The following is a 121,896-nucleotide window of genomic DNA, read 5'->3' as shown; positions in this document are numbered from 1 at the left end:
GAGATAGGGTGAAAGAGAGACAGAAAGAGAGAGAGAAAGAGAATAAAGGAGGAAAAAAAGAGAGTGGGAATAAGAGACAGCAAAAGAATAAAAGGGAGAGGGATAGATAGAGAGATAGAGATAAATAAAGAGAAAGAGAGATAGATAAAAAGAGCGGAAGAGAGAGAGAAAGAGGGAGAGAGGACAGAGACAGAGGAAGTGAGGGAGCAAGTGAGAGTGAAAGAAAGAGTGAGAGAGAGAGCACAGCCAGCTTACTTCCCGCTTTAATTCCCTTCTTCCCACCCCTTACCCTGATAGCGCAAGAGGAAGGGAGAGAGAGAGAGAGAGAGAGAGAGAGAGAGAGAGAGAGAGAGAGAGACAAAGAAAGAGAGAAAGAGAGGGAAAGAAAGTGAAGGGAGAGGTGGCTACCTTGATTGAAAGACAGAGAAAAAGGAAAGAGATGAAAAGCAACCTGAAGAGAGAACAATAGAAAAAGTGCGATAGAGATAGATAGGAAGAGCAGAAAAGAGAGAAGGAGAAAGCGAGAGAAGGCACACTCAGCCTCCTTCCCGCCTTAATTCCCTCCTTGCCTCCCTTACCCTGATAGGTCAAGAGGAAGGGAAAGAGAGAGACAGAAAGAGAGAGAAAGATCATGAGGGGGAGAAGGAATAAGTGTGAAAGAGAGAACAAGAGACCGATAGATACATAGAGAGAGAAAAGTGGGGAGAGAGAGCCACCAACACTGGTTGAGAGAAAGAGAGAGAGAGCGCACGAGAGACAAAAAGATCCTGGAGAGCGAGAGAGCAATAGAACAAGTAAGAAATATATAGATAGAAATAGCAGAAGAGATAGAAGGGGGGAGCGAGGACTGACAGAGAGTGAGAGAGCACGTGAGAGGCACACATCCATCCACATTCCCTCCCCCCTCTACTCTGGTCGATCAAGGGAGAGAGAGAGAGAGAGAAAGAGAGCGAGAGAGGGCACACTCAGCCTCCCTCCCTCCCTCCCTCCCTCCTTCCTCGAGACCCGTCCTGCGGCACGGGCAGTTTCAGTGTTGCAGGCGTTTGGGGGGTAAATACACCAGAATGGAGGTTCCACGACACAGCCTGAGCAGCCCCACCAGCCCCTGCGAGGAGATGATGAAGAACCTGAGCCTGGACGCCATCCAGCTTTGTGATCGGGAAGGTAGGAGAGAAAGAAAGAAGGGGGCTGGGGGGGTGTGTGTGCATGTGCATTTGTGTGTGTGTGTGTATGTGTGCTGGAGTGCGCTGGGGGTGGGTTTTAAATCCTGCATGCCAGTATTTGCACTGTATGCTGGTGTTGCTCTGTCCGGGGAAGTGATGTGTGACTGGGTATGGATTGTGGAACTGCGAGGCAGTGGGGTGCATTAATTACCCAAACAAAAGCTGATTCATTCACCAGTAGACTGAGTGGTGCACTCAACTGGTCTCGCGTGGCCAGTCAGGTACAGGTGGGGGTACATGTGAGGGACTTCTGAGCTTTTTGTTAAGTGAATAGATCAGTCTTTACTCTTTCAGACAGACAGTACACCAGTTTGCTTCAGCCAGGCAGCATCAGCATTGGTTGGGGTTTGGTACCCAGTGTTTCAGCACCATGGACACCGACCCCACTCCCATCAGGGCTCACTTTTTAGAGAGACTATCACAAATGCCAAATCATATTTCTATCACTAATCATAAATAAACTCAAAATAAAACCACCTCCATGCCTTTTAACATCTCAGTGAAACTGAAACCATATCCACCAAATCTGACATCAGTCCGAGCGCACGTTCTGCTGATTCATCTCATCAGAAAAAAAAAAAGTAGCCTAGTGTTTCCAGTTCTCGCTCCCAACGATTGAAACAAGGTCACTAATTGAGCACCTCTAACGGCTGTATCCCGATCCAACACTTTGATGAGTGAAACAACAGAAAATCCAAAATGTTCTATATCTCATTATCTCAATATTCCATCTCAGTGTCCTCAAATGCACTTCAGCCTGTCCTGCTGTAGACTCACATACACACAACTCTCTGCAGTCGTCTACAGCAGCAGCAGCAGTGTGATTGGATTCTGAAGACCCCTGTCTTTGTTTCTTAGTTAGGCTTTATTTACTTTTCTTAGTTTACTAGTTATTTTGAGAGAGTATCTTGTTATGTTGAAGTCATTGTTTTGGGGATACAATCTCCTTATTTTAGATACTTAAACATTATTTTAAAAACCTAAGACACTTAATTAAGGATACTTTATTCTTATACTAAAACTGAGTCAGGACATTTTTTGGAAATTCAAAGTCATTTTTGAATGTATTATACTATTATTCTGAGATCTCCTTATGTTTATGTACCAAGAAATTATGAGATACTATCTAATTATTTTTATTACTTGATACCAAGTAATTTAAATCTTATTATTACTATGCTATATATATAGTATATATAGTTATATTTATGATATATAATAATGATTTAGTAATTTTTGAGACACTGTCATATTAATTCCAGAGCTTGATTTACTAAGATAATATTTTAAGATATTAAGTCATTATTTTGAGATACTAGTCTTAAAAGTCATTTTTTGACACTCATTTTTGAGATCTCATTATTACTGTTCTATGTATATTATATATATATATATATATATATATATATATATATATATATATATATATATATATATATATATATATATAAAGTATATAATAATTATATTATATCATTATTCTAACTAGGCAATTTTTGAGATACTATCTTATTAATATGAGATACTGTCTTGTTATTTTGATTTACTAAGCCAATATTTTAGGATACTAAGTCATTAGTTTGAGCTTGTATCTAATTGATTTGAGATACTATCTTTTTATATTAAGATAGTAAGTCATGAGTTTGAGATACTATCTCCTAATTATTGATATCTTGTTATTTTTGAGATACTATCTCGTTATTACTGTACTATATTACACATAGTATGTGATAGTGATACTATATTCTTATTCTAACTAAGTGATTTTTTGAGACACTATTTCCTTAATTTGAGATACTGTATTGTTATTTTAGGTACTATCTTGTTGTTTTAGACAAGTCATTGTTTTAGGGCACTCTTTCTTTTGAGTTACTAACATTATGTTATTTTAAGTCATTATTTTAAGATACTATCTCCTTGTGTTTGGATACCAAGTCACTATTTTTTAAGTAAAGTTCTCCTTATTATGCAACACAAAATCATGATTTTGAGATACTAATGTTAAATAACTATTATGTTTGAGATACTGTTTATATACCAAGCTATGGTTTTCAGAGAATATCTCCTAATTTTGGATTTTTTTTTTTTGAAATACTGTCTTATTATTATTTTTAGATACAAAGTCCTTATTTTGAGACTTGTTATTTTAAGATACAATTTCATGGTATTTATATACTACCTAATTTTTTTTAGATGTCTCCTAATTATTAATACCAAGCCATTCTTTGAGGTACTAGTTTAATATTTTGAGATATCTTATTATTTCAAAAATACCAAGTCATTTTAAGATACTAAGTCATTATTTTATACTTTTCTTGATAAGCAGAATTATAGTTTAAGCTATATGTGTATGATTCAGTATGATAAATTTCCTGTTTCCTCAGTCGATAACTGGGTAGCAAAACAAATAAAAAATCAGCACCATGTGAATCTATATAACTTGATGATATCATTATAATCTCTATAATCTAGTACAGGCTTTGCAGTGCACGCTGAGGTTGTAAAGCTTTTGCTGCTGCTGGTTTTGGGTGTAATCTGGAGGAGTTGTGAAGGACACAGCTAGTCTGTATGCTGAGGTGCATTTCTTAAGACGGCTGCTTTATATTCCACACCAGCCCCGGCGCTCTGTTAGTGGAACCTGGAGTCCCTTCAGCTTTACTGAAGAGGGGGGTTGTAGCTTAGCTGAAGAGAGGGGTGTGTGTTCTTGCTGACATGGGCTGTGCAGGGAAACAGAGGCAGAGTGTGCCAGATCTTGTTTTGTGTGATGGTTGTTTATGTACACAGACTTCTATAGAATACATGCTTTACATTTCTATTCGCCCCGAGGAGCCTATTACTCCTACTGTTCATCAAACTGCCTTCACATGCAGAAGAACTTGAGGGACGTACCATTTATAATCCATGAATTCCCCGTCCACCCTGTCGTCTTGGGATAACTCCCCCCTTTAAAGAAGAACTCTGGTGTAAAATGGACTTTTGTTGTAGTAAAACATTATAAAAAGTAGTTATTTTTAATGAATATCACACATCCATTCTCCCACAGCGTTCCGAGATCCAGAAATTTTAACAGTTTGTCCAAACACCCTTCAGACTGGGCGACACGGGGCATAATTTGCCCAAATAAAATCACTTTTCCACCGTTATCCAGCTCAAAGTAGCTCCACACCTCCTTGCTAGAATCTGAAGAGCCTTTGACATTTAAAACGAGGTATTAATAACTTAAAAAGTGCACAAGAAGCTTATTAAAAAACACTGATTACATCCTATAACGCTAGCTTCAGCTCCGAGCGCCACCATCACTATACTGACAATGACAGACATATATGTACATTTATATATATATATATACACAGACTTCCCATAGCATAGAAGCCAATGCCAGAAGGCAGGCTATGATTAATCTATGTATAAATTAGGGGTGTCACGATTTCGATATATCATCGAAATCGATCAAAATTATGTCATGGTCTCGAGCCTCGAAGTCAAAAAGAGGATTGACGATGCCTCCCGCTACTGAAAGAGCAGCACTTTCTCCAGAGAATGTGGACATTCTCATCTTCTTAAAGAAAAACCTGAAAATATAAAAATAACAGTTGTTTTGTCTAGCCTCAAATATGTTAATAGTTTTGGTACCTTAAGGAGCATCTTTCTCTCAGATAAAGTTAATAATATATCTTTGTTAAAGAAAAAAAATGTCATTCTCAGGGACCGAAAAGGTCTCCAAGTCTTATTGATTTAGTGATCCTAAAATGGGAAAATAAAATGGGAAATAAAATCGAATCGAGGATTTAGAGAATCATGACACCCCTAGTGTGTAAGTCTGTCATATATGGCATATATGTCGCTTCATCACCCCCACGGATAAAAAGGTTGACGATGAATGAATGTGTGTATCTGCAGCTCTGGAAAAAAGTAAGAGACCACTTAAAAATGATGAGTTTTTGATTTTACCAAATTGAAAACCTCTGGAATATAATCAAGAGGAAGATGGATGATCACAAGCCATCAAACCACCAAACTGAACTGCTTGAATTTTTGCACCAAGAGGCATAAAGTTTTCCTAAAGCATTGTGTAAGACTGGTGGAGGAGAACATGATGCCAAGATGCATGAAAACTGTGATTAAAAACAGGGTTATTCCACCAAATATTGATTTCTGAACTCTTAAAACTTTATGAATATGAACTTGTTTTCTTCACATTATTTGAGGTCTGAAAGCTCTGGATCTTATTTTGTTATTTCAGCCATTTCTCATTTTCTGTAAATAAATGCTCTAAATGCCAATATTTTAATTTGGAATTTGGGAGAAATGTTGTCCGTAGTTTATAGAATAAAACAATGTTTATTTTACTCAAACATAAACCTATAAATAGCAAAATCATAGCTGTATATGGTTAAATATTTTTTTAAATACTTTATTATTTAACTTGTGGGTCAGTGTACTGAAGTCAGAAGGGTCCAGCAGATCCTCCTCTCTTATTTTCACTCAGTCAGGTCCGATGTGCCACGTCAGGGAGCATGATGCAAATATGATCAGTGTGGCTGAGTCATTCAGGAACATTCTGTTCAATCCCAACTGTTCCCTGAGCTTTCTGTCTCCCAGAGAGTGCCATTTACCACCCTGTACATACTCCTCCCTACCCTCACACACTCTGTTCCACCTCAGCACTGACACACTGATCTACTGGAGATTTATTCAATCCCACCTCCCCCAGGTATTTGTCGTGGTTGCTATGATATTGCTAAGCAGTTGCTAGTTGGTTGATATGGTGTTGCTAGGTGGTTGCTAAGGTGTTGGTAGGTGGTTGCTAAGGTGTTGCTATGGTATCCATGGTGGTTGCTATGATGTTGCTAAGTGTGGCTATGGACGCTAGGTTGCTTTGGCCATGCGGGGTGTCTAAACCTTTGACCGATAGCTGGTTTATCCAATAGCTCCTCCATACACACACAGTACTGGAGCGCTGGGGACAGCAAGGGTTCTGTGCGCAGAGCCGCTGGTGTGTGAGAATTCGTACGACAATTTTCTGTCTTTTAGAAAGAGCGCAATAAGTTCTGTAGGTCATCTGATTTGTGACGTACACAGCCTTTCAAATTTCTCCCCATTCATTTTCAATGGGAAAAAAAGCAATGCACAACCATAATTACAGGTTAAATGGTCGCTTTTTATAGCACCCAAATGGGTTCCACTATTGTCTTAACAGTCAAAGAACCTCTTTTATATCCTATTAACTGTAAGCATGAGCAAAAAGATGTTTTGTTTTGTACCAGTTTATATAATATATATGTTTATATAATTTATAGTTTATATAATTTATATATGTTTATATAAAATGTACAGATAATTAATGAGTGATGCTCAGGGAGATGAGCAGTTTCCTCCTGTGGGAGGAGCCTTGGGGACCCCAGATGGGGCAGTTCTTTGTGTATGGGTCAGTAAAGGGCTGACGGTGCAGGTTCTCAGCCGCTGGCCCCAGCTGTGTGGGTGAAGACGGGGGCCACAGCGGGGGTTACCATCTGCCCGACCCGCCTGCCCGCCCGTCTCGCCCGCCTGCCTCGCTGCCAAGAGAATGGAGTAATTTAGCACAGGCCATTAATTTACTAATTGTGTCCACCCAGCTCGTGCCCTCCAGAAAAGACAAACATGGAGAACTGTGTGGTGATGGAGCAGAAAGAATAGCGTTGATTCATCGTTATTAGCCCATTCACGCTCAGTGTGGGAGGAAGAGAGCAGCTTGGATGACTCCAGGCTAATGATGCTGCTGGGTTTGGGATGAGCGCTGGCAGAAACTGATAGTGTCTATAAAAAAAGATAGAAACATTCAGACCAGGAGAGTTTGTTTATGGTTTATTAGTTCATCTGACTGAAGTCCAGGTTTATTTTACATTACATTACATTACATTACATTTGGCAGACGCTTTTGTCCAAAGCGACTTACAATAGTCAAGTACAATGTAAAATAAGTTTAAAGGAAAAACATCTTTGGATAGGGATAAAAGGAGGTCAAGGGGAATAATAGGATAGAGGAGTGAAGGAGGGGAAGAAGGAAATGAGGTTAGAAGTAGTTAGTGTGTTAGAGGTGTTAAGAGAGTAAGTGCTCTTTGAAGAGCTCTGTCTTCAGGAGTTTCTTAAAGATAGCGAGAGATTCTCCTGATCTGGTAGTGGAAGGTAGTTTGTTCCACCATTGGGGAACTCTGTATGAGAACAATCTGGATTGCTTTGTGTGAATGTTTGGCAAAGCGAGGCGACGTTCATTGGAGCAGCGCAGCGGCCGGGAGGTAGCGTAAGCCTTCAGGAGTGACTGCAGGTAGGAAGGAGCCTGTTCTGTCATCACCTTGTAGGCGATTGTAAGAGCTTTGAATTCGATGCGAGCATCAATTGGTAGCCAATGGAGCTCAATGAGCAGCGGGGTGACATGTGCCCGTTTTGGCTGGTTGAAGACCAGACGTGCTGCTGCGTTCTGCATCATCTGGAGTGGTTTTACTACACAGGCCGGGAGGCCAGTTAGCAGGGCATTGCAGTAGTCGAGGCGTGAGATGACGACCACTTGCACCAGGAGTTGGGTGGCCTGTTGCGTCAGGAACGGTCTAATTTTTCGGATGTTATAGAGCGCAAAGCGGCAGGACCGAGCAACTGAGGCCACATGGTGCGTGAAGGAGAGCTGGTCATCAACCAGAACACCCAGGTTCCTAGCAACCTTTGTCGGTGAGAGAGAGAGAGAGTCGATACTTATAGAGAAGTTGTGTTGAAAAGATGGTTTTGCTGGTATAACCAGAAGTTCAGTCTTTGAGAGATTTAATTGAAGGTGATGCTCCTTCATCCATGAGGATATGTCAGAGAGACACTGCGATATCCGTGCAGAGATTGAGTGATCTTCAGGTGAGAACGACAGGTATAGCTGGGTGTCATCAGCAAAGCAATGGTAGGAAAATCCGATTTTAAGTTATTAATCTTAATGCAGAGATGTGTTTAAAGTCTTTAATAAATGTATATGTTCTAAACATATTTATAAATAATAAACATATTTTTGTGGAGTCCCACAGTGATCTCTTTAAGCCTGGATAATGTGAATTCACGTAACAAATTAATGTGATGATTTTTGTATTACACTTAACCTCCTGTTATGTTCATTTGTCAGGAATAGCAATGGTGTTCCCGGGTCAGTTTTACCCAGTGCATGCTTAACTATCTAAAAAATCCTAAAAAGCAATATGAATATATTTAATTACTAAATCCATTGCTAATAATTTTATCAATATTTAGAGCAATGATGTTTTTTTTATCTCTAACAGGTAATTATTCAATTAGTATAATTCACTCGTTTTTCATTAAAAAATACACATTCAAACTTTTTTAATGTTTTACTTTATTACTTTTGAAAGAGCTACATATAAAACAGCCCCACCCCTAAACCCATACATCACCCAGTGCCTCTGCTGTCTTTATGCCTGATTAGGTTAAACATTACAATATTAGGTAAGCTAGATGTTACACTGGACCTATTAACTTTGTGAAAGGCACTGCATCATGTTTGCTTGGAAGGGCATCTAAGAAGGCACTTCACAAGTGATTTTAATTTCTATCAGAGAGGAACCTACAGGGAGGGCCAAGTTTACCCCATTGTAAGGGCACCTATAGGGCACTACATCACATTCAGTTTCCTGACAGACTTTCCATTAGGAAACTTTCCCACATTATTGAATTTTCTTGCTCTCGAGGGCATGTCATTATAATTAACTGCTAGAAGGGGCACCTTGGATGGCATTCTCATTCCCAGGGCAGCCAACAGGGTATTTTGTCTCATTTTTGCCACTCTAGACGGCACTTTAATGAAAAACGAGTGACCTTTATTTACAGCAGCTTAAATTTCCATAAAAAGGTCTCACAGAAGCTGAAACAGGGAGTCTAGTGCATCCCTAATGGGGGGGGGGGGGGGGGGGGGTTAATTTAGGACTATAGGACTCTGTGGCGCGGGCTAAGCTGTAGTCTTTAATAGCATTTTCCCCCTTACATTACTTTTACTTTTTTACTTTAAGTAGTTTTAAAACCAGTACTTTTACACTTTTACTTAAAGAGTAAAATAAGTACAGAAGTACAGAAGTATTTAAAACCCTAGTATCTATACTTTTACCTACAGAGTAATGTAATGTAAAAAAAAAAACTTGTGACTTTTGAAGAGCATAACCAACCAAGCATAACATTATGACCACCTCAGAACCAACAGGTATTATTTGGGTGGTGGGTCATTTATTCTCAGCTCTGCAATGGTTAGCACTGATTAGCATGGTGGTGGTGTATGAGGTGTTAGTGTGTGTTGTGCTGGTACAGTAAGTGGTCCTGATACAGCAGGGCTGCTGGAGCTTTTAAACACTGTGTTCTCTCACTGTCCTTCACACTAATACATAGTACACTCAAAAACAGAAGCTCTGAATCTGTTGCTGCACAGTTGGTGTTGGTCATACTTTAGTCCTTCATCAGTGTTTACAGGATGCCACCCATAGTCCAGCAGTGAAACTGAGGTGTTTAAAAACTCCACTCACTGTATCAGCATAACACACACTAACACCTCATACACCACCAGCATGCTAATCACTGCAGTGCTGAGTATAAATTACCAACACCCAATTAATAATAATAGCTGCTCTATGGTGGTTTCTCTATCCTGTGGGTTGTGAGTATTGAAGAACATGGTGAAAGTAGGATAATAATAAAATATGTAGAGAAACAGATATATAACTACAGTCTGTAGCTATACAACTACAAAGTATAGAGCTGATAAAATAGATAAAATGGATAATGGTGGTTCTGCTTGATCCTAAACTGCCAATACTTTTGCAACAGTAGCAGTTGGGCTATACAGCGTTTCTCAGGTTTTACTGTAGATTGGCTCATATATTGATAATCTGTGTCCAGCTGGATTTAAATGAACGCTGTAGGTGTTAAAAGCACTCTGCTGATCCCACTACATATGTTTCATACCTCCAGGCACAATCAAATCAAATCTGTTTCCATTTCCATCCACCATATGAGATGCTCGCTTCGCAAAACACATTCCAAGTGGTGTGCCATCACTGACAGTTCAATTTCTCACACAGTATGAGGTGTTCACACCAAGTCTGGCCAGAAAACAGAGTGCTGCACAGTTACATCTCACCCAGCTGTACTGTTAGGAGGTGCTTATCAGACACTCAACTCAAATATACATCATCCACTGCAATCTCTTCCAACTTCTACAATGGAACACAGCCAAAACTGGAGAGCCGAGGAAGAAAGGGCTTTTTTTTATTTTTAGTGCACAATGTATGTGTGAGAGGGAAATCATTTGTATATGTAGTTATTATAATTCAGTGCTTATTTTATAGTTTACAAATAATAGTTACAAAAATGTTACAGTTAAAATGGGAATTGATGCAATTGATGACACACCGTCTCTCACTCACACACACACACACACCCTCAGAGCTACACCCACAAAGAGTGTTTTGCAAAGAGCTTGCTGTTGCTAATGTCACTGTCCAGAGCCGTACAGTGTGAAATAATAGAGAGTTCTTCCTCAACCATGTAATCGACCATTTGTCACCCCTCAGAAAAAGAGACTTGGAGTTATCAGGAATTCACACAAATTTTAAGGGTTACACATGTGCCAAATCTAGTTTTCCTCAGTGTTTGGTTCTAAAAGTGCCACTAAACCCCCTGATTTTTGCTGTCTCCACTCTCAGCTTAATAGTTTGGGTGATGTATGGGTTTAGAAGCAGGGGGCGGTATTCTTTATTGGCTGATCATCCTCACCTATAGCACAGTTGAATCTGAGAGGGCGCTGCAGAGGTGGAAATGACCAAAATAAAGGCATTTTTTAAAGGTTTGGAAATGATTAAAACATTTTAAACATGACTGATATGTTTCATTACTTCAAATAAATTTCAGCTATTAATGGAAAAATATATAGTTAGGGTTTTAAATATGGTTTAGGGTTTAAAATATTGTTTAGAGTTAAGCTCTATAAAACTCAATCTTTCCAATATTGGTTGTGTCCTCTCTCTTTACTTACTATCCGTGTGTTGTTTGTCCCTGAAGCTACAAACTCCTGTATGTGCGTTCACGTTTTATATGTGTTGGCTATATGGCAGTGTTCTAGGCTATAAGAGCAAGTTACCTTTATTCTGTGTTACAATAATGCTACCACATGATTATGCTGTCCAATTTTATATAAAACTGGCAAAACTTATTTTAAAGATTATTGTCTGATCAAAGCCTAAGTTACAAAAAAAAGTTACAAACGAACAATGTTATGTCTTTACAACTTCAAAGTCAAAGCAAAAAAATAATGAATGAAATAAGTTGAGTCAAGAAATTATTCGTTTTGGTGTGGAGAACAACTTCTATTAATGTCATCATTGTTCAAGTCATTAAAGCCATGTTTTAAAGAGGGCATATTATACCCTTTTTTTTTTACATAGAATAGGTCTAAGTTCTGTACCATATTTCTTTGCACAGAATCACTCACACATAAAAAGATCTCACCAGCTATGTTTTTTTTTGCCATTTTTTTGGCTTATACCAATTTGGAAATACAAAAGCACACAAAAAGTAATATAAAATAATATGTCTATATATGTATATCCTGCAATGTTGTGGTGATTAATTAGTTATCCATTTGCTATTTAACTTAATGTTGATGCTTAGTTGTATGTTTCTATTTGCCTTCTTTTAATAATTACACAAGTGTTACCGACCGCTGAGTTCCTTTAGTACCTAATGCTGCAGGATGCATGATGAAACACTTCGGTAAACGCATTTGCAACAGAATAGAGGTGGGATGTCAGGTAGGGAGCACCTTCATCAAAGCAGGATGATGACAGGATAATGCAAGATTAAGAAAGGGACACTTCAATAGAAATAGCATAAAGAGATCAAAGGATGACGCATTGCTAAGACGCTGATTAATTTCTGCGTTTGATTGCTGCCGGACTTGTACATTGCACTCAAATGACCAAAGAAGTTGTTTTGCGAGAATAAAAAGCTTGGGATACTGGATAATACAAGAGTTTACACAATTCCCTCTATGGAAAAAAAGTATTTATTCATTGTTTCTTTCAAAAACACGTCATTATAAATGCTTTATCCTGCTTTTGTTGGAGTAAATGTCTCTATGATCCAGGCAAGAAGGCTTTCTACTAGATTTTGGAGTGAAAATGGATGGATTGTATAGATTTGCTTTTTTTTTAGCAACAGAAGTGTTCTCTTCTGTGAGATCAGGATGTGATATGATCACCACTCCACCTCATCCACAAGTTTAGTCCAGCACAGTTTATAGGATAAAAAAGGTAACTTGCTCTTACAGTCTACAACACTATGGCCATATATATATATATATATATATATATATATATATATATATATATATATATATATATATATATATATATGTACCTGGTGGTAAAGACTACACACTGATGGTGTGTTTGGATTGAGTGACACAACTTTTTGTATGATAGAGTAAGAAATATTAGTTTATATTATATTAGTCTAGTATATATGTGTTTTAGTCTGTTCAAATAAGGTTATATTTACTGAAAATATGGGGGGAACTCTACCCAAATAAAATGCTCTACTGCACTCAACTCTATTTGCACTTACCCAAACTGGACCTGTTTCAAAGCCTTTTCATTACAAACATAACATTTCAGGCTATAACGCCTTTCACACCTTCTTCCAGTAAACTTAGCAGAAAAATAGAACAATATATTAATATATACAGTGCCTTGCAAAAGTATTTGAACTTTTCAAACTTTTGCCACATTTCAGGCTTCAAACATAAAGATATGAAATTGTATTTTTTGTGAAGAATCAACAACAAGTGGAACACAATCGTGAAGTGGAATGAAATTTATTGGATATTTTAAACTTTTTTTAGAAATAAAAAACTGAAAAGTGGGGCATGCAATATTATTCGGCCCCCTTGCGTTATTACATTGTAGCGCCACTTTTTGCTGTGATTACAGCTGCAAGTCTCTTGAGGTATGTCTCTATCATATTTGCACATTGAAAGACTGAAATTTTGGCCTATTCTTCCTCACAAAACAGCTGGAGCTCAGTAAAGCTGGATGGAGAACGTTTGTGAACAGCAGTTTTCAGCTCTTTTCACAGATTCTCAATGGGATTCAGGTCTGGACTTTCACTTGGCCATTCTAACACCTGGATACATTTACTTGTGAATCATTCCATTGTAGATTTTGCTTTATGTTTTGGATCATTGTCTTGTTGGAAGATAAATCTCCGTCCCAGTCTCAGGTCTTTTGCAGACTCCAACAGGTTTGCTTCCAGAATGGTCCTGTATTTGGCTCCATCCATCTTCCCATCAATTTTAATGATTTTCCCTGTCCCTGCTAAAGAAAAGCAGGCCCAAAACAATAATGCTGCCACCACCATGTTTGACAGTGGGGATTGTGTATTATTTGAGAAATGGCTTTTTTCTTGCCACTTTTCCATAAAGGCCAGGTTTGTGCAGTGTACAACTGCACGTTGTCCTATGGACAGAGTCTCCCACCTTAGCTGTAGATCTCTGCAGTTCATCCAGAGTGATCATGGGCCTCTTGGCTGCATCTCTGATCAGTCTTCTCCTTGTTTGAGCTGAAAGTTTAGAGGCACGGTCGGGTTTTGGTAGATTTGCAGTGGTCTGATACTCCTTCCATTTCAATATGATCGCTTGCACAGTGCTCCTTGAGATGTTTAAAGTTTGCTAAATCTTTTTGTATCCAAATCCAGCTTTAAACTTCTCCACAACAGTATCTCGGACCTGCCTGCTGTGTTCCTTGGTCTACATGATGCTCTCTGCATAGCTTTAAACAGAACTCTGAGACTCTGATCACAGAGCAGGTGCATTTATACAGAGACTTGATTACACACAGGTGGATTCTGTTTATCATCATCAGTCATTTAGGTCAACATTAGATCATTCAGAGATCCTTACTGAACATCTGGAGTGAGTTTGCTGCACTTGAAAGTAAAGATAGATAGATAGAAGATTTAATTTTTTTTTAAAGTTTAAAATATTCAATACATTTTTCATGATTGTGTCCCACTAGTTGTTGATTTGTCACAAAAAAATACAATTTCATATCTTTATGTTTAAAGCAGAGACTGTAAAAACAGATGGACGTTGTGTCGCCATACCCATTCATTCAATAAAAAAGAAACTAAAATCTTCCGCCATGTTGGCGATCCTGACACCCAAGTCTGCGCAGTAGAGTCCAGAGGAGGGAGAAGGACTGTGGAGAGACAGCCTACTCATTTAAATAACCCCGCCCCTGAGGGCTGCCTCGAGGTCACAGGCTGCAGAGCGGAGCAGTGCGGAGCTGACGGTCTGGTATTGGTCCCACCCATAACCAGCCCTTTTACAATAACCACACCTTTTTTGAATAGAGCTGAATAACGTTTTTAAAACCGAATTCTGTGGGGATATAAAAAAATTAGAATATAATCAGAGGTTACACTAGCTGCTGTATTTAAATAAAGGAGGTAGAATTACAGTATGTTGGAAAAAAAACGTGATTGAAAGTTGTCTGTTTTGCCATTGAAACCTATGGGGATGGGTGGGGTTACACAGCTTTCTGCAACAGCAGGGGGCGCCCGACCTGTGGTGGCTTCACTTTTGAGAGACGATGCTCTGTCCAGCTAGACACAGTCTATGGTTTGAAGCCTGAAATGTGGCAAAAGTTTGAAAAGTTCAAGGGGGCTGAATACCTTTGCGAGACAACTTATATTTTTATATTCTCCTTTGTGATCTATGTGTTTTTCAGTGGCATGCAGTTAATACAGTGGATACCCCTTCTGCAACCATCGCTACCCCACCCCCGCCGACCTACACATAGATGAATATTACAATAACTACATATTCTATGTCTTAACTTAGTTATATAAACTTAATACACATTAACAGCCCACAAATACAGCTAGAAACGACAAAAGTACCGTATAAAATAGACCACAATAGAGCAATCAATGCTAAATGTTCCTTCCAGTACAGCCGTTCAACAAAGATCACTCATTTGTATGCCTACAGTACACCAGGGCAGACAAAACATTAAGCACACACAAAAACTCACCAGTCAGATGGCCTATTATTCACACTAAGAAAAGTAAGTACAGATTTGTACCTAAAAGAGTACAAAGCTTTCAGTGAAAGTCCTTTTTTGTACCCATGTTTTTGTGCCAGTAAAGATTATAAAGATTATAAACATTATCATCAACTAAATATGGCTCAGAAACTGTCAAAAATGGTCTGGCTTTCAAATAAAAAATGTGCAATTTAAATATATATTGTTTATTAGTGCAGTGATACAGAATACTGAATGTACCTTTTGTCTGGTTAAATGGTACAAATTTGTACTTATTGCTGTTAGGAATGACTTTGTACTTCAGAGGGAACAAATCTGACCCTGTAAAGACCAATATTGTATCTATGAGGGTACAATTATGAAGAGTGTACCTCTGAGTACAAAAAAGTACTCATATCGTACCTCTGTTTTTTAGAGTGTTGTGAATTAGTTTTTCATTGTATGCCATCTTTGATAAAAGCTTTTTAATTAGATATGACACAATATCTGTCTTATTTGCAGTTCCATGATAGTTAGCTAAGCATTGAACTAATCCAACATGTGCACCTTTTTATGACTAACCAACGCGTAGCCCCTTTATCAGAATGCTGAGAAGGGGTTAGACAGCCATGGCCCCGCCCCTGGAGTGAAAATCATGAATCTTATTGGTTAGATTGTAATACGACTATGCTAAAAGACTAATTACTATACCCTTCAGAAAATCAATAGAAGGGGCATGCAGACACAAGGGGGCAGAAGCCATTTGATTGGTTGGTACCTCAGTCAGTCAGACATGTGTCCTATACCAACTAAAAAACGCAGAGTAATACTTTGTATTAGTTGCTGTTTATTATTTTAGTTTAATCATGAAATATATGCTTATAATTTTCAATAAATTTAATATATATTTCCTGTTTAAATATTATGTATTGATTTAAATGCACTTATTGTCTGAAGGGTTAGAAGCGCTTTACTGCACACCACTGGTGTTTTTTAACAAGAAGCAAAGTTCTGTGCACTTGAATCTCAGATCAATTCAGCACAAACCGCTGATAAATATATCCTCTGAAAACTGATATTTTAGTCGATTCTGGTTAACCTTGTGCAATGCCATACAATTATAGCAAAGAATCCATGGAACATGGCTCATATTACCCAGTGCTAACCTCTATCCTGGTTTGAGACGCATTATGAAAATATGTTGGAGCTTGGCTTTTGCTTTTATTAAATGTTTTGTGTGATTTTACACTGAAAGTTGATGCTGAATAGATGCATTACTGAAACTATCACCATGCCAAAGAGCTACTTCTAAGACCAAAAATGCTTGGTTAGAGCTACTGTGACTTTCCAAATATTCATACCGTTTAAATTTATTCACATTTTGTCTCCTTACAAACACAAGCTTTAATGTGTTTTGGAACAAAAGTGATCCATGGTTTTCAAAAATGTAGTATTAAGTATTCAGTCCCTTTTACTTTGAACCCCATAAACAAAATCCAGTGCAATCAACTACCTTCAGAAGTCACTTAATTAGTTAAGTTAATAAAGTCCAGGGGCCTTGTGTACTAAAGGTGCGTACGCACAAAAACATTGCGTACGCCATATTTCACGCTCACGGTCAGATGTACTAAATTTGACTTGAACGTGACAAAGTGCGTTCCCCCATGGCACTTTCGTTTCGGGCGTACGTCTTTTTTTTGTACGTATGTATTGTGTTTTTGTCATTTGGCGACATTTAGAGGCGATGCATTGAAATTACAACTAATAAGATATCCTTTATGCACACATTGTAGTAAGCATTATTGGGTAAAATAAAGTAAATTAATCAGACAATTTCATTGGCTTACAGAAATAAGCGTTGGCATTATTGGAAAATATTGCTAATGGCCGAATTCATTGAGAGCACATTTTCCGTGATCATTATGTTTTTTGGCCCATGATGATGACTGGCTTATAAACCGTTTTAGATTATCAAGAGCATAAAAGGATAAGAAAACAAACTGAGTGCGTGACGGGTGGCTTTTTGGTAAGCAACTCATTTAAAGCATTTAAATGAAAGCATTTATTATCCATCTTAGAATAATACATTTAAAACATGGGTAATTATACGCTACGCATATATAATTATTATTATTATTATTATTATTATTATTATTTTCACAATATACTCTGCGTTATTGAGGGAGGAGACATGGCAGGTGTGCATTTGCTCTTGATTTCAAGTTGATTGCGATGTACTAAGAGATTTAACACTAACAGTGTTGATTTAACACTGCCAAATTTCCTGTGTAGGAAGTCCACGCAAGTCTTAGTACATGAGGCCCCAGGTGTGTGTAATTTAGTCTCAGTATACATACACCTGTTCTGTATCGACCTCAGTGGTTTGTTAGAGAACACAGAACAGAACAAACAGCACCATGAAGACCAAGGAACTAATATATAAAGATGTAGAGAAGTTTAAAGCAGGGTTCAGTTATAAAATCATATCCCAAGCTTTAAGCATCCTAAAGAGCCCTGTTTAATCCATCATCCACAAATAGAAAAAGTATTTTACAACTGCAGACCTACCAAGTCATGACCATTCACCCAAACTGACAGATCGAGTAAGGAGAGCACTGGTCAGAGAAGCAGCCAAGAGGCCCATGGTCACTCTGGAAGAGCTGCAGAAATTTACAGTTCAAGTTGACAACTATAAGTCGTGCACTCCACAAATCTGGAATTTTTTGAAGGGTGGCAAGAAAAAAAAACATTGTTGAAAGAAAGACATAAGAAGTGCAGTTTGCAGTTTGACAGAAGCCATGTAGGGGAAACAGCAAAAATGTGGAAGAAGGTACTGTTGTCAGATGAGACCAAAGTTGAACATTTTTGTATCAGCCTGAACATATCAACCCCATTGTGAAACATGGTGGTGGCAGTATCATGCCGTGGGGATGCTTTTCTTTAGCAGGGACAGGGAAGCTGGTCAGAGATAATTAAAAGATGAATTTTTGGAGGCTGCAAAAGACTTGAGACTGGGAAGAAGATTCCTTCCAGCAAGACGATGACCCTAAATATACAGCCAGAGCCACAGTAGAAGGGTTTAGATCAAAGAATAAGAGCATCATGCCAGTAACACAAGGTCATGGGTTTGATAAGGGTTTATATTTAACAAACGTTGTGTTTGTTTTGTGTACCAGAATTAGATACTAGCTAATTAGCTAACTAATATAATTTCTTAACTAGTTTATGCACAGTATATGCAACCTCTGTGTCTTCACAAACAGCATCCATTATATCAGCTGCACTGAACACATGGTGACATGACATGGTAAAAGGTGTTAGTATGCATTGTAATAGTATAAGTGGATAAGATGCAGCAGTGCTGCTGGAGTTTTTAAACACCTCAGTGTCACCGCTGTAGAGCTGTGAACTAACAGACATATTACTAAAGCTAAAGCTACCAAAACAGATATAGGTAATCCAAAGTCATAAACCATATGACAGAAACAAAGTCAAAAGCACAAGAAGAGAGCAAACAATGCAAATACCAAACTAAGAGGGCTAACTAAACAGAGAATAAACCAGAACAAGCAGGGATCCATAACCAGACAGACAACAGACAAAAGAATGTTCAGACAAGGAATGGTTGGCAATACTTTGCACATTCTTACAAACACAAGGGGTTTAAATATCCTGAAGCACCTGGTTTTAGACCACAATAATTTATTGTCCTGACGGACAGTTCTGGTGGAAACAGGAAGTTGAGGTGCACATTGAATTCTGCGTGATTTGATCAGCCGTGGTTTTATGTTTTTTGGATACAATCCGGGTTAGCACCCGAACATCCCTTTCAGACAGCTTCCTCTTACAGCGTCCACAGTTAATCCTGTTGAATTTGGTTCGTCCTTCTTGGTGGTACGCTGACATTACCCTGGATACCGTGGCTCTCGATACATCATCCATAATGTAGTGTGCATTGCAATATTTAGAGCAAAACTGTGCTCTTACTCTGCTAATTGAACCTTCACACTCTGCTCTAACTGGTGCAATAATGTGCAATTAATGAAGATTGGCCACCAGGCTGCTCCAATTTAGCCATGAAATCTCCCACACTAAAATGACAGGTGTTTCAGTTTCATTGTCCAACCCCTGTATATACTGCATACTAGTGCATTTAAAAAAATGAATGTCACTATAAAATTGCTTTATTTAGTAATTCAGTTAGTCAGTTCGAAATGTGAAACTCATATATTACATAGATGTATTACACACAGAGTGATCTATTTTAAGCGTTTATTTCTTTTATTGTTGTTGATTATGGCGCACAGCCAATGAAAACCCAAAAATCAGTGTCTCAGAAAATTTGAATATAATATAAGACCAATTGTTACTGTTGGCAGTGTGGGCAGTGTGCCAAATGGAAAATGAAATCTGTATTTCCGTAAAAGTTGTCAGCAGAGGGAAGCATGAAGTGCTGTAAGATTTTCTGGGAAAAACCTGCACTTGATATAACACATGTACTTATACATGTTCAAAACATGTACTACATAAGGTCAAGCATGTACCTTTAGAAGTACAGTATCACTGATATGTGCAGAATTTGTACCATCATGTAACTTTTTTCTGACAGTGTGTTATAGAATGATCTCTCATTTCACATTGTTTGGTGTGTGTGTTTTACAGTATGTATCCACCTCTGTTAGATAAGGTTTATATTCTGATTTCTGATTTAATGGCTTTAAAACCGTTACAGAATAAATACAGAAACACTGTTAACTTGCTTCACTGCTCCTGCAGTCCTGCTCCTCTGCCGCTCTGGATCTGGCCTCTTCTCAACACCTCTTGGCAGGACGGCACAGTCGGACAGACCGGTCCACTTTTACCTGCCAGCGTTCGCTTTCACTATCCTGCACTGAGCTGCATCATTTTAAAGCTACTGCTGCTTCTTAAACTGCAGTTCTGTAAATGATTTCCTCCCTGCAATCCATTCACACCTCTCTATTTATAACGCTTATGTAATGTTCTTTAAACAGTTTCGCATAATCCCACTGACTTTAGAACATCTGAGCGCACCATTGTCATCACTACAGGTCCTTACGATTATAAAAAAATGACGAAATACTGAAAAATATAATATTAATTAAAAGAATGTACTATTGCTATAAATAAATAAAAAATAAAAAATAAATGTAAACGATTTGTTTAGCATGATTATATCAGTTGTAAATATTTAGAATAAACAATATAACAAAATACACATATTAGTGTAAAATAATGTACCGTATTATTCGGACTATAAGGCACACTTAAAAATAAAATTTAAATTTTCACAAAAATCGTCTTATAATTCACCACTCTGCTGAAGAACAGCGTTATAAGGGTGGGTTTTTAGTGAAGTTTCTCCAGCACTAATCGGCCTTAGAATTAGCCGCTAACCACAGCGCTAGCTCTTTTGCCGTTCAGAGGTGAGTATAGAGGTGTAGTCTGCGTGTTTGTCATGTTAAAACAAGCTATGTGGGATGAACCTCTAGCTGATATTACCCTGGGTTACCAGAACACTTAGGGTTCCTCAGTGTAGCTCTGTCAGGCGGTGTTACATCCGGCTAGCACTGAGGTTAGCGGCTAATGCTAATGCTGACATTGAAAGAATTTTTTTGTTTGTTTTGTTTTTTTTACAAATTACAGTTTTGTTAACTCAGGCGCTTCCCCCAGCTTTTAAATTAAAAGGACAACATGAAGACACCCTTGCTCACTTCGATGTAGGCATCCTTGCTAAAGTCGCTTTATGCGCCTTATAATTCGTTGCACCTTATGTATGAAAATAGACCAGAAAATAGACATTCATTGTTAGTGCACCTTACAATGTGAAAAATACAGTAACAAAAAAAAAAAATATATATATATATATATATACCACATAAAGTGTAGGATATTTACTGCACACATATAAACCTAAAACTAGTGGTGTAAATCGTTTCAAAAAAAGATAAAGTTAAACAGAGTTCTGTGATTAATCTCGATTAATTTTAGTAAGAATCCTGGCTAATATTATTGTCAAAATATACTGTATTGTTCGCACTATAAGGCACATTTTATGCGACACTTGTAAGGAACAGGGGTGTTGCCATGTTTTCTAATTTAGCAGGTCTCATCGTTAAACAATACTAAAAAAACATTTCAGACGAGTCAGACAAGTCAAAGGAGCGCTGGATGTTAATTTACACAGATTTTCACAGATTTGGGTGTTTAAAGCGCTTCAATTTTTTACAGTATCCTTACATACACAGATTTCCACTATAGCTGGAGCATAAGCATTAGTGGCTAACCACTAGTGCTAAGCGGCTAATGACACCAATAGTGCTAGACTGAGGAACCCTGAGTGTTCTGGTAAGCAAGATAATATCAGCTAGCGGTTCGTCCCACATAGCTTGTTTTTGAACATAATAAACAAGCAGACTACAGTCCAATATACTCACCTCTGAACGACGAACAAGCCTAGCGTGATTAGCAGCTAATGCCAATGCTGCTCCAGCAGTGCTAGCCAGGGTTAGCAGCAGGCTACAGGCCGATAATACTCACCTCTGAACGGCAAAAGACCTAGCACTTACCGTGGTTAGCAGCTAATGCAAATGCTACTCCAGCAGTTCTAGCCAGGGTTTGCTGCATGCCGCAGTCCGATAATACTCACCTCTGAATATCGAAATAGCTAGCGAAAGAACTAACTTCAGCGGAGTGGCTTTACTGCTCCTTATAACCTGACTGGTAGCATTTATACATAAAGAGCACTAGATTATAAAGTGCACTGATGCACTGATGCAAAATGAAAGGGTTTTAACCCTTGTGTGTTGTTCGGGTCTGTGGGACCCGTTTTCATTTTTCATCAAATGATACAAAAAAAATATTTTTTCTAACTCAAACTCATTGGCATTGGCCCCCACACACACACACACACATTTATATTACATACAGTCTGTTTGGCTAATAAACATTGCTTCATTTGTAAATTTGAAACTTAACAAATTTTCTACTCATATCTTGAGTTTAATTAATTTTCTTTTACATTTTATTAAAAAACTAATAGAGCTAAAAGTAGCACTTTTTGAAAGAAATGTAACATAAGAAAGGTAAAGGACAAATATTAACCATGTAAGCTGTTTATATTGCTTGCAATTTAGGTGAAGCAAGCATGTGTAAAGCATTTTAATGTAGAATTGCTTAATTTTGCTGAATTAAATACAAGTAACAAAGTAAACGAGTAACAAAAAATATGAACACCACACAAGGGTTAAATGCGCTTTTTATTGCAAAAAATACGGTATTGTTTATCATTTCAAAGCTTACAATGAAAATACAGTATAATACACTTCCACAATGAATGTGCAAATCTTCCTCTATCTTCACCACAGTTCTATTGTTGTGGGTGTAAACAGACAGGAGAATGAGGCAGACGGGCTCAGCTGTGTGGCGGGATGAGCCGGGTCTCTGGGGCGTATGAAAGTAATAGTTAATGGTAATGATATTCAGCAGCGTTTGAAGCCGCTATTAAGGAAGGTGTTAATTACAGCTGCTCCCCTAAATCAGTGCAGCTCTAACCAAAACCCAGCCCTGACATTCCCTCTTTAAATTCAAGGGCAGCTGCAGTCGTAATTTCGGCTTTTGTAATGCGCTCATATCCTGTTCTGTCCAAGGTGAACAGCTGCTCGCTCTCCTGTTCTGGTTACATCACAACATCAGGCAGCACAAACTCCAGCCTCATACACGCCATTCTGCATTATTACTGTAGTATACATGTGAGAATTTTATTTTTTTTGCTAAACCTAAAACCTCTGGAATATAATCAAGAGGGAGATTGATGATTACAAGTAATCAAACCCAGCTGAAATGCTTGAATTTTTGCACCAGGAGGGGTGACATAAAGTTATACAAATATCAGTTTGTAAGACTGGTGGAGGAGAACATGCCAAGATGCCTGAAGATTACAAAAACAGGGTTATTCCACCAAATATTGATTTCTGAATTCTTAAAACTTTATGAAAACTTGTTTTTTTTTTTTTTGCATTATTTGAGATCTTAAAGCTCTGCATCTTTTTTGTTATTTCATCCATTTCTCATTTTTTACAAATAAATCTCTAAATGACAATATTTGTATTTTTACGTGTTTGCATTTTAGTACAGTATTGCATCAAGTGTTTGGAACAACTATGGTTTAAAAGTTTTAGTTTTTGTTTGTTTTCATCACTTTTGCAGCCTGGAATAAACATCAGTTGTTTTTGTTCATTTCCTTAGCTTACACGAACGTATTGGCAACATAAACTGCAATTGATAAACATTTGCGCGGTTTAAAATGTGTATGTACTAGCGATTTTTTAAATGTTTAAATTCTGATGAGCTAATGATTTTCTAACATTTTTTATATTAATATCCATGCTGTCATGTGTCATGTGAGAATTTGTTAATATTTAAATTCTGATGAACTACTGCTTTGTTCACATCTACTGATCATTAGTTAAAAATATTATTAATGAAAGTTATTATAAAGTGTTACTGATTTATACATTAGGGTACAACATATTGAGGTTGAAATGTTTCCTGTAAATCTGCAAAGCCCTCCATCATGTAAATATTCATGGCGGTGCTGCTCCGTGTTCTTCTGTGTGGTGTAGGAGCGTGTGGTCGGGCCCACTGCTCCTCAGGGTGAATCCCCTGTTATGAATCATCCCGCTGTAATTCCCCTCTTTAGATCCGCGCTGCCGCTGCCGCATTTCCCACCGAATCCACCAAGAAGGCGGATCACATTCTTCTCAGCATCCTTCCCCACTGATTCCTCACATTAAAGAATGAAGCCTGTGTTATTTATAGGGCTGAGGGACTGGAGGCTGATGAAAGTTTCATGCTCTGCTGTAGGCACTGGAGCGCTCTGCTGAAGCCCGGTGCTATTCTACCCCTTCAGCAGGAGCCCCGGCGGAGAGACGCTCCATAAACAAGGGTGGCCGTGGCGTTCAAAAGGAGCAGGTGCATGCATGATTTATCAGTCATGGAGGAGGCCAACCCCCTTCTCCACCAGACTGTGACATTGCTGGATCCCAGGAGACTTTCTGACAGAGCGTTTCTGACCTGCTGGGCCCACGGGACACAGCGTCATCAGAGTCACAGGGCCCTGTATTAAAAGCCTATTATTTTATGTTGTGAAGATCAGACTTTAAAAGATATTTGATAAAACAAGTCATCCACTCCCACCTAATTATCATTCCATCATTCCACTGAAAACACCTGAGTCTAATTTCACCTCCAAATTAACTACTAATCCTAGAGGTTCATGCAATCATGCATGGATCATTTCTCTCAACAAATAAATGAACAAGTATAATATTTTGATCTCAGTTTGACAAGTTGTGTGACAATCTGATGTTTTAAAACAAATTAATTCAAATAGTACTTTGATAAAAATAGGACTTTCATCTGATAATCACGTCAATAAAAACAATTGCTATGGAAGTGATAATTTATTCAGATTTTTCTAAATGGTCAAAGCAAATGACTAATAATTTAAGTCTAATTTAAGTATAATTTAAGTATAATTTAAGTATAATTTAAGTATAATATAAGTCTAAATTTTCTGTCAGTCTAATTGACAGCATAAAGTATAAATCCAATTTTATTAAACAAACCTCCCAATGATAACAGTATTTTTTTTAATAAAAAACTCTATGTTCTAAATTATTATTATGCACAATAAAAAAAAAAACATTTCATAGGTTGTAAACAGCTGTAAATTTGCAGCATTAGGTGGTCACATTTACTAAAATCAAAAGCTTCTTTATTTAAAAACATTCTAAGTGTTGTTAAGAATTAACAAAATTTTGGGATATGAACCACGCCTCAATTTCCTGAGCTCCTCCCCCTGGTCCTATATATATACCTTCCAGGTGCTCACCTATGTGACTTTCGACCTCGCACCCGCCTCCACCCCATCACCACCCTCATCTTCACCCTCATCTTCATCACTCATCTTCATTACTCCTAGCTGCGGGGGGGACCTGGCTTGAGAACCGTCTCAAGCTGTTCTGAACTGTACCCCAAGCAACATCATCACAGTTCCCCTCCCCGCATCGCGTAGGCGGGGTTCACTATAGCAAACTGGTTCCTAACATAGGAACCCTTCTTTGATATCACCTTCTTGCATCCATTGAAAGGTTTTGGAGAGTTTCTGCTTGAATTTATTTGCATGATGTCAGAATCGCCTCTTATAGCTGCTGTTCTGATGTGATTGATGATACTCCAAATGTTCCCAATAGGGTTGAGGTCAGAGGAAGATGGTGGCCACATCATACGTTTAACTCCTTTTTTGCCCATAGCAGCCAATGACAAAACACAGAGGTATTCTTTGTAGCATGAAATGGTTTCCGTTTCTGCTTGTGAGCGCTGGTTAGTAGAGGCTAAATAGTAGGTTTATGCAAAACTGCTCTTAAAATGCTACACAAACCCCTCTGTGCTCTGAATCAGCCACAATTGTCTTTACAGTATGATGATCACGCTTCAGTTTTCATTAAATATCTAAAGTTTTCACCCCTTGTCCAAGGCACTGCACTATTTCACGCTTTTCAGCAGCAGAAAGATCCTTTTTCTTGCCCATATTGCTTGAAACCTGTGGCCTGTTCATTAATGTGAAACACTGCCTTTTGAGTTTTAAAAAAAGTTATTATTTGTGAGGACAATTGTATTTTAAACCTAAATATCTGAATGCATTAATGAGTAATTTGGTGAAATTGCTGCATTTGAGACATTTTTTTCTTAAACAGCAGACAAACAAACAAACAAACAACTGTCAGGAGGCGTCAGGACCAGGATTAAAGAACACTGCTGAGTTTACCGGTACAGTGTGTAGTACACAGTATATTGTTTTGCAGGGCTCTTGAACTGCAGTTTTCATTAAATATCTAATGTTTTTACCCCTTGTCCAAGGCACTGCACTATTTCATGCTTTTCAGCAGCAGAAAGGTCCTTTTTCATTCCCATATTGCTTCAAACCTGTGGCCTGCTTATTAAGGTGGGACCGTGCCTTTCGAGTTAAAAAAAAGTTATCCTATTTGAAGTTATTTGAATTGACCATTTAGGAAAATCTGAATATTACTTGCATAATAATTTGGAACACAATGTAAGGGCCCTATTTTAGCGATCTATAAGCAAGCTGTCAACCATGCACCATGTCTTAGGACAAATTTATGCAGAAATATAGAAAATTCTAAAGAGCTCTAGACTTCCTCTGTGCCTAAAGACCCAGTTTTTTCTACTGCATTTTCTGCAAGTGATTGCTGACTGACTGACTGGAGATTCCCTTTGATGACTTCATCTCATGTGTACTATCTTGTCACCCTGTGAAAAGCCGCTGATGTTCCAGTGAGCTGCTGTACTGCTCCGCATTGGCAGTCCATCCCAGTAAAGTCATGTTAAGAATTGCTCTGATTGTAATGGGCAGTGGATCTTCTGCTGTGTGGAGCATCTCGCGCTGTATAAATCTCCCACTCTGTCACATTTTGTGTTAATTACCCTCTCAGATGAATGGGACAATAGCATGGTCTCCCCCCGCAGCAGTGCAGCAGGGTGGCGGAGGGCGCGCTGCAGTTCACTGGAGGGAAGGCCCACTCTGAATAGGGGCCTTGTAGGGGTTAGTGGAGTGGCCTGTGCAGAGTGCAGGGGAATGAAGACAGGCTTTGTCAGTGGCCTCAGGCGCTCTGGTTGTTTATTGTCATGTGGTCACATGAGAGCATCCGTGGAGAATCCGTGCACTATGTGGAAAGGCATGCCTACTCGCTTCCTTTTGTTTCAAGCTCATATACTGACCCATACTGTGGGGAACCAAAAGACAGGACTTAAAGAGACGCATTTAAAGCAGTAGAACAACATAGACAGAGTGTAGAATCTCATTCTAACACTGACATTTTACACAGTAAAGGAATTTCAGCTGGACTTATGGACATAAATTGCATCCCATTAGACAATGCAATAGGTGGGTTAATAATGTTTACTCTGGGTTATACATTTTTGGGTAATAAAGTAAATAATAATTATAATTTCACTTAATATTTCACATATAAAGTAGTATAAAATATATAGTTGTAAAGTATGAAAAATACAGTATATAGTGGTATAGCATGCAGAATACAGTACATTGTGGCACATTGTGTAATATACAGTATTTAGTGGTACAGTAGTACCACTGGCGTGGTGTGCAGTATATAGTGTACAGTATATAATGGTAAATATAATGGCAATACAAAGTATATAGGGGAACAGTATGCAATATACAGTGGTACATACAGTGGCTATGCAGCATGCAGTATATAGTGGTACAGTATACAGTATAGAATGGTACACTATGCAGCATACAATATATAGTGATACAGTATACAGTACATACTGGTACACTATGCAGCATAGAGTATATAGTTGTCCAGAATAGTATATAGTGATACACTATGCAGCATACAATTGGAGAGTGTAGAGTATTTAGTGATACAATGTGCAGTAGATAGTGTACAGTTTTACAGTGTGCTGTATACAGTGTATTGTGGTGTAGTGTGCAGAATAGAGTATATAGTGGTACTGTATAAAGTACAGGGGTTGGACAATAAAACTGAAACACCTGTCATTTTAGTGTGAAAAGTTTTATGGCTAAATTGGAGCAGCCTGGTGGCCAATCTTCATTAATTGCACATTATTGCACCAGTAAGAGCAGAGTGTGAAGGTTCAATTAGCAGGGTAAGAGCACAGTTCTGCTCAAAATATTGCAATGCACACAACATTATGGGAGACATACCAGAGTTCAAAAGAGGACAAATTGTTGGTGCACGTCTTGCTGGCGCATCTGTGACCAAGACAGCAAGTCTTTGTGATGTACAGTATCAAGAGCCACGGTATCCAGGGTAATGTCAGCATACCACCAAGAAGGAGGAACCACATCCAACAGGATTAACTGTGGACGCTGTAAGAGGAAGCTGTCTGAAAGGGATGTTCGGGTGCTAACCCGGATTGTTTTCAAAAAACATAAAACCACGGCTGATCAAATCATAGCAGAATTCAATGTGCACCTCAACTCTCCTGTTTCTACCAGAACTGTCCTTCACCACAAAAAATTATTGTGCTCTGAAACCAGGTGTTTCAGTTTCATTGTCCAACCCCTGTATATAGTATATAGTGAAGTAGTGTGCAATATACAGTATATTGTGGTACATTATTCAGTACATCATCATATCATCAGCTGCAGATGATTCGAACAATGGATAGAGAGGATTCCAGAGGAGCCTGTCTTAATTAACTCTTAACTCTGGCCTGATCTGGCCATGTTGGCTGCTGTGTCACTTATGAATGATTTAGCAGTTCTGACATCTGCTGCTACACTCTTCTTTCTGAAAGCCTCAGCGAGCTTGTGCATCTGGCTAGTGTGATATGACAAGCACTGACAGTGTGTGGTCATCTCTGATTTAAACCTAAATATCTGAATGCATTAACTAGTAATTTGGTGACATTGCCACATTTGAGACATTTGGACATTTGGACTTTTTTTTTCTTAGGCAGCAGACGAATAAACAAACAAACAACTGTCAGGGGGCGTCAGGACCAGGATTAAAGACAGTATATACAGTGTGCAGTATACAGTTTATAGTTTTGCAGGGCTCTTGCACTGCTTCTCCTGTTCCTCCCTGCACAAATGAGGAGGTTGCGGTCCTGCTGCTGGGTTCTTGCCCTCCTACGGCCCCCTCCATGTCTCCTGGTGTACTGATCTGTCTCCTGGTATCTGCTTCATGCTCTGGACTCTTGCCACAGCTCACATTGATGTGCCATCCTGGATGAGCTGCACTACCTGAGCAACTTCTGTGGGCTGTAGACACCGTCTTATGCTACCTCTATAGTGAGAGAACTGACAAAATACCACCAAAGTGAAATCAGCCAGAAAGGATGAGAACAGAGAAAAGGTCTGTGGTCTCCACCTGTAGAACCACTCCTTTATAGGGGTTGTCTTGCTAATTGCCTCTCATTTCTACCAGTTGTTTGTTCCATTTCCACAAGAGCAGGTGAAATTAATTCACAATTAGTGTTGAGCAGTGTATAAGTCGACCAACATCAGCAGATGACATGTCTCTCCAAACCATCACTGATTGGTGGAAACTTCACACTAGACTTCAAGCAGTTTGGACTGTGTGTCTGTCCACTCTTCCTCCAGACTCTGCTCCCTTGATTTACAAATGAAATATAAAATTTACTGATGATCAGCGATGGTATGTCCACTGTGTTATATCAAGTCCAGAGTCAGTGCAGTGTTTTTCTGGAAAATCTTACAGCACTTCATGCTTCCCTCTGCTGACAACTTTTATGGAGATGCAGATTTCAGTTTCTAGCAGGACTTGGCACACTGCCCACACTGCCAAAAGTACAAATTGTTCTTACATAATATTCAGATTTTTAGGGTTTCATTGGCTGTAAGCCATAATCATTAACAATAAAAGAAAAAAAATAGATCAATTAAAATAGATCACTCTGTGTGTAATACATCTATATAATATATGTGATTATATATGCATTTTGAAATGATTTACATTTTGAAATAAAGTAACTTTTCAATGATATTAAATTTTTTGAGCTGCACTAGTATAGTGGTACATTATAGCACATATATTGTATATAGTGTAATATAGCGTATTTAACATATAGTGGAACAGTTTACAGTATATAGTGTTCAGATATGTAGTATGTAGAGCTAGAATAGCAAGTATGGAGTATATACTGGTACAGTGTGCAGTTTGAAATATGGTGCAACCAGCAAAACAGAAGAGCTTTATCATAAAGTAAAATATGACGCAATCTTTCACAAAAGAGTGACAGATCGAGCGAAAGAGGAAAGCTTAGAGAGGGGTGGGTGGGTTGGTGGGGTTAAAAACTTTATTCAGATTGACAGGACACGTCTCTGTTTCCTAATGGAGGTTGTTTTGGGATTTTGTAGCCAGGAGCTTACCATTCTGAAAAAAAAAAAAAATCATCATATTCTTTCCCTGTCTCTCTCTCTCTCTCTCTCTCTCTCTCTCTATCCCTCTCTCTCTCACTGATGACATCATCTGAGCTCCTCCCCGTGGGACAGTGCCAGGCTTGTCAAACAAAGTCTAAGCCCTCTGTAAGCCAGTCAGTCGCCTGTGGCTATCGGCCTGGTCAGTTGGGTCAGTGCTGGAGCCGGACTCTCGGCCATGACCGATCTGGACTGTGTTCAGAGCGCAGCAGGATGGACCCGTACAGTGGCTGTATGAGGGGGAAGCAGTGTGCAGCTGGTAGGTGAAAAGAGTTTATGTTTACTGGGCTCTAATCTGCCCTGGGCTGAGCCTCTTGCATCACTGCTTGTTTATTGTGGGGCAAAGATTAGACTGTGTGAAAAAGAGAAAGAGAGAGAGTGTATATGTGTGGGGTAAGAGAGATGGAGGAGATTTCTCCTCCTCGGGCAGCGCATTATGAGAGGTCTGCTATACAACAATCTGCTGCTGTTCAGCTCTCAGAACGGCAGGTTTTGCCAGTGGAACAGATGCTGAGGAATGTATGTGTGTATCATCAGTCTACGTATCATAACAGCCATATGTCCAGAATGGAAACTTTATGTAACCAGATTTTTTTTATTGTAAAAATTGTTGTTTGGTGAATTCATCCTGGAAAATCCATACAATTTAAGAAAAAATATCTCTGTAATATTAACATCCCAATGTAATGCTAATATCCTATATGGCACATGAAAATGTTAAAACATTTTCAATGTTAAAAATGTGTTAAAATAACGTTTAATGTTAAATGCGTGTGAAAAGTTTAAACAAATAGTAATGTGTTTCTGTTATAAATATGATTGTCTTATAAATAGTATAACATAGTCCCAATATCTCTGTCACATTTGTTTATGGATGTTCAGATATTGTCACTTTCCAATTAAAAAAACAAGTATCTCCAATTTTTACCATTTTTTTGTTCACTATATAAATTAATCACACAAACTGTCTTTTACATTGTTTTATTTTTTCTTGATTAATGGACCAATAGAAATACCCCAAAAATGACCTGAAATTAATTATTTTTTACATAGACTTCCACTGAAAGTTAAGACAGTTAAGAAAGTTTTATTTCTCTCCTATAAAATGTTTTTTGGAGATATTTGTTTTTCTATCTGTAGTAGACAGCAGAATCAATTAAAGTCGAATTTATATGTTTAGCTAGAGAACAGCTTTAGAGTAACAATATTATAATACAATACAATAATAAATGCAATAAAGGTACATTAATGAACTAGGGTTGTTTACGAATTATTAAATGACTCTATACTGTACAAATATTTAAACAATATATTTTGATAACTTACTTTTTCAGTTATCTTAACATGTTGTATTATTATTTATTATATCTACTATATAAGTTGTCAGCCTTTCATCTCAGGTTTTAAATTAGTTTAATGTTGTAGAAATTTTGGATGAGTTCAATTAACTTGAAACTGTAAGCAGACCACTGACTCCTGCAACCCTTCATTCACCATCAGCATGTAGTCGTATCTTCTTATGTGTATCCAACAACGCATTGTGCAAGCACTGACAGACAAGACTGGGTGTTAATGGGTGTAAGAGCTTATTGCTGGTTGCTGTATGGTTGACTTTCACTTGTCACTCACAAACTCTGCAGGCATAAGTTTCCACAAGACTTTAAATAACTAGGTTAAATTAAATTGCTGAAACAAGTGAATATATCTCATGTTAAGAAGTTATCTTAATTTTCTAAGTTGGAAAATGTATTATGTAGTCCAAACCCAATTAGATATAGATAGTTTATAGTAAATCCAATTTAATTTAAACTAAAAAGGCAGGTTTTTAATTTAAAATCCAGATTTATAATTCTAACAGAAAGTGAGATGGAGAAAGTAAATACTGTGGAATGAACAATATAGCAGTGACACTTCTTCTTATAATCTACAACAAAGAGGGCCAGGTAGCTATCCTAGCATATGAGTTACAGGTTTACCTACAATATAAACCTGTGTAGTCCTGGGGGAATCACTACACACTGATGGAAAGTGTCAGAAACTAGGGGGACACACTCAGTATGTAAATAGATTGTGCCATAATTAAACCAATAGATGGCATCAGTAAACTCAATTATTATAAGTTGGTTCAACTCAAAAATCTCTAAATGCAAATGTGATCACAAATGTTCAGCTAACTCAAAGTAGCTGAGTCATGTTTGGAAAAATCCAATGTTACATAAAACAGTTATAGTTAGTTTGAGTTGAAACTAATTTTGGGTTTACAGTGCAGGCTGTGAATGGAGCTGATATTAGAAGCGTGTGAAAACGAGATTCAGACTCTATTTAAAGCATCCTCAGAGTACCTCACTCTATAGAGAATTCATCTGCGCCAAGAAAAACTGAGGAGAGCGAGAGAACAGAGGAATATTTATGTGTGTAACAGGATTTATAAGCAGTATATCTCACAATCAGTGTTTGTTTTGAGCTATTTATATAGATAGATTAATTGTAGCTGGGACAGTGCAGCGTATGTCATACAGTGGCGGGAAACCGCAACCAGTCATAATCACAGATGGACATTCCTAATAATCCCACAGCGGCTTCTTAAACCACAAATCCTCCTGCTTGTTCTCGGTTATCATTCAAATGTCCTTACATGGAGAAAAGTCCAAAATTAGTGTGATTCCTTTTCCCAGGCTAATAAATACAGCTGCTGCCTTTAAAGGACCTGTACTGTATTATAATGATAAAAGAGTTTGATGTAGTATATAAACACTGATAAAGATTTAAATCCATCCACTACCATATATAGCCAAACATTTACAAAAACAGGAATTTACATGACAAAGAAAATAAGAACAAAATTTAATCATTTTAAAATAACAGTAAATAAAGATTAAAATAGATCAAAAATAAACATAGAATTAGAATAAAATAAATATAATAATAAATATAATAAAACTTGGTTTAATTGATAAGAAATTAAGATCAAAAGAAGATAACATTAATACAACAAAAATTAATTCAAATTAAGCGTAAACTAACGTTTACATATTACAATAAAAATTACAAATAAATAAATGAACTAAAAACAAATAAAAGCAATAATACAAAACTGTTAAAAATGAAATAAAAAAAAGAGAAGAACTAAAATAAGAAATAAAAGTTAAGATTAAATAAGATAAAGTAAAACAGGTACAGACTGTCTAAAGTTGGTTAGATATTAAAACATTTAAAATATATAAAAAAAAATACAGGCATCAGAGATGCATTTTGATGTTAAGTTGCAGAGGATCAACTGTAATTTATTTAAACCGTATTTAACTGTTCATATAAAATATTAAATTACAATATATGACAGTAGAATAATTGACTTGTTTTGAATGTATTTTTTCCTATTTGTATACCACTAGACTAACCCAACTTTATTAAAGGGGCACTAAACCCCCTGACTAGTTGGGTAGGGTCACTGGGTGATGTATGGGTTTAGAGACAGGGCAGGAGGGAGAGCTGATTGGCTGAGCTGCAGCAGTGTGCCTCTGCTAGTGGTGAGACGCAGATGGTCAGATGTCAGCAGGGGGGCGGTATTATTGATTGATTGATCTGCATATTGTGATGTGTCTACATACCAAAGTACTCAGAAACATCTTCCACACCTATAATACAGCTGAACCAGAGAGGGCGCTACAGAGGTGGAAATGACCACAATAAAACTTTTTTTTAAAGGTTAGGAAATGTTTTAATTTTTTTAGGCAGGACTGGTGTGTTTTATTACTTCAAATGAACACATTTCAGCTATTAATAGAAAAAAATAAGGTTCTGGGTTTAGTAGCTCTTTAATGAGGTAGAGTCACTTGGAATTCAGGCTTTCAGTGAACAGCTGTGCTGAACTCATCAAGAGTTAATTATTTGAATTTCTTTTCTTCTGAATGTCTTTTAATGTGTTTGAAAGCATCATTTGTAAAGTTGTGAAGAGGTAGAGCTTTGAAAGTATTCAAGTGCAGTCACAAATACCATTGAAACATTATGATGAAACTGGCCCTCATCAGGACAGCCTCAGGAAAGAAAGAGCAAGAGATACATAGTATAAGTTTATCAGCAGTTAACAGCACGTCAAATAAGAGCCCACCTAAATGCTTTAAAAAACACTTTTAAGTTACTACGTGATTCCTTATGTGTTCCTTCATAGTCTGGAAGACTTCAGTATTCATTTACAATGAAGGAAAAACATTTAAACATTGAATGAGTTGAGAAGTTGTGTCCAAATGTTTGACTGGTACTTTATATCATGTGAAATGAAAATGAAAGACAATATTACAATTTTGCAATAAATTATATTTAACCATATTCTTATTTTTATATGATGAAAAACATCTTATAATGAGCAGTAAACCTACTTTATAAATACACTCGTTTACAGGTTGTTCTAAAAAAGCAACAATGTACAGCATATGGGCTCTTTTATGGAAGAACAGGCCGCTGGTATGTGGCACAGTGAATGGCTAGCTGCTAGGTTTGCTGTTTTTTTTTTTTTTTTTGCCCGCCACCACCCCCCCTCTTTAGAGGACCAATTTAACTTTATTGTTTATTAGTGTTTATACAAAGTTTTTTGGTACTGTGGGCATTGTGAGAAGAAAACAAACAAACAAAAATATATAATAGAAAAAAATAATAATAATAGAAAAAAATATATATAATAATAACAACAATAATAATAACAAAAAAAAAATATATATATATAATAATAAAAAATAAGAAGTGGGGGATAGTGGAGAAAAGGGGGAGGAGAAAAAAATTTAATACATAGAAAAAAGAAAATTATTAATAATAATAATAATAATAATAATAATAATAATAATAATAATAATAATAATAATAACTGAACAATTTGTAAACCACAAGAGAAAAAGGAGAGGGGAAGAGAAAAAAAAAACAGATTATAGCAAACAAGATACAAATATTAGGAAACAACAACAAATTGATCTGAAAATTTACAGGAAAAGAATAGAGAAATAGAAAAGGAAGATATATATATTATTTTTCTTGTTTGATGTTATGTGGTAATAGATAGAGAAGAGAGAAAAGAGACAGAGAGAGAGATAGTAAAGGTAGGTATCTGCCCAAAGTGTGTGTGTGTGTGTGTGTGTGTGTGGGTTTGCTGGATACAGTTCTATAGGATTTGTGCTGCAGGATCAGCTTCATGTTCTGCAGCAGGAATTAGGCTCAGAGTCGCTGCTGTAGATGAATGTCGTTTTCATTCAGAGAGAGGAACTGAAGTTTCAGCAGCTCTACTGCCCTCCATTACTAGCAGGGCTTAGGTAAGATCACAGGATTGCTGTAATCACAGCCATTTGTGTATTAAGCCTCAGATTACACTTTTTTTCAGAGAAAAATGCTGCAGTTGCTGATCCTCTTTTAGACATTTTAGTTCACTCTTGCATGCAATTACTCTTTCACTTTTATTTTAATACTTCATACTGCCATTGGATAAAAAAAAACTTGAATTTGGTATAGAAACAATAAGGGGTGTCACGATTCTCTAAATCCTCAATTCGATTTTATTTCCGATTTTAGGGTCACGATTCGATTTGATTCTAGATTTTATATATATATATATATATATATTTTTTTTTTTTTACAGCAGAGAGGCCTATGCCAGTTTTAGATTAGTCTATGGTCAGTCATTGGTTTGATTCATCAAATTTACAATGTCTTATTTCAAAAGGTGGGCTTGATATAAGTGATGCAAAGTGATACAAGTGATCTGTAATACACCACATTAGGCACTAATGGTCAAATTTAAATAATTTAATTAAGATATATATATGTAATGCCATCTAGTTGCTTTTTTAGGTAGCAGCAGTGTGCACTATTAAAACAGCAATGTGCAACATAACAAAATAAATAATTAAAAAATACAGGAACAGTCATGTACAAAATAATAGAACAATTAGAGCCTTAACAAACTGAACTCTATACTACTGTAACAGTTAAACATGAAAAATAAGATTTTTTCGGCCCCTGAGAATGACAAGTTGTTTTCTTTAACAAAGATATATTATTAACTTCACCTGAGAGAAAGATGCTCCTTAAGGTACCAAAACTATTAACATATTTGAGGCTAGAGAAAACAACTGTTATTTTTATATTTTAAAGTTTTTCTTTAGGAAGAATGTCCAGAAAATCAGTTTTAAAGATAAATATGATCAGTTTCACCATCAATTTATTAAATAACACATTTTTTTTATTCTTTTAACTATTTACCATATATATAAGCACTTTTTAATTTTCATTTTGTCATGCACTTTTATGTGTAGACCCACCCTGTTATGCCTATCTGCATGACAGGGCTGACAAAGACAGCTTAGAAAATTTTAGCCATATTTGGCATTTAATAAAAACATGATTGATCTGGAATGGCAAACATTCTCAATTCTAAACATTGATCTTCAGTAAGAACCAAAGTCAGTGATCGCTGCCACCATACTGTATACTACTGTATATTTGCATAGTAAAGCCTAAAGCATTATGAACATACAGTATGAATATATATTAGTACTGGGAGAGTCATAACCCACCAACTATACAGTACCAGTTAACTGTTTCTTATTCAATGTCCTTCTTTCCTACATTGTAAATGAATACTGAAGTCATCCTATAAAGGAACACATAAGGAATCATGTAGTAACTTGAAACTGTTAAACAAACCAAAATACTCTGAAGCATTTAGATGCTCTTATCTGGGGAGCTGGTTTCTGAGGCTGGTAACTCTGATAAACGTATCCTATGCAACTCTTGCTCTTTCTTTCCTGGGGCAGTCCTGATGAGAGCCAGTTTCATCACAATGTTTTTGATGGTCTATGAGACTGCACTTAAGGATACTTTCAAAGTTCTTGACTTTTTTAAGATTGACTGACCTTCATTTCTTAAAGTTTTTTTTGTTCTTTTCTTAGTCTTTAGTAGTTCTTTACTCCAGTAGAGCTATTTACTGTATACCAACTCTACCTCTTCTGTTAACTGAAAGCCTGAATTCCAATATAGCTCATAAAGCTGACTGAGAAAATGCAGCCAAGATGTGTAAAACTGTCATCTAAACAAGAGGTGCTACTTTGCAAAATTTCTAAATATATCTGGTTTGTTTAACACTTTTTTCTTTATAGTTTGGATTATGTTAGTATCTAACATCTAATATATACATTTAAAAATCATTTAAATAAAGAAAAAAACATTTGTTTGTTATATACCCCAGACAGTTTGGTGTTAATTTTACAGTGTATGTGAATTCATGGCTTTAAAATCACACTATGTTACAGTTCATTATTTAAACCTGTAATCAGTCAAGGCTTATGGAGAACTTATTTAAACTGAAGCTCCTAAATCTGGTCATGTGAACTCTGTTTAAAACAACACCTTTCATCTCATTTACCAAAAATACACACATGAACACGCTGAAATTAATTGTGGCAGCTTTTTAAACCATGTTTTCTTCTTTATTACTATGGAAACTAGCTTCAGTAAGCTCCTTCACTTCACACACTGCACCACCGGCCTCGTCAACTCTGTGTTTACACTGACTTCACTCTGCACACTCTTCTCACTCTGCTTAATCAGCTCACTCTGTGCACACTTCACAGACTGCACACTCTTCTCACTCTGCACAATCTGCTTACTGTATTCAGTCTGCTTACACTTCTCACTCTGCACACTCTTCTCTCTCTAATCATTTTAATCACTCTTTGTACTCTGCACACTCTTCTCTCTCTAATCACTCTTTGTACTCTGCTCACTCTGCACACTCTTCTCTCTCTAATCACTCTTTGTACTCTGCTCACTCTGCACACTCTTCTCTCTCTAATCACTCTTTGTACTCTGCTCACACTCCTCTCTCTAATCACTCTTTGTACTCTGCACACTCTTCTCACTCTGCTCATTTTGATCACTCTATGCACTCCTCTCACTCTTCTCAATTTGTGCACTCTGCACACTCCTCTCACTGTGTTTAAATAGTGTGTTAAAATAGGCGACGCCCGCACTTAATTTTAGCCTTTGTGCTTTTAGGCCTTCTAGTGATGGCTCGACCCACTGCACTGTAATTACAGAGAGAGAGAGAGAGAGAGAGAGAGAGAGAGAGAGAGAGAGGGAGAGAGAGAGAGAGAGAGAGAGAGAGAGAGAGAGAGAGAGAGAGAGAGGGAGAGAGAGAGAGAGAGAGAGAGAGAAAGAGAGAGAGAGAGAGAGAGAGAGAGTTTGTATTAAAATTAATCAGCTTGAGTCTGAGTGTGATCCCTGAGTTCTAGAAGAATGTATAGACAACAGGCAATTAATAATTAATATATTTTTTATTATTTATGTATTTGACCAAAACAAATCTGTAAGTAAATTGGTACATGTTATATTTCTGGAGGAAAATCATCCTGTAGGAACACTGAATAAAAACTGAAATAAATAACTAAAATAAACTGAATAATTTAAGTATTATTGCACTTTGGATTTGAGTGAGATTGTGTTGCTGACTGTTGGGCTGCCTTACTTTTACAGTTTTTCCCAAATGTTTAAACGCATTTCTAGAAACTTGGCTCAGTTTCTAAAAACTCTAAACACAAACTGAAAATGATTTACTGCTTTGTTAAAACTCCACAAATCTCTAGCACAACTGATTCCTTCCTCCAAAACAACACACACAGATATTTATATCTCCTGCAGAGCATCAAATAAACACTAACAAGATCAACTCAAAGCACTATAATCAGAAGTTTTTAGCTATGTTTTTGACTTCATGAGGCCACTCTACAAATTTAAATGCATATTTAAGTCCATGGAAATATGTTGTCTTTCTGTTCTTTATATTTATTTGGTGCAATGAGAATATATTTGAGTATTTGAGTGAGAACATATTGAATTGTGCTTAGAGTTTAGCAGTTTGTAGTCATGTTTTTGGATTTGTGTGCATAGTTCCATATTTTGTGTTTATACAATGTGGAAAAACTGTAACAAAAATGGCCTTACTTCCATTTAGCGAAATGAGTGTATCTTCAGTAGGAATCAAAGTCAGTTGAGCTTTTTTGAGTGAATGTTGGAACTAGGGTTGCCAGGTTTTACCTGGATTGTCCTTTTTTTAATAGTTAGTCCTGGAAAAATGTAAATCTCTAAATGTCCCAGGTTTCTGTAGATAAGTTTTGTGTTGACTGTGTGTTAAGTTGGGTATGTAGATTTATTCTGTATGTTCTTCCGTCTTTTTCACGTTGATGTGCACCACTGTTTCTCATTGGTAATGTGGGATCATGTGACTTCACCACCCCATCAGCCTTGGCGGCTCCTACAGGCAGAACTAGACTTCACTAGGCAGTAAATGGGTAACTGGGGCTCTGCCATAGAGTTATTTGAGGAAGAATCTTCAGTGCTATTCACATCCCTACTTCTTCAAGCCTTTTCTGATTCTGTTATCTTCACCTTATGGACCTGTACTGTATGATAAATATGATTATGATAAAGTCCAGTCAGTAGAAGAGTTTTTCTCCACTAGTGCAGCTTTTTACAGTATGAGGAGAAAACTATATCCATAAAATAATCTCATATTTACTGTATATACAACACTGTGTACTGTGTAAGTTTAGACACCATTTCTAAAGAGTAAATTCAGTTTATTAAAGGTGCTGTTGATGCCACTGTTTAAATGCACAGCTGTATTTTAACCTCTGTAGAAAGTTGCCTGTGCACTGCCAGAGGAATCAGGTGGATCAATGGTGGATCACCTGGATCACTGTTTAGAGCAGTGGGTTATTGATGACAGGATGTTTTGGGTTCCATTCTCGTGTTTAGTATCTGTCACTGTTGAGCCCTGCTCCCTGGAAAGGTTATAATATTTTTGGATTTGCCATTTTAGTTTAATTTACTTGTAAGTTATTGACTTGCTTCCCTCCAATTCAGTTAGTTTTAATTCGTTTTAAGAGCTGGTTTACTAGCTTTTATTTTATTTTTGTGTTATGCTTAGTTTTAGTAACGTTGTGCAAGGTTCTAAAAGGTATTGAGTATTAAAAACTCAACAAAAGAAACCTTTAAAAAAATCTGCTTTTTTCATGTCTTGCCACAGAAGCTCAATAGGCTTTTTGGTCAAGACTTTGACTGGGCCATTCTAACCCATGAAAATTCTTTGATCTAAACTATTCCACTGTAGCTCTGACTGTATATTTAGGGTCATTGTCTTGCTGGAAGGTGAATCTTCTTCCCAGTCTCAAGTCTTTTGTAGCCTCCAACAGGTTTTCTTTCAGGATTGCCCTGTATTATTTAGCTTTATCCATCTTTCTATCATCTATGATCAGCTACCCAACTTTGTCCCTGCTAAAGAAAAGCATCCCCACAGCATGATGCTGCCACCACCATGTTTCACAGTGGGGATGGTGTGTTCAGGGTAATGATGGTGTGGTGTAGGGTTGTGCCGATGGACCATATCATCGCCCATCGTCATTTATGGCCCAACATAGCGATGGATGGTAACCATCGTGATGCCACGCCCACTTTTGTTTTTCCAGAAACATGCACATACTTTTGTTACTCGCCCCTTAAAAATGTACAAAAGAAAATAAATTATGTAAATTCTATTATTATTAGAAAAATAACAAACGAAAATAAACCCAAAATGTTGACAAAAATATAATCTATTTCAAAACATAGAAACGAAAAACGTTAAAATGGTATTAATATAACATAATATAATATAACAGCTGGATCAAACAGTTTAGCGTCAGTCATAAGGAAAGTGTGAGGGCATTGCGATAAAAAAAACAATTTTTAATAAATAAGGTCCTATAAAGTGAAGTAAAATATACGGTATTAAAAGGTATTAAATTCACATATTTATTGATATTTAATCAAGATAAATCAGGCAAAATGTTTCACTGTGAACCTCATCATCTGCCAATTTAGGAGACATCGCCCAACCCTAGTGTGGTGTTGGTTTTCTGTCTCACATAGAGCTTTGCGTTTAGGGCAGAAATTTAAACTCTTTATTGTCTTCTTATGGCTTCTTATAAAAATGACTTTTTTCTTGCCACTCTTCCATAAAGGCCAGGTTTGTGGAGTACATGAAACCAGGCACTGTAGATCAGGGATGTTTAATCTCTAGGGCTTCTTTCATATCTGAATGGGCTCCATTCTTTTTAACTCTGTGTGTGTGTGTGTGTGTGTGTGTGTGTGGGCTGATATTAGCTGACGGTGCAGTTAGAGTCCGTGTGAAGATTTCCCCAGGATGCCCCTCTCTTTCAGCTCCACTCATTCATTACTCATTACTGTACTGGGCTATGTGTGCAGTGGTGTGGTGTGGGGTGGTTGGGTGGGGTTGTGCTGCAAGCATTTAACATCTATTGGCATGAATAAATACAATAAAATACACACACACCCAAATTAAACATCAACATCATGTTTTATATCTACCAACTAACATCATTGACAACTGACAGCATAACTGACTGTGGAATAAAGCAGTATAGCAGAATAGAGCTGCACCTTCCAGCAAGACAATGACCCTAAACCTACAGTATCTTTGGTACTATATATCATCTAGTTAAAGGTAAAAAAAAAAAAAGACAACATACTCCTTGCTAAAGTGATCCTTTTGGCTTACAGTTCTGGAGCAAACTCAGATCAGTCTGAACAACTAATATTCTCAGTATGGGCTGCATGATACTGGAAAAAAAACTGACAGTGCAAAAGTTTTCTGGAATATATTTTGCTTTGCAATATTAAAAATGATTTTATTTTTGCTTGCAGTCAATAATTCAACATTACTGGTAAAAACTATATTTGAAATGGTCTTTCTTAATGGGATTTTGCTCAAATATATAATATAATATTTATGTTTCCAAACTATTCCTGAGATAGGATGGTTACAAATACTGTCAGAAGTTCTGTAATGTCCAATAGTGTTAAAAGTGAATGAAAAAATCTGGAATTGCTAGATTCATAGATGCTGAGGAATGTTATGCAAATATGCTAAAATTGGTGGTTCTTGCTCTTGGGCTCCTACTAGGGTTGTAAAGTGCTTTGAAGGTCCAAGAAGCTTTGAGCCATCCCCGAATCACATGCATTACACATGCATTTCTGGACAAGCTGAGAGACGTAGGTTACATTAGGTCAGGTGGTCAGTGGAACATCACAATGAATTTTAAGCTGCTATATCAAAATACTTTTTTTTCACCTTACAATAAGGGTCACACATAGACTGTGTATAGCTGGAAAGAGCATCGTCTCTTAAAAGTGAAGCCATAGAGGTCAGGCGCCCCCTGCCACCCATCCCCATAGGTTTCAATGGCAAAACAGACAACTTTCAATCATGTTTTTTCTAATATACTGTAATTCTACCTCCATTATTTAAATGCAGCAGCTAGTGTAACCTCTGCTTATATTATTACATTTGTATATCCCCACAGAATTCGTTTTTAAAGCGTTATTTAGCTCTATTCAAAAAAGGTGTGGTTATTGTAAAAGGGCTGGTTATGGGCGGGACCAATACCAGACCGTCAGCTCCGCTCCGCAGCCTGTGACCGTGAGGCAGCCCTCAGGGGCGGGGTTATTTAAATGAGTAGCTGTCTCTCCACAGTCTTTCTCCCTCCTCTGGTCTCTACTGTGCAGACTCGGGTTTCGGGATTGCCAACATGGCGGAAGATTTTGCATCCACACAGCATCCAACTTTTTTACAGTCTCTGGGGTCACAAATAACAGTGCTTGATCAGTAACAGTACAAAAACATTGTTAAATGGTTAAGTAGTGCCTCAACTAATTATTAACTGACTCAATTTTAATGCTTAATGTCGTAAATTATAATGAATTAAGACTTGTGTAATAATTAATAATATTTGAACCAGTGTCAATTAACAATTGGTTGAGACATTCTGTCATAAATACTGTTAATTAATGTTCCCTTATTATATAGTGTTACTAAAAATTGTAGACAAAGTTGCTTTCATTTTGAATGGTGTGAATAGTGCTAAACAAACTCATGGTTTACCCATAGCTCTCAGCCAGTGCTCAGGACATAATTGTAAAACCATCATGCTTTTCCATCAGATGTGACCAAAATAAAATTAAACACAAAAATCTTCTGCACCAAGATCAGTAATAAAGCATTACAGAATCTATACATGACCCAGTTGTCTGAGCATGTCTCTGATACTCTTATATGCACATCCTGTTGAACAGTGGCCAGAATTCTCACGCATCACTGACATTAGCTGACCCCACCACTGCTGCTTCCTGAAATCCTGCAGTGTCTGCGTTTGTGACCGTGATGACCTATATAAAAGCTTCTCTTACTCAGGCTAATTCTTCTGACAGCTTTATCAATCTGACCTTTCCTGCAGATTCATTAACATTTGCTTAAGCAATGAGTTTCCCAAACTAATTGCAACTAGTTTTATATGGAGCAAATAAATATTCCCAAGTTCATTACACTGTTCAATTCTAAACATGACTGGCCATATATTTGAGATAACATTTTGCACTTTATCCCTTGTGTGGTGTTCATATTTTTGTTATTTGTTTATTTTGTTACTGTATTTAAGCAATTCTACATTAAAATGCTTTACACATGCTCGCTTCACCTAAATTGCAAGCAATATAAACAGCTTACATGGTTAATATTTGCCCTTTACCTTTCTTATGTTACATTTCTTTCAAAAAGTGCTACTCTTTTTTATTAGTTTTTTAATAAAATGTAAAAGAAAATGAATTAAACTCAAGATGTGAGTAGAAAATTTGTTTAGTTTCAAATTTACAAATGAAGCAATAATTATTAGCCCTTGGCCAAACATACTGTATGTAATATAAATGTGTGTGTGTGTGTGTGTGGGGAAAAAATGAGAATTCTATTCAAAGAAAAATATAGTATACAACATGGCCTAATCCCTGTCTGCGAAACTACCACATATCTTACACCCTGCCTTGTTTAAATGGCATTTTTTTAGCATAAATTTCTGGTGTATCGCTATTTTGGTAACAGAAAACACAGGTGCACCACTGACTGAAAACAACCTATACAGACGTCAACAGCCAGATGTTCATTGCTATCTTAGCAGTGTATTGTCAACACAGGCACGTCATACATGCATACACTCTGCTTGTTATGCACAAATGTACATGCAGTAGTGCCCAAATCCATAGCAGCTCAGTTTCCTCTGCTGAGAAGTGTTAGACACGTCCAGGTAGCTGCACCATTAAAATAGCAATTCACCAACGTCAGAGCACCTGGCTCTTAAAGGAATGGTTTATTGCATGTTATTCCAAAAGTACAATTATGATTATTGCATTGAATTAGTACATGCCTTTTGTGCATTTCAAGATGTGCAAGTTATACTTTTCCCGTTGTTACGATAACAAAGACACTGAAATGGTCTACAGTAAATCAAGAAACACAGTGTGCACGGTTGATGGCTCGCCTAAAGATTTCTAAAGTAGGACCTTTAATGCTGGTAGTTAATGAAATGCACAAATCTTTCTAGATCCTGATCTCGTAATCAGTGGAAAATCCTTCTTGGTAGGGTATAGTTTCCAAACAAACTTAATTTTGAAATCGGAGTATGACTACAAAGTCTTTCAGCCTTCTGTAAACAGCTAGAAAGCCCTGAGGCTCCTCCTGCCAGATAGGATCCCCAGTTGATGCTGCAGGATTTGGGATGTTGACTAACTGATGTTACCCAGAATCCTCCACAAAGCTGGTCCTAAAACTAAATCAATCTCTCTCTTTCTTTCTCAGGAAATAAGTCCCAGGACAGTGGAATCGCAGAGATGGAGGAGCTTCCTGTTCCGCAGCACATCAAAATCAGCAACATCACCTGCGACTCCTTCAAAATCTGCTGGGATATGGACTCCAGGGTAAAGGAACGCATCACACACTACTTCATCGACCTCAACAAGAAAGAGAACAAGAACGCCAACAAGTTCAAACACAAGGTGTGTACAGATTAACCTCACTAACAAACACACAAATAACACACAACTGTTCCGAACAGTACTGAATCAATTTATTTTTTAAGGTTTCACCTGTTAAAATGTTATAGTGGGTGTAGATATACAGTACCAGTCAAATGTTTAGACACACCTTAAATAAAGTGTTTTTTTCTGCATTGTAAATTAATATTAAGAACCAAAAAGTGTAAAACAAACCAGAATATGTTTTAGATTTTAGATTTTTCAAAGTAGCACCTCTTGTTTAGATTAGACAGTTTTGCACATCTTGGCTGGATTTTCTCAGTCAGCTTTATGAGGTAGAGTCACCTGGAATTTAGGCTTTCAGTTAACAGCTGTGCTGAACTCATCAAGAGTTAATTACTTAAATTTCTTGCCTCTTAATGTGTTTGAGAGCATCAGTTGTAAAGTTTTTAAGAGGTAGAGTTACAGGTATACAGTGAATAGCTCTATTTAAGTAATGTTCTAATCCATTTTGTGGCAAAAAAAACTACTTAACTATATGAAGAAAAAAATACTTAAGGTCAGTTCAAGAATATTATGATGAAACTGGCTCTCATCAGGACTGCCACAAGAAAAGAACAGCAAGAATTACCTCTATTGCACAATTAAGTTCATCAGAGTTACCAGCCTTAAAATCAGCAAGTTAACAGCACTCAGATAAGAGCCACCTAAATGCTTCATAGTATTTTAATAGTAATTTATTCTGAATAACTTTAAAATTAAAAATTGAAACATTGAATAAGAAGGTAGTACTGTATATCATTGTGTGTGTTTTTTTGGTGTCTGACCAACAATACAAATGAGTTTACTGTAGTCTTATACTGAGTGTTGCTCTGTGAATCTGATCCCACAGGACGTCCCCACTAAACTGGTAGCGAAGGCGGTGCCTCTGCCCATGACAGTGAGGGGGCACTGGTTCCTGAGCCCCCGCACCGAGTACACTGTAGCAGTGCAGACTGCGTCCAAACAGGGCGACGGGGACTACGCCGTGTCTGACTGGAGCGAGATAGTAGAGTTCTGCACGGCCGGTAAGAGCGCTAACCTTTTAGAAACAGGTAGTTCTGAGTGCACAATCTGATTGGTGCTTCTCCTCATATGGTTTTGTTGCGAAATATGCTAACAGCACATTTTTTTATCTTAATTTCATTATTCCAACAAACTACTGACAAATTAAAAGCCCTACACTGCTGTTCAAAGAAAATTATGACTAATGCAATGTAAGATTTTATACATTAATAGACTAAATACTACATCAGATGCTCATTTCAGTCGTTTTAGTCCAAATTTTAAGTATATTAAAAGTGTATTGTAATTGTATGTTTTAAATGTATATTGACCAAGTTTCTGAATTTATTTGTTAGCCAATTTCAACATTTCTTAAATCTTATACATACCCAAAATGTCCATCTTTCCTACTGGCTCCTGGCAATATTTATATGCATAATAGGTGTGCTTACCATCAATGTGTAGTCTTACCCACTGGAGGAACTGTCTCTTGGGTATTCAGTTGTATTATGTTTGCTTGTTGACTGCCTGGCTGCAGTGTTGTAGGCCATAAGAGCAAGTACTGTATTTTTTACACTTTAAGGCGCACCGGTTTATAAGGCGCACTCTAAATTAACATCTATTTTCTGGTCTTTTTTCATACATAAGGCACACAGGATTATAAAGCGCATAAAGTGAAAATAGTAAGGCTCATGGGTGTCGCCATGTTTTCCTACTAATTCAGCAGGTCTTGCTTCTGGGTGGTGAGACCTGTAAAGCTAAATTAAGTTAAGTAAACAAAACTGTAATTCTTAAAAGTCAAATGAACACTGGATGTTAATCTATACAGATTCCTCTCTGAAAACCGTTTATTTGGGTGAGTAAAGTGCTTCTGTTTATTTACAGTAAGCTTACATTTGCAGATTTTTACTAAGGCTAGCCACAGTTAGCGGCTAATGCCATCCGACAGCACTACATTAAGGAACCTGCAGTGCTTTGGTAACCCAGGGCGATATTAGCTAGTGGCAGTGGCGTGCACAGACATTTTGGGGTGTTCAGGGTTTGGGGGCTTGGCGGTTGCGCAGGTTGTCTTTATTTGTAGACGGGGGGGGAGGGGGGGGGGGGGCTTATTCAGTTGTTGAGGGCACTTTCAGTTTCAAAAGGGCACTTTGGTTAATAAAGGGCAGAGTTTATGTCTATGTGTGCTAGTGTGGCTAGTGGTTTATCCCATGTAGCTTGTTTTAACACGGTAAACACGCAGGCTACAGGCTAATAATTCTCACCTCTGAACGGCAAAAGAGCTAGCGCTTAGCAGGCAATGCTAATACTGCTCCAGTCTCAGCTGGATAATTAAACTAAAAAAATTGTATAATACTGTACTTTAGCTGAGTGGCTTTACTACTCCGCTTACTACTTAAAACCTGGCTGGTAGAATTCATACATAAGGCACACCGACGATTTTTAGCAAAATTAAAGGATTTTAAGTGCGCCTTACAGTGTGAAAAAGATGGTTACTATTTTTGTACATATATTCAGGCATAATTTCTACCCAAATCAGCAAGCGCCATTCTAGAAAACAGTTCATAACAATAACATGCTGAAATTCAATATACAGTACAATTAATATTGTAAAAATAGTGAACACAGTTAAAATTCTGCTATAAAATACATCAAGCTCCTCACATGGTTTGATTAAAATAGTACTTTACTGTCTTTTCCTTGTACAATTATATCTACAGATTTGTTGCAGTGTTCCTCACAGAGCACAGCCTGTCGAGTTAAATCAGATCTTCTCATTTCCTAGTTACCATCCTGCTGATCTGAGCTAATCTGTTGCTATGGTTTCTTCAGACTCAGACTGATTGTGGTTCTTCTACTGGTTTTCTTTGTCTTTCTCATCCAGATTACTCCACAGTCCATCTCACGCAGCTGCTGGAGAAAGCAGAGGCGATCGCCGGCAGAATGCTCTACTTCTCTGTGTTTTACCGAAACCAGCACAAAGAATACTTCGACCATGCCAGGCATGTACTCGCACTGCTTTTACCACTCCTTAGGTAGTTTACTGTGATACACTGATTTTAGGGATGCTCCAATCAGGTCACTTTGTCTTCCAAGTGCAATTCGGAATTCGATCCCTTAATCCTGGTCAGCAATCAATACCAATCTGATCTGATCTTTGTGTTTGCTTTATTAATGCAGCCACAAAGTTCAGATGAGATGAGCTGCTGATTAATACTCACATAAAATCGCTTTTGTTTAAGTACCAGTTTATACACTGCAAAAAAGGTCAGCATCTGGATTTAGTAAATAGATAAGAAAATAGATAAGAGCCTCCCATTAGATAATTACTGAAGGGTGATTTTGTTTTAGCTGGCAACAAGTTATTTAACTCTAACTGATGCAGTGAGTAGCTTCTTACAGAATGAAAAAATTACCACATATCAAGCTAAAACTGCTGAAATCTGGTTTAAAACTGTCCACCACATTATTAAAAACTTTGAGGAAGAAATGTGGTCAGAAAAAAATCTTGAATAATGTTGTTCGCTGATCACTTTGGTGAAATCAACTCAGCAATGTGTTAAATAGTGAAATTAAGAGCATTTCCACAAACACAATGAGAAGGAAACTCGACTTTGGCATTGGGACTAAACAGCTGTGTAGCCTTAAGAAAAGCCCTTATCAGTAAGGCTAACAGGCAAAAACAGCTTTAATTTGCTATAGAGCATAAGGATTAGAGTAATGGGAGAAGGTTATGTGGTTTGATGAGTCCAGATTTACCGTGTTACATTGTGATGGAGCATCAGGGGAAGAAGGGAGGCAGTTGAAGTGATGCACCCATCATAGCTAGTGCCAACTGTACAAGCCTGTGGGGGCGGAGCTATGACCTGGTCTAGGTCCAGTAACAGTATGTGCTGAAAGAATAAGGTCAGCTGACTACCTGAATATACTGAATATAGACCAGGTTATTCCATCAATGGATTTTTTCTTCCCTGATGATACGGCCATATTCCAAGATAACAATGTCAGGATTCATGAAAGTGTGGTTCAGGGAGCATGAGATCATTATTTTCACACATGGATTGTTCACCACAGAGTCCAGACCTTAACCTCATTGAGAACCTTTGGGAGAAAGATTTCTGCGTTGATCCAAATCGCCCATCATCAAAATGAGATCTTGAGAAAAAAATTAATGCAACACTGGATTAAAATAAATGTTGGGACATTGAAGGAGCTTGTGGAAATTATGCAACGGTGAAAGTGTGCCATAATTAAAGCTAAAGTCGGCTCAATCAAATATTAGAGTGTGCAAACTTTTTTTTGGGCCAGACAGCATATAATCAGACATGCTCGACTGATGTATTTAGTTCAGTAGTGACTTCTATTAAAATAGCAATACTGTTTCATTGCGTGTTTAATATTTTATAATCCAGTTTGACTGATTTACCTGACAATTTAGTTATTGAATTAAATTAAATTACATTACATTAAATTTAATTTAACAGTAACATGTTAAATTATGTACATTAGCAATAGAGCACGCAGAAGTACATGACAAAAATATTTTTTGATAGGACCTAAAAGAGACCAAAAGGGGAATAGTGAGATAGAGGGAGAAAGAAGAAGTAAATGAGATTAGAAGTAGTTAGTTAGAGGTGTTAGGAGAGTAGGTGCTCTTTGAAGAGCTCTGTCTTCAGGAGTTTATTAAAGATAGCGAGAGATTCTCCTGATCTGGTAGTAGAAGGTAGTTAGTTAGAGGTGTTAGGAGAGTAAGTGCTCTTTGAAGAGCTCTGTCTTCAGGAGTTTATTAAAGATAGTGAGAGATTCTCCTGATCTGGTAGTAGAAGGTAGTTAATTAGAGGTGTTAGGAGAGTATGTGCTCTTTGAAGAGCTCTGTCTTCAGGAGTTTATTAAAGATAGTGAGAGATTCTCCTGATCTGGTAGTAGAAGGTAGTTAGTTAGAGGTGTTAGGAGAGTAAGTGCTCTTTGAAGAGCTCAGTCTTCAGGAGTTTATTAAAGATAGTGAGAGATTCTCCTGATCTGGTAGTAGAAGGTAGTTTGTTCTATGATTGGAGAACTCTGTATTAAAACAGTCTGGATTGCTTTGTGTGAATGTTTGGTAAATTGAGGCAACAGCTTTCAGGAGGAAACAATAGTCTTCAGGAGTGATCAGTGCAGGTAGGAAGGAGCTGTTCTGTCATCACCTTGTAGGCGATTGTAAAAGCTTTGAATTTAATATGAGCAGCAACTGGTAGCCAATGGAGCTCAATGAGCAGTGGAGTGACGTGTGCCCATTGGTTTTGGCTGGCTGAAGAAAAGTCACGCTGCTGCGTTCTGAGCCATCTGTAGTGGCTTTACTACACAGGATGGAAGACCCATTAGCATTGCATTGCAGTAGTCGAGGCATCAGATGACCAGGATTTGGGTGGGCTGATTAGCATTATGTGTGTGTGGATGTGTGTGTGGTGGTACACACTCTGCACCCTAATATCATATTTGTTGTTATTTGTTGACTACTGTTGTGTAATAACTGTTTAATATAGTATGCCTGTGGTATAATTGGGTTATTGTAGTATGCGTTTTTTAGCTATTAGCTAAATTAGAATTAGCGTCAACTTCTGATCGCACTGTTCAGTGATGGTTTAAAACAACAAATGGTTCTCCCACTAGTAAAATTGAAGATTTGGGTCAATCTCTCCTCAGTGCTGCTGGTAATGCTTTGGTTAATGGCACTGTTCTTTTATGTGCATCAGCTTGGGAATGCCCACTCTTGAAAACTGGCCTTAAGTAGAACATCATCCTTGGCTGATCAACTGCTGTACATTCGTGCTAAAGGAAAAACTGTATACAGTCATATGAAAAAGTTTGAGCACCCCATTTACCTTAATCATTTTTAGTTCAAAATAATGCCATTTCTGCAAAAGCACGCCACAAACAGAGTCGCCTGAGGTGTGCTTTTGCAGAAATGGCAATATTTAGAACTAAAAATGATGGCTTCTTTCGCATCACTCTCCCATGCAGCTTCTCCTTGTGCAAAGTGCGCTGTATCGTTGACCGATGCACAGTGACACCATCTGCAGCAAGATGATGCTGCAGCTCTTTGGAGGTGGTCTGTGGATTGTCCTTGACTGTTCTCACCATTCTTCTTCTCTGCCTTTCTGATATTTTTCTTGGCCTGACACTTCTGGGCTTAACAAGAACTGTCCCTGTGGTCTTCCATTTCCTTACTATGTTCCTCACAGTGGAAACTGACAGGTTAAATCTCTGAGACAACTTTTTGTATCCTTCCCCTGAACAACTATGTTGAACAATCTTTGTTTTTAGATCATTTGAGAGTTGTTTTGATGAGCCCATGATGTCACTCTTCAGAGGAGATTCAAATAGGAGAACAACTTGCAATTGGCCACCTTAAATACTTTTTCTCATGATTGGATACACCTGGCTATGAAGTTCAAAGCTCAATGAGGTTACCAAACCAATTTTGTGCTTCAGTAAGTCAGTAAAAAGTAGTTAGGAGTATTCAAATCAATAAAATGATAAGGGTGCCCATACTTTTGCACCGGTAAAATTTTGGTTTAATGCATATTGCACATTTTCTGTTAGTACAATAAACCTCATTTCAATCCTGAAATATTACTGTGTCCATCAGTTATTAGATATATCAAACTGAAATGGCTGTTGCAAACACCCAAATATTTACAACTAAAAATGATTAAGATTAATAGGGGTGCCCAAACTTTTTCATATGACTGTATATTTTATATAGGACCATCCTCTAAAAGTCTCACTTTATCATACTGATGATGCTGTACAATAGTTATTGAATTTATTAAATCTCTGAAGCAAAATCAGTAAAGCATCTATCTTATCCTCCGACTGAATAGCTTATAATATGATTCTGCAATAAAGCTCTGTCCCTTATATTGAATGAGAAGCTCGCTTTTGACAGGCGATGAAACTCGCACACAGCAGATGAAGGCAAACGAGTTCCCATTGGCTGCTGGTCCTTATTCTCGTACGCCTGCATGAATGCAGTCATCGGTAAAAAGATCTGTGGGGGCAGTTGCGTCTGCAGTCGAAGTTAATGGAGCTGACAAAAGACCTCTATTAAATCCGCCACAAAAGTATAATGGAGATGAAATGAAATGGGAGAAGCACCTTCGAATCCAATTAGCTCCATTTGCTGTCCATGAGAGAGAGCTCTACAGGCCTGCTGAGATCTCTGAGTGGCAGCTGGCAAGAGCAGAGTCTACTGAGAGATGTTTAAATAGGCTGTTTTCATTCTTTCCCTTCCCTCTCTCTTTCTCTCTCTCTCTTTCTATCTCTTCATGACAAGCCGAAGCTCCGCTCTCTGATCATCCCATGCTTCATCATGTTCCTGTTAGATACGTGCTATTTATAGCTTGGCTTTATTCACTTATCAGATGCTGTTTGACATCACGGTGGCTGAACACATCAATATTGCCGTCGTCGCCTCCACGCATTCAAATAATTAATTATCTTTGGGCAGCACCTAATTAGATGTTCCCGGTATGATTGAAAGGCTTCTGACTGTGTGGATCTGAGGAACTTCCTGAATATTGAAGACTGCAGCTGGTTTTTGACTCTGTGTTCTCTAGTTTCAGTGATACGTAACTCCAGTATTAAGTGATCTGGGTCCAGTGATTTAGCAAAAACTAAAAATATATGTAAACTTAAAATAAAAATAGTGCAAAACTGGCTCTAAGCAAATATTTCAGACATAAACTATGGATATTATAGTTTTTATTATAGTAAAACCTTCACTTTGATGTGTTTTAGCCTTCTGTGTTGTTTAAACAGGATCAAACACTCCCAGCTCTCATAAATATCCATTCTTTCAGTTGATCTGTCTGCTTTTGCTCCTTGTATCTTCTCTTTAATTTCCTCCAGTTACAGTTTGCAGTACTTCGTACTTAAACACACTAGGACACATCAAGGGCACTATCTTAATAAGGCATAAGGCGTGTTGCAATGCTTATTACTATTATATACCCCGCCAACAGTCTATTTTCATGCCTTAGCAACAGTGCTTGTGAATATTTCTAGGCGGATGGGGTACATTTCTGGAGTATTGCTATCTTAGCAACATAAAACACAGATGCACGACTGACTGATAAGAACCTAGGCAGATGTCAACAGTCAGTGTACACCCACATGTATACACCCCAGCTTATTATGCACACACGAATATGCAGCAGAAGAGCAGAAACACTGCGCCAATAAAATAGCAATGCACCAAAATCAGAGTGCACCTGGCCCATCATTGCCCATCATTCCCCAGCCTTGTTTTATAGTCAGTGTGCTTGCTGTTCAGAGTATAAGCTTCTCTTTTCAGCTGCCGGCTTTAGGCTCATTTGTTTGGTCCACAGCCATGCCTAAGCTCTGCTGCTCACTGGAGCTCAGCTCTAATTGGTCAGCCTGATTTTAGCGCATCCGACACAGCCAAAAATCTAGCAGGATCAAATAAAAAAATTACACAGTCGATGCGGTGTTTATAGGCCTTGACTCAGCATTCACTTTGCATTCAACTTTCAACAAGCAGCATTAGTTCATCGCTGTAGTAGTTATCTGACTAATAAATCAAGTTAAACTGTGCCTGAACAGCTGTTTAGCGAAAACCTAAGGAGTATATTTAATGAAAGGGTCAGATCATGGTCGCATTATACTCACCACAAATAGAATTACACTAGAGTTTGTTTAAAACTGGACCACCTCCTCTCACAGGTCTCTGTGCAGCTGTTTTAGTCCACACCTGAGTGTGGTTACTGTGTTGACCCCTGCTGAAACTAATCGCATCAAAGGTACAAGTAAACCAGAGTCTGTTTTAACCAAACCAAACAGTGCTGGAGTGAAAACGCTTTGTCGCCATCAGCAGCTGGAGCCCAAGAGAGCAAATTTGGCCATGCTCTCTCTGGAGGGGTAGATGGCACTTTCTCTTAATTCCACACTCCCAGTGTGGTGCTGGCAGGCACAGGCGTCTGTTGGCTGATTAATCAGTTGTATCCAAATGCGTTGGCTGTCTAATGATGCTGCATCTATGGCAGTTTGAAAAGAGGCGGTGGCTGAGAATGCATGTATTCTGCTAGCGTCAGGAGCATTGAAGGTAATGGGGGAGTCCTAGTAAGTGGGTGGGTAATTGGCTCAGATAAGATAGAGAGAAATGTGATTAGAACTGACATTTTTGCATCACACAGTGAGATGTGTGCTGTTTCAAACTAAATTAGGAACAGGATTTGATTGGATTCATTTGTACTTCTATCATATTCAAAGATGTAGTGTGAAACAACGGGACATTGAGGAAAATGCGTTGGAAAGGTTAATAATTGACTAACGCTCGATGTTGATGATTTAATATTCTAATTATTGGACATGTTCCCTTGCTCTTTCAGGGAGGCCCAAAACAACAAGATGCTGCCGTCAGTCAAGGACAACAGCGGGAGCCACGGCTCCCCCATCAGTGGGAAGCTGGAGGGCATTTTTTTCAGCTGCAACACCGAGTTCAACACAGGCAAGCCGCCGCAGGACTCTCCGTACGGCCGCTATCGCTTCCAGCTGCCCGCCGAGACGCTCTTCAACCCCGGCACCAACCTGTACTTCGCAGACTTCTACTGCATGTACACGGCCTACCACTACGTCATCCTGGTGCTCGCGCCACACGGCTCGCCAGGAGACGAGTTCTGCAAGCAGAGGCTCCCCCTGCTGGACATCGCTGACAACCGCTTCCTGACATGTGTGCAGGACGAGGACGGGCGCCTGACCTTCCGGCATGCACAGGACCTCATCCTGGAGGTCATCTACACAGACCCGGTGGACCTGAGCCTGGGCACAGTGGCTGAGATCAGTGGCCACCAGCTCATGAGCCTGTCCACAGTCAATGCCAAGAAGGACCCCAGCTGCAAAACCTGCAACATCAGTGTTGGCCGCTAGCCGACCTGCTTCACCTTTGTCCTCCAGCTCCCTCTGATGTGTGGTTTGACATATTGCACCCCCATTTCACTTTTTCGTTTTTTTTCCTGAGTTTTTTTTCTCTTAAGTTATCTGTAAACTCCTTCCTGTTGGGGCCTAAAAGCTCCTCCACAGCAGTAGTTTCTAATCCTGGTCCTGAAGTGTCCCTGTCAGGAATATTTTGTTCTAATCAGAGATGTTTTCCAATTAGATGTGGGGCACTTTCAAAGTCACAACTTTCCTAATCTGAAAAACAAAAAGAACACAACCCAAAAGAGATTTAATCACTGTTGTATGAATTATTGGGCTATAGCCACCCATTTCTGTGATTAGATTAGTAGATTAGCACACAACAGCTGTGTGCTACTACCCTAAGGGCCAGTTTCCTAAACAGGGACAAATTCTAGTCCTGATGATGATTTTTGCATTGAAGGGAGAATTAAAGCCAAATGCCATTTCACTCCTTGGCTCTACCACTTAGCCATACCCCTTCATTTAGCATGTGCTCTCCTAGGGCTACTGTGTCCTAATTCTTGTTTATCTAGTGGGTTAGGTGGAATATCAGTGATTAATCTTCAAACTCTTCAAATTTCTCAAGAATTCAGTCCAGCAGTGTTCAAAGTTCCAAATACCCACTGTGTATTAAATACTAAAGTAAATGTAAAGTAAAAGTAAATGCCTCTGGTATGAATGCCATAAAATTATAATAAATAGCATAGAAAACTATAGCAATTGTTTATTTTGTATTAAGCAAGTTGCAGCCTGGCAATTTGCTTAGAACACACAGCACATTTAGGCTTTCATCATTATAATTAGAAAAAGACACAGAAAATATTAAAAGTATAAGTCTTCCCTTTTCAGAAATTACAGATAAAGCCAGAGTGCAGTGAGTACTGTTTCCTACACCTTCAAAACACTCGGGGAGAAAGGGGAGAAAACTGATACATAAAGAGGTTTGGCTGACCCACATGGCAACGGCTATAGCTCAGCTTAACACTAAACAAATTCTCAGTTTCAGCAATTTTTTTTTTCAACTAAACTAGACACTAAAGTCTTCAGGACAGGGGTACTCCAGGACCTGGATTTTAAAACACTGCTCTAAAGCATGCATCTCACAGTTTTTAATTTCTTTTTGGGTTTATTGTATTGTATCCCCAAGTTTTCTGTTTGTTGGGGAGTGTCGATGATGGGATTGTCTTTACAGCGTGAACTTTCCTCCCTTAAACTTCCTATTCCAGAGCTATGATGTACATTTTTTTTTATTTTGCCAAAGGTGATGACGGCTAACGTAGCCCACAAGGTCAAGCCGCTGTAGTCGACCGATTGTAGCCAAGTTTAACGAGGCATTATAGACGTGTACTAATGAAACACACTCACAGGATCATTCTAAAGAGCATGCTTCCCGCAGCATGACGCTAATACTGATAAAAAGTTAAAAGACTCTAGCACTTCTGTAGTCCTCGTTGTCGCTGCAGTGTTTCATGTTATTTATTCAAACTGAAAACCACCACTTATGACTGTGTATAACACAAGAAATAAACATGCAGAGGAGTATAAATAGAAAAATATTTATTTTTTATTGGTGTATAGAAAATGGACGGAACCAGAAGTGCACAATACCGAGGGTTTTTTTGTGTGGCAAGTTCACAGTAGAGCAAAATAAATGAACAAGTAAATAAATAAATAAGCAGAAACTCACAAATCTGCTGCATAAACCAATGCAGAAAGGAACGTGCACTAAAAGCTAACATTCAAATAGAGTAGTTGATCATCGTGGCTGTGTACACTGAACCGAATCCGGTTAAATCTGGAACATAGCAGATATAACACAGAACAAACCACATCTGATTGCAGAACAGTTCAACAACTTTTTTTTTTTTTTTTCTTAAGAAGACTGGCATGCAGAGACACTCAACACGACTGTAACGGGTCATTGCAGTTGAAACAATAGGTGAAATAAGAGGAGGAGGAGGGAGCCGTGTTGATTCTTTTTATTTAGAGAGAACAGAGATACACTTACGGTTCGAGTCCACTAGCATTTTTTTATTTGACGCATTTTGCCGTGCCAGATTTCTCTACATTTGTTGTGTGGGCATGTCTGTGACACAACTAAACAGTGTTGTAGGCTATAAGAGCAAGTTGCAACTTTTGAATGAATTTTTAACCTCACACTGAGGCGGTGTATTGGGAGTCTACCTACAGTGTTTCACAAAAGTGAGTACATTCCTCAAATTTCCGCAGTTGCTGGTGGTTTAGACATTAATGGCTGTATATTGAGTTATTTTGAGGATAGAATAAATGTACACTGTTATATAAGCTGCACACTACTTTTACAGACTACTTTTCATTGTGTCAAAGTGTCATTTTGTCAGTGTTGTCCCATAAAAAGATATACTTCAATATCTGCAGAAATGTGAGGGGTGTACTCACTTTTGTGATACACTGTATTTCATATTTTGCCCTTTAAATCAGTAAATGACTGCTAGAAGAACCCCGAATGAATGGGGGTTAATGGAGCTAAATAGATATAAACTCAAAATAAAACTAGAAAGGTAAGGTTCTTTTACTTTAAGTCGTGTACATTATTAGGGCACATTGTTAAAACTGCAGAAAAGCTGTAAGACTAAAGTTATAGGAGCTTACATGCATTGCTGTCATAATGTTACTAGTTCTTAAAAAACTAGTAAAGTTGGAGTGTTGCGGTTTAAATTTGTCAATAACTGTTAAACTGATGCAAACTGATGAATGTAGTGTGTAGGAAAGCTGTTTTAATTCTGCTGTTGGAGTCCAAAAGTGTTTGACTAAATAATGGAACTCAAATATGTTTGAATAATACAGCTGCGTCCAAAAACATTTGGCTAAACGTTGAATTCCAAACAAAACCTTTTGGCTAAATCTTGTAATGCAATTGCTCAAATTCTCCTCATGAACGCATTCATTTTGGACTTTTGGACAAACCCAGAAGGGATTCTCTGATATACTGTATTTTTCAAACTACATAGATTGCTTTCATTTTCTAGAAATTGACAGTGCACCTTTTAACCCGGTGCGCCTTATGTATGTATTCTACCAGTCAGGTTGTGAAGAGCAGTAAAGCTACTCCGCTGAAGTACAGCATTATAAAGGAGTTTCAGTGAAGTTTCTTCAGCTCTGAGGCTGAGTGCAGCTGCATTAGCATTAGCCGCTAACGGGAGCTATAGCCCTTTCACTATTCAAAGGTGAGCATGTTGGACTGTAGTCTGCACATTTACCGTGCTAAAACAAGCTACATGGGATGAACTGCTAGCGGATGGCATTCTGGGTTGCCAGAACACTCAGGGTTCCTCAGGCTAGAGCTATTGGACAGCCTTTACTAGTGCTAACTGCAGCTGGCTAGCACTGCTAACCCTGGCCTTTTGTAGGAAAATAGACCAGAAAATAGACCTTGATTAATAGTGAAAATACGGAAACACCGTTGCATTTCTCTATTGAAATGAACAGGATGCGTCACGTTCTAAAGTGCTAGTGGACACGTACCGTTACTGTTACAGGAATTGGCAGCCATTTCTGCCACACTGAGCTGAGCACACGTATCTCCTGCTCTTAGATACTAGATAAGTACTGTTCCATCACTGTTTCAGGTGGGGCGGGTCGGGTAGCTTTCGGTGGGCTTTTCTATTTTTCTTTCTGTTCCTGTTTGTCGCAGTACTGGACTGTACGAAACAGGTCCATTGTGCTTCATAAAACACGCAGTTATACATTAAACTCTTTAAATATCTTCTGAAACAAAATAGTTTGTTAGAATTCTGCTTCTGTATATTAGCTTATATTTTCTATTCGCAGTTACGCTTCTCTTTCTGTGCCACTTTCATTCCTGTTTCTTCTGTCCATTTCATGGCAGCACATTACATAGATACATTCTGTACTGTTCCTGTTCTATCTATCAGTCTATCGATCGATCGATCGATCACCACTGTTTATCGATGTTTATTGTTATCAGTAACACTTTACACTAAGGGTACATTAATTATCAATTAAGTACTTATGCCAAAATGCCTTAACTTTAAAATTATTAATGACACTAGCTAAGACATTATTAACCATTACACATTATTATTCAATTCATTATTATTTACAACATTCACATAAGCACTGATTTAATAAAGTCTTAACTAGTATGAATTTATAATTACTGTAGTTGGGGCATTGCTTAACCATTTAATGATGTTTATCACTGCTGTAAGTACTGTTAATTGTGACCCTTATTGTAAAGTGTTGCAGGGAGCTGCAGGGAGTTTGTATATGATTGTAATTCTGTGTAATTAAGTGCTCTGGATTTTAATTCCTCATTAAGCGTGAGGAATCGGGCATAAGACTTAAAAAGTTAAAAAGTATTTAGCCCCTCTTCACAGACCCCCTGAGGATCAAGCGTCGACCGCCACGTCGCCGATCAGCTCAGAGCGACGCAAACTCAGATTAGAACAAGAAACCGAGAAAAAAATTGCATATTGGTTCAGGCTTTGGTAATCAAAAGAACAAAATCTCTTCAAAAAATGCGGTAAAGTGCCATAATTCATGAGCATAGCCTCGATAAACAACTATTTTTTTTTCTTTGTTCGTTTCGTTTTTCTTTTTCTTCACTCTGTCAGAATCCACTGAGGTTTGGAATGAAGTATCAGCACAATATAGAACAGACACCTGTATTTACATAGAATGTCATGCAGGCATTAAATTCATAATTTTATAAATTCATAAATTCTGACGAACCCCTATGTCTGGGACGTTTGGGCAGCTTCAGTCAATATTAAGAGAATCAACAGTAAAGTGCATTGTAGTGTTATTATGGCACGAGCATGTAAAATGTAAGAAAAAAACCATGGGGCGTCCCAAATGCATATCAATTACTAATACTAATGAGATTTTGATTGTGGAGTGTGTATTATTGATAATGTCCACAATGGATACAGCGTTTCAGTGTGTCTTTGCTATCATAACGATGGGAAAAGTATGCCTTGAGCTGCTCAAAACACGCAAAGGCATGTACTAATTCTCTAAATTAATCATGGGCTTGTTTTGGCTGTAATGTTCAATAAACCAATCTGATGAGCCAGGTGCCAAGTGCGCTCTGACTTTGGTAGATTGCTATTTTAATGCCGCAGCCTCCTGGACGCGTCCAACGCTTCTCAGAAGAGGAAACTGACCTGATCGTTGGATTTGTGCACTGCTGCGTGTCCATGTGTGCATAACAGGGGTGTATGCACATTGGGGATTTGCCTGTGTTCACAATTCGCTGACAAGATAGCAATGAACATCTGACTGTTGACCTCTGTCTAGGTTGTTTTCACTCAGTGTGGAGCACCTGTGCTTTCTGTTGCCAAGATAGCAATACGGCAAAAATTTACCTGAACACACCTCATTTCCATACCACCATGCCCAAAGGTGTAGATATATGCACAAGCACAGTCGCTATTTAAAGGATGCAGGAGCTTACCTGAAAATAGACTGTTGAGATAGCAATGAGCATCACAACATGCCTTGCACAGGGTGTAAAATAGGGCCCACAGTCTTTACTTTATAGTTTTAGTGTGTGGTATGCATTTGGGACGCAGCCAATATGTTTTGGTCCAAACATCTGGGTCTGTACTGAAAGGCAAACAGGGATATATATATATATATATATATATATGATATATATATGTGCACATTTCACATAGTCTTTGTGGTTTCCTGTTTGCTAAGCAGAACCTCCAGCAGTCGCAGTTTGGCTTTCAGGCTTTTGTACTCTTGGTATTCCTCCGCCATCGGAATCCGGTCATCCTTTTGTGCAGTCCTTGTGTGAATTAATGGAAAAAGAAAGACAAGAAACAAACAAAAAAAAAACAGAGAAAGAGGAAGATTATTAGAGACCATGTGAGCCCAGCTACACAGTGAGATTAACCCTTGTGTTGCCTTATTAAACTAGTTTTGTACATCAGTGGATTTCAGCTAAACAGATGAGAAATGTATTTTATTTTCTGTGATGCATTTAAGAATACTGTGTACAGAATTACTGTATTTTTGTGATTTGAGGGTTTTCTCTCTCTCTCTCTCTCTCTCTTTCTCTCTCCCTCTATCCGTTATTTTGTGTATTGCCGATTAGGTGTGCATTAAGCTAACTGTACTCAATCTCCTTGTGGACGTTCGTCTCTTTTCATTTCACTTCTTCATCATGTTTTAAAAGCCAAGCGTAACATGAGTGTTCATTAAAACATGTCTAACTCCACTGCAGCGTGTGACTCGAGTCTTACCTGCCCATCTGTCTGAAGAACTGCTCCTCGAACTCTCTGATAGCTTTCCGTCTCCTCTTCTTCTCCGCCCGCGTCTCTCGCAGACACTCCAGCAGCTCAGACCTGCAGCACAATTAGCTCCATTCAAATCACACTGTGGACTAAACCCCTTATCTCCCATTAGTGCTGCACAGATTATAATCAGCACTTGACCTCGGGGCCTGAAATGACCCTGGGTTTGAACAGTAAGTGGACGGACTCCCAGTCCCAGTTTATATATCTGTATTTGGGCCGAAATGTGTTTTTGTACAAGGGCAGCTGCATTAATGTAAGGTAAAAGTTTCTTTTAGAGTGATTTTAGCACTGAACCAATGCACCATGTCAGTAACTTTTACAGACACACTTCAATACAATGCAAAAAATCCACTGGCCAAATCTAGACAAAATATCTAAACCCTGAGATGTATATGATTATATTCAGACATGTTGTTCTTAGTAAGATTTCTAAAAATCCTTGAAATAAGACCTGACCTTACAGTACCAGTCAACTGGTCAAATATGAAGACAAACACATGGAATTATTAACTAAACTAAAAAGTGTTCAACTAACCAGAATATGTTTTATATTTTAGATTCTCTTACTTAGATGACAGTTTTGCACACCTTGGCACAGATTTATTAGGTATGTTCTAATCCATATTATGGGAAGAACTACTCAACTAAGTAAAGAAAAAAAATACTTTAAGAAATGAAGGTCAGTAAATACAAATATTTTTGAAAGTATCCTCAAGTGCAGTCACAAAGACTACATAACTGCATTATGATTAAACTGACTCTCATCAGGAAAGGAAGAGCAAGAGTTATCTCTGTTGTACAGGATACAGGATCTGTTGTAAATGTATCAGAGTTACCAGCCTTAGAAACTGCAAGTTATCAGCTCCCCAGATAAAAGAGCATCTAAATGATTCACAGAGTATTTTGGTTTGTTCAACACTTTTAAGTTACTACATGATTCCTTATGTGTTCCTTCATAGTCTGAATGACTTCAGTATTTTCTAACTGGTACTGTATATGCTTATATTATGATTTTTCTGAAGTTCCTGATTTTATATCTTAAATGTGGACACAAGAATCAGAATAACTTGACACATTGAGCTTAAATTGCTTAAACTGAGGTAAACATTGTAAGTGAGCGTGACTAAGATCATTATTGCTAAAAAAGCAACAACATTTTTAGACAAACAATGATAAGACAAAAAAAAATCTTTATTGCTGTGAAATGTTATCAATTTACTTGCTAAGATCTTGTTTTATTGCAGTTTAAATTGTCTGGTGCTTTTTATTGTCTGTAAAAAAAAAGCTGTAAATAGGACCACAGGTTAAATTAATTATATAAAGAGATGTTTGTCAGTGTTTTGGCCTGTCATCCACATGGAATATATTTGGTTAGTAGTTATTATTTTTGGTTAATATTTAAGTTTTGATAACTGTGTCGTACACAAAATACCCAGTCTACTCTACATCAAAGTTAAGTTTAATCAACACTATAAAAACAAAAATGAAGAAGAATCCTCTTTAATATAGTTATATATATATATATATATATATATATATATATATATATATATATATATATATATATATATATGATTTATATTTGATATATTTCTCATTTGATTTGTTGTTATAATTTAATATGAATATTTAATTTAATTCTCCCTTGTTTTAAGTAATTTTATCTACTGAAAGTTTTTTATTTCATTGGCACATGATTCTGCTTGTTTAAGCTTTATTTCTTGACAAAAACTAAAGTATTATTACCTGAATTAAGCAAAATTACTAAAATGCACATTTAATGCATTTAATCACTCAAAACAAATATAAGGAAGTTGCATATATGTTATTAATTATTACAATATTACTTTAATAATCTCAAATTTATACATATTAGATATTTAGACTAAATTTAATTTTTTTGGCAGTACTATAGTTTCTTTGGGCAAAAATGCTAACAGCTAATGAACCAAAGCTAAATGCTCATATTTAGCAGAGATACTTTAACAACATCATTACATATCATCATGAAAAGTTATATTAGTTATATTAGTTCATGATTTAAAGTTATATTAGTTATTATGATATTTGACAAGCTGTGTGGGCATAAAACAGCCAGTTTAATATGATGTTTAATAAATGTTTCTACGTTACTGATCTGCTGATCACACTTTACTGGGCTTACTTGGAGGCTGCGTGGAGGTTGGACATGGTGAGACCTGGATGTCGCACTGCTTTCACTTCGTCCAGCGGGGAGACGAAGGCCGGGTCGCTGTCCTCTTCATCATCCTCCTCCTCGTCCATCGACTCTGGCGTGGGCTGGCGTGGAGGTGGTGGTGTGTTCTGCACGTAGTCTTCATCAGACCCTTCCTCTTCCTCCTGAACCAAAAGACAAACCAAATTAAAAAATAAGGACTCTTCGTTAGCAGGCTAAGATTCTAATTCTGAATATTTCCAAATATTACTCAACTGTTTTGAGTTAGGTGAACATTAGGTGAACATTTGTGGCCACATATACAGATCTGGAAAATAATAAGAAGTGCTCTAATGCTCTAAATGACAATATTTAGTTTGGAATTTGGGAGAAATGCTGTCCGTAGTTTATAGAATAAAACAACACTGTTCATTTTACTCAAACGTATACCTATAAATAGCAAAATCAGAGAAACTGATTCAGAAGAAGCTGTATGTTCAAACAGAGATCTTTTAAATGACTCAACTTATAATTGAGTTTAGTTTGTTGTCCCTGAGCATGGTTCTTTTCTATTGGCTTTTGTAACAATATATTTGCATACTTCAGTGTGTAGTCATTCCCCCTGGGCTTAGGTTAAATTCACAAGCACATATTATGATTGATTGCCTGGCCTCTATATTGTAGACTGTAAGAGGAAGCATAATTTTCTGAGCAGCTAACACTGTATTGGCTTTGTGCTTTAATTTAATCCAAAAGAGAATTAAATGCAAATCTATTTAGGTATAACAACCAAACGTCTAATGAACTAAGTATTTAAATATTTATGGAAGCCAATTATTATTATTTAAATACATTAAATTACCTGGGCTTAAAGTGTATACCATCTAAACGTAATTGCTTTTGCTCATGTTTACAGATAAATAACTGAACTTACTATGGTGGTAATTGTAGGAATGGCACACAGTAGATGCTTGACCATCTGGTATCTGTCATACAGCGGCTTCACCAGGTTCCTCTCCTGCTTGGTGCCCTGCAACAGCACAGTCGTATGACAAGACATCAGCACATCACATCACATCACATGACGCCTGAACCAAGTCATCTTTTCACAGTCTTGAACAAACAGAGATGAGGAGATTAATCATTTCAGAGTATCAATATTTTTGATCCAGTCACTCCATTCAGTGGGCCCACAGACATGACAATAAATGAATAAACAAATAAATACTGGTGCTGTAAATGTTAATGTGTTGTGATTAATCTGGAAACTTCACATTGATAATTGTGTTCATTTTCTCCCCAATGTCTTGCATTAATTCACTCTTTTTAACAGAGCCTGGAATTATTTAATGGTAATTATTGGTCACCCATGAGAAAAGAGTGACATTTAATATTAATTAGTAGTAATGATTATTTAATCATGCCCTGCGATGGATTGGCGGCCTGTCCAGGGTGTATCCTGCCTTCTGGGATAGGCTCCAGCCCACCCACCACCCCACCCACCCCACCCCATATATATATATATATATACATACATGATTTTTGTTTCTTAAAAAACACATCACATAATTACCAGCACAAAGTCAAGGGGTAATGTAGTAATGGCCGGGTTAGGGTTTTTACATTATGTATCTATTTAACCTTTTAGAAATTGAAGGTAAATGCAAAACTTCATCATTCTTTATTTAACCAGGCAAGTCATTAAGAACAGTTTCTTATTTACAATGGCAGCCTGACAAGAGGCAAAAAAGTCTCTTGAACATAAACTCACATACACAAAATATATTAAAAAACATCAAGCAATATGACAACAACATTTCTCATTCAACAATTCTGCAATAGTTTTCTTAAAATCTGACATTGAGATAAAAAGATCTAATTTTAATGTTTTCTGTAGCAAGTTCCAATCATTGGCAGCAGCAGCTTGGAATGCCGACAAACCAAGTGAAGTTTTCATCTTGGGGACTTGTAGCATGATAAGATGGGCAGAACGGGTGTTGTAAGAAGAAGAGGAATATTGTAACAAACTACTGAGGTACTGAGGAACTTAAACTTAAACATTTTTTCATTCAGTATTGCCATAGCATTTTTATGATATGGACATATTGGCCAAGAAAGATGTCCTTTAAAGCATCAGTTAGTAAAGATTTAAAAGAACTCTGAAAAGAATGTGTAATTGCAATGAGCACACAGAAAAGTACTTCTGGGCAGCATGGTGGCGTATTGGTTAGTACAATATGGATTGGCACTCTGTCCTGGGTAAAATGCTGTAGTGCCTGATGCAGTTCTCCAGGTGGACGATTGTTTCTGGTTGAAAGTACGCTATTGGCTGCTGCTTCTCACCATTGTGTGGATTGGAGTGCTGAGTGTAAATAGTAAAAACTTGTAAAGCGTCCTTGGGTTTCTAAAAAAGCACTATATAAGTGTAAAAACATTCATTCATACTTTTAAAAAACATGGTCTAATTTCAGAGAGGATTAATCTGATAATTTTAGCAAGTTTTGCTGCTGGCTCTCTTCAGTTTTAATTCTGTTTCTAAGCAGATGAAGACAGGCTTTGTCTAAAACATAAAATTTCTGCATATTAAGACAGGATTCTGTGGCAGGAAGACACTTAGTCATGTTTAAATCAGAGTTTAATAATATAGGCTTCTATTTTAATAGGTTAAAATGTTCATCAGACAACACAGTTATTAAACACTCCTATCTAGCAGTGAGCTGTCTGTTCTGTGGCAATGTCAGGACATAATGTAGCCTTTTGATTTCAGACCTTTATTATTTTATTATTCCAACAATAAAGCAGTATCAGTGCAATCAGCAGTGCCAAGGCTGCTCAGGTAACCAGCAAATGCTGTCATGTAAAATGGAGACAAACTCCCTGGAAAAACTATCCAAACTTACCAGACCACACTTTTAAACTTCTAATAAATATGTTTGGCTATGCAGGGATGGAAACAGAAGAACACTGTTTCTATTTTTCTTAGAAAATGTTGTCTCCTCCCTATTAAGGATGCTACTGCTTTTAGTTTGAAAGACAAATGACCCACTTTTAGAGATCTACAGCACCAGTCAATTGTGCATCACTGTTATGACCTGGTCTAGGTTAGACCATAACATAATTAAAAAACATCCGTGCCCTCCAGCAATGATATTTTGTTCTTTATTCTGTTGTTGATTGTTGAAGTATAAGCTGAATTTGCAGTGCGTTTATTTGTTTGTGTAACGAGTGTGGGTGTATGCGTGCTGAGGGCATACAGTGCTAAGATACGATTGACAATTGACTGTTGTCAGGGTTTAAATCAGTCAGTGGAGCACCTGTATTTCCTGCCACCAAGATAGAAAAACTGAGATATTTACAGAACCTGAACACACCTCACTTTCAGACCACCATGCCCATCTCTGTAGATTTATTTCTTAACTCTGTCGCTATTTTAACAGCACGGGCAAAAGGCATGAAAATAATTGTTGCTGCTTTAAACAGTAAACAAGCTCTTACCGGTCGTCCGTGAAGGCTCTCGAAATAAAGGAGGCATTTCTGCAGCGTGAGCTTCTCCAGGGCCATCTGCCTGTGGGTCATCTCCTGTGGAGCGGAGGAGTCACGGTTAATCATCTCAGATGCCGAAAACCCCTCTGGTTTGGGCAGCAGGAGCAGCATGGAGTTACAGATGGTCTCACCTTCATGTTGTCTGGTAGGCCCAGGGCTTGGCGTTTCTCCATCAGCCTCTTCAGCAGCAGGTCCACCGTCTCCTCCAGCGAGGGCTTGTGCTGCTGCAGCTCTGTCGCCTCCTGGAGCCCGTTGGAGTTCCTGCAGACGTCGATGGGCTCCCCGTTCTCCTGACCTCGAGACTCCTCAACAGACTGCTTCAACTTCAGCTCTGAAAACAAGAAGCTTTAGTGTTTACTGTTTGTCTAGGAGATAATTTTCATAACTTTTTTTCTTTGTTGTAACACAGTTCTCTAACAATTTAAGGCTGTTCCTAAACAGAACATTTTCATACACATGGCGCACTGGATTAATAGGCACATTTTAAGAGACACTATAGAGAACTTCATTCACTAATTCAGCAGGTCTCGTCGTGGTGTTGGGGGGTAGCTAACTAAGTTAAGTAAAGCTAAGCTAAGTAAAGAAAAATATATATTTTAAAGTAAAACGAGAGCTGGATGTTAATCTACACAGATTTCTCTCCTGCAAACTGTTTATTTGGGTGAGTATTTCCGTTTATTTACAGTAAGCTTAGATTCCCAAATTTCTCCAGCACTAGGCTGGTGCATTAGCATTAGCGGCTAACCGCTCCAGCAGAGCTAGCCGGGGTTAGCAGCAGGCTACAGGTCGATAATACTCCCCTCTGAATGGGGAAATAGTGGTTAGCGACTCATGCTAATGCTACTACAGCCCCGGTGCTGGAGAAACTTCACTGAAACTCCTGTATAACACTGTACTTCAGCGTAGTGCCTTTATTGCTCCTTACATCCTGACTGGTAAAATTCACACATGAGACGCACTCGATTATAAGGCACACTGACAATATTTAGTAAAATTTAAGTATTTGAAGTACGCCTCATACTGCAAAAAATACGGTATATTTGCTATAGTAAAAAAAAAAGGGGGGGTTTCATTTGTTCATATTTTCAGTTTTTAAATTTCTCATGTCAGCCCCTCAAATTAGAAATTTAGGAAAAATGTAAAAAATAAAAATGGTTGGACTCAGAGACTGTAAAAAAAAGATGGACGCCGCGTCGCCGTTCCCATTCATTCAATGGAAATGAAGCCAAAATCTTCCGCCATGTTGGCGATCCTGAAACCTGAGTCTGCGCAGTAGAGACCAGAGGAGGAAGAAAGACTTTGGAGAGCTCCTACTCATTTGAATAACCCCGCCCCTGAGGGCTGCCTCGAGGTCACAGGCTGCAGAGCGGAGCGGAGCTGACGGTCTGTTATTGGTCCCGCCCATAACCAGCCCTTTTACAATAACCACACCTTTTTTTAATAGAGCTGAATAACGTTTTAAAAAACGAATTCTGTGGGGATATAAACATTTAACAATATAAGCAGAGGTTCCACTAGCTGTTTGTATTAAATAATGGAGGAACCCTGGGCTTTGGTACACTCAGGGTTCCTCAGTGTAGCGCTGACCTACTGCTAACCGTGTTAAAATATTGGAAATGTGAGCTTACTGTAAATGAACCGAAATGTTTTACTCACCCAAGTAAACAATTTTCAGGAGAGAAATCTGTGTAGATTAAAATCCAGTGCTCGTTTGACTTTGAAAGAAAATGTTTTTTTTTTTTTTTTAAGAATTAAAGTTTTGTTTACTTTAATTAACTCTTGACAAAATCAGCACATCTGTTGACTGAAAGACATTCCAGGTGACTCTACCTTACAAAGCTGACTGAGAAAATCCAGCCAATGTGTTTAAAGCTGTCATCTAAGCAAGATGTGCTGCTTTGAAGAATCTAAAATGTAAAACATTCTGTTTTTTAACACTTTTTTTGTTGAGGAAATAATTGAATATGACTTTCTTGATAGTTTAAATGATTGTATTATAATTCTAGAATGCAGAACATTAAACAACAATAAAAAACTGCTTTTGATTGGTACTTTAATTAACATAAGATAAGATAAGATAAGATAATCTTTTATTAATCCCACAATGGGGAAATTTACAATGTTATAGCAGTACAGAGGAAAGGAAAGAGAAACAGGTCTAGAAAAGATATAAACAAATAATAATAATAATAATAATAATAATAATAATAATAATAATAATAAAAACTATGTATACAAAAACAATTACAGGAAAAATATAAAGATACTTAATATATATATATATATATATATATATATATATATATATATATATATATAGTAAAGGAAAAGGAAAAAATATATACAGTTGTGGTCAAAAGTTTACATACACTTGTAAAAAAACATAATGTTATGGCTGTCTTGAGTTTTCAATAAGTTCTACAACTCTTATTTTTCTGCGATAGAGTGATCGGAACACATACATGTTTGTCACAAAAAACAGTCATAAAATTTGGTTCTTTCATAAATTTATTATGGGTCTGCTGAAAATGTCACCAAATCTGCTGGGTCAAAAATATACATACAGCAACAAAATTTGTCAGTTTTGGTGATGTAGCGAGTTGTGTCAATCAAATTAGCTTCATGTCATGGCCTCTTCACTTCTTGTAAGTGATTCTGATTGACTACAGCTGTTGACTTCTCATGAGCCCATTTAAATAGGGCTCATTTGACCCAGTGATTAGACTCAGCTACAAAAGCTACAATGGGAAAGTCAAAGGAACTCAGTGTGGATCTGAAAAAGCGAATTATTGACTTGAACAAGTCAGGGAAGTCACTTGGAGCCATTTCAAAGCAGCTACAGGTCCCAAGAGCAACTGTGCAGACAATTATACGCAAGTATAAAGTGCATGGAACAGTTGTGTCACTGCCACGATCAGGAAGAAAACGCAAGCTATCACATGCTGCCGAGAGGAGATTGGTCAGGATGGTCAAGAGTCAACCAAGAATCACCAAGAAGCAGGTCTGCAAGGATTTGGAAGCTGATGGAACACAGGTGTCAGTCTCCACAGTCAAGCGTGTTTTACATCGCCATGGACTGAGAGGCTGCCGTGCAAGAAAGAAGCCCTTGCTCCAGAAAAGGCACCTTAAGACTCGGCTGAAGTTTGCTGCTGATCACATGGACAAAGATAAAACCTTCTGGAGGAAAGTTCTCTGGTCAGACGAAACAAAAATTGAGCTGTTTGGCCACAACACCCAGCAATATGTTTGGAGGAGAAAAGGTGAGGCCTTTAATCCCAGGAACACCATGCCTACTGTCAAGCATGGTGGTGGTAGTATTATGCTCTGGGGATGTTTTGCTGCCAGTGGAACTGGTTCTTTGCAGAAAGTAAATGGGATAATGAAGAAGGAGGATTACCTCCAAATTCTGCAGGAAAACTTAAAACCATCAGCCCGAAGGTTGGGTCTTGGGCGCAGTTGGGTGTTCCAACAAGACAATGACCCAAAACACACATCAAAAGTGTTAAAGGAATGGCTAAACCAGGCTAGAATTAAGGTTTTAGAATGGCCTTCCCAAAGTCCTGACTTAAACCCCATTGAGAACATGTGGACAGTGCTAAAGAAACGGGTTCATGCAAGAAAACCATCACATTTAGCTGAACGGCACCAATTCTGTCAAGAAGAGTGGTCAAACATTCGACCTGAAGCTTGCCAGGAGCTTGTGGATGGCTACCAAAAGCGCCTAGTTGCCGTGAAAATGGCCAAGGGACATGTAACCAAATACTAATGTTGCTGTATGTATATTTTTGACCCAGCAGATTTGGTGACATTTTCAGCAGACCCATAATAAATTTATGAAAGAACCAAATTTTATGACTGTTTTTTGTGACAAACATGTATGTGTTCCGATCACTCTATCACAGAAAAATAAGAGTTGTAGAACTTATTGAAAACTCAAGACAGCCATAACATTATGTTTTTTTACAAGTGTATGTAAACTTTTGACCACAACTGTACATCTAGTGCATAGAGAAATGATTATGGTAGGGTGTGACCAGTTTTATCGCACAAAGAGTAACAGTAAATAAATATAAAATAAATAGTATATAAAAAGGTGAGAAAAATATTGCACTAAAAAATATTGCACGAATGGTGATAAGGGGATCACAGTACATGTAGTGAGATATTGATATTGCACAAGGTAAGCATTACAGCTACACGGAGTAGTATGTAAGTTTGTATGAAGTACTGAGATACTGCTCGGTGTGTTGTAAAGTCTGATGGCGTGTGGAAGGAAGGACCTGCAGTATCTCTCCCTCACACAACGCGGGTGCAGCAGCCGGGCACTGAAGGAGCTGTTCAGTGCTGTTAGAGAGTGGTGCATGGGGTTGGACAGGTTCTTCTGCATGTACTTAAGCTTAGTTTAGCTTAGTTATTTTATAGTGTGGTGCACTTTGCTAATATACAAATACAATTGTATTAGTTTATTGGAAAGGGACTGCCATAGTGACTGACAAGATATTATTTAAGTAACTGAAAAAATATAACCAACAAAACCAACACCATAATAGTGGAGGCATGTGGTGATAGTGAGATGTACTGAGATGATTACACCGGTCACATTAGCTATTACATTTTATCCAGAAAATAATTGCAATACATTTTATATTATGCCAGTTTGTGACCATTTTTTATGCCCCAAATTAAATTAAACTTTATTAGCCTAATACTGAAACTGCACCCATTTAAAAAGCAAAGCAATGCCCTTTTTATTAATATTTTATTCATTTTAATATTTCATTATTAACCAGTCAACCTACTGGATATTTTACTTTAATGGGATTGATGCTTATGGTGATATATTGTATATTAAACTGATAATTACAATTATCCTCTTACAATTATTGTAAGAGGCTTATTTATGTTCAATAAGTATAAAGTGGCAATTCAGTCCAAAATTAAATATATATTTTTTGTTTTTAAATGACTGTAAAACAGCCTTCCGGTCGCATGGTCACCACATCATCAGAACAGCTTCAGTATGAAGACAGAAACACTGGATTGCCTACCTTTGAGCTGCTTGCGTGACCGGGCCAGTTCACTCATGAGTCTGAACATTTCTGGATTTGCTGATTTGTCGTTGTGGGAAGGCTGGAGGAATAAAAAAGACCACTGAGATACTTCAAACATTTATAACATTCGATTATATATGGTAACTACATACCTGTCAAGTCTCCTGTTTTGGCCGGGAAACTACCGTATTTTACTCCTCTTTCCCGCCGTCCTCCCGTTTTAGTATTTACCCGTAAATTTCCCGTATTATATTAAAATAAATATATATATATTATTGAGGAGACAAGGAACTGACCGCGCTGTGTCTCTTAACCAATAGTGGAGCCGATTCAAGGAGAAAGTCCCGCCTTTCAGGAGAAACAGCCAATCAGCTTGCAATAGAGGGTCAGTGTGGGGAAGCCCCTCGTCGCTGTGAGTTCAGGCAGCTATTCGGAGCAGCTGATGTTAAAACATATCTGGATATTCAGCTATTTTTCTTAAAGAAAGGTAACGGTAGGCTAATCATATACACTGTGATGGGATTTTTCTGATAGCTGCTTAAAAATACTCGTCTCCGAAATAAAACACACAGATTAAACCTTTTAAAATAAAATAAAAATTACAGCTTGTGACTAGAAATTACAGCTTAACTAGAAATGTGGAGAGGACCGAAATTAACTGAGCTGATCAGGTGTGGAGTGATCAAAAGGAAGAAGTATTAATTAAAAATTATTGTGTAGGCCCCTTAGGACACATTTTTACTGATGGAATATATCTGGTCCATGTCCTTTTAGTAAAAGCTCATGATACTATGTTTACGTCACCAACAGTCATTTTGCAGAATTTGTGCACCCTTTGTTCAATTTTACATCCATTAAATAAAAAAAAGATATATCATACTAAAAAATGCATTTATGCCAAAAAAGACATGAAATCTTAACCTTTTTTTTTAAATATATAGAAAAGGCTGTATTAATTTGGCTGTATTAAAAGAATGACATATGTAGGAATGTCCAAAACATTTCAGATTCTGATAATCTAATTGTAGTGTTTAAGTGGTTCACATGTGGTTATTTTTTGTAAACCTGTCTTAAAATGTAAGGGATACTGAACCTTCATTGGGCTGGTAGGACGGCGTACAGCGTAAGCGTACAGAGGAAAATATCCCTTATTTTTTAATCTAAAACTTGACAGGTATGGGTAACTATCCATATCCAGCAATTCGTGAGGCAGTGTGGAGCTTTTAATCACTGTCTGTGAGTTTCTAAATATACTGAACTGAACTGATATACTGTTATACTGAAATCAATGTTAAATGTAGGTGCAGTAACTGTACAGACCAGCAGATGGGGCAGTAGGATAAGAGCAGGGAGCTGTATAGTATTTACAGCAGAGGCCTAATCTAACATTAAGATCAATGTTTCTCAACCCTGATCTGCATCCCAACTGCAGACTACACATTAATACTATAAGATAAACATTATAAACTGGGTCTGTCACCATAATTACATTATTAACTTCAGTATCTTCTGCAGGCCTCAGTATCAGTATTGCTCACTGTGTTTATTTGACATATATATACAGACACAGTTTATTTTTATTAGCATTTTTAAGCACTTTTTGCTATTTATAAATTATACTATAAAATTAATTCTACACTTTTATCTTCTGCTTAGATTGTACTTTTGTTTATGTTTTGTTTATATTTATATATTGTAATATATTGTGTTTGTTGTTGTAAATATTGTATGTTTACTATATATATATATATATATAGTGAACTTTCATACCTTGTTCTTTTTAACTTTTTAACATTTTTCACATATGAATTTTTAGTTAGTAGTTAAAAAAGTTAAAAAATTTTATTTATTAATATTGTGAAAGCACACTGTTGTTCCAAGAATTTCACAGCATGTTGTACTGTGTATTTTTATGTATGCGACAAATAAATTTTAATTGAATTAATTTTTTAAACATTTTGCCAAATAAAGAATACAGATTTGTAGCTGCTTATTATTCATTTTGCAACCATTTTTCACCACATGCATTAATTAAGCAGGTTAAAAAACATATTTTTAAACATTGAATATTTTTACCACACCAGCTGGGTGCAATTCAGTTATCAGATATTATTATTATTATTATTTAATTGTTCTGACATAAAAAAAAATGCTCTTTTTCATTTTTTTTTCTATTTTCGGCGTTCTGGCATTTTTGGTTGCCAAATACTCAATGCTTTAATCTCAGTTAATGAGAAAAGCATATTTGTATGCACCATATTTATATTATCTATTTTTCATTTGTTTATAATCCAAAAGCAATATCTAAATATTTGTAATTAACTTCCAAAATTAAGTGCAATTGCATTATTAGGCTATTATATAGTACAAGTCAAAGGTTTGGACACTTCATTCAGTACATTAATACTGAAGTCATCCAGACTATGAAGGAACAAATAATTATTAAAGAATCATCAGTAACTTTAAACCAAAATACTGAATAATAATAAAGCGTGGTTTTATTAGAGGCTGGTAACTCTGATGAACTTATCATGTACAACAAAGGGAACTATTGTTTTTTCTTCCAGGGGCAGTCCTGATGAATGCCAGTTTCATCACAATGTTTTAATGGTCTTTGCGACTGAAGTTGAGGATACATTTAAAATTCTTGAAATGTTTCAGATTGACTAACCTTTATTTGTTAAAGTATTTTTTTCTCTACTTAATTGATTAGCTCTTGTCATAATATGGATTAGAACAAATAGAGCTATTTACTGTATACCAACCAACTCTACCTCTTCACAACTTTACTACTGATGCTCTCAAACACATTAAGAGGCAAGAAATTCAAGTAATTAACTCTTGATGAGTTCAGCACAGCTGTTAACTGAAAGCCTGAATTCCAAGTGACTCTACCTCATAAAACTGACTGAGAAAATCCAGCCAATTGCAAAACTGTCAAATAATCAAGAGGTGCTGCTTTGAAGAATGGATGATGTAAAACAATTTATATATAATAAATAATAAAAAACACTAAATTTAAGGTGTGTCCAAAATTCATATGTGTAATATCAGATATCTGCATCGTCACAGAATTCCCACATTGGTGCATCCCTAAAATTAATAATGGAAATGGATAATAAAGAACAGGTTAGGAATTGTAAGTATGTAAGTAATGAACCTTGTAGTTCATCTCCTGCTCGAATCGTTCTTCAAACTTTCGTATTTTCCTCTTTAGAGCTTGGATGTGTTTGGTGAGTAAAGGGATAGATGGCACATCTTTAGCATCATCTGCAGCCCCAGGTCTGACCACAGCTCGAGGCCTGAGAGAGAAAGAGAAAGAGAGAGGAGAGAGAGAGAAGAGAGAGAGAGAGAGAGAGTATAGAGGGAGAAAAATATTGGTGGGTGCTGCATGTGAGTTAACACATTCTAAAAGACGACTATAGAACACACCAAACAATCACACATACTGTATATGAAATTATTAAATATTAAGGGTACAGAAAGTACACATGGTTTTATGAGACTGGTCAGGTAATGGAGGAACTGACATCAGAACAAAACAGCCTTTTATAAAGTAGGTCACAGAGTAACACAAGGTATGACAGAGGGTGTGTGTGTGTGTGTGTGTGTTCCTGAGGATTCTAGGTCAGTGTTACAGTTGTTTGTTTGTGTTGTTGAGGATGGTATTCTATAGAGCTCTGACACAGAAATTCAGACCAAAAGCACAGCTGTTTTAAAAAGTAATATGTGGAGTGTTAGATATATTATTAATAAATAGACATTTTAATTAATGTAATAATTAAAAAGGTAAATAAACAATTACATTTCAAGGAGAGGATGTTAAAATGCTAAAAACAATGAGACAACATGACTTTTTTAGAACCAATACAGTGAACGTTTGTGATCTTAATATCATTATTCTCTATATATTTATATTTCTACATAAATTTGACCAAAAAATTTTGAAGAACCTAAGCAAACAAATTAGAGAAAATAATATAACATATGATATGTCTAATATATTTGTTCTATTTTTTATTTTTTTATTTGGTTTGTTTGCAGAAATAGACAATTTTAGGAGTTTTATAAACTTTCAAGCGCCACGTTACACCCCATGAAAAGATGTATAAAGAGTTTGTAAAGCACAGAGAAAAATATAGTTAAATATAGAATTTGAATAACTGTTTGCAAATTAACTCTTAATGAGAAGAGGTGTCAAGTAATGAAGTACAAATACTTTGTTATTTTACTTGAGTACAAATGTTGGTTATCTATACTACTGGAGTAATTATTCTTCTCGGCCTTTAGTTGCTTAGAAGTTACCCTGGATAGACTATTACACGTCTTGCTTATGGAGTGACCTTTTTTGTTTGGCCACTCCTGGTGAGAGTGATAATCTACTTTACACATGTCACTTCCGGCGCCGACGCGAGTGGCTGCCTGTTCCAGTAGCTCCGTCTCTTTGTGTGTTTTTCTGAGTTTTTTTACGTTTATTTATCGTCTTCAAGAATTTCCCCCCGGGGATCAATAAAGTATCTATCTATCTATCTATCTATCTATCTATCTATCTATCTATCTATCTATCTATCTATCTATCTATCTATCTATCTATCTATCTATCTATCTAATTAACTTCCACAAAAGTCTTTTGTTAAAATCAGACTTAAACAGCACTCTTTTTAAAATAAACCAGGCTCCGCCCACTCACAACTGATTGTCATCCTATTGATTGAAACACCTGACTTTAACTCCACTAGTATCTGAACTTTCTGCAATTTACATAAAAAAATAGCTTTATTACTCCTATTTCATTTTAGCTTATTTTCATTCTGGCTTCTCATCACTCAATAAAACCCCTATCCAGATAAGTCTCTCCATCCAGATAGAGTGAATCTGATTGTGGTTGTGAATCTGATGCACCATCACACCTGCACACGTCACGCCCCCCACACTCAAGCAAGAACATAGCAGATGTATGTAGTCTAGTATGAAGATGATCCGTGCAGAAACTCAAGAGAACTCCAGATAAACTCCAGTTCAACTAAACTTCTTTAATATATTTACATTCTACTAAAATACATTCATTTACAATCAGCATTTATGCAGCTGAAACAGGGAACAGCCTAGTGCATCCTAAATTTATCAACATTAACATTTTAATATAACATTATAGTCATTATGGCTTTTTAGAAAAATGTGTTTTGTGGAGAGGGGTAGTGCACTATAGGATTCTGTGGCGTGGACCAAGCTCTTGTCCTTAATGACATTTTTTCTCTTTACATTACTTTTACTTTTACAATTTAAGTAGTTTTGAAACCAGGACTTTTATACTTTTACTTAAAGAGTAAAAAACTTGAGTTGATGATTCAACTTCTAGAGAAGTATTTTAAACCCTAGTATTTATATTTCTACCTACAGAGTATTAAATGTCAATACTGTAGTGTGTCACCGTACATGATAAGCTGCTGGAAGCAGGGGGGTGATGGTGCGCTCTCGGGGTCGGTGTTGAATCTCTGGCTAAGGCTGAGGCTGGCGCAGCGGGGGGAGGGCAGGGGGCTGTTCCCGTCTGTGATGGAGTAGATGAGCCGACTGGGTCCGGGACTCTGGGACTGCTGGGGCTCAATGTAGTCCACTTCAGCCTGTCTGCAGTCTGCACACACACACATACACACATTAGTTTGAAAATAAATTAATTCCAAATGTAATATTGCCAAACATCACTCAACTACTTTGAGTTAGATCAACATTCGCAGCCACATATGCATTCAAATGGGATCTATGAGTTGAATTAACAGATAATAACTGGGTTTAGTCTACTGTCATTAGCAGCTTCTAGTTCTTTTCTATTGGCTTCTAGCACAATGTATTTGTATACTGGGTGTGTCCAACATTTTCTGACACTCACTGTCATTCTGTAGTCATATCCTCTGGGATAAATTATGATCAACAGTCGGTATCTTTATGTTGTAGGCTGTAAGAGCAAGCACCATTTTCTGAGATGATAACTCTCTGCTCCCTGTATAGCTGTTTTCTTTCTTATAGTGTTCTATGAGTATTTCAGATCTGTATTGTTTTAATTAAATTATTTTTTACAAAAGACAAAGAACAAATCAATTTACCATTAAAGTAAAATCAAAGCAATGGATGTAACAACAACATGAATTAAAATAACACTTCAAGCATAATAACCTAAAGTTTTAAGTTTTTCAAAAAACAGCAGTTACTTTAACTTAAGTTTATTCAACTTACCCACACTTACAGTGTGTCACACTGGGGTAAAGTGAGAAGAGCCACCGCAGCTCTACTAAGATTAGAGCACGACACTGACTCTGAATCTTTACATCCACCATAGTCTCCATTCACAAATCCAGCAGTGTGTGTGTGAAAACCTGGCTGGTGTGATCACAGCTCCAAAAATACACATTCTCAAATCCCAACTTCTCTGCCTCTGCAGGTGAGGAGGATGTAGTTCTCACAAGCAAACTATTAAAGAGTTATTCACTACAACAGTAAAAAGCAAGGGTGTGGGCCTTGCCTATGTAATGACCTATATGTGTATCAATTTAGAATATGGGCATTTTATTTTATATTCTGTTTTTTGTTGATGGAAGTTTGCATAGCTGCCAGCAGGCACCTTTGTTCACTGCTGTGTGTTTGTGCTTGTGTGTGTAACAAGCGGGGTGTACGTGTTTTGTTAAAGCAATTCACTGCCAAGAAAGCATCAGATAGCTGACGGCTGCCATCCAACTAATTTGTATTGAGTCACTGAAGCACCTGTGTTTTCGTTTGCCAAGATAGCAATACACCAGAAACCTCATTTCCAAAAGACCACACCCATCAGCGAAGATATATTCACAAGAACCTTTGCTATTTTTGAGCAGGAGGAAGGGTATGAAAATAGACTGTTTGCAGGGTGTAAGATAGCAATGAGCATTCTGGGGTGTAAGATAGGGCCCTGTGGCTCTTCTGGACCAAAGTTTGGTGTCTCATCAAAACTGATTTATTTCCTTGTTTTATTATTATTGTTTTGTTTTATTATTATTAAATAGTTAACATTTAATTGTTAAAATAAATAAGATATCAAGTGAAGGCTTATACATAGTCATGTGAACATTTATGGTATTTAAGGGGAACTTACGCAAAGCTCACATTTTGCATGCATTTGTGCTCCTATAAACACTCCAAGCTCCAAAAAAATCCATCCATCTGTTTTCTGTGAATCAGCTGAAAGAGTTTGGTGTCAGGGATCATATGTTTCTATTGTGATGTCATAATAAAGACACCATCTCTCACCTGTGAACCCCCACTAGAGCCCCACCCACTAGATCAGTTGAAGATCCCCATTTCGGTCTGCAGGTTGAAGAACCTCAGACAGTACACAGCCAGATTAGCCAGTAGACTTTGTCTGAGGGAGGGATCTGTACCTACTGCCTGAGGCAAGTCTGCAGATGAGGGAAATGTAAGTACTTTTAAATGTGCTTTTTGTGCACTTTTGTGCTTTTATCGCAGTTGAGCGTAAACATGGGGTGTGGCAGGCAACACCTTATTTGCAATAAGGTGACAAAGCACTTAAATGGCTCATTCTTAAAGGGTAACAATAGAACAGCAACAGCAAAGAATAGAACACACTTTGTGAGCAAATAAACATCATAGGTGGATTTTAGGGAAAAAACAGGCTGGGCTCTTTAAGAAAAGAGGACCAGCTCTACCTTGGCAGTGGTTTTCCCTGTAATTCGTTTTCCTAGCATTACGATAGCCACAGCAGAAAGCAGTAAGTAACAGTGTCTGACTGAATGTGTTCTTTTAATTTACTCTGGCTTGGTCGGGTTTCAGATGTAAATGCTCTGGGATTTTACAGCAGCCAGGAAAGCCGATACAAATCCGGAACAGGTCCAGTACCGGCTCACACCGGACTGAGAGCCTAACCACAGGTACAGCAATGAAATTACAGAAGCAGCTTAATGATAAGCAGCAGGTGGGATTGGCTTCAGGGAGTTGAGTGGGGAAGAATAATAAGTACCTGATGACACACACACACACACACACACACACACATATTCTCCCACACACCGCACACACACACACACACACACGGATGCTTATGAGTCATCGGTGTCTCGCTGACCTCGCCTGCCACTACCAAAAATGATAAACAACAGAATCTCTGGGCGATCCACGATTCCGGCTTACGTTCTACAAGTAGAGGAGTGGAGAGGAGGGAGAAAAGTCTGACGCAAAACAACTATCACACCCTATAATGCTTTCATCCAATCACAGCTTTTTTTCCAATCACTTTCAAATAATTGTGAAAACAGAGAGAGAGGTAGGAGAGACCCAGCTAACAGAGAGCATTATATAAATGCTTAGCCTGTAATTTACCAAAAAGAATGTTCCAGAATCATTCTGAAAATGTGTGACATAATATTGGTTTGCATCACAATGTTATTAGAACATTTCTCACATAATGTTTCCAGCTAGATGAATACTAATATTATGGAACTATTAAAAGTAACATTCTTGGTGCAGAGTGGTCCAGCGGTCTAATGCGCTGTCACTATGAGCGGGAGGTCGCAGGTCGAGTCCTGTTCATTTAGCTCTGCCATCAGCTGCCGGCGCCCAGAGGGAGCAAAATTGGCCTTGCTCCCTCCGGGTGGGTAGATGGCGCTCTCTCCTTATCATGCCTAAATGTGGTGCCGGGCGGAACAACGCACAGAGACAGAGCTGAACCCCACCCCACCCAACACACTCACACAAACTAAACTGAAACTTAAAATAAAGGTTGAAACTAGTGACGTTGCAGTGACATTACTAAAACGTTAAAAAGAACATTAATGTTAAGAAGAATGTTAATGTTTACAAAATAGTAACTGCCCCTAAAAAAATCCCTTCATCAGCTGAGAGAATTTTGTGTCAGGAATCATATGCATCTATGAGTCGTTTGGATGCTCCCTTATTAGGACCTCACAAAAAGGAAACCGGCATAAACCCCCCTGATATCACCTCTCAGCTGTCATCCCCTCACCCACTAGATCAGCTGAATGTCTGCAATTTCAGTCTGTTGGTGGAGAACCTCAGAGAGTACCAAGCAGGATTAGCCAACAGACTTTGTCTGAGGGAGGGATCTGTACCTACTGTCTGTGTGCTTCTGTTGTAGTCAAGCATGAAATAGCTTGTTCGTGTTTTCCCATTTAGCACAAGCTAACACTAACATGTGGTAAACACTCAGAGTATACAAGGCGTGGCCAGCAACAGCTTATTTGCATAAAAGTGAGAGTGTCCATGAACGGTTAATTCTGAAAAGCACTGAAACTGGCAAGAATAGAGCTGGTGTGATCTTTTTAATGTGAGAGTAACATCCCAGAAAGCATATGAACACTAAGCACACGAACATTTGCCAGTGTACTTACGGCAAGTTGAGGTAAATCAAGGGAGTTGTAGTAAGGACTAATAGTGGTTTTCAGATGAATGGGGACATTCCATTTCTTAAGTTGTGCAGAAATTAAAACCTCAGTGAAGAAAAATGTTTTTTTTCTAATGGGGTTACTTTGGCTCCTCTGGTTCCCTTCATGTAAATGTACATAGTATTTCTTATGAATTTTTTCCTAAATTCTAATAAATCTCTGATTTCTTTAACCACTATCACTACCATTCACAAGATTTGTGAATACCAGTCACCCTCTCTTCAAGTCTGAGCAACTGGAACCTGTGAGCTGGTGAGCTGTTGCTTAGCAACCATCTTAGTGAGCTAACTAGCAAACTATCCAAAAATTAACAGAAGTTTTTTTAGTGTGTATCTTGTGTGAAACGACAAAGCAGTTCAAAGGTAAAAGCTAAAACGTGTCCGTCCATCTCAAGGCTTAAGAGGTGATGTTTGAGAAACGTGTTTTCATATTTCTAGTTTGTGCTTTCCTTTAAACTTTGATTGCTTCATATAAACACACAAGTTTAGTATTGTACACACAAATATATATATAAACATGTGTTTCCAGTGTCTTGAGCATTCCTTGATGCACTGTTTCGTGTGTGTACTGGGAATATACCATAGTAGACATTATCACACACAGTGGACAGCACAGTGGATGGTAATGATCATGAACCCCAGTGTCTGGCTAGAATTGCTACAAGCTAGCAAAGCCACAAGGCAAACAGAGATATGCGCTACGCTACCAGATAATGGTAGCCAGTTACTATCTCTTCTCTTGTGCTTCTTCTCCACATACTAACAAACTAAACAACCTCAGTTCAACTAAACTGGAGCTAAACACACATTAAAGGGGAAAGCACTGGTAAGACTTCTCATGCAAACAACAGGGTTGTAAATACACTTATTACATAACGTCTGAGCTTTTTTCACCCCAACCAAAGTCACAGACAGTATTTATTATTTATACACTGTTTTGATAAAACTGTTTGCCCACCCAAATCAATTAACTTAGGTTCCAATCACTTTCATTATCACAAATGTATAAAACCAAGCACCTACTGTAGGCATGCAGACTGCTTCTACAAATATTAGTGAAAGAATGAGTCGCTCTCAGGAGCTCAGTGAACTCCAGCACTGTGGTACCGTGACAGGATGCAGCACCTGTGCAACAAGTTCAGTCGTGAAATTTCCTCACTATTAAATATTCCACAGCCAACTGTCAGTGATATTATAACACAGTGGAAGAGATCGGGAACGACAGCGACTCTGTGCTCTGTCAGTGTAAAATAACAGAGCAAGGTCAGGACTCCAATAAGTCACATGTCACATCTGCCACAAAGCACACTGGCCAGTGTTCAACCTTACTCAAAAGATAACACCTCACAACTTGCACAAGTGTGGTTGTTTTCAAACTGTACACTACTTGAGGTAATACTTTGTAACTTTTTAACTTTTTGCCTGTCAGTGTTTCTTAAAATGCTCTGAATAATTTTGCAACTTTAATCCCTGCTGAATAAATCCAGATTACGCTGTCACATGGTTTTAGATGTCTTAAACTGGTCTTTTATGGTGAAAGTGTTTGAAAAGCTCATCTGGGCAAAACATACCATATGCTTTTAAAAAATTAGCAGGTCAGTATAGTGTATACAACCCCTGGCAAAAAGTATGGAATCACCAGTCTTGGATGAGCACTCCTTCAGACATTTCATTCTGTAAAACAAACTCTGATCAAAAACATGATACAATAATAAGGTCATTCCAAAGTGCAACTTGTTGGCTTTCAGGAACACTCAAAGAAATGAAGAAAAAACATTGTGGAAGTCAGTGAATGTTACTTTTATTGACCAACCACAGGGAAAAAAATATGGAATCACTCAATTCTGAGGAAAAAAGTATGGAATCACTCAAATTGAAGGTAGAAAATAAGGACACACCCAGTCAATTTCCTTTCCCTAAATGGACACCTGCCTCAGATTAGATCTGCTCGTTAGTCTGCAGTTAAAAACACCTGCAGTCATGACACCTTGGAGGGCTGCTGGACGAATTAGAGTGGCAAGAACCATGGCTCCAACAAGAGAAATGTCTCTTGAAACAAAAGAGAGGATTGTGAAACTTCTTGAAGAAGGTAACTCTTCACGCATGGTTGCTAAAGATGTGGGCTGTTCACAGTCAGCTGTATCCAAGATATGGACCAAATACAAACAGCATGGAATGGTTGTTAAAGCCAAGCGTACTGGTAGACCGAGAAAGACATCAAAGCGTCAAGACAAGCAACTTAAGGCCATTTGTCTTGAAAACCGAAAAAGTACAACTAAACAGATGAAGCATAAATGGGAAGAAGCTGGAGCCAATGTATGTGACCGAACCGTAAGAAATCGCCTAAAGGAAATGGGATTTCAATACAGGAAAGCTAAAAGAAAACCATCATTGACACCTAAACATAAAAGAACAAGACTGCAGTGGGCTAAGGAGAGGCAATCATGGACTGTGGATGACTGGATGAAAGTTATCTTCAGTGATGAGTCAAGAATCTGCATTGGACAAGGTGATGATGCTGGAACTTTTGTTTGGTGCCGTTCCAGTGAGATTTATGAAGAGGCCTGCCTGAAGAAAACAACCAAATTTCCACAGTCCTTGATGATATGGGGCTGCATGTCAGGCAAAGGCACTGGGGAGATGACTGTGGTTAATTCTTCTATCAATGCACATGTTTACATTGACATTTTGGACAGTTTTCTCATCCCTTCATTTGAACAGATGTTTGGAGATAATGAAATAATTTTCCAAGATGACAATGCATCGTGCCATAGGGCAAAAACAGTGAAGGCATTCCTTGGAGAAAGACACATTCAGTCGATGTCATGGCCTGCAAATAGTCCAGATCTCAACCCAATTGAAAACCTGTGGTGGAAATTGAAAAATGGTCCACAAGAAGGCTCCGACCTGCAAAGCTGATCTGGCAACTGCTATCAAAGAGAGTTGGCACCAAATTGATGCAGAATACTGTTTGTCACTCATCAAGTCCATGCCTCAGAGACTGAAAGCCGTTATAAAAGCCAAAGGTGGTGCAACTAAATACTAGTGATGTATTTTGAATCATCTTTTGTTTATCTGTTTTTCATGATTCCATACTTTTTTCCTCAGAATTGAGTGATTCCATATTTTTTTCCCTGTGGTTGGTCAATAAAAGTAACATTCACTGACTTCCACAATGTTTTTTCTTCATTTCTTTGAGTGTTCCTGAAAGCCAACAAGTTGCACTTTGGAATGACCTTATTATTGTATCATGTTTTTGATCAGAGTTTGTTTTACAGAATGAAATGTCTGAAGGAGTGCTCATCCAAGACTGGTGATTCCATACTTTTTGCCAGGGGTTGTAGTAATGATTGGTACGTCCTTAAATAACTTTGAAGAACTTTGCTTATTTCATAATATCCTAATGATTTAACTTGTGTAACTTTAGTAAAGTTGTAATTATGTATGAAATACTTATATAACTAAATGCACTTGAGTAAACTACACTCCACCCTTTCAGGTTCTTTAGTGAGCATGTGCAGAGGAGCGATGCAGGAGAACTTTCCACACATTCAACTTTAACTTCAAATTCAGGAGTTCTTGGCAAATTATTCAACTTAAAAACTAATTCATACTGTGTAACTCTGTAATGCTCACTATGTATGTTATTGTTAGTGTATCTTAGTAGATTTTACTTAGATAATGTAGCATCCTCCTAACTCATGCTTATTCCTATTGGTTCCTGGCATCATTTGTTTGCATAATGGGTGTGGCCCCAAAACTAACTCACCATCTACCTTCCCCTTGATACTTAGTTATGTTTTACATAGTGGTTGATTGACTGGTTGCAGTGTTGTAGGTCATAAGAACAAGGTGGCTGGCAAAATATTGCAATAAAATAACTCTGATCTAGATTCATGCTATGTGTACTAAGTACTCGGCCCTGGTGCTACACTGCTAGTGGACTAGCTTGGTAATGCTGGACAACCAGTTACTGGTGTTTAGCTTGGTAAGGGTTAATCATGGTTGAAGATCATCTAAACCATCAAATTCAGTACATTTTAGTTCACCACTTAATTTTGGTGATTATTACTCGCTGAAAAAAAAGCAGCATGGCCAGCTCAAGTTGGTCAAGATGGTTAACATGGTTGACCAGTTTATCTCTTTACTAAAATACCTTATGATTTTGATGGTTTACTTTTATGGCTGGTCTAGACACATGTTTAAAATTTAACTAAGCCAGTTAAAGAGTATAGCCAAGCTTGACCATGGTGGTAGACCTACATGAACAGCATATAGTAATATGATCAAAAAACAACTAAAAAATACAACATACAGTTCCACAGGGTCCTTAAAATGTCTTAAAATGTCTTGAATTAAAATCCAAGTAAATAAATTTACTGGAAATCTGCTGTAGGTATTACATTTTCAGATGATGCGTTTATTGTCGGTGGAAAAACACAGTGCCCGACCATGAACATCTAAAGACTGCCGTTAGTGGAAAGCTAGTTAAAATTAGCGGCGAGTTAGCTAGCATAGTAACGTTAGCAGCGAGCTAGCTACGTCACCGAGGAGAGAACTAAGGTTAGCGTTGAGCTAGCTAACATACTAACCTTACCGGCGAGTTAGCTAAGCTGCCGGAAAGAGAATTAAGGTTAGCAGTGAGATAGCTAACACATTAACTTTAGCGGCCAGATAGCTAACGCTACCAGGGAAAGAAATAAGGTAAGGGGAGAGCTAGCTAACTTTAGCTGCGGGCTAGGTAGCATACATACATTAGCAGCGAGCTAGCTAACTGGAAGGTCTAAATAAGTTCTAATTCTGGAACACTCAGGTGGAGACTTCATTTGTCCATAGTAAGTACCCTTACCCGGGGTACAAACCAAAATTATTAGTAGTTGTAGTTGTAGAAGCAGCGATGGTGTTAGTAGTAGTATTAGTATTATAGACATCACTACAATTTAATTGATCTTTTTTTTTTTTCATTTGTCCAGAAAGCTACTAAAGAGAGCTCAAGTAAATTATGTTATGTTTGCTCTGTTCTGCATCACAAAATTGAAAATAAATGATTTTCTCCCAAAGAAATGATTACTGCCTTTTGGGTTCTAAAATTATATTTATCAAGGTCTTAAAAAGGTTTTAAAAAGCATTAAATTTGACTTTTAAAATTGTGCAAGAACCCTGGACAATCTGCCTATCAAGAGCTGTTAACCAGCTTACTTATCACTATAGGGTTTAGTTCATGTTTTGCCTGGATGACCAGTTTTTTGAACCACCTTGACCGTCAAAAATGAGCAGCTTGGACCATCTGAATCCAGCAACCTTCAAAATCTGCTCTTGATTAGAGTAGATTAGGTGCATGGAAATACTTAAACAGAGACAGCAATGGAATAGAAACCTGTGTGTGTGTCAGTGTGAGCTCGAGTCGTGCTGGGAGGAGGTGTGGGCAGTCTGCATCTCTGTCCAAACTCTCTGCGTTATTAATAGACGCCTGCATGGTGCCAAAAAAGCACAAGCAAAACAAAAGCAAAGCAGTCCCTCCCCCTTTTACCTTCCAGAAGCAGCCTCAGAGTCTCAGCCACGTCCCACAAACCCCATTCTCAGCTCTCTATCCTGCTATCTGTCTCTCTCTCTCTTCCTTTCTTCATTTATTAAATCAACCATTCATTTAAATTAATCCATTCATTCACATGCTTCATGCAGATAACCGATTCTTGAATGACAACTGAATGTCTCAATCGCACATGAATCACTGTTATAATACAGGTATGCATGCATTCATTCATTGAGCCATTAACTCAACCTTATGCCAATGATGCACACATGCAAATATACATACAAATTATCGATCATTAAATTCAACAGACATGTAACGTATACATATTTATCCATTCCATCACTAGGGTCTGACGCTACACCGACTCTGCCATATGAATCAGCGCACACACTGACGTCAAAGGTAGCCTACATTACAGTTGTGCAGCATGATGCATCCATTGAAAGCCACTGAAACCTGTGGGAATCGATGCGTTACATACAACAGCAGCTAAAATGCATCCATGTGTACGTATAGAGGAATAGAATTCCACGTGTGTGACTGATTTGCATCCCTGCAAAAATAACACAGCATGCTTTATTGCATTAACAATGCGTTAACGATTATTTTCCCTCGTGCAACCCAAGCTTGCAACCCACGCGTTACAACCACCACACCTGCCTACCACCCTTCCACCTGCTGTGTGTGTGTGTACATGTGTATGTGTGTTTGTTAACCTACCTTGCGGGCTAATGTCCTCTCTCAGGCTGGCGCGCGAGGGGGTCTGGGGGTCCTCTCTAAAGCCCAGGCCGGGTGGGCTGTCTTCGGGCGAGCGTCCCAGAGGTGGGCTGGAGTCCTCCTCCAGAGCCTGGAGCTTTAGGAGCGAGCCCTGCAGGCAGAAGCAGAACATGGCAGAGGACGAGAAAAAAGGGAGGAAGGGATGATGGAGCCGGGTGCCGCTGCAGATTCAGCAGGCAGCAGAGTCGCGCGTGCGCCTGCCTGCCTGCCCGCGTTTGCGTGTGTGTGTGCCTGTCGGTGTACGTGCGCCGATCTCCTCGCTGCGGCAGCTTCTTCCCGCGCGCATGGATTATTCATATCCCTCCTGGAGGTGGAGGAGTGGTGGGAAAAACGAAAGACAGAAAGAGAGAGAGAGAGAGAGAGAGAGAGAGAGAGAGAAAGGGGTGTGTGCCTGTGCTGAGGGGAGGGGGGTTGTAGCGTCAGCAGTAGGATGAAGGGGCGGGGTGGGGTGCACACGCACACGTAGAGGACCGAAATATGGATGGAAGAATGGGCGGATGGATGGGTGAAGGCGTGGGGAAAAAAAGGATAGAGAGAGGGTGGGGGCTTTCTCAGGATTTTCCCGCATCCGGGGGTGTGTGTGTCATCATGGTAAGGGGGTTTGGGGTGTTGGAGAAGGAGGGCGGGTGGGGTATTGAGGAGGATCTCACTGAGCGTGCTCACTCGCTTGCATGCGCACGCACGCACTGACGTCAATGCGCCCCTCCCCTCACATCCATTCATAAAAACACAGGAGGAGGCGGAAAGTACAGCTGCCAGCATCAGCACCAGTAGCAGCATCTGTACCAGCTGCAGCAGCAGCACCAGTACCAGCAGCATCAGTACCAGTAGCATCAGCATCAGTACCAGCAGCATCAGTACCAGTAGCATCAGCATCAGTACCAGCAGCATCAGTACCAGCAGCATCAGTGCCAGCAGCATCAGTACCAGCAGTAGCATCAGTACCAGCAGTAGCATCAGTACCAGCAGCAGCATCAGTACCAGCAGCAGCATTTGTACCAACAGCAGCATCAGTACCAGCAGCAGCATTAGTACCAGCAGCCGTATTAGTACTAGCAGCAGCATCAGTACCAGCATTAGCATCAGTACCAGCAGCAGCATTAGTACTAGCATTAGCATCAGTACCAGCAGCAGCATTAGTACTAGCATTAGCATCAGTACCAGCAGCAGCATTGGTACTAGCAGCAGCATCAGTATCAGCAGCAGCATCAGTACCAGCAGCAGCATCAGTACCAGCAGCATCAGTACCAGCAGCAGCATTGGTACTAGCAGCAGCATCAGTACCAGCAGCAGCATCAGTACCAGCAGCAGCATTTGTACCAACAGCAGCATCAGTACCAGCAGCAGCATTAGTACCAGCAGCAGCATCAGTACCAGCAGCCGTATTAGTACTAGCAGCAGCATCAGTACCAGCATTAGCATCAGTACCAGCAGCAGCATTAGTACTAGCATTAGCATCAGTACCAGCAGCAGCATTAGTACTAGCATTAGCATCAGTACCAGCAGCAGCATTGGTACTAGCAGCAGCATCAGTACCAGCAGCAGCATCAGTACCAGCAGCAGCATAAGTACTAGCAGCAGCATCAGTACACCAGCATTAGCATTAGTACCAGTAACATTAGTATCAGCATCAGCATCAGTCAGAGAGGCTCTAGAACACAAACACACACACACTCGCACACTCTAACGTCAGAAGAAGACATGTGTTCTGACGTTGTCATGTTTGTGAAGTTGTGTCTTTGTGAGATGCTCCGTTTCATCTCTCTCAGCATCTTTCTCTCTTTCTCTAATGATCTCTTTGGCATCATCTCTGTATCTCTCTTATCCTCTTCTTAACCACCATCTCTCTCTCTCTCTCTCATTCACTCTCTCTCACTTGGACTAACTGGGTCTGCTGGCCTCTGGAGCAGTAGGCTGATGTTGTGTTCACTTCACTGGAGATGACTCATCCTCCTCTCCTATTTATTCCTTCCACCCCTCCTCTCTCTTTCTCTCTCTCTCTCTCTCTCTCTCTCTCTCTCCCAGTCTCTCTCTCTCTCTCTCTCTCTCAGGTAAAGACTGCATGCTTGTGCACACAGGATGCGTCCTCCTGCAACACAGACACACACGCAGGAACTGGCTCCTTACAGCAGAGGAGTATTCATGGCTGTATGTGGGGGTGTGTCCCCACACGTTACGAAAGTGTAAGAAAACGGAACAGTGCAACTGTAGAGAGTGTACATTTAGGATTTCTGCACTATAAATAGTTTCTTGTAAATATTACAGTAAGAAAATGACAACTTGTACTTATAGCCTACAACACTGTGACTGGGCAGTAAACCATTCAATAAAATATAACTGAATACCCAAGAGAAAGCAGCCCTGATAGGCAAGAGTCCATACAGGTGGTGAGTTAAGGGGGTGAGTAGAGGAGGTGGGCATCCATTATGTAGGGCTGCAGCTATCGATTATTTTAGTAATCGAGTACTCTACTAAAAAATCGATACAATTAATCGAGTAATCGGATAAAATATATTTGCTTGCCTAAAAAGCAATTTAAAAAAAAAAAAATAATAATAATAATTAAATAAATTAAGTTAAATTATTTAAACTAAATTATCTCTCATCTCATCGTCAACCGCTTAATCCGTGAAGGGTCGCTGGGGGGGGGGGGCTGGAGCCTATCCCAGCAGGCATCGGGCGGAAGGCAGGATACACCCTGGACAGGCCACCAATCCATCGCAGGGCAGACGGACACAGACAGACAAACAGACACATTCACTCACACACTCACACCTAAGGGGCAATTTCAATCAAGTTCCAGTTAGCCTGAACGTGCCGTCTTTGGACTGTGGGAGGAAACCGGAGGAACCCGGAGGAAACCCACGCAGACACGGGGAGAACGTGCAAACTCCACACAGAAAGACCAGGGTCGCCCCAGCCGGGAATCGAACCCAGGCCGTCTTGCTGTGAGGCGGAAGTGCTACCCACTGCGCCACCGTGCCGCCCTTAAACTAAATTATTTTAATTTTTAATACTTACATTTGTTCTAATAGACTAACCACACACATTAGACAGTATTTCTAATACTAAACAGCGCTGTCGTTATGTTATTAAGCTACACTGATGGAAATCTTATTGATTTCCAAAAACTTCCATCTTCTCCACCTGCGTCCTGTGTGTGGGTGACATAATGCTAAGCGCTTTTTCACATTAAAAGTCCGTGCTAAATTCCGGGCTTTGAGTTTTAAAATTAATTAAACGACTACTCGAGGCACAGAAAATGTATCAATCTTTTTTTTTTAATCGAGTTACTCAATTCACTCGATTAATCGTTTCACCCCTACCATTACGCAAATAAAGCATGTCAGGGGTCTTTTGGGTAACATATTAAGAAACAATAGATTGATTGTCTTAACTGTTCAGTTTAGATCATATTTACCCAAAATACTGGTAAATAAACTCTACCCAAACAAAGTGAGAGCAAATTGTTGCTTCAAACATATTAAAGCCTTAATGCACAATATTAATTTGGCATCAATAAGGCGTTATTATTTTTTTAACTCAATTAATTAAATAAGCCACTAAATTGGACTCCAACTTCTGCCGTAATCTGCCCCGCCCAATATGCAGATTGTTTTTCTGGAGTGGTTCATTTGTGGTGAGAACGTGATCTGGTCTCGATCCAACCCAGCTATCAAATATACTTATTTTTAATTGAATTAACTGCTGATAAGGCACAGTTTAATCTGATATATTAGTCAAATAATATACTGCTATGATCTAAGGCTGTCTCTGCTGCTCCAAGTTGTTTACACTAAGCTTGGTCTGTGCTGCATTCACTGCTCGCAGCCGCACTGCACGTCCCATTGAAAACACTGTAAAAGAGCAGCAGCACATTTTAAGCATTCTGTGTAAAAGCAGCTTCACACTGCACAGATATACACACTCAAACAGAATTGTACAATCCTTTATTGGAATTTTCTTTTGCTGTTAACTTACTGTAAAATAATTTTTCACAGTGTAACCACTCGTTTTTCCCTTTTTTCTTATACTGGTATACAGTAGTAAAATTAAAAACAATATCATACAAAAAGCACTTTTTTAAATTATGATTTCATGTATTAAAGGAAATAAACTATCCAAACCAATTTAACCGTTTGTAAAAAAGTGTTTGCATCCCCCCATCCATAAATTAACTGTGATTAATCACCCTTTCTGAAAGCTGTGTATTTTCACTACTAACTACAACCAGGCCTGTAAAATTAAGAAATCACTTCAATAGAACCTGTCTGATAACATGAAGCAGAAAAAAAAACTCAAAAACAACACATTATGCCCCGATCTAAAGAAATTCAAAAACAGATGAGAAAACAAAGTCATTGATCATCTATCAGTCTGGAAAAAATATAAAGTCATTCTGAAGCTTTGGGACTCCAGCAGACCACAGTGAGAGCTATTATTCACGAATAGAATATGGCTGAATGGCTTTTAAAAACAAAATAAAGGTTTAGGAGTGGCCTAGTCAAAGTCTGATTGAGATGCTAAAGATGATCTTAAACAGGACATTTATGCTCAAAAACCTTCCAATGTGTCTGAATTAAAACAATTCTGTAAAGAAGAGTGAAACAAAATGACACAAAAAATAACAAAAAAACACAGAGATGTGAAAGACTCACTGCCAGTTATCAGTAAAGCTTGATTGCAACCAAGTTATAAGGTTTAGGGGGCAAACACTTTTTTTCCCCACAGAGCTAGATTGATTTGTGCTTTTTATATTTATTCTGGTTATATTTATCTGACATTAAAGTTTATTTTATAATTGGAAAAATATCAGTATGACAAAAAAACAAAAATAAAAGAAATCTGTAGGGGGTCAAATACTTTTTCATGCCACTATATATACAGGTGGCAGCTGTGTTCTTAGGGTTCTTACAACAGGACATCGTTAAACAATTATTTACTGGATGAATTTACTGTAAAAAAAAATACAGTTGCAGTGTACTTTAAGTGTAAATATAATATAAGTGTTGTGGGTATACGTTTAGGTCAGTGTAGGTACAAGGGGAGGCACTTTATGATCAGTTTACAAAATGCTATCCCATCACTTTTGTGTAATGTATATTGTGATTATTACTCATTAGTACGTTTGCACATGTAATGTTTTAATAAAACCTAATTGCATAATTAAAAAGATGTGTGTGTAGGCTCTTTACCTTGCATGGTATCTGAGGGTCATCCGTCTCCTCGGTCAGTAAAAATGTGAAGCTGTAGGGAAGACATTAGCAATTGTAAAAAAAAATGAAACAGATTATAATATGTATCTTCAAAACAAGTATCTACAGTCTACAGTTTTACCAAACTATTATTTAGTTTAGTTCAACTACATGAGAACTGAAAGCTCCGCGCAGGTTCTAGCGGAAAACTCGAAATTACGCCACTTTTCTCAGCCAATCACCAACTCCCACCTGTCCTTAAAAGACCTCCCTCATACCTGTTCTCCCCTGCTTGCAGACGCTGACATACGTTTTCACCCTCCTCCTTCCCCACCGCCTCCAGTTCGGTCCCGCCGGTTGCCCAGGGGATAGGCTCCGCCCCCGCCGTACCTGTACGGCAGGATCTGCGAGGTTCCAGACGCTGCGGACCTGGGCTTCGACGGGGGTTTTGCCAAAGACTCTATATACACTATATTCACTATTACTAATCGTCATACGTGTTTATTGGGATTAAATCTTTCTTGCTGCACTTTGTCTCTAGAGTTTTCCTGCTAGAACCATGCTTTTGCTACTGGAATCCTCTTCCACTACCCCATGATGACATCACAGAGCTGATGGATGGTAGTCACCTTACTCTCCTCCACTTTCCGCTTGAGGATGCCCCACAGGTGCTCAAAAGGGTTTAGGTCTGGAGACATACTTGGCTAGTCCATTACATTAACCTTCAACTCCCTCAACAAGGCGGTTGTTATCATAGAGATGTTTTCTGCCATCTTTGACCAATTTTTAAAGGGTGTTTTGTCGTTTTGTATGTTTTTCCCTGGCCCTTATAGGTTTGTGTATAACTTTGGATAACTGAGTGCCAGGAAGGATACATTAGCTGTGTCCTTGAAATCAAACTAGCAAACGTCAGCTGCATTTCTGTGGTTGAGAAATGCAGCCCACCTCCACTGCAGCCTAGGCTTTGGGTGCATTTAATTCACATGCTTATTTGTGAGGAAAATATCAGTAGTAACAGCCTGCAGTTATTAATACAGCTTCAACAAACTATACTTTCATTCAGGCTCTTAAGACTTGACCTTTGTAATGTGTACAGCTGAGTTGTGTTTTAGCTGCTAAAAGAAGGAAAAAACAGGCTTTTTTATATGTGACTCTCTCTATAGCGTACATAGCCACTGGCTAAACACTGTACTTGTGCTAACCTACTTTCTTTGTTGTTTCGGTCACTGCTCAGATTAAAAAAGCATCTCCCCTAGCTATAAAGAAGCATTTCTGTTCCACTCAAAACACTCCTCAATGTTCTCCACAAGTGAAGCTCACACAGAAATGCAATATATGACGTGTGTGTATGTGTGTGTGTGCGTGTGTTTCAGTGTGGTGTTTTTTATGCTACCTATAAGGTAATAGATTTTTATGACATACACACATCATCTGTATTTGTAGATACCCATAAATACCTGTACAAATCATTATTCTTTGTCTGTATTCTTTGGAGGAACGTTGTTTCGTTTCACTGTGTACTCTGTATATAGCTGAAATGACAATAAAAACCACTTTGACTTTGAAAAAAAAAATGTGTATATTTACATATCCTCCTGAGAACTGAGAAAAAAAGTGTCTTGCAATTTATGTTTTTTTGTGATTTCCTATCTCTTAGGAGTTAATAAAACTTATTACCATTTAGACTTTTTTCTAATTTATTTTTATTTTTATAGCATGTCCACTATAGTGGACATCAGGATTATTTTAATCTACAGAACAATGAAACTTAAAAAAATGAACAATAACAATAATACCAGGATATATTAGACTTTCATTCTGTATTCATTTTAGTTTGTTGAATTTAGGGATTTAAAAGAAACAAGTTCTGTTTATCTGAAAGCTTATTTATTCTCTTTTGCATTCGTTGTGATTAACTCATGTGTAATAATAATGAATGGCATAACCAATAATTGCATAACCAATCTAATCAAAATGGTATGATGTTAATTTTTTTATTTACTGTACTATCTGTTGCCAAGGACAAGCATTAGTTTAACAATGAATGGTTCATTTATCTTTTTTTACTGGATAAAAACACTTATGGTAATCCTAGAACTAAATAAATAAAAAATAAAAAATAGTCCTGGCCCACAACAGACGACGGCTTTCTTGCTGGTCTGTGTTCTCATCTGATGAGCTTCCTGCCTCAACAGAACTCCCTATCTCTTCTTCGTCAGGTTTAAACTCTTCCTCATCTGATAAATCTAAGTCTGAATCTCCCTCAATTATTTTGTACAAAATCTTCTTTGCTTCTGTTCTGTCTCCTAAAACAATGCATTAAAAATTACTGGCTGTGAAAGACATGAAGATCATCCTGGTGTCCACTGAAGAGGACATTTATAAAATGGCAATTATTCAATCCCAAAAGTAATTAAACTGCTCTCTAACTTCATTAAATAATTCCTAACAACCTCAGAATAAATAAAATACATGAATTTCATAGTAGAAATGCAATAAATAAAAAAAATTTACTCATCTTTTCTCCTTCCATAAAATGTGCTTGTTGTTATAAAGCCATTTTGTAGAAACAGGAAGTAGAATTTGTCAGTACCCCACCCCCAAACATGTGGTATCACTGGAAAGCCCAGGATGTCCTCTTTAAGATACAGCAGGAATTATTAGTGTAACTCAAACAAGTAAAATGTGAGATGCAGAAACATAATGTGCACTACAGAGGACACAAATGAATAGGCCAGGTCTCAGGAGGATATATAATAATATCAGTAGGATTTATTTTCATGTGGTATAATGTTTAATTCATGGTGACTGTGGAGGAGTACAGTGTCGTGTTCAAGAAACCACTCTGAGATGATTGGTGCTTTATGACATGGTGCATTATCCTGCTGGAAGTAGCCATCAGAAGATACAGGTACACTGTGGTCATAAAGGGATGGACATGATCAGCAACAATACTCAGGTAGGCTGTGGTGTTGACAGGTGCTCAATTGGTACTAATGGGCCCAAAAGTGTGCCAAAGTGTTTTTCCAATCTTCTATTGTCCAGTTTTGTTGATTCTGTGTGAATTGTAGCCTCAGTTTCCTGTTCTTAGCTGCAGGAGCTGCACCCGGTGTGGTCTTGGTCTTCTGCTGCTGTAGCTCATCATCCGCCTCAAGGTTGGATGTGTTGTGCTGTTGTTCAGAGATGCTCTTCTGCAGACCTCGGTTGTAACAAGTGGTTATTTGAGGTACTGTTGCCATTTTATCAGCTGGAACCAGTCTGGCAATTCTCCTCTGACCTCTGGCATAAACAAGGCATTTGCTCCCACAGAACAGAACTGCAGCTCAGTGGATATTTTCTCTTTTTCGGATCATTCTCTGTAAACCCTAGAGATATTTGTGCGTTAAATCCCAGTAGATCAGCAGTTTCTGAAATACTCAGACCAGTCGTCTGGCACCAACAACCATGCCACGTTCAAACTCACTTAAATTACCTTTCTTCCTCATTCTGATGCTCAGTTTGAACAGCAGAAAATCGTCTTGGCCATGTCTACATGCCTAAATGCATTGAGTTGCAGCAATGTGATTGGCTGATTTGAATGTATATATTTAATTCATATTAAAATAACATTTATACGTAATTCATAATTCATTCAGCCCCATAATTCATTGTGGTATCTCCCCGGAGGTTTTTGCTGCAGTTATTGTTGTATTTACTGTTGTAATGTTGTACATGTTGTAATGTAACTGGTGATTAAGGTTTGTTATGTATGATGAGTTCGTTGTTGTACATAAAAGTACATCTGTGTTTTACCTCATATGGCAATATATTTTAAGGATTGAGGGGGATAAATATTGCTCAGTTGTGTTCACTGAGATATTAGTCAAATAGTACTGTAAGACGTGTATATGTGACAGAACATGTAAAAGTACCTTAAGCATGGTGGAGATGTAGAAGTGTGGAATCTCCATGGCTCCAGAGCACCAATAAACTTGTGCAGTCCCAGTTCTCTCTCTGCTGCAGGAACAGACTCCATCTGTCACAACACACACAACCACATACACCCTGATATACCCTGATATACCTTGATATACCCTGATACAGTATACAATGTTCTACTGTTACGAGCTACAATCAATAAAAGACACCATTAAATTGCATCCCCTTCACAATTCATAATTATTTGTTTGGACCCCAAGCCCTCACCCCTCAAAACTCAAATTTAACAGAAAATATTAGTTCACCCAGCGCTGTTTCTATTGCATTGTGTAAGGATCTATTCCCCTTGATGGACAGGAGAATACACATACTACTGAAAGTCAACTCCTGATTTTCTATATTGCCTATAGAGAGGACTATAGAGAGTGCCAAATTGAAACTCAAACACTACTGTGGAAAAATGTAAATGCAAGACACAAGATGCATTGCTTTTCCTCACTAACATGCAGAATATGTGACAATATTAAAAGCAAAACCACTATTACATTACAGTTCACTGCACTTGATCTCTTTATTGAAAAACACAACACAAGAATTTACATTTTCAAAACCAAACACTGAATTTGTGACAGAATTGCACTTTAACTGCAGTCAGCTCAACTGCATTGTATTCCACTGTGTGGCGCTGCGAATGTTCAAAAGCAGATCACAGCAGCACAGGATTGCATTTTGTCTAGGAGCAGCGCAGAATATATGCCAAATGAAATGTAATCGCTATCCAATCAGAACCCGCTACCTAAATTGGGGCGGGGCTCAACTGTACTTTAAACAATAGAAAATGTCTTTCATGACAGGATATTAGAGGACATAAACACAATTCTATAAATGAAGGCTGGCAAAATTACAGAAGACTGCGTGATTACATTCTATTTTGGCACAAATTCGGAACTGTTGTGATTTGCTTTTGAACATTTGCAGCCCCACACAGTGGAATATAATGCAGTTGAGCTGATTGCATTTAAGTGCAATTCTGACACAAATTCAGCATTTGTTTTTATAAACAAAGAGATCAGAGATCAGGTGCAGTGCAGTGATCAAAATGTTGCATTTTATTTTGCCTGTATTCTGCATGTTAGTGAGAAAAAACAATGCATTTTGTGGACTGCATTTACATTTTTCCACGGTAGTGTTTGCTTTTCAATTTGGCACTAATTCCTCTTTATAGCCTACAACACTAACCACATGCAAGTGAAGTGAATGGTCAGTGCAGTCAGTGTATAGACAGTGCAGGCTTTTGGAAAGCGGAGGAGGTAACTTCAGCCCCATTGCCACTTTACAATATCTGGCTTTTGCTAAAAAAAATTATTAATTTGTTATATGCTCTCAAAATTAATGATAGACCAAGATAAATGAATGTTCAGTTTGAGTCTCACTATGGCATGGCATCTTAAACTAAATAAAAAATAAAACACATTTATAAAGTCATGGTTTGAAATAAACAGTCACACTATTTTTATTATCTCAGGAAATTCAGTGGCTTTAGAAACACGCTGATGAATGTATGGACTAGTTAAATGAGGATCTGTTGAATTGTTGAGTCTGTCTCTAAAACAGACATTGAATTAAGCAACTTGTGTAAGTAAAATTAGGTGTTTAGCAACATGTTGTAAATAAACCAGGATGCAGGAAATGGCAAAAGAGTGCCTAAGGCTCTGTTCACATTACCAGGCTGAAATGACTCAAATCTGATTTTTTGCTCCATGTGGCAAAAGGCGACACAGCGTCCATCTTTTTTACAGTCTCTGGGTGAACCGAATTCCTGCGTCTTTTTGCTTTTACGCATGAGCTACGTGCTTCTCTCTCATACCCACAAACACATCTCTTGGTGCAGCTGTAGCTGCAAAAACAGCAAAAGCAAACCACCTGGCCTTTTTTCTCCTCCTTGACCTGAGCATGAACTTCAGACCAGCTGTTTACTCTCCACTCCAGCAAAAGATGCTCCACATATGAGCTGCTAACTCATCCATTTCCCTTCATAAAGCTACAAGTTGTCTTTTAAATATGAGGTTTTTTTGCTGTTGGTAAAGAAGATGATGTTTATACAGGTACCAGTGTGCGCATGTGAGGCATTTCAGTGACTGATTTGTTCACATTCCACATGTGAATGTAAACTGTCAAGATCTGCCAAAGCAAAAAATCTGATTTGAGAAATGTGACTTGTAATGTGAACGTAGCCAAAGAGAAGGAAAAAAGGCTGGGTAGATAGGCAAGTTAGCACTACCACAACCTTTGCATAGTTCTAAATGGCTTAGCTTAGCTATTCAGCTAGTAGCTTAGCTATCTAGCAAACAAATAAGCAGCCTTACCTTCAGGAGAAAGCTTAACACTTTTACATTTCAGCTTTTTAGTCCCCTCTTGTTTCTAGAATAATTAGTAATGAGAAAAACAAAAATATCCCCACAAACACATGAAAGTGTTAAAATCTACACTGTGAATGCTGAAGCCGGTCATCTTTCACCACTGACCAGAAGCAAAGCCAGATATTAGGTCCTACAAAACTACAAAAGTTCCCTGTTGGCTGTTTATGAACATATAAGCAGATTACTATTTTTATTATGATTTATTCAAAGAAATTTTCATGTTCCAAAGCAGCTGGAACATGATATTTCATCATGTCAACATCAGAGGCAGCAGAAGATATAAGTGGTATTATTGTGTGGTAGACCACATGCTGTGACACAGACATTTAAACACGAGCACATGAGCATGCAGCATTCAGGCTCCTCTGTAGAGCTGAGGAGATCCCTGAGCCGCATGGATCTGCTTATCTTCTGCTCAGCACGTCCTAGCATATAACACAGCTCAGTGGAAGATTGTGTGGGGTAAGTCTGTATAGAGCATGCTTTAGCCAGAGCTTAACCTTTACTAAGCGCTCAGTGGCCTCATTTCCCCCTCCTTCGTCACTTAGACATCAAATCAGTCTGAGCTACTGTATATCATGATTCTCTGAATCACTAGTCTCCTAATAATTAATTGATTTTTAACTCTTTGAACTCTAGGCTGTTTTGGTGTGTTTTGTCTCCGTTTTTGTCAGTTCCTCTTTCAGGTCTAATAACACAGTAATTATATCAGACAGACACATGCCCTGATCTCTTTTACTCCAGAAGCCATATGGCTGCTCAAAAATATAATCATTTAAAATGTATTTTTGAATGTATAGACTTTAAATATAATCACACCTAAGATATATTTAAAAAATGTTTAGACTAGAGTGTTTATGAGTTAAAAGCATAAGAATATTGATGATAGTTCATTACATGGTTTATTTATTATTACTTTGACAAAATACATGGAGAGCATCAGGCGGAGTTATTTTTCTTGATAATCACACCTCTAGGATACATGTAGATAAAAACTAAAAACCTGACACTCAGAGCAGCCTATGCCTTTCAGTATTTTGATCAGGACACACAAAGAAAACTATATACAAAAATGGCAACTATTTAGTCTAAAAAAATGTTTAGTGCAAAATATCTACTTAGTAAAAATGTGCAAGTAAAATAAAAGCTATATCAAGTAGTGCGCACACCATACTTTAGTTTTACTTTAGTTTGAGTAAAGCAGGTAGTTTCACACTTTTTCTGTGGACACTTTTAAATCATTTACTGATATTATTTGGTTAGAAACATCATATAAATATGTTTGAAGCACTAAAGGTAAATAATATTGGTTGGGGAAGGAGATCTCACTTTTTTAGGTGTTTTTCTCAATGGGTTTCTTGTAGATTTAGCTTTATCACACTGGGATGTCATCGCTATTTTTAGAAAGAGTAAGTTCCGCCCTTTCTAATCATATATGGATTATGTTTATGTGTGAAGGGATTCCTGAGTAATTAAGCTGAGAACACAATGTGCCGTTTTGGACAGAAAATCAGTCCATAGGGTTTTAAGGGTTAATAATAAAATAAAACAATAAAAAAAATAAGTTAATAATAAAAATAAAATTTAATATCATTGAATAGAAAGTGTTCTATTAAACCAACAATCAGTTTGTGTGACATCATCACTGAGGAAATCACATGACACGTCACATTTCTCTTGAAAGACAACTAACAGCTAATTCCAAATTATTTTTTTTATCAGATTGAGATTGTCACCTGTTACATTCAGCCATCACACTCAACCCCGTCACACTCAACATCATCACACTCGAACCCCGACACACTCAACCCTGTTACATTCAACAGTCACACTCAACCCCGTCAAACTTAACCCTGTAACATTCAAACCAATTACATTCATCCCTATCCCAGTCAATGCCATTACACTGAACCCCTTCATATTCAACCCGATACATAACATACGTAACCCTGTCACCCTCAACTCCAACACACTCGAACCCCGTCACACTCAACCCTGTAACATTCAAACCCATCACATTCATCCCTGTCACACTCAACACCATTACACTCAACCCTGACACATTTAACCCCATCACACTCAACCCTGTGACATTCAAGGATCACACTCAACCCCGTCATATTCAACATCATCACACTCAACCCCATAACATTCAAATCCATCACATTCAACTACTTCACACTCAACGCATTACACTCAACCCTGTCCCACTTAACCCTGTCCTATTCAACCTCAACACATTCAACCCCATCACACTCAACCCCAACACATTTAACCCAGACACTCAACCCCGTAATTTTCAAACCCATCACATTCATTCCTGTCACACTCAACACCATTACACTCAACCCCGTCACATTTAACCCCGTCACAAACAAAAAACAAAAACAAAAACTCAAAATTTGGTAATACCTGTGATCAGGTGGCAAAATGTATTTTCTCAAAGGCTTAACAAATCATCTATTAGATTAAATGGTTACAAATATATATATATTTTTCCTTAACATATTATTTATAAGGCATCTCTGAGAATGTGGTCAGTAGTATCTCTCAACCAGACGGATTTACCAGATTAAATGTCTTACCTTATGCAGGACAGATGTTTTCAAATTCAGATCATCACATGCTCAAGTTTTTCTCAGCCCATGTAGATTATTCCAGATTATCCTCGGCACCCTAGCTTTCAGAGCTTTAGATATTAAAGAATATTCCTAATAATATTGAAGTATTTTATCTTTTCTTTTTCTGTGCTTATTCAGCAGACTCCACTTCTGAAGTGGAGACCTTCATCAGCCTCACATGCACAGAATAAAGTAAGGGGAAAAATAGAGAAAGGCATGAAGAGAGGTAGAGATAGAGAGATGGAGAGAGTATTTGATATGGCGTGATAGGTTTTGACAGATTTGGTGCAGTGGGGCCCATGTTTAGTACTGCTGACACGTGCGGCTGTGGGAGCGGAGGTCTGGAAGACAGTACTGGGACACGTGCATGTGTGTGTGTGTGTGTGTGTGTGTGTCTGTCTGTATGCCCTAGACTCACTGGAGCGCGCTCTACAGTGCACTGTGCCACAGTTAGTGGGTTTCCCTCTGGGCAAAAACATTAAAGAGAGCACGGTGTCAGACCAGATCCAACCAGCACTCACTTACTCACTCTACACTACACTTACTCTTCACTACACTACTCTACACTACACTTCACTACATTACACTACACTACCCTACACCACTCTACATTACACTACATTACATTACACTACACTACATTACATTACATTACACTACACTACATTACATACAGCAGGACAACATGTTTTGTCATGAGAATATGCCAGAACTAAATACACGTGAGAATCCATGCCATTGCCATGCCAGAGAATCTCTAGACAGGAGAATACCCAATTGAAGGGAGTACAAAATTATTATTTTCATATGGAGTTTATAAATGTCTGCTCATGTTCATACTGAAATACATTATATATTATATACATAATATACATTTTAAAATTAATGAAATACTAATTAATTGCTATTTTAGCTTTAAGCTCAATTTTAGGTTTTTTGCTTTATTTACTCTTTATAAATGGCTTTGGCCATGCAGAAAATGTGTTTTGGACTCTTCTACTCGTGACTCACAGTCGTCGATTGGGTTAGACAATAAGCCTGTTTGCCAGGCGTCTGTTTCCTCCACACAGAACATTCAGCAACGAGTGAGCAAGCCACCTAATAACTTGGTTGTGTCTCCCTTGGGGGCACAACTGCAATCAAAACTTTGTGATGACTGGAAATGAGTCTTTCACATCTCTGCAGAGGAATTTTGGCTCACTTCTTCTTTATAAAATTGTTTGGACATTGGACAATTTTCCAGAATGAACAGCCTGTTGAAGATCATTCCACAGCTTCTCAATCGAATTTTGGAGTTACATTCAGAGGTGGACTTAGTGTGCTTCAGATCATTGTTTTTGGAGAGCAGCCAGTGAAAAATGGTGTAAATGGTGACCCTGTGTTGCCCATCAGTGCTGTATTGTGAACAGTACAATCGCCTGACTACTCAAAAAGTTCTATAGTTTGAGCCAGGCCTAAGTGTTGTGAGGGTTGGTAAAGTTTTGGGTGTATGTGGATTTTTCTTGCTTTTTCATATGTTTTCAGATTTTGAGTTGTACATGAGTAAATCCACATTATATTTGACCACATTTTAGTGTGGGAGGTTTCATGGCTAAATTGGACCAGACTGGTGGCCAATTTTCATTAACTGCACATTGCACCAGTACGAGCAGAGTGTGAAGGTTCAATTAGCAGGGTAAGAAAAGTATTGCAATGCACACAACATTATGGGTGACATACCAGAGTTTAAAAGAGGATACTGGCACATCTGTGACCAAGACAGCAAGTCTTTGTGATGTATCAAGAGCCACGGTATCCAGGGTAATGTCAGCATTAACCACCAAGAAGAACCAACCACATCCAACAGGATTAACTGTGGACGCTGTAAGAGGAAGCTGTCTGAAAGGGATGTTCGGGTGCTAACCCGGATTGTATCCAAAAAACATAAAACCACGCCTGATCAAATCACACAGAATTCAATGTGCACCTCAACTTCCTGTTTCCACCAGAACTGTCTGTCGAGACAATAAATTGTTGTGGTCTAAAAGCAGGTGTTTCTGTTTAATTGTCCAACCCCTGTATGTTGATGCACTGCTTATCATTTGTGTGCAAGTGTATGGGAAAATCACTCTTAGAGCAACTTCATAACCAATAAAAATTAAAAGGAAGTGCCTGCTAATCTGCCCTCAGGTCTTCCTGTATTGCTCACGGTGTGCTGATGAGGAGAAGTCTCTGTGAGATGCTGTGGGAGACAGCGGGAAAGCCTGAGTCACTCCAGCAAAGAGGATCTCTGAGCTTTCCTGCTCCTGACTCATCTCCACGCCTGGGCTGTGCAGTTATAGCTCTGCTCCAGGTTTACGTGGGTAGAGGAGAGCGACTCACTGTAATAAAGATTAAACACTCCCTCCATACTTCCTCCTTCCTGCTCAGGGCTTCTACAAAATCTCAGACATGTTAAAATTACTCTGAAAAAAATTGGTATATTAATTGGTATATAGTGGTGTCAATTAATTGATTTACAATCACACGTTTTCCTATTCTTAAGAAAAAGCTTTAATAACAGGTATTTAAATATAATCTGTGATCAACTGACTGAATTATATTTGTACACTGTAAAGAGTAACATCACTACTTTCTAAATAAACATAATATCCTAATGATTTAACTGTAATTTGTAATTTTAGCAAAGTTGTAATTTTATATGAAAGGCTTCTATGACTAAATACACTTGAGTAAACTACACTCCACCCTTTTAGGTTCTTTAGTGAGAATGTGCAGAGGAGAGATGCGGGAGAACTTTCCACAAAATGATGTTATGTAATAACAAAAGTTTGGGAGAAGGACCACGCCCGAACTCTACGTTCTAACTCCACCCCGTATCAATCAACCGTCCTATAAATACCTCCCCTAACTAACTACCTCTCGTGACGAAAACTTCGCATCAGTCGAATCTGCCGCACCCGCCTGCTAGCATTAGCTCGTTCTCCGTCATGGACCTTTAACTCACTGCCTCCGACGAGGACCTCTTCCCTCCTGGCCAGCCTGTCTCCACTCCTGCTCCACCTCGCCGGGCTCGTCGTCTGAATTCCGTAATCTCCATTCTGGCTACTCCTGGTTCTACTCCGGCTACTGCTTATTCTTCCTCCCGGGTCGGTCGTCCTCACCAGTGCACCCCCGGATCTCGGCACTCCCGCCGCTCTTCTCCCCCTTCCCCTACTCCACCTCGCCGGGCTCGTCGTCCGAATTCCGTAATCTCCATTCCGGCTACTCCTGGTTCTACTCCGGCTACTGCTTATTCTTCCTCCCGGGTCGGTCGTCCTCACCAGTGCACCCCCGGTTCTCGGCACTCCCGCAGCTCTTCTCCCCCTTCCCCTACTCCTCCTGCGCGGGCTCGCCGCTCCGGACGCCTGTCTTCCTCGGCCGGCCTCGCCGGCACTGGGCCCCTCTCTCCTAGTAAGTCCCAGCCTCCTCGCGTGTCCGATTGGACTGTTGTTAAGCTGCAGCGGGTTTTTGAAGGGCCGCGGCGTCCCTTTCCCCCGTTCTGCTCCAAAAGCGGAACTTTTCACTGAACCTCTGAACAGCGCACATGAGCCGCACCGGCGTCGCAGCCTGATGACGTCACCCGCTCAACTCGCCGCTGCAGCTTTCGCGCCCCTGGCGCGGCACCAACTTCGCCTCAGCGCCTCGTCTCTCGTCTCTCTTCCCCTCTGTCGTCCAACTCCCCCTCCCTCAGTCGTCCAACTCCCCCTCCCTCAGTCGTCCAACTCCCCCTCCCTCAGTCGTCCAACTTCCCCTCCCTCAGTCGTCCAACTCCCCCTCCCTCAGTCGTCCAACTCCCCCTCGCCGCTGCTGCAGCTCTCGCACCCCTGGCGCGGCACCAACTTCGCCTCAGCGCCACGTTTCTCTCATCTCTCTCGTTTCCCTCTTCCCCTCAGTCGTTCGAACCCCCTCTCTGTCATCCTCCTTCTCCATTTCTGCGTTCCTCCTGCTGTTCTCCAACAGTGTTGCCAACTTGCCAACGTAGTTTGTTTGTTATTGAGAGTTTAAATGAACACACATGCTCTTCAGTTTCTCCTCAGCGAGCAGCAGGTGCTGCCGCGAGCCCCGCCCACGACACTCACAGCGCAGTCTCAGTCAGACCACACACTCACACCGCTCTTCAAACACGCTGCAACGAACTGCGCATACCTAAAGCCGCTGCTGACTGTCAAAAAAATAAATAAATAAATAAAATAATAATAATAATAATAATAATAATAATAATAATCATGTAATTTACGTTAAAATGGAGTTATTTTCGGAAGTCTCTGCCTATTTATAAAAGCAACAGACGTAGTCCATTTGTTGGAGTTCATTTGTAACATTTCTAACATTCAAGGGGTTTTAATCACAAATTGCAGCCAATGGCTACTTTCTTTACTGAGCAGTTGGCAACACTATTCTCCAACCCGTCCCTTCCAGCCAGCCTTTCTCCTTCCTTTACTCCGTCAATTCTCTCCCCGCCTCCTCTCTCGCCGTTTCTCACCGGGCTGCAGCACCCGCTCAGCTCCTTGCTGGAGCTTCATGACCTTCATTCTCCATCTACAGCGCCGCCCCCTCTCAGCTCGCGCTGCGGTTCATCTCCACCACTGGAACCCTGCTACATTCCAAGACGCCCGGATCTGGAACTTCATTGACGTGTGTTTGCGGGACGAAGCTCCCCATCCCGCGATGGGCCTGGCTGTCTAAGGCTGACGTGGTTTCGGCTTTCAAAATCCTCCCTCTCCATCCTGACTCCTGGCGCCTTTTCAGAGTCCGTTTTTCAGTTCACCTTGCTTTCGGGTGCAAACTAACCCCAAACTTCGACTCCTTTGCTAAGGCGCTCTGCTGGATTTGCTTGTTCTACGCCAACGCAGCTTCCAGCTCTTTCGATATTAAGCTATTCACAGATGCCGCTCCTTCCTCTGGTCGCTTCTGCTTGGCCGGAGAACTTCATCTGTGCAGCCGCGCGATTCTTCTGCGCTCTCTGGACTTATATGCGGTCCTCGTCGCTGCCCTCCTTTGGGGACATGAATGGTCAGGAAAATCAATTTTACTCCATTCAGACAATCTCGCCGCGGTCGACATCATCAACAAAAGTCGATCAAAATCGCTAGACATAATGCCTTTTATCCGTCGCCTCACTTGGCACTCCATTAAGCATCAGTTTATAATTAAAGCTGTCCACATCCCAGGTTTATCCAACTCTATTGCTGACTCTCTCTCTCACTTTCAATTCCAGAAATTGAGATCCATGGCTCCGCATGCAGACTGCAACCCAACGCCGGTACCTCCATTTTCACTAACTACACTTCACCTAACCCCCGTCTGAACGAACTAATCCTCCAAGCACAACAAACCATCCTTTCAGCCGTTTCCCCACAGACACTCTCTACTTACTGGTCAAGCTGGAAAGCATACAAAAATTTCCACTCCACACATAATATATCTTTCCCTTCTCATCATCCATCCGTAATAGCAGCTTATATTACTTTCATTCACACTGTCGTGGAAATCGACAAAGACAGTCAACGAGCCGGGATGCCAAAAAGAGAAGGTTTTTATTTTGAAGTTGCAAAAGGAAAAGCAAAGCAATGAATGAAAATGAAAAAAGTCAGGAAAGATCGGAAAAAGCCCCTTTCTGTGTCGACTGGGCATTTTTATACAGTCCTCGTTCATACATGAGGTAATGTCCACGTGATCTGTTTGGAACAGGTCCCTACCAGATATAAAAAGAGGAACAGAAAACTGCACGTACAACAGAAGATAAGCTTTTTTAGGAGAGAATAATTCACAAATCAGAAAACTCTTTTTTACTCTGACAAGACAGTTTCCAGGCAAACTTAATTTTCCATTCCTTGAGGAGAGAATAATTCATAAATCAGAAAACACCATTTGCTATGACCCGCTAGTCTCCAGGCAGAACTCAATTTTCATCTCTTTAGGCCTCAAATCTGAGCCTGTATGTCCCAGGAGCAGAGAATACACAGTTCACATAAAATCAATGATAACATACTGATTGAATGATTAACAGGATGAATATTGAATGATTAACAGTAATAATCAGTATAATTGATTATGAATACATGAAGTAAATCAGGAATACATGGAATAAATGTTGATTTTCCCCCACATTTCCCCCCTTTTAATCAAAAATTTTCATTTTGATTAAACAATAAGAAAAAAATAATAATAATAATAATAATTTTCAACACATAAATGCTGATTACAATGATATCTGTGATGGTCAAATGCACAATGTCCTGCTGTTGTCCTGCTCCCAGAGCAACAAGGAAAAAATACATGAAAATCATCGTCTATAGTGGTTTGGCTTCCTTTTTCTCGTAGACTACCTCAGCCCCACGTACGAAGAGCTTTATTCTGGCTTTTGATGTCTGCAATATCAGTGAATGAAAAGTATGAGTTGGTGTGTGATAAGACTATGTGTGTTTTTAATGAGATGTGTTAAGAGTCTTTGTATGTAGTGTACTTTGACGCAAACGAAACGTTGCTGAATGAGTTACTTCCTCAATTCCTCTCCTCGTCACAGCCAGGCACTGACGCCCCTGCTGTGTGCTGTCTGCTGCTGTGGGCAATTTCAGCTGCCCCTCCTTCCTGCTGCGGCCTTCGTCTGAGTCAGACGATTCAGCTGCTGCTGTCTCGTCTCCTCCCGCTTGCTCTGTGAGCGATCTCTGTTGTTGCACAGCTGTAGAACCCTCGCCTTTCAGTTGATCTGCGTGCGTTGTTCTCTCAGTCACCTGGAAAGGCTCAATCCAGCCATGCTCGTTCCCCTTTCGTGCGCAATGGCGGAGTAGCCCTCACTCTGTGTCTGGACTGGTCCACCTTTGCACCACGTTCTCCTTCTCCCCCTGTGTAAACAGATCTGAAACGAGACTTTTGTATTCATTATAATCATGTTTAAGGTTCTCTATTCATTTTGGAAGTCTGTTAAGGGGTCCTCCATGTCTCCTTCCTGCAAGTTAAAATACATGGTTAAAATACATTTATCACACTTAACTTGAGCTCTAATTTCCCCTTGGAAGTTAATTATTTCATATTTAAATTTTGTCTGTGCACAGATTTCAGCCCAATTTTGTTTTCTTACCTTCTTCAGTTGTCCTTATTTTCAGTTATACTCAATCATGATCTTTACTGTCAAAAGTGCTTTAAATCCCTAACATTTAGTCATTTTCAAATTTTAAATTGCAACATTTAATTATCAACACCATTAATTACTGGCTTTTACCTTACTTTTGTTCACATCCCTTTCCCTTTCAGTGTAACTGCTTCCCCATGGCTATAACTAATCTCTTATAGCCAAATTAGCTTTTACAAACACCTAGTTTACCACTAGACACACACTATGTCTCATGCACACACAAATGCACACAACTTCACCCACACAAGTACACATAAACAAACTCAAACACTTCTACTTCCACTCTCACAAACACTAACCAAGCTAAAGATCACACACCTCAATTCTGCACCATCATTGTACAGACCATATTTTACTGCTTCACAGCCCAAAGCTGCTGCTTTAAACGCACCTGCTGTTAAACCTACCACTGAATGCTTCCTGCATATCCTCTTATATTGTATTGATAGTGCTACATAGATAATAAATAAGGAACAAACATATGGAAATATATCTGAATCATGTTTATTATCATTGCTCCATGCAAAGTTTTAATGATCAGCTGCTCTATTCTCCCATTCATCTCCACACTGATTGATAGAATATCAGGGCCCAAAGTTTTACACTCTGCACAAACTACACATAATGTAGCTTCTGTGTCAGGAATGGGTCCATGTTGATGTACTGGGCTTTCTTGGGTTACTTTTGCTTTAACTTTTGCATCACCGCTTGTGGCTATATTATTTTACCTGCCTCTTTAATTTTCTGCGGTGTGCTATTTATTAAGAAATTATGATTCTGACTTTATTCAGTTCCCAAGATTTTTATAAAGCCTTGATTTCTAGATTTAGTTGATTTTATTTAGTGCTTTAAGAATTGGGATAAGTGGAACGTGATTATTTTTCTCTGTATCAATCGTTCCATTACAAACAATAATATTATCAATATTAATAAACACAGATGTTATGCTTTGCTTTGTCCACGTTATTATAGCAAGTAAATCCGAGCAATGCTTTACATTTACTTTTCAATATTTTCAATATGTATTTATGCATATACAATGCCAAGCAGATTGCTTTTCACAATTATCAACAATACATATATTTCCTTAAACAATTTATCAAATCTCACTTACTGTTTCCCTTGCTCAAAAAGTGGCTCACATGTTGAATAGTGAAAGTTCAATTTTGTGATTTCTAAGTTTCTTATTTCTTCTTTTTAAATTAGGATTGGGTGTGTCTTAAAGTTAAGACTGTTACAATATTGCTGAAAGTAATTGCTCATCTGCATAGAGGTTGTTTTAAAACCAAACTTTAAAAAGATAAACAAGCTAAAAGTTTAAAAAAAAATGCTCTATATCTATAAAATAATTATTGGGCAAATAATGGTGGTAATAATGATCATCTATTTACCTCTCCCCCTTTTTCTGAAACAGAATTTCTGTTTCAGAGAACTTAACACAAAATTGCTTCACCCTCTTTACTGTCCATTTGGGCTGGTCTACCCTGCCCAGGCCTCCACCGAACACACCCCATCACGTCATTCATCCACTCACTCCCCCCTGGGCTGCGCTTCCCTTCCACGATGTTTTCTCCGTTTTCTGTTGAAATGCATGTGGTGGTCAGATCGAGACTGTGCCTGTCTTAGGTTGTCCCTGTGTAATATGTTGGGATCTTACCCGTCTTTGGCTAACCAGCCTAGCCCACTGAGCCACACACAGCGTAGCAGCACTGTTTTATCAACATTCAGTGCCGTAGTGTTTTTGCAGGGAGCACAAACCCAGGTATGTCACACTGTCACAAACTCACACTCTGGTGTTCGCCGTGAAAGCCTGTGCAAGGCACCGAGTACCCATGGTTTATTATTTGTTATTATTGTATACAGATTTTCCTTATTACCATCAGTATCACCCCTTCTCTCCCACTGAATTTAGCTTAAATTATTTTGCTTTGATAACACTGCTCTGGAATAGACCCAAAAGAGTGCATGTCAATGAATAATTATTCAGATTTGGCATCTGTATCTCACAGATGTACCACAAGGTTAAAGTTTGGTCCAGTTTTATTTAATATATATATATATAAATTATATTACTGGCTCTGCTTCTTCAGATTGCAAACTTTACCATTATGCAGATGAAACAATTTTATATTGCTTAGCTGATTTTGTTCATGCTACAGCCAGAAAATTATGCATTTGTTTTATAGGTGGCATTGTATAAGCATGAAAACTAAATCTATGCCGTTTTCCAGATCTCTTTCTAGTCTAATTTAATACTGTAAAGCAAAACAGAGAGCTGCATTTTCAAACTCATTGTATTTCCCCTTATTTAAAATGAGAAAGACCCAATTCACTAAAGCTTGTAGTTTCATTTTCAAATAAATAAGGTTTTTTCTCATTGGTTTCTGAAATCAACTATCCCTCTTATGAGGATCAAAATGTAACATAGAGAAATTAGATATTACATCCGTCTTATATAAGTCTCATTCAGCTAGGACTGAACTGAGATCAGTCTGAATGAGAAACGAATAGTAAGATAATTGACTAAATCACCTGATAAAAAGCTGTGTTTGGAATGGCTCACTCATTAATTCATTCACTATTCACTATGTAGCATTTTCTATTTATTAAACTTATTTATTTAACAATCAAACAAGAAACCATGTTTATTTGTCCTGCTCTGAGGACATCTTACACAGCAGTACTGCATGGCATAGTATATTTTGGAATTTCCAGTTACTTTTATTTTTAATTTGTTTTGCTAACCAACCCCATAATCCCTTTATTAAATTCTATAAATTCTATCCAGTCACATACCTCTCCGACATTATTCAACAACTTAATTATTTATATTAACATTTTTCCCAACCTTGCTTACATTAAAGTACACTGTACTCATGATTGGGTATTCACATTTTCACATTTTTATTTTAGAACTGTCTTATAGCGTATGCATATGTATATTATATTATATTTCTATTTCACATTAGTCACTGTCATAATAGATGTCATTGCACTTTACTCTGTTAATTATTTAATTATTTATGACCATTAGTAACATCTACTGCACTGCTCCGTTTACAGATAGATCTTTACCTTGTATATTTAGGTTTTTTATATCCTTATATTTTCTTATATATATATATATATATATACATACATATCTACCCACACAAAAGTGTTTTCCTTTTCTGTTCGCCTCTGTGTATTATTCTATTTCCCTACTGAACTTATGTTCTATTTTCTATGATATCTCACAAGCGTTAATTCACAAATAACCAACCTCTCAGTCTAAAACCAATATTCTGGACCAACTCCACCTACTTCACCTTGGACTCCTCCCCTGCAGTAGGACTCATCCATTTCCTATTTCGTTGTCACTCACGACTTCGTACACACACTCTTTAATTCGCTGCCATACACTTTCTCACTCACTGCCACACACACATTCTTTCTCTCCGCCAACACAAGATACACATTTTCTGTTTCTCTCTCAGGAAAACTGGACCCGCACACTTTCACACTCACAGGTACACTTTTAATCCCTTTAACAGACACTCGTACACCCTTTTCTTTTCCTCTCTGTCAGTCGCACTGTCGCACACACTTCTGTTTCACTCACTCTAAACAGGAAAAGACGAGAGGATAAAACCCAGACAGAAAGATTTAGAAGTGAGAAAAGAACGGAAGCGGTGCGGAGCAAAGCCAAAAAAAAATTTAGATAGCAAAAAAATTTATAAGACACTTGTCTTTCGGCATCCCCGTTCATTTCCCCTTAGAAAAATGTACTTTAACAAAGTTTCCCCTCTGGCCCGAAACCCCCCGCTCTCAACACACAGATGAGGGATCGATCCATTTTTCTTTACCAGCAGGTTCGCGACTCTATCGCTCTTCCTATGTGCTCACAGCCCCGTCAGACTGTGCCCTCCGTTTTCTCACAAAAAACCAGGGGAAAAAATCTTTAACCTTTAAATATCGTCATACAAAGGCGGGTTATCCGGCCCCAGGAACCAGTTTTTTCTGGGCTATGCCCCAAATCTTGGATTGAGGCAAACACACAGCACCAAAAAAAATTTACAGGTTCCTCCTTTTGCCTCTAACCTCTTCACATCAACTCAGACTGTGTGCCAGGGGGCTCAAACCAGACGAAGAAAGATATAAAAATATACTCACACGTGGTGCGGCTGCAGCGGCCCCGGACACCCCTCGACCCCCAGAGAAAACGCCTTTTCCTCTAAAAAACAGTTGAGGTTCTAAGGTTGGGTTTCTTTTTTTTAACCCAAGAGCGTCCTCCGCTTTTCTTGCAGGGTCTAGAGGTCCCGGTGCACGAGCAGCCCACCGCAGGGACGCCAATTTGTCGTGGAAATCGACAAAGACAGTCAACGAGCCGGGATGCCAAAAAGAGAAGGTTTTTATTTTGAAGTTGCAAAAGGAAAAGCAAAGCAATGAATGAAAATGAAAAAAGTCAGGAAAGATCGGAAAAAGCCCCTTTCTGTGTCGACTGGGCATTTTTATACAGTCCTCGTTCATACATGAGGTAATGTCCACGTGATCTGTTTGGAACAGGTCCCTACCAGATATAAAAAGAGGAACAGAAAACTGCACGTACAACAGAAGATAAGCTTTTTTAGGAGAGAATAATTCACAAATCAGAAAACTCTTTTTTACTCTGACAAGACAGTTTCCAGGCAAACTTAATTTTCCATTCCTTGAGGAGAGAATAATTCATAAATCAGAAAACACCATTTGCTATGACCCGCTAGTCTCCAGGCAGAACTCAATTTTCATCTCTTTAGGCCTCAAATCTGAGCCTGTATGTCCCAGGAGCAGAGAATACACAGTTCACATAAAATCAATGATAACATACTGATTGAATGATTAACAGGATGAATATTGAATGATTAACAGTAATAATCAGTATAATTGATTATGAATACATGAAGTAAATCAGGAATACATGGAATAAATGTTGATTTTCCCCCACAACACTCAACATTCAGCCCGTTCCTCATCACTCAGAGTCCATCTGGCAGCTATCAATTTTTTCACTAAACTAATTACTGGCATACCACACCCTTCCTCTAATCACCCTCAAATTTCCCTTCTCCTGAAAGGAATCCAAAAATCAGAAACTCCATCCTCACACGAACGAGCTCCCATCTCACCAGAAATCCTCCATCGTTGCATTCAAACCCTCCGATCAGGCTTTTACCCTCCGACAACATCCTCCACGCTCCAATCGCTATTTCTCCTGGCATACTTCGGATTCCTCAGATGCTCAGAATTCACTTCACTTAATCTCCCACAACTCCTTTTCATACCCCCTCATATCAGATCTCAGCATCCTGGACTCGGATACTCTCACCTTTAAAATCAAGCGAAGCAAAACTGACCAACTTGGCAAAACCACGATCCTCCATCTGTTTAAACTTGTCTCACCCCTCAGCCCGTGCGAACCACTCGTCCACCACCTAAATCTCCGGCTCTCTCAACAAGCATCACCTTCGGATCCTCTGTTCACTACGGAATCTGGTAGTATAATCACAAGGCACTGGTTCCACACACATTTCCGCCGCATCCTTTCAGTCAACGGTTACTCACCAGACCAATTCTCCGCCCACTCATTCCGCATCGGTGCAGCATCCAACGCCTCCAGACAAGGAATCCCCGAGCACGTCATCAAGCTTCTCGGACGGTGGTCTTCTCAAGCGTACCACTTATACATCCGTTCCAAACCAGACGATTTGAGACAGGCTCATCTCAAACTAGCTTCATTATAAGCTCCATATTTTGGGGATATAACTGCACGCTTCTTCAGCACGCAGTTCAGAACTCCAGCCCAAATTTCCCCGAGTTCCCTCCCCTTTTTCTTCCTCCTTTTCTACTTCTATAAGGCGTGGTCCGCACTTAGCAAAATGATGTTATGTAATAACAAAAGTTTGGGAGAAGGACCACGCCCGAACTCTACGTTCTAACTCCACCCCGTATCAATCAACCGTCCTATAAATACCTCCCCTAACTAACTACCTCTCGTGACGAAAACTTCGCAACCCACCTCCTCCCCAACAACCCCCTTTTTTCTACTCTTCCACTTCTCATTAAATAAAAAGGGGGGGATATAACTGCACGCTTCTTCAGCACGCAGTTCAGAACTCCAGCCCAAATTTCCCCGAGTTCCCTCCCCTTTTTCTTCCTCCTTTTCTACTTCTATAAGGCGTGGTCCGCACTTAGCAAAATCAATTTTTGGTTCAAATTTAGGAACTTCTGAGCCTTTTTGTAAATGATTCAACTTAATTTACACTCGTTTACACTCTGTAACTCATACTCACTGAATAATATTTTAGTTAATGTATCTTAGTAGATTTTTCTTTAACAATGTGTGATGATGTCAGGCCCCTGAACACATCACCATCTACCAAGAACCACCGTGTACATTTTATCTACACAGACATTCATATAACAAACACAGTACTTACCTGGGTCCTTATGGTCTGGGAAGAGACCAAGGGGTGTTCTGGGGCAGGGGAGCCTGGGGGTACCTGTGTAAAAGAAAACATACAAAATAATGCATTAACATTGTACAATGTGCAATAATTCGCTATACAAAATTAAGCAGGTGCATGAATCTGGACACCCTTGTCATTTCATTGATTTGAATACATTTATCATTAATTATTGGAACACAACATTAGTTAGGTAAGCTCACTGACCCTTGACATACATACACAAGTGAATCCAATTATAAGGAAAGGGTTAAGGTGGCCAACTGCAAGTTTTTCCCATCTTTGCATCTTCTCTGGGAGCGGCAACATGGGAGCCTTAAAACACAACTCTCAAATAACCTGAAAACAAAGATTGTTCAACATCATGGTTGAACATCAGGAAGGATACAAAAAGCTCAAAATCTCAGAGATTTCAGCTTCAGTTTCCACTGTGAGGAACACAATGAGGTTATGGAAGAACCACAGACACAGTTCTAGTAAAGTACTGAAGTGGCAGAACAAGAAAAATCTCAGATAATTAGAGGAGAAGGATGGTGAGAAGAGTCATATTCAACCCACAGACCTCCAGAGCTCCAAAGACCTACATCATGATCCTGCTGCAGATGGAGTCACTGTGCATCGTTCAGCTATTCAGCACAATTTGCACAAGGAGTAATGCAGAAGAAGCCTTTTCTACGCCACAAACAGAGTCGCTTGAGGTATGCTAAAGCTAAAGCACATTTGGACAAGCCAGCTTCATTTTGGAATAAGGTGCTGATGGAAGGGACTGGTGAACCTAAAATTGAGTTATTTGGAGGGCGGTTATTTATGCATGGAGGAAAAAAACCTGTGCTCCCCACAGTATAATTTGGTGGTGGTTCATCATGCTGTGGGGTTGTGTGATCAGTGCAGGTACTGGGAATCTTGTTGAAGTTGAAGGTCACATGGATTCCAGTCAATATCAGCAGATTCTTGAGAACAATGTTAAAGAATCAGTGAGAAAGTTAAAGTTAAAGTGCCGGGGCTGGATACGTCAACAAGACAACGACCCTAAATACTAAACACTAAACACTGCTCAAAATCTACTAAAGTATTCATGCAGAGGAACAAGTACAACATTCTGAAATGATCATCTCAGTCCGCAGACCTGAATATTTTAAGATTTAAAGCAGGCTGTTCATGCTCAGAAACCATCAAACTTGTCTGAACTGGAGATGTTAGGTAAAGAAGAATGGTCTAAAATACCTTCAACCAGAAGCCAGACTCTCATTGAAAGCTATAGGCAGAGTTTAGAGGCTGTTATTTCTTTAAAAGGAGGATCTACTCAATATTGATGTAATTTTTCTGTTGGGGCGCCCAAATTTATGCACTTGCCAAATTTTGTTTATAGACTTATTGCACACTTTCTATAAATCCTACAAACTTCATTTCACTTCTCAAATGTCCCTGTGTTTATCTGCTATATGATATATTTAACTGAAATTGCTGATCTGAACACCCAATGATTTATAAAAAAAAAAAAGCCATGGACATTTTCAGGGTTGCCCAAAGTTTTTCACACCACTGTGTACTTTTTTTCACAAGGAAAATGTTAAAAGTTCCCAGGCTTGTAAGCAGCAGCTTCTCTATATGCTGTATATGCGAATGTCAGTCTGTGAGCTCTATGCTTTGTCATGCAGATAACAGACAAAGATGTTCTGATTTGGGGAGATAATGATATGCAGTGAGATGAATTCAGTGTGCGGGAGTGTGATACATTAATAATAGATGTCTGAGACAGTCAGAGACAGGATGCTCTGCTTAGTCACGGCAGAACAGAGCCGGGCAGGTGGAGGAGAGGCGAGCAGTACAGCGGGTGTAAAACTGCTGGCTTAGTGAAGTGGACAGCGGAGGACGAGAGAGAAAACGGACAGAAATAGAGCCGCTTCTCCCTACAGAGCGCATTATATTCACTGTTTATTTATTGCTTTACATTTATTTTGCAATACTTTTCTGTGGGTTTAATATATTTTGGGCTGTTTTGCTGGTGTGGCTTCCAAACCAGTATCAGTACCTATATTCTCAGAAATAAAGATACAGGATGGTACAAATCCTGTACTTCAAACAAAACTGCATTAGAGTTAAGGTCAGTTAAGGTTAAAGTCAGCTTAATGATTTAATAATAAGATAGAGACTGGGTGAAAATGGTCTCCAAGGAGAGAGTTCTAGGGCAAAAACTACTGCTGACCAAAAAAAACACAATGATCCAATTCATACTGTATTTACCAACAAACATCTTGATGATTTCCAAGACTTGACAAATGTGGAACTTTTTGGAAGGTGTGTTCTGTTATAGCTTAGTTAAGTACTGGGCGTGTCCCAGAGTTTCTGACACTCACCATTAGTGTGTAGTGAATCCCCCCAGACTACCTTTGGTAAACCTGACGGTAGAACATTGTGGTTTGGTAGAAGGTTCTGAATGGATAGTGATTACATTTTGGCACAAATACTGAGCTGCTCTTGGAGGAAATGCAATCCTGTACATAGTGATTTGCTTTTGAACGTTCACAGTACTACACACTGGAGTACAATGCTAATAAACTGATTGCATTTTTAGGGAGGTTTGTGTGCAATTCTGAAATAAATTCAGCGTTTGGTTTTTGAAAATGTAAATTCTTTTGAATTGTTTTTTTAATAAGGAGATCAAGTGCAGTGAAATGTAAATTAATAGTGGTTTTGCATTTCATTTTGGCACTTTTTCTGCATGTTAGTGGGGAAAATTCTGCTAATTCTTCTCCATATCCAAACCTACTTTTTCCTTTTTTTTTTTTTTTAGCTTTTTTCAGCTAAGTCAACTAAAATCACCATCAGCTCACCATTAGTGTGTATTCTTGCCCAACAGGGCAACCTTCCCTTGGGATAAGACTTATGTCATATATAGAAGGTAAATGGCTGGTTGCAGTAAGTGCAAATTACCAATTTGCTTTTTTTTTTGTGAAATGGGATGATGGGGCTGGATTACTTTTCCTGTGTAACCAGCAACCAATAGGTTTTTTCCCCATTTTCTCCCAATTTGGATATCCAATTGTCCCACCCCTTTGTGCGTCCCCATCACCGGTGACGTCCGTGACCCTTGGAGGATGCGGACGAGCACACGCCTCCTCCGACACGTGTGAAGTCAATCACCCCTTTTTTCGAGCTGCTCTGGATGAATCATAGCCTGAGCAGCTAGCGCGCTCGGAGGAAAGCACAGCGGCTAGGTTCCGATTCATCCGCTCACGGACGCCTCGTGCCGCCCGGCGCCACCTTAAGTGTGATGGGGAGAGAGCGCCATCTACCCACCTGGAGGAAGCAGAGCCAATTTTGCTCCCTCTGAGCACCGGCAGCTGATGGCAAAGCTGCATGAGCGGGGGTTCGAACCTGCGACCTCCCGCTCATAGTGGCAGCGCATTAGACTGCATTACCCCAACCAACCAATAGTTAAATCAACGTTGATAGTTGACAATATTTTAAAATGATGTGTTGAAATTACTATGTGGAACAGAAAGTTACTGAGCAAACTCACTTTTTTAAGTAGCCTTAAATAGTAGACATTAAGTAAACATGAAACTTGAAAAAAAAAATTTATACTTATTATATTAACTTTTTATGCCTTTTTCAGAGTAGTTAGTTTCCCAAATCCTAATAAGTAAAATCGCTTATGAAATGTTACGTAAAATAAAATGATGTACAGTTGCCTAGATAAAGATAAAGGTTCCTCTTTACCACTGACTCATCTTTTTTATTAGAATATGTTGTGTCAGTTTATGATAGTTATTTATAGACACAGATTACACCCAGGGAACTGGCACACACTGACATTTTATGACCTTTTTATTGCTGATAATGACCTGTGTTAAGCAAGACTACACTGTTTACACAACCAGCACCACACCCTCAACTTTACCAGCTGCTCAATTCAAGTGAGGTCATTTTGTTAATATTTCAGAAGTTTTAGCTTGCTATTTATTTTATAATATACAGTATTATTTTTGGTTTTAGGTTTAGAAGCAGTATGAACTTAAGCATTATTGTTCACATATATTTTCTCATACATACTACAAACGTACAGTCCTGCCAGAACGTCCATGAATAATCTGCCGTTTTAATTAATCAACTTTTAAAATTAGAATACACTGCACTGTAAAATTAGATAAAATTATTTTACCTTTTAGAATTTGGGAATCTGACTGCCTTAAAAATGTTATGTAAATATAATTGTTATAGGTTATGTTTATTACTTAAGAGATTGTAGAACACAAGTGTTTTAAGTAGACTTCATATTTAGTTATTATGCATAAACTGTAAACATTTTTTGTTATATCACTTGCCTTGTACAAAAATACTAATTAATTTTTTAAGTCAAAATGAAGAAAATATATTTGTATCAAGTATTTGATTTGAATTTAATTTACGTAATGCATACATTTTATAGCGTATGCATGATATATTCATACAGCTCTCATACAAAAATGTAACTGTGCTAGGTGTGGATGTTTCTGCGTACTTTGGTACGCAGACACATCACAATATGCAGATCAGTCAATCAGTAATCCCGCCCCCCTGCTGACCTCCAACCACCTGCATCTCACCACTATCAGAGGCACACTGCTGCTGCTGCAGCTCAACCAATCAGCTCTCCCTCCTGCCCTTCCTCTAAACCCATACATCACCCAGTGCCCCTCCCAACCTACTCCTCACATTTTTTTGGCTTTTTTTTATTTTGCGCTGTTTATGGAGTCAGAAAAAAATCTGGGGGTTTAGTGCACATTTAAATAGTAGATACAGGTTCCTATAGTGACCTGCCTCAGTGTCAGAAGCAACTGTACCTTTATAATGCACCTCGCTCCTGGCACTATTTGCATAGTGGGTGTGTCCTCTTGTCAGTGACACTCGCCATCAATGTGCATCAATTTCCCCTGGATTACTTTCACACATGTGATAGTTCAGTTGCCCTTTATACAAATAGATGGTGTCAGTATCTAGTTTGAAATGTGGTCGCTATTAATGTTTTAGTCATTAAACGTCTAAGACATTAATTAAAGCTGAGTTTTGGTATTTAGGGTCTTCTCTGGTGAGAATGGGTAATTGCACCAAGCATGCGGAAGAATCATTTTAAACTGGGCGGGTGTGATGCGGTCTCCTTTCAGAGGGGATGAATCCGATTCCAGGTTATGTTCAGTCAGAGAGAGAGAGAGCGTGCTCAGTCAGAAACTTTACTTCATCCTTTATTTTTGGTTTTACTATGAGTAAATGAGCTACTGAGGTCTGAGTTTCCCCTTCTGAAGTCTCCATTGCTCCACCAGCCACTCACGTTCAGTAAAACTGAGCCGGATCCTCTTTTATAGGCTAATTGTGATTGATGTAAGTACGTAAAGACGCATGACGTGTCCAGTAGAACTCCCCCGTGAAAAGCGACCCCACACCCCAGTTTTTAGAGTTAATATATTAGGCTTAGCAGGGATGGTTGTTCCAGCACACTGGTAACATTAAACACAATATTTTGTGCCATTTCCACTCAGAAATGCTTCTGCTTTCAGTTTAGAAACAAAATAATAGGGACTACCACTTTAATAACTCAAACAATACACAATAGCAACTCTTTGTAAATGTGAGAGTTTTGTAAATTTGTAACTCTTTGTGATGTAACTCACACAGCGTATTTCTCCTAAAATTATTTACTTGATTGAAACAGTCTATTTAAGCAATAGAACAGAGCTAGTGTGTTATCACGAATAACATCACAGCTGTGATTTGGTCGTAGGCACGAGCCGAAGGCGGGAGTGTCCTCTTCCTCTTATGTCCTCTTGTCAGTGACATTTGCCATCAATGTGCAGTTATTTCACCTGGATTACCTTTACACATAAGAAAGTTCAGCTTGAAAGCAAAATTGGGAATAAGCGAACATGGTAACATTAGGACCATGAAATAACGCTAATCCTCTCCTGCTCCGTGGAGTCGTCTTCAGGGCATTTCTGTTTGTTTTGCTGGGTGGTGTTGGTTTCAGCTAGCCAGCTGGACTGTGGT

At 38.5% G+C, this 121,896-nt stretch overlaps 2 protein-coding genes across 3 annotated transcripts; one reads left to right on the top strand and one right to left on the bottom strand.

The window, feature by feature from the left end:
- The first annotated feature begins 676 nt into the window (after nucleotides 1-676).
- Nucleotides 677-55,897, top strand: phyhiplb (phytanoyl-CoA 2-hydroxylase interacting protein-like b). Of its 2 annotated transcripts, none has more exons than XM_007235380.4 (5): nucleotides 677-1,164; nucleotides 45,076-45,272; nucleotides 46,144-46,318; nucleotides 48,178-48,295; nucleotides 54,683-55,897. In XM_007235380.4, the coding sequence occupies exons 1-5, from the start codon at nucleotides 1,065-1,067 to the stop codon at nucleotides 55,218-55,220; spliced, it is 1,128 nt and encodes a 375-aa protein (XP_007235442.1). In that variant the 5' UTR covers nucleotides 677-1,064; the 3' UTR covers nucleotides 55,221-55,897. The 2 variants fall into 2 exon arrangements, with proteins under 2 accessions (XP_007235442.1, XP_007235443.2); XM_007235381.4 differs by lacking the exon at nucleotides 677-1,164 and adding an exon at nucleotides 30,384-30,612.
- Nucleotides 55,898-56,790: 893 nt separating this feature from the next.
- Nucleotides 56,791-88,737, bottom strand: fam13c (family with sequence similarity 13 member C). The gene is made up of 10 exons (XM_007235382.4): nucleotides 88,024-88,737; nucleotides 77,762-77,957; nucleotides 75,486-75,627; nucleotides 72,323-72,404; nucleotides 67,406-67,605; nucleotides 67,227-67,310; nucleotides 64,666-64,761; nucleotides 63,723-63,916; nucleotides 61,505-61,606; nucleotides 56,791-61,047 (listed from the first exon to the last, which is right to left on the bottom strand). Exons 1-10 carry the CDS (start codon nucleotides 88,190-88,192, stop codon nucleotides 60,924-60,926), a joined length of 1,389 nt encoding a protein of 462 aa, XP_007235444.2. The 5' UTR covers nucleotides 88,193-88,737; the 3' UTR covers nucleotides 56,791-60,923.
- Between the last annotated feature and the right edge of the window lie 33,159 nt (nucleotides 88,738-121,896).

This window comes from Astyanax mexicanus, chromosome 15 (genome assembly GCF_023375975.1).
Source record: "Astyanax mexicanus isolate ESR-SI-001 chromosome 15, AstMex3_surface, whole genome shotgun sequence".
Taxonomy (NCBI): domain Eukaryota; kingdom Metazoa; phylum Chordata; class Actinopteri; order Characiformes; family Acestrorhamphidae; genus Astyanax; species Astyanax mexicanus.
Note: the sequence above shows the minus strand (reverse complement) of the source record. Positions and strands in the feature narration are given on the sequence as shown.

Bases quoted from the DNA above. Each gene is read 5' to 3' on its own strand.
- phyhiplb (XM_007235381.4), top strand. From the start codon at position 30,396: ATGACATCATCTGAGCTCCTCCCCGTGGGACAGTGCCAGGCTTGTCAA. The intron at 45,273-46,143 runs GTGTGTACAGAT...CTGATCCCACAG, and splicing joins CCAACAAGTTCAAACACAAG to GACGTCCCCACTAAACTGGT. The intron at 48,296-54,682 runs GCATGTACTCGC...TTGCTCTTTCAG, and splicing joins GAATACTTCGACCATGCCAG to GGAGGCCCAAAACAACAAGA.
- fam13c (XM_007235382.4), bottom strand. From the start codon at position 88,192: ATGTTCTGCTTCTGCCTGCAGGGCTCGCTCCTAAAGCTCCAGGCTCTG. The intron at 72,405-75,485 runs GTTCATTACTTA...TTATTCCTCCAG, and splicing joins AGCAGGAGATGAACTACAAG to CCTTCCCACAACGACAAATC. The intron at 64,762-67,226 runs GTAAGAGCTTGT...GTGCTGTTGCAG, and splicing joins AGAGCCTTCACGGACGACCG to GGCACCAAGCAGGAGAGGAA.